The 121,917-nt window shown below is 36.5% G+C and overlaps 4 protein-coding genes, 1 long non-coding RNA gene and 1 other non-coding gene across 7 annotated transcripts; 2 read left to right on the top strand and 4 right to left on the bottom strand.

Annotated features, from left to right (window-relative positions):
• Positions 1–7,140: 7,140 nt before the first annotated feature.
• LOC149814520 (uncharacterized) lies at positions 7,141–14,427 on the top strand. The gene is made up of 7 exons (XM_089990128.1): positions 7,141–7,270; positions 8,131–8,606; positions 8,707–8,759; positions 8,859–8,896; positions 11,006–11,423; positions 11,524–11,789; positions 14,218–14,427. The coding sequence occupies exons 1-6, from the start codon at positions 7,254–7,256 to the stop codon at positions 11,734–11,736; spliced, it is 1,215 nt and encodes a 404-aa protein (XP_089846254.1). The 5' UTR covers positions 7,141–7,253; the 3' UTR covers positions 11,737–11,789; positions 14,218–14,427.
• LOC149814521 (small nucleolar RNA Z195/SNORD33/SNORD32 family) lies at positions 12,589–12,669 on the top strand. The gene has a single exon (XR_016428162.1). It is a non-coding gene; the product is annotated as a small nucleolar RNA Z195/SNORD33/SNORD32 family (small nucleolar RNA).
• Positions 14,428–15,396: 969 nt separating the features above from the next.
• On the bottom strand, positions 15,397–72,087 carry LOC149814519 (ubiquitin-like modifier-activating enzyme atg7). The gene is made up of 14 exons (XM_089990127.1): positions 71,866–72,087; positions 61,297–61,514; positions 60,922–61,113; positions 60,734–60,788; positions 60,546–60,640; positions 60,160–60,349; positions 59,929–60,034; positions 59,706–59,850; positions 59,471–59,629; positions 59,208–59,396; positions 57,896–58,087; positions 57,659–57,774; positions 57,096–57,252; positions 15,397–15,730 (listed from the first exon to the last, which is right to left on the bottom strand). Exons 1-14 carry the CDS (start codon positions 72,020–72,022, stop codon positions 15,569–15,571), a joined length of 2,133 nt encoding a protein of 710 aa, XP_089846253.1. The 5' UTR covers positions 72,023–72,087; the 3' UTR covers positions 15,397–15,568.
• A 2,311-nt stretch (positions 72,088–74,398) lies between these two features.
• MCM4 (Minichromosome maintenance (MCM2/3/5) family protein) lies at positions 74,399–80,832 on the bottom strand. Its single transcript, XM_089990375.1, has 20 exons — positions 80,790–80,832; positions 80,437–80,635; positions 80,098–80,347; positions 79,771–79,999; positions 79,502–79,630; positions 79,336–79,417; positions 78,324–78,456; positions 78,089–78,160; positions 77,870–78,007; positions 77,085–77,198; positions 76,771–76,983; positions 76,597–76,695; positions 76,267–76,427; positions 76,076–76,172; positions 75,769–75,930; positions 75,572–75,652; positions 75,418–75,496; positions 75,192–75,328; positions 75,056–75,106; positions 74,399–74,959 (listed from the first exon to the last, which is right to left on the bottom strand). Exons 1-20 carry the CDS (start codon positions 80,830–80,832, stop codon positions 74,885–74,887), a joined length of 2,544 nt encoding a protein of 847 aa, XP_089846501.1. The 3' UTR covers positions 74,399–74,884.
• A 6,403-nt stretch (positions 80,833–87,235) lies between these two features.
• LOC149814517 (uncharacterized) lies at positions 87,236–103,360 on the bottom strand. 2 transcript variants are annotated; one of them, XR_016427973.1, is made up of 6 exons: positions 103,243–103,360; positions 89,645–90,037; positions 88,693–89,556; positions 88,041–88,615; positions 87,696–87,932; positions 87,236–87,499 (listed from the first exon to the last, which is right to left on the bottom strand). It is a non-coding gene; the product is annotated as an uncharacterized LOC149814517 (long non-coding RNA). The 2 variants fall into 2 exon arrangements; XR_016427974.1 differs by having other exon boundaries at positions 87,696–87,927.
• A 17-nt stretch (positions 103,361–103,377) lies between these two features.
• On the bottom strand, positions 103,378–106,302 carry LOC149814516 (Ribosomal protein L34). Its single transcript, XM_089990374.1, has 2 exons — positions 106,116–106,302; positions 103,378–103,628 (listed from the first exon to the last, which is right to left on the bottom strand). The coding sequence occupies exons 1-2, from the start codon at positions 106,300–106,302 to the stop codon at positions 103,378–103,380; spliced, it is 438 nt and encodes a 145-aa protein (XP_089846500.1).
• Positions 106,303–121,917: the final 15,615 nt, after the last annotated feature.

Below are 121,917 nucleotides of genomic sequence, written 5' to 3'. Positions count from 1 at the left end.
TATTCATTACCAACCAACTGGAGGCTCGACATGGTTGGTAGGAGCTGTCAGTGCACATCTCCTTGTAGTGGGTTTCAGGTTCAAACCCCAGTGGTAGGTTGAATAATAACTGGTGGGGTTTGCCTAACCCCAGCTTGCCTTTCTTTTTCAATATATATGCCCCATTTCTCGTTCTCCCCCATAGGTATTAAGTGTTTTATGATAGATCTGAACCATTAGATGTTCTTAGCACACTCAATTCAGTGGGAATTGACTCTTAGATCATGTTTTTTCGACGAAAAAAATATATTTTTATGAGCCAAGAAAAATTGGTACCTTCATAGCCATTGATTTTGGATCACCGAAAAAACCTATATACAAGTCAGATTACGGTGATTCAAAAGCCGCTTTCCACTAAACAAAACCTATAGAACACATCTACGGTATTAGACATGAGAAAAAAAACTTAAAACTATAATTTTTGAAGGGGCCTAACGAGACCTAACGAAGGGGGGGGGGGGGGTCTAAGAAACACATTACTCTCTCTCTCTCTCTCTCTATCTATCTATATATATATTCATTACGAAAAATGATTGAACTATACGAATAATTTGACCTGATTCTCTAAAAACCCTACATTTTTTATATTATCCCGATGTCCAAAATCACAAATATCTAACATTGTTAGGACACTTTTACCCTTCACAGCTGCGAATTTAGGCCTTTTTGCAATAAAATTTTACTGCCTATTGAATATGTCCAACATCCACTTAAATTCAGAATTGTAGATTTTTTATGTGAATTTAGACCTCACAAACTTGTATAAATTTATTTACGAAATCTCGGTGAAACTGAAATCACCAAAATCACAAATATCCTACTTTTTTACATATATTTCATAGAATTGCAAAAAAATATGTGTGAAACTCCACTTATCATTTACCACTAAATTCACAAATATCATAATTTTTTTCATATACTTCTCGAAATTGCATAAATTTATGTGTGAAACTGCACTTACCACTTACCACCAAATTCGTAAATATATTACTTATTCACATATATGATGCAATATCACATAAATTTATAACATTGTTCTATTTTACGAAACCCACTAAATTGGCAAATATCTTACTTATTCGCATATACTACACATTCTCGCATAATATAATTTATGAATCGCTTAATATCACAAATATCGTACTTAACAATTTATGAAAGCATGACACATGCAATATTGCTTATTTATTGTAAAATATTTTCTCAAATCATATATAAACCCGTTGTGGTCCCCAACCTGATTATTTTTGCATAATTTAGTTTTTTTTTTCTTTTGTCTCTTTCGACAACTATTTTTGTCAAATATTTTTGACATCTATTCATTGAAGGCATTTCATTGTTGTTGAACCATCGATGGCGTGTTTTTCGGTAAGGACAATGTGCCCTTTTGTTTAACAGCTGAATTAAACATCGTTCCATTTTGTTTAACAGTTGAATCAAACATTGTTTCATTTTGTTTAACAACTGAATGAAACAGTATTCACTTTTGTTTTTTTTATTGCCTTTTCAAATGCAAATATGTTATTTGTTTTTTGCAATGCTTGTGCAATATTCTCTGTATTGTTATTGTAGGAAAATTTAAATATGTTTATTAGTATAATATGGCTAATAAGAAGAAGGGGATCACACCCACATCATATAAAATTTCTCTAGCACAACAACATAAGTCAATGAAGAACAATGAACTAGGTCATCCTAGTAATTTAAAATCATGACTCAGTGTGCATAAGTGGGTAGAGATGGAGCCACATTCATTCCCAAAAATATGGGTATCCGATGTTTTTCACAAAAAAATGCACCATCAATAATCACGTATAGTTGCGTTCAAGTAGTGAACAACTACAAGTTTCAAAGTGGCTGCATCTAAGGCAGAATGTGCAAAAAACGTTAAGCACTTTGTAGGCATAATCTTGACTCTTATCCTGAAAGCATGTAAGGAGAGGCAAGGTGACCCATTGGCTCGCTAGGAGGTTGTTGCTAACTTTAATACCTGGATAAATGAAGTTGAAGATGCAGCCACCTATATTGGCAGCGGTAAGAGGGTAGAGGAAGTATTTGACCAAAGGGCTAAGGTTAATGTGGAACCTCATCAGGTAGTTGATGTAAGTGAGGGTCATGCAGCTAGGTCGAATGCGAACAATGCTTAGGAGTTTGATATTGCTCTCCATGTGTAAGAGAAAGTGCATGCTCTAACGAAGAGGTCGCGACGAAAAAAAATGTCATGTGCTCGTGAATAGGTAAAAATTCATTACAATTAACTAATTTTGTTGATAATATATATATATATATATATATATATATATATATTGCTACTATACATAAATGCAATTGATTAGTTTATCATCTATGTGTGCAAAATGTAGAAATTCATTGCAATTGACTGATTTCATTAATTAAATTGTGATATATATATATTGCTACTATACATGAATGCAATTGATTAGTTTATCATGCATGAGTGCAACATATAAAAATTTATTGCAATTGACTAATTTTATTGATTAAATTGATATATATATATATATATATATATATATATATATACATGAATGCAATTGATTAATGTGTCATGTATGTGTGAAAAATATAAAAAATATTGCAATTGATTAATTTTATTGATTAAACTGATATATATATATATTGCTACTATCCATGAATGCAATTGATTAGTTTATCATGTATGTATGCAACATGTAAAAATTCATTATAATTGACTTATTTCATTGATTAAGTATATATATATATATATTGCTACTATATATAAATTCAATTGATTAGTTTGTCGTGTATGTGTGCAAAATATAAAAATTCATTGCGATTGAGTGATTTTATGGATTAAATTGATATATATATATATATATATATATATATATATTGCTACTATACATAAATATAATTGATTAGTTTGTCATGTATGTGTGCAACATATAAAAATTCATTTCAATTGACTGATTTTATTTATTAAATTAAGATATATATATATATATATATATATATATATATATATATATATATATATATATATTGCTACTATACATGAATGCAATTGATTAGTTTGTCATGTATGTGTGCAACATGTAGAAATTCATTACAATTGACTGATTTCATTGATTAAATTGACATATATATATATATATACATACTATATATGAATGTAATTGATTAGTTTGTCACGTATGTATGTAACATGTAGAAATTTATTGTAAATAATTGATTTTATTGACTAATTGATATATATATATATATATATATATATATATATATATATATATATATATATATATATACTATACATGAATGCAATTGATAAGTTTGTCATGTATATGCGTAATATGTAAAAAATCATTGCAATTGACTGATTTTATTGATTAAATTATGATATATATTGCTATTATACATTAATGTAATTGATTAGTTTGTCATAAATGTTTGCAATATGTAGAAATTCATTGCAATTAGCTAATTTTATTGATTATATATATATATATATATTGGTATTATACATAAATGTAATTGATTGGTTTCTCATGTATGTATACAAAATGTAGAAATTTCTTACAATTGACTGATTTCATTGATTAAATTGATATATATATATATATATACTTCTACTATACATAAATGCAATTGATCAGTTTGTCATGTATGTATGCAACATATAGAAATTTGTTGCAATTGACTGATTTCATTGATTAAATTGAGATATATACTTCTATTATACATTAATGCAATTGATTAGTGTCATGTATGTTTGCATCATATAAAAATTCATTGCAATTGATTGATTTCATTAATTAAATTGATATATATATATATATATATATATATATATATATATATATATATATATATATATATATGTATGTATGTATGTATATTGCTAGTATATATGAATTCATTGCAATGACTAATTTAAGTAAAACTAATTTGGATTGTAAAATTCTCAACCAATTGATTCGAAAGAGCCAATATCATGCATGCACTGATTCTACTGGAACCAAGCACACTAACGAAGGAGGCAAAGGAGTTGTTGGATCAAATGTATTTTTGCAAATTCTTTGAGATCACACCATGAAACATTAGTCACCTCCTCTTAGAGGCCATTGTGCAATTTTGAAATCCGACAATCAAAACATTCTAGTTCTGAGATCTTGAGATGACTATCATGTTAGATGATGTGGCACGAATAACCAAACTGAAGTGCTATGGAGAGCAAGTTAGTGAATAGCAGTGGAGAAATTTCAAGCAGTTGTATGTATTTATTTGCAAGCAGATGATGATGTGTTCAAAATCGCTAAAATCAAATTTTTATGGCTTAGGAGCAATTATAATCCTAGTAAGGTAAGAAGAATGAAGGCAAAACTACCATGTGTTGGGAGAAATGGCAACAGTAGTGTGGACAAGACGGTAAGAGCATTCTTACTATACTTCTTTGGCTCATGCTTATTCATCGACACTGGTGAGAAGTCAGTTTATGCATCATACATCGAATTGTTGGAAGACCTGAATCATTGTGATCAATACACATAGAGAGCAGCCGCAATTGCACGTCTATATGAAAGCTCAATTAGCACGAGGAGCAGAAGAAAAATTTTTATCGGGATGTTGGTGTTGTTGGAGGTATTTATTTATTTTTATTATACCTACACCTTTGATTTATAGTTATTCTTATACTTACATACAATGTTTTGATACATACTATATATTAATCATTGTTATACAAGTTTGAATATGGAAACACATATCCATTGAAAGGCCTAAGATGTGTGACGTTGCCCATGAATTTTCTCATGTTGCAATGTGGAGTCGATCATGCAACGAAGAAGACTGCGATAGAAGATTGGTGGGTCATCGCATGTCACTTACCAATTGCATTGCATTGCTTCACAGACTGACTAAGGCAAGTATAACTATTGTTGTTGATATTTCGTATATATTTTTAATAAATGCATGTTTGTTTGTCTAACCATAAAGAAAATATAGGTAAATCGATGCCCCTATGAAGGTGCGTTGGAGGAAAAAAAAGAATGCTGATGTGGTTATGGGGGTGAAAGATATCGCCAACAAGGATATTTGGATGCACAACATGAATGAAGTTGAGCATCAAATGGCCAACCGAGTCGTTCAGCAGTTTGGGTTTGTTCAGCAACCAGCCAGTTACCCTCACTTAGTTAGCAAATTTCTACCATATGCTATAAAGGATCAGACGATGGATTACCTCACAATGTTCGTCTTTGAACTTCAAGACTGACGCATGGACGATGAAGACATCGGCTTATCGTCCATGAAATGTGCCACCAATGACGATTTTATAGTTGCCTAACAGATTGCTTGTTCTCCAATAGCAAAAAGGACTTGTCAAGGAGAGAAAAAAGTTGGAGAGAAGCACAAAAAGATAGTAACGGGGTCGAAGGGAGAGTTAACTCTTGCACTTGAAGAAATTCACATGCTAAATAATATGGTATATACTCAAGATGATATTATACGTACTCAAGCTGGCTTTATGGAGAACACAAATAAGGTCATCGAGGAGCTATGATCACGACAATCACAACATCTTCAACCGTAGAAATTTATTTGATTATTTTTATATATTTGAAGATCAACATTATAACTCATTGATTACTCATTGATTTGTATATAATATCATTTGAATATTTTCATGAATGAATTTTTATATAAAGTTGTTTGTTTGTCGTTTATTTGTATATAATGTCATTGATTGAATGTTTAAATGACTTGAATATAAAATTGAAACTATTGTTGAATGTTTAAATGTAAATCTGAAATCATTGTTGAATGTTTAAAATGAAAATCAATGTTGAATGTTTAAACTGAAAGCACTGTTGAATGATTTGTATATAATGCCATTGTTTATATGTTTATCTGTTTTCAAATTATTTAAATATTTAAATGATTTGAATGTCTATTAACTTACATTTACTGTTATTTGGGTTGTTATATATGAAAATACACAACGAGTTTATATATGATTCAAGAAATTTGTAAAAAATAAGAAATATCATATATTTATTATAATTTTATAAATATTTAAGTATGATATTTGCGATATCTGGATATTCACAAATAACTTCATGCGAGTGCAATCAATATATAAAAAAATAAGATATTTGCTAAATTAGTGGTAAGTATTTCACAAATATATTTATGCAAAATATTGACATATATGTAAAAGAGTAGGATATTTATGATTTTGGTGATTTCAGTTTCACTTAGATTTTACAAATAAATCTATATGAGTTCATGAGGTCTAAATTCACATAAAAAAATCTGTGATTCTAGATTTAAGTGGGTGTTGGACATATTCGACTAGTGGTATAATATTATCGTAAAAAAACTTAAATTCACAATTGCAAAAGGTAAAAGTGTCCTAATGATGTCAGATATTTGCAATTTTGGACACCGAGAGTATCAAATTTTGTAGGGTTTTTAAGAAAATCGGGTTAAATTACCTGTATAGTAAGATTATTTTAAGTATTCATTACTAGTTAACAAACTTATACGCGCCTAGCCAAACACCTGCAATGGCTTGCCAAGACTATTTCACAAGTTTAACAAGCTCCTTACAAGTCCGTGTCAAACTTAAAATGCATGTTCTGTGGTTAGAGAGGGAGAGAGAGTGCGTCTGTGTCTGTGTGCGCCGGTGTGTCAAACGTAAAAGACCAGCATGTTCGGTGGTTAGACTTGTATTCTTTTACTGGTAAAAAGATTTGTCTTATATTCTCTTAGAAAAGAATATTATTGAGAGCGTTTTAATATTTTTATTTGGTTAAACTATGGCCAACCACTTCATTTTTTGCATCAAGCGTGTCCTTGGAACAAAGATGAAAAACAGAAGGGGTCCCCAGGGGAAAAGTTAGATGGGACATCCTAAAATATGGGAGACCTTTTGCAAATAAGTGATAAGTTCAGTATCTTCTCTGTAATTTATGGCTCACGGTTTCCCTCCTCCATCGGCTCATCCATAAAAAAACAAAAGGAAAATAGGAAAATATTCCCAAAAAACGAAAAAAAAACTTGGTTTGTGTTGCTCGTTTTGAACATAAACCACGTCTTGTCCTTCACTCTTTTTAAGCGGTGATTGAATCTCTCTCTCTCTCTCTCTCTCCCTCTCTTTCTCTCTCAGAGGAATGAGTTTGGATGGTGAGGTTGGTCAGTAAAGATTGGTGGCAGGAAGCCAGCAATTTTTCGGGATGCCGTGCTTTCACTTGTAAGTTGTCCGTATTTGTCTCTTCTTGGTTCTATTCTATCAACTGGGCTTCTCGTGTTACGTTTCGTACTCTCAATGTTGTAGTGCTACTTGTTTGATGAAATGGGCATGTGTTTTTTTTTTCTTTTCGTTGGTGAACTTTCGAAGGACTTGTTTCCTCCCTTGGTTAGGTAAATGTATGTGAAGTAATTGTTTTTGGGAATGTGGGTAGTGCTTGGAGCTCATTTCTTATTGTGGGTTCGGGGATGGACCTGAAAAGCTTGATTGGATTCACAGATGTTTTCTCTTATTCCGTTATAAAAAATGGTATCATGATTTAATGTGATATTGAGCTTGTGGTTGAAGTTGAAGAGCTGCTTGAGCTTCATAATGGGATCTCTTGTTTCTTGATGCCTGATAGTATTAGTACCATATGCTTTTCAAAGCTCTAGATGAATTATTTCTTTTTGGGGGGTTAGCGTTTGCTGCCCCCCTTTTTATACCTGATTGCTAATTTGATGGTGTTTCAACCAGTTATATGAGCCTCTACTAGAATTTTGGCTTTTCCCTAAATCCAGCTTCTTAATAGGAACACCAAGCAAAATTTGTGAAGGCAGTGCTGATTCTGATGCAACAAACTTTGAAGATTTGCCTGACAGAACCCAAACAGAAGGAGAATTGGAAACAACACACCTTACACGCAATATCATATAGCCCGTAAAGCATGAAATGTGTTATTCTTTGTGCAAGTGCAATTATCCAAACGGTCGTTAGTTGAAAATTTTTTATGGTTATTAATGAACTTTGTGGTACTCACTTCAAATGTTAGTTTTTCTCACATACGCGCCCTTCTTTTCTTTTATGTGTTTTTGGTTCAACAGGATACCTGTTGCATATCGGCCACTTGATCTTGCTATCGATGCACATTTTGGACCAAGCTGGAGTTATAATAATAAGATGAATATCGGTCCCTTACAACCAACTAGGACACGGATAAACTGTATAGCATTTTATCTAAGGAATTTATGTCATGCATTTGGTTCTTGTTCACTAACTAAAGTTCAAGCCTCTGGGACACTTCAGCTTAGCATTGGTAAGGATGAGCCACCAGATGGTGGTCATCATATACATGGAGGCAACACAGAACCAACAGGAAGCACTTCTATGACTTCTACAGTATTCAGGAATAATGTGGAAGATTTTGTTCACAATGTACAACTTGTAATCGACCAAGATAAACAAAGATCTTCAAAAAGAAAGAAACTTAAGGAGTTTAATGAAATGGAAAGGAGGAGGAAAATATCAGAATCCAACAAAGGGAAGGTACCATGGAACAAAGGAAAGCGTCACAACATTGGTAAACCGAATGATAGCTCCATTTTTCTTTGTATCCGAGCAGACTTCATCCATTTTCATGTTAAATTAACAAGAAGTATACGTTTTTGCTGTATCTCTAGAAACACGTGAACTCATCAAGAAGAGAACTTTGGAGGCCTTGAGAGATCCCAAGGTGATTTTCATGTAAGAAATGGAAGTTACATTCTTTTTTCATGTGTAGCTATATGTATAAAAGGCTTCATGTCAGTTAAAAGTTTCTTTTCCTTTTCAGGTGAGGAAAAAAATGGTGGAACGCCCTCGTGCTCATAGGTATGATTGGTTTATTACAACAAAAACCATCTTTTTATTCTTGTTCTGATTAATATGTTTGCATCTATCCTCTGAAATTGGATAGGATTTTCCCTCAAGATTCTGCTATTGATTCTTTTAATGATTTCAATTGTTCCTTATTCTGTTTTGCTATGTGATTCAAAATCATCAATGATTGCTTACTGTGATCAGACACACTGTTTTGGTTGGCTGAATGCAGTTTCAAAACAGCTTCTTATTGCCATTAACTTTTGTCATTATCATCATTGTAGACTCCACCACTATGTCACATGGATGCAGATGTGGGTGCAAAGAGTGAGACACAGCAATTTCAAAAAACTTGGGTGTGGGGGTGAGGATGTGTCTGTGTGTGTGTGATATAGAAGAAACTGGACTTGGGTGTAGGATTAACCAAGTCCAATTTTGGACACTCGGTGCGGTTGACCACACCTGACATTGCAGAAGCCGTGTCCAAGTGTCACACCTGCACGCGGGTGCGACACAGGTGTGTTTCCCTTTTAGAAGTGTCCATGTTACATAGCTCTACAATATCTCAATGTTGTAGCACTTTACTGCTTGAAACTTACATTCCTTATTCCCAAGTTCCAGAGAGAATTATAAAAATGATCTATATCTTCTTCATCAAGAGATAACCGATTCCTATGACATATCCTGGTAAAGGAGATAAATCAAAAGTAGAATATTTTTGTGTGCTTCATATGTACGGGCATTCATTGTGATATTCAACCACATTTTCATTTTATTATTGTCATTCATTTGGTTCCTCCATGAACTGATATCGTCTACATGGACTCTCAACTATCAGCGAGATTGTGGTTGAGTTCTGATACAACTTGAATCCATGTCTATTGAATAATATTTCAAAATCAAAACCTGATTAGCTGGTTGGACTGTTGTTAGCTTGCTTTGTGAACTTGACAAATTTAGATCAGGCTAATATGCATTAAATGTACTTCTCAACATTGTCTCAAGTGAATTCTTGTCATAACTGGACTTTGTTCTTCCCTGTTGTGTATCGATAAAGCAGATAACTTATCAGTGTTACCTTCTGTTTTTTGTCAAAGGTAGTTCATCCATGCACACATACCCACACGCACACGTACGTAAAACACACATGTGCACGCAGAGTAGATCTGGTTGACACAATAACAATCCGACCTGAATCTGAATCTGATTCGAAGAGGATTCTAGCCAGGTCATGCATCCAACCAACCAAACTTAACGCATTGATAGACCTACTCACGGCTATGCTTCGTAAGAGATACTCAAGGTTTATTCCTCCTAATAGTTGCTATCTTGAAACTCATAACAAAAACAATTCATTTTGTTGCAATAACCTTGAAAAGCTGGTGAAAGGACATGATTTTTGTGAAATTTTTCATAATCAAGTTACTTTTGTTAAGCCATTTGCTTTTTCTATTTCTTTCTTTTCTTCCGACACATGGTTATCAATGTCAAAGCTAGTGTGAGTGGCGGTTTTAGTTTTCTGGCTCTCACCTGCCATCCTCCATATTAAAATAGTCTTCCAATTAGTTGACACCTTATCTGACTCTCCTGCTTAAGGATCTGTTCAGGCAAGGTGGATAAAGTATAACGTTAGAGAGGTTTAAAATGGACAAGATGGTCATGTCACTACAGAAGACATGTGGCAACTGCTATGTAATGATTACTGATTATACATTATTTAATTAGATAAACTTATCATTTTAGCTCTTTCATGCACGTCAAAGGGGAAAATCATCCTTTAGGTTTAAAAGCTCTAGTTTTGTTCCCTGGGAGAAAGAATGGGCTGTTTCCCTAGATACTAAAGAGTCAAGCAGTATAAACATTTTGAGCAGCATGCTGGAAAATTATGCTGTTTTTGGTATGATTTGCTACCAACTGCCAACTATTATCTGTCATTCAATTGCTTGTAAGTTTTGCTATGTAGTCTTGTCCGTCACCTGTTATTAATGTATATTCATTCTCTGTGCAACCGAGATCATGTTGTTTGAAACTACCTTCAGGGCAAAACAACAAAGTTTTTCGGAGTTATTGATTGAAAAGGAGCTCTGTTTGCATTAACTGGTGACAATTGCACTTTTGCAGTGAGCAAAGTAAGGCACGAATACGTTTTGCACTGAAAAGAGCTTGGCAAAGACGGTTCAAGCAAATGTTTATGCAACAGCAATGTTGTTTGGCATGGCAAGAAGGCATAGCTGAAGCAGCCAGGAATGGTGGCATCGAGCAGCAAGAGTTAGATTGGGAAAGTTATGACAAACTAAAACTGGAGATTATCCAAAGTGAACTTCAAGAGAAAGTAGTGAAAGAGAAGGCAAAAGAAATTGCAAGACAACAAAAAGCAAAGGACAAGGCTGAGAAGATGGTATTGTTAGCCCAAGAACAAAAAATGAAAAAAGCAGAAAAAGCAAAAGCAAAAGCCGACCAGAAGAGGGCACAAAAGGAAACAGAGAGAAAGGGATCTCTTCTTTCCAGAGAGTTGGTAGTGATGGCAAAGTTACCAAAGGTAAAACGCTTTCATGCAAAATTGCTTAAGATCAGTAAGATTAAGACTGTTTATCCATATCTTCTGCCTGTTTTCATGGGTACTTTTTTCCTTGTCTCAGGTCAAGAAATCTTTAGTAGCTACCACGGACAATGGAAATGCTACTCAGGGAACACAGCCGGCTGCTGAGAAATGGGATCTAGAATTTGTAAAGAAGAACATGAGAAGAGGTGTTTCACTTGCTGATCAGATAAGAGCTGTGAAAATTCAAAAGGCGCAATCTGCTGCAAGTGAAATTCCCAAAGAATCTTCTGATGAGAAAGCTGTAATATGAACTAGGCTTGGAAATTCTGCTCCAACCACAATGCTTTCTTTTGAGAAGACCAGGTGCAACTCTTGGCTCTTCTTATTCATCTATCTCTCATGCATTTTTTAGATTGTTTCCTGATCCACAAACCAGTTTACTAGCTAGGGATATCATAGATGATGAACTGGATTATTCAGATTCATCAAAAGTTCAAAACCAGATGAAGAGGATTATGATATTTTGCAGGATACCTTCGTACATTCCGACCTCTGTTTTGGTTCGACTCTTTTGCCTTTTATTGTTTGGTATTTGGTTTCAGACAATTTGTTGAGTACCATATCAACAGCAAAAGTTGATTCATGATGTAGGGATGGCAGTGGACCGGGGGACAACGGGGCTCCGCCCCGCTTCGCCCCATTTGGACCGGGGATGAAGGGAATGAAACGGGGATGAAGGTTAAAATTCATCCCCGCGGGGATGGACTTACACTTTCCCCTGCCCCATCCCCGCCCCCATTAATAATATTACTAAGATACCCTAAGTTAAGTAATAAAATTACAAAACAACCATGTTTATATATGCTACTAACTTACTAACCCTAACCCTAAATCTTATTAGACAAAATATTGTATCATCCCTACTCACCGTCGCCGCCCAAAGGAGAGAGAAGGTAAATTTTCGTTTTCTTCTTTTATACCATCTTTGAGAAGCTGCAGCCAGAAGCCCTTTTTGTTATGTAGAAGTAGAAAATCTAGCCCTGAGTTCTGTACATTTGAAAGGATTACCGTATCACACTCTTTTTTTGTTTCGCCCTTTTCTATTTCTTTGTGCGAGTTTCTTCATTTTGCACGTTAAATCTTTTTTCAATTTGGGGTATTGGGGAGACGTGATGATGGTTAAACCCAATCAAATTTGTAACAGAGTGATGAATCTATAACATGCACTACCATATGATCTCTCTCTCTCTCTGCGTTAATTTGTTTTTGTTGCTTTTGTGGGATTTTGAAGGGTCTATCTGGGTGCGCTCATTTTCTTTAAAATTGCATTGGATCAAGATTTCTATTTGTTGGTACGAAAAATGTGTGCAACCAACTGTGACCTAAAGTTTTCTTGTCTGATTTTTTATGTTGGTGTAATCAATGATGATATCGAATTTTGTTATTGAGCGTGACAATGATTATTCATTAACCATTCACCATCTTTTGGCTGAGGTTGCACATAAAATTTTTTTATCTGATTTTTATCTGTTTTATGTTCAGATTATAGTGGAACTACTACTGTTTTGCTTTTCCCGTTAATTGCTTCAATCAAATCTGCATAGTTTGTTAGATCATCTTTTTCTTGACATAAATATACAAATTTTCAAGTAATGAAATTATGGTATTTTGTGGGTTTTTCACTGGAAATCCTAAAAAGCTTTCATAAAGTCATGATCACATTATTTAAAATTTGTTTTCTACTCTCAATTAGCAAATATTGTAGCGTTTGATTAAAAATAAACTCAATTTGTTTGAAAAAATTATCTGAGAAAGTTGTGCAGAGTACCGGTGGGCTACCATTAACACTTGAAGTATTAGGCTCACTGTTTTTTCATAAAAACAATATAGAGGAATGGGAAAGAATCTTGAAGACCTTAAAGAATCAACGTAAAGATATTCATCAGAGTTTAAAAATAAGTTAAAATGGACTTGATCAAACAGAAAAGCAAATATTTTTGGACATTGCATATTTTTTTAATAAAAATGGCAAGGAAAATGCAATCTTCACGGGGACGTGGCGTGGCGGGGGTGGGGGCGGGGCAGGGGTGGGGACGGTGATGGGGATTATTATTTTGAGACGGGGCGGGGGTGGAGGTCCAAAGTCTCCCCCGTCACGGGGATGGACCGGGCATGAAGGTTAAAATTTTGAAACGGGGCGGGGGTGGAGACCTTGTCCCCCGCCCCCGCCCACTGCCATCCCTATCATGATGTAATCACAGTACCAACAAGTGTGTCTGTGTTTTTTAAGCAATCCTTTTGAATAACTAGATGCTGCTAAGTACTAAATGATCCCATTGTGATACATCTCTCAGTGACTCCTTTGTGCTCAGCTGGTGATTACGTTGGCAGGAAATATCTTTTTCTTAAGTATATGCCACTTGAGCATGCATTTCTGTTTGAAAAACCCTTAATTTATGGTTCCATACATCATGTATATTAGGAGAGCTTTGTCAATTTCCTTTTCCAAAGAGGCAAGTCTAATTGGTTCAGAGATTCAGTGATATATGTAAGTTCCATAAATCTATTACGACTTGTTGAAAGCAAAATTTGATGTACCTTCCAGTGATTTAAAAACTTTGAAGATTGATGCTTTCATCCACAAGTTTCTGAGGCACTCTTTTGTGAAAAAAATTGTTGATTTTCCCTCTCTCTCCAGTTGCCACTGATATCTTTTCTTTTTTTTAAAGATAGGCAAGCTGGGGGATAACCCCCAGCCACTGATATCTGATTATGGTGATGAAAATTTCAGGCATATTCCAGGATACACCAAGACATACTAACTGCTGATACGGGCAGATGAAAGCTACTTCCATCTTAGCCGTGGATGTTGCAGATGGCCTTACCTTGCCAGTGTTCATGTGTTTCTGTTACATTATGGCCATGTATATTACTCATCCATGATTGTCTTTGCAGTCTACTTTCCAGGTCCTGATGCTAATGATCTTTGATTTTTCAGTTAGCTTTTGTGTATGTTATAGTGACAGTACAATATGGCAATCCTAAACATTATGTGCATGCTGCTTAGAGTTGAAGGCAAACAAAGCTTGCATATGCTGAACCTGAATTTGTTTCGATTTGGCAATGCTGAATCAAAAGCCATTGACCCACAACCCAACTGCTGTTAAATGGGCAATATGGGACCCATCTCAGGCATAACATTTCATCAGGCGACGAGCATAATGTGTATGGAGCAATGCTGTCAAAATCGGCCTGAATCAGATTCAAAAAGGGCCGATTCAAGGTCCATTCAATTCTTTTCTGTTTGAACTTTTAAGCTTCCATAGTTTTTCCGAGATAGAGAGGACCACTGCACCATTATGTGGGCAAATAAAATAACAGGAGAAAGTGTGAATATCATAAAGAGCCTCAAGTCGGAGGTATCTGTGGTTTACACCAGTGCTCTGAAGCTCTCTACTGTTTGAGAGCAGTGGCATTGCCAAAACACTGCATTGCAGATGGAGTAAGAAGTCCCAAACATCACATTTCAACACCATTCACAGGTTGGCGTTTTTGGAAACTCCATCCTCAACACGACATTTTGGCAACACATAGATATGGCGTTTCCATCTCAATGCAAACCTCCCAAGCGTAGCCCAATATAACACAGTAATACCCTCATGCATTCACAGGTACTGTTCCTTTGAATGGTATCTAAAATGGTGGATCTGAAATTGAGCTGGTAGTTAAATAGGCAATATGGGAATTTTATGTACGAAAATCTAGAGTAATTGGATGATATTGCAGATACTCTATCGCACAGTGCAAACCCCGACCATAGATCCCTCTTCCCCAAGCTGAATCAAATGCAAGGTGTACATTGTCACAGTGCTAACTCCATCCGATGGATGGACCAATTGCTTTCATGAAGCCTACAGTATGCATGCCACGGCACATACAACGTTGTGGCAGAATCATTTACCAAGATGAATTTTCTTATCCTTTTCCTTCATTCATTCACACAAGCAAAAGGACAAAGTACAGAAAGGATGTGATAGAGGAACAAAGATGTTAACATTTGCTGTGCCAATGCATTCAAATATTTGGTTGGCATGGCTGTTTATGTCCACCATGGAAAGAATGAAGCCAAGTGATAAAGCACATCAGTTCCCCGTGTCACTGTCATATTCACCCTCCCAATCTAGCTTAAAAGAACTTACTGACTTTATCAATTCTGTTAACCCTGTGATATCCTCCAGATACGTAGGATGGTTTATAGCTTGAAGAACAAAATCCATTCCCCTCGTCCTAAATTCTGATATCACCTGCACAAGCGTGAATGAGTTTAAATCAGACAAGCAGCATACAAAGACATAAGGTAATTTCACCTTTCTAGAAAAAAAATATGTGAAACATCCATGGTTTGCAAAGTGAATATTTTTAAAGTCCAGCCACATTATTGCAAGTAATTGAACGCAAAGGAAAGCTGGCATGTGAAACATTTCCAGTAAAACACAAGCACACAAACAAAGCAGTGGTTCTACGCTGCAGGTCAATCGTGTTTGTGTGTGTGCATGTGCACACAGGTGATCTGTGTGGCCAACTCATCTGTTGCATCCAGCATTACCAAGATCAATTTATGCTAACCAATAGAGCCAAACCTGTAAAAAGCGTATAGGGTGACTACTAACTACTTCAAGAGAAAATTTCATAAGTTATCTATGCAAAAGTAGAAATGATTCACCTACCAAGCAAAAACAAAAAGGATTAAACTGAACATAACCATGCCTCGGATAATAAGGGGCATTTGAATTACTCACATCTTTGATTTGACCTTTTCCAAACAAAGGATCTCAAATCCCCACTTTTCAGGGATTTGAGATCCCTTCTCACTGCCCAAACTGAGGATTACTGGCCTGGCTGGTGGGCATGTGGGTGTTACAGGCTAAACATCCATGTGTCTTGAGATCCTTGGAAAGGATTAGATAGATACCCTGATAGAACCTGATTCCCAGCTGGATAGTTTCTATCAGTATGGGCCTAGCGGAGAGCGGGTCCAAGCTTGTGAAGGAACAGGCCTCTGCTGCTAGGGCTGGGCAGATCCCGGGGCATCACGGGGTTGCTACAGCAGGCAGTAAGGACGCAGCAGCAGAGGCAAAGTCATGGCAGCAGCAGCGGTTGCGGTGCATGAGGCTGCGGCATGGTCAAATCAGAGTCAAACACACTGCAGCGGCAGGCGTGTTGCCGGATAGGACATGGCCAACGAGAAGAGGGTGAGCGTGAGGTGCTGGTCATGTCTCTGGATAGAGGACACAGCCAGGGCAAACATGGGGATGGATGGGCATGTCTCAGGGCAAGGACACGGGCAGAGGACAAAACATAGGAAGAGATGGGGACCTAACTTGGTGGGCACAAAAATCAAGGCGGGAGTGAGGACGAGGCTGAAAGGGAGAAAACACATTCCTGACTGACCGGCGAAGAACGGGGGTAGATGGACTGGTGAGAGAGCAGTCTTTCCCTCAAGTAGCACTCACACACAAGAACCAGAATGAAACTCAGGTTGAATTCAATAAATCTTATTAAAAAAAACTAAACCATATAGGCCTATTTATAGAATACATAAAGAGAAGAGGATAAGCTACACAGGAACACTCCCACCCTAGATGGGAGTCTAGGGGGGCGTCTGGACTCCCACCATAGGTAGGACTCCAGGCTGGGCTGGACTCTACTAACTTTCGCAGATACCAACTTGGGTAGGGCTGGACTCTGATAAATCCAGCATAGTCTAATAAATCTTGTAGAGTCTCACTTGGAGTTGGACTCAAGCTGGCAGCTCCTCTGGTAGAACAGATCCAACGGAGGCAGATTCCTTGGATTAGACCTGGAGCAAAAAAGGGTTCGTAGCATACCCACCCTAATGGTCCTGTATCAAGGACGGTACAACAACAACAACAACTACGCCTTCATCCCAAAACAATTGGGGTCGGCGATATGAACCAAAAAAAAAATCATTCTGGGTCTTCCACATGAACCCTTCTCCTCCAATCATTTCTATCCAATGCCATGTCCTCGGTGAAGTTCAAAGCATTCATATCCTTTCCTATCATCTCCATCCATGTCTTCATAGGCCTCCCCCGACCTCTTTTAACTAATATATTTTCCCATTTCTCCATCCTTCTAACTGGAGCATCATTAGGCCTTCGCCGAATATGTCCAAACCACCGTAAACGATTCTCTCTCATCTTATTTTCAATGGGTGCAACGCCTACCTTCTTACGTATCTCCTCGTTCCGAATCTTATCTTTTATTGTATTTCCACACATCCATCTCAGCATACGCATCTCAGCTACACTCATTTTTTGAATATGATGTCTCTTGGCAGCCCAACATTCCGTACCATATAATAAAGCGGGCCTAATAGTCGTCCTATAAAACTTTCCCTTCAACCGCAATGGCATTCTACGATCGCACAACACTCCAGTTGCACTTTTCCATTTCATCCACCCAACCTTTATCCTATGATTTACATCTCCATCAATTTCTCCATACTTTTGAATGATAGATCCCAAATATTTGAAACAATCATCCACCGTTATTTCTTGCTCACCAAGCTTCACTACACTCCCATCACTACTTCGTTGCTTACTAAACCGACATTCCATATATTTTGTCTTACTCTTACTCAACTTAAAACCTCTTGCTTCCAATGTCTGTCTCCATAATTCTAACTTAGTATTAACCCCAACTCTAGACTCATCAATCAAAACAATATCATCAGCAAACAACATACACCACGGCACATTTTCTTGAATTGATCTCGTAAGCTCATCCATCACTATAGCAAATAGGAAAGGGCTTAAAACAGATCCTTGATGTAACCCAACCATTATAGGAAAATTGGTTGTCACCCCTCCACAAGTGCGGACTTTGGTTACTACTTCGTACATATCTTTAATTATACTAATGTACTTGAGAGAAACACCTTTCTTCATCATTGTCCACCAGAGAACATCCCTAGGTACTCTATTGTATGCCTTCTCCAAATCAATAAAAACCATATGCAAATCTTTGTTCCTCTCTAAATCTCTCAATAAGTTGTCTAAGAAGATGTATAGCTTCCATAGTTGATCTTCCAGGCATAAAACCAAATTGATTCTCCGATATCATGACAACCTTCCTCAACCTATACTCAATCACCCTCTCTCAAAGTTTCATAGTATGACTCATGAATTTTATACCACGATAGTTTGTGCAATCTTGTATATCACCCTTATTCTTATATAAAGACACTAAAGTACTCTTCCTCCACCCATTAGGCATCTTATTTGTCCGTCAAATCTTGTTAAAAAGATTTGTCAACCATTCTAAACCTTTCTCTCCCAAGCATTTCCAAGCCTCGATAGGTATACCATCTGGGCCAACTGCCCTTCTTGATTTCATTTTCTTCAAAACCTCTGCAATTTCTTTCTTTTGAATCTTGCGCATGAAGTCACGATTCATCTCATGAAAATGAATGGAGAAGTCTCCAAGATCCTGAGCATGACTTTCATTAAATAGCTTATCAAAATAATCTTTTCATCTCTCCTTGATCTCCTCATCTTTAACTAAAACCCTTTGCGTTTCATCTTTGATACATCTAACCATACTCAGATCCCTCGATTTTCTATCTCTCCTCTTTGCAAGCCTATAAATATCCTTCTCGCCCTCTTTGGTATCCAACTTGTCATAAACCTCCTTATATACCTTATCTCTCGCGTTTCGAACTACTTTTTTAGCTTCCTTCTTTGCTATCATATACTTCTCCAAATTCTCATTATCACGACTCTTAGATTTCTATAATACTCTCTTTTAACCTTAATAGCTAATTTGACATCCTCGTTCCACCACGATGTATCCTTAGCTAACGGTGCACCACCTTTAGACTCACCCAATACCTCCTTAGCCACCTTTCTCATGCCACCCGCTATCTTATTCCACATTGATTCTGAATCCTCCTCGAGACACCAATCAACTTCCTTAACTACCTGCTCTACAAACATTTCTTGTTTAGCTCCTTTCAGTGCCCACCACTTAATTCTAGGATCTATCATATGTCTATCCATTTTGCGGCATTGTCTAATTCTAAGATCTAAAATTAAGACTCTATGTTGTGTAGCTACACTTTCTCCCGGTATAACCTTACAATCGATGCAACAACCCCTATCTCTCTTTCTAAGTAAGAAAAAATCTATCTGACTCGTATTAACCCCACTTTTAAATGTTACTAGGTGAGACTCCCTCTTCCTAAACCAAGTGTTTGCTAAGATCATATCATAGGACAAACCAAAATCTAAAATCCTTTATCCACTTTCATTTTTTTCTCCTATACCATAGAACCCATGGATACTCTCAAATCCATCTCTACTAATGCCTACATGCCCATTAAGGTTACCGCCGATGAAAAGCTTTTCTCCATAAGATATCCCTTGTACTACTCTATCTAAATCTTCCCAAAATTGACGCTTAATGGAATCATCCAAACCTACTTGAGGTGCATAAACACTAATAATATTAATAATATCCATACATAATACTAATTTAATAAGTAAATTCCTATCACACTTCCTACGGACCTCAACTACATTATCACAATCCCTACTCCATTCCTATTCCTATTTATTCCTGTAAACCAAATCTTATATCCCCAAGGTTCTATCACTTTTGCTTTCTCACCAAATCAAGGGCGGTGCATCTTAAAATTAAGGAAGCAATAATACTTGATACAAGACATCCACCTGGGCATTTGGCCTAACAAGTTTTAGGAGAGGGAAAAAGAATATCAATATAACGTTATTATCATTGTGTCCATTGATCTTGTTTGGTTTCTGGATTGAAACTATTGAAGCCTTGTACTTTTTTACCCTAGTGTACTTTCACATTCTTTATTTTTAAATCCCAAAATTTAAAATTGTAATATTAAAAAAACAGCATAATGTAGTTATTTTATTGGGTTCTCATGGAAATTCAAACCACCAATATTTGTATCTTGTTATAATATGACTTTCATAAAGGTTCCAGAGTTTCTCACCGTAAGGCAGTTCAAAACATCAATGACATTAGTGGCAACTTCTGCATGTTCCATGCTATAAACCATAGTTGGCAAACCCGGTGAGTCAACTCGGAAATCTCTTGAGTTGATCCAGACCGGACCCCAACTAGGTCATGATTAAGGACTGCTGATCCAACCTATTTAAATAAATTTTTGTATAATGTATTTTATTATTTTAATGCAATTCTTATATAAAGTTAGCTTGAAATTTAGTTATTTCCATGTCTTATTCATGCTTACACTATAAAATATAGTGTCCTGACTCGTCCGAGTCACCGAGTCAACCCGCAGACTCGGTGACCCAGTAGGGGTCCGATCCAAGCCCGAGTCACGAGTTTGCCAACTATGCTATAAACAGCACACTTTTGACTGGATCCAAATGCCTGCAAGAATCCTGCTTGGAGAGGCTTCATGTCCCCACAAGCAGAAAGCCAAAAGTGGCAAAATTAATATACAATTGCAAAATTTTCTCCTCTTTTGATGGCATACGCCACCCTCAATGCATGCTAGAAGGTTGTTTCTGTTAGAAATAGCTTTATTTGTAATGACATTTATGCCCTTTGTACATATAGTCTTGTTTTGTATTTTACCCTACTATATAGGGGTATTTTTGTAAAATGAAAAAAGATACAGTAAATATATTAGGGACACCTAAGGGAGAGGCATGATCCATCTTTCTCCATCCTTTTGCAACTTTTTCTTCTCTCCTCTTTGTGTGAACTGCAGGGCATGAATCCCAAGGCTGGTTTTAGCATGGTATTAAAGCAGGGCAGGAATAAGACCTCGTCAAATCAAAGCTTCTGCTTATTTTCTTCCTCCGGTTGGCTTCTCTTTATCTCTCCTCTTATCCTCTTTTCTATTCCTTTATTTTTCACAAACCCTAATCCCAATCATTGTTTATAAACCCTAAAGTTTCTTTTTCATCCTTTTTTCTTTAAATCTCTCTTTTCCTAAATCTGCATCCTTTTCTCCTCTCAATATCAACCTCAAGTCTTGTTTCTTTTCTCTTCTAACCTCTTTATCAAGTTAATAGGGAAAAACATTTTTTCCCTCCTTTTCTTTAATATTCCTCTTATTTTATGCTTTTCTATCTTTGGGTCGCTATTATTGATATAGATCTGCAAACCTAGTGTTATCTGATGATCATATCAGCAGCATATCATTCCTCCCAGCAAAAAAAAAAACGGAAGAAAAGGTCAATAAAAAAAGGGCCTCCAGATCAGATTTGTTCCTGAATATTGCAATCTGATAAAAAAATTCAAAAGGAAAAAGGGCGGACAACTTGCTGATGACATTGCCTGCTGATGTCACCTGCTGACGTCAACAAATTCTGGTGCCTTGCTCAAATCTGCCGATCTGTATTCTTTTTTGTCTGGATCCTTCTTTCGATCTATTTCGATATTTCATTTTTCTATTGCTTTCATATTTCCCTTTTATTGTTTATGTAATGGCCTCCTCAAATCCAATTAATTCTTCCTGAGTGAATTGATCACGGAAAAGTTGAGTGAAACCAACTTCATTACTTGTAAGAAGCAAATCATACCTTTCAGCAGCAGCAACGATCTGATGGGGCACCTTGACGGATCTGAAATCCTGCCTTAGAATTTGTGCTCGAGGTTCAGGGAGATGTCAAGGATGGACAAGCTACTAAGACTATCATGGTGAAAAATCCAGAATGATCAAGCCTTAGTAGCATATATTATGACAACTCTTTCCCATAAAGTTCTCCTCCACATTCCCACCAATGTAACTGCATAAGAATTATGGCAAATCCTTCACAAATGGTTCGAGTAGATATGTACACCTAAGATATATCACCTCAAATCAAAGTTTGAGTCACTGCAGAGAGGTGATACTAGTGTGCTAGAGTTCTTGAACAAGGTCAAGTATGTCTCAGATCAGCTAGCGGCCATTGGCAGCCCCATACTAATGAAGACGCTTGTACTCAAACTCTGAAGGGCCTGGGTCCAAAGTACAATATGTTCATATCCATATACTGTTCAATTGTGTGTGTGTGTGTATATATATATATATATGGTATTATATACGTACATATATATTATATATATACTTATGTATATACATAGATATTTAATAATAAATATATATGATAGGGAGAGCCAAATTGGGTGACTGCTCCCAATGGCTAGAGCCAAATTGAGTTTGACTACTCCCAACGGCTAGAAATGCCTCTCACTTCTCTACCCTCTTGTATAAATAGGGGTGTTTTCCCCTTTGATTTGTAAGCCTTTTGGCACACTTTCTTTGTTAAATAGATTATATTTTTTATTTTCTTTCATGGGTTTATAAGTGTGTTCTTTTAGAACACTTTGTGTTTCTCTTTGTGAGTGTTGTAAGTGAATTTCTTGAGGGAACACTTTGGCTCATGATTGAAGTCTTCTTGTTTCCTTACATGGTATCAGAGCAAGGTTGCTCTTGACTACCTTGCTCTTGACCCTTGAAGGTTGCTTGTTGTCTCGTTTTTCATGCCTAAGGAAGAAAGAAAGATTTTCTTGGTGAATCAAGTGTTCGCGAAATTGTGCAAGTGTGGCTTGTTGGCTCGTGTGATCATAGAGGAATACTCATGCTATTTCATCTCCTCTCTCCTTCCCTTTTTCTCTTCTATCGTTCTCTTTTTTTTTCTTTCCCTCTCTTAAGCCCTTGTAAAAATGGATGACAGCAATAATGTCACAATTAAACCCATAAAACTCAATGATTTGAATTATGAAACATGGGCTTCTATCATGAAGCACTTTATTTAGAGAAAGGGATTACGAGAACTAGTACATGAATCTGATTCAAAACCCAAGCTAGTTCTCACTAAGATAGCGTGTAAGAAAGAGGTTTCTCTAACCGAAAATAGAAAAACTAAGGCTATAACCTCTTATGAGAAGAAGTGGAAGGAGTAAAGGATGGGACATGCCAAGATCATGTCTTGGCTTATTAGTAGTGTGGATGCGAAAAAATGTTAAAGTCTTTGCCAAATTTGAAAATGCTAACAAAGCTTGGGATTATCTTAAGATAATGTATTCTCTTAAAGGTATTGCACATATATGTAATATGCAAGATAAAGTTCGGACTATGGTTCAAAAGGATAAAACTATTAGAGAATATCATAATGACCTATCCAAACTTTGGGAAGAATTAACTCTTCTAGAGCTAAAGTGGCATTATCCCGAAGACAGAGAAATTCGTCAAAGACAAATAGATGTGGAGCACTTTTATCAATTCATTAACGAGCTAAGGCTCGAGTTTGAATCTACCAAGTCTATTATTCTCTATAGAGGAAAAGTGTCGTCTATTAAAGACACTATAGAAGATTTGAGTATGCAAGAGAAAAGATTGAAAAAATATGTAAGCAAAAGTAAAGAATGACTCAGTCTTAGCCATTTCTAGACCAGAAAACTATGTTCATGCATATAAGCCACCTCACTACATAAGACTGAAAAATGACTATGAAAGAAAGAAAATCATTTGTTATTTTTGTCATGAATCGGGATACACTAAGCCCCAATGTCCTAAACTAAAAGGGACATTTGAAAAGAAAGTTGCTTCGATTGACTCTCCTCAAGAGTCAAAGGACAAGGACTTTCTCACATCTCAAGAATCATCTATTGGAAGTATGTCTATAGCTCAATTAGTTGAAGCTCTTCAACCTCTTCTAAAAGGGTCATCTTCTTCAGCCGGGGTCGCAGTATCATCTTATTCGGATCCAGGTAAGATTCATTAGCTTCTTGATTCTAGTGCATCTTTTTATATGACCTCAAACAATGATATTTTATCTTAATACTATATCAACTCAAGGATGTCAAAAGTTTTTACAGCCGATGGTACGCTCTTGAAATCAAAAAAATAGTAAGTTTTGAAAAGGATCTTTCAAACTCCAAAAAAATTCTCTTTTCAAAAATTAAATACATTCATAAATTAAATTTGAATTTCTTTTCTGTATCTCAAATATCTGATTATGGTTGTAATATCTCATTCTCTTCAAATGAATGTTTGGTGCATGATCGACAGTCAGGGAAGTTGATTGGGCAAGGTCATAGAGAAGAAGGCCCCTACTATATGGATTTTTTGGAGATACCGAAAAATGCTTTTTGTTATAATGTCCAGAAAATAGATTTAAAATTGTGGCATAAAAGATTAGGACTTCTTAGTGTATCTAAAATCCATTTTTTTTAAAAGTTTGAATAAGTTTTGTAATATTGATGATTTCACTTGTGAAGACTGTGTTCTTAGAAAAATGAAAAGATTGCCATTTAGAGATAAAACTTTTATTTCTTATAGACCATTTAAGTTGGCTCATTCAAATGTTTAGGGTCCAACACCGGTTATTACTTAAGCATAAATCTGAAGTTTTTTTTTCATTTTCAAAGTTTCCATAAGATGGTCAAAAATATATTTGAAAATCATATCTATATTTCAAACTGATTCAAGGAGAGAATTTGTCAAAAGAATTTAAAAACTATCTCTACTCACATGGCATCACGCATCAAAAAACTTGTCCACATGCACCACAACAAAATGACCTGGCTGAGAGAAAACATATGCATATTATTGAAACTTCAAAGACTTTACTTATTGATAGCTATGTGCCTAAGGTTTTTTGGGCAAAAGTTGTCCTGACTGTTGTTTATCTTATAAACAGAATGTCATCTTGTTCTCTACACAATATTGTTAAAATGTATCTTATATATATATATATATATTACATCAATACCCGATAGGGGTATTTTTGTAATTTCACTAGTTGTTTTTAGAAAACAACTATTTTCAGATTTTGTTAAAATGTATTTTTTTCTTTTTTATTTTTTTCATTTATTTTTTGTATTTTTTATATCACAAAAGGGGCTCCAACCATAGAGTCGTTGGAGCCCCCAACGGTCACAAATGTGACCGTTGGGGGCTCCCAACGACTCCATGGGAGCCCCCTTTTGGGCTCTCCTTTTGAGGCATTTTGCCTCCCCTTCTCTCCTCTCCCTTTTGTATAAATAGGGGTGATCCCCTTGTATGTAATTCATTCTTGAGAGCTCTCTCTCTTCTCAATAAGAGGCTTTTTATATTGTTGCCTTCTTTAAGGCTTGTGCTTGTATTGTCCCTTTGTGGACTTGTGATATTGTCTCTTTTTCATTGTTGTAAGTGCTTGTATGCACTCTTTATATTTCCGCAATATCTCATTACATGGTATCAGAGCCACTCGATTCTTGAAGGAAAAGTGTGGTTCGTGTATTTCATATTTAGTGGATATCTTCTCACTTCTTGGCATCATCATGGAGACAAAGATTGACCTATCTTTCAAGCTCAATGGAAAGAACTATATGATGTGGGCATCGGCAATGGAAAATAATCTCAAAGGAAAGAAGCTTTGGGGTTTTGTCATGGGTACCGTTCCGGAACCTAAGCTTATGCTAAAAAAGATGGAAGAAGGTCAAGAAAAGGCTCTTGAAAGAGATGCTCGCCTCAAGGCCATTGAAAGTCATCAAAAGGAAGTGGAAGATTGGGAAAGCAATCACGCAAAAATCCTTGCGTGGCTTATGAACAATGTGGAGCTTAAGGTATGTGCTAATATAGCTAAATTTCGTAGAGCCAATGAGGCTTGGTCCTTTATGAAGGGTATGTATACCCAAAAGGATCTTGCAAGGGCTTATTTCTTGCAAGAAAAGATTAGAACCACCAAGCAAGGTGATTCTAGCATTCAAGACTATTATAGTGCTTTAAACCCACTATGGGATGAATTGGCTCTCTTGGAGCCAAAATGGGTTTCTATGGAAGATATTGATTTAAGGCAAAAACAAATGGAACAAGAGCGATTGTTCCAATTTCTTTTTGGGCTACGTCCCGAATTTGAGCAAGTGAGATCTTCACTTCTCCATAGATCTATTTTTCCTCATATTGAGGATGTTATTGCCGAAATCACTCAAGAGGAGACAAGGCTTGGCATGAGTAAGCATGTCGATGAAGTCCTTGCCGTATCAAAACCGAGTAATAATGTTAGAACCTATAAACCTCCTCATTTTGGGAAACAAGGAAACTACAATGGAGGAAGAAAAATGATTGTTTGCCATTATTGCAATGAGCCGGGTCACATTAGACCCACTTGTCCAAAGCTTATTGGAACCTTCAAGCCTAAAGTGGCTTCTCTTGAGGAAACCACCACCAAAGAAGATAAAGGCAAGAACAATGACATCAAAGAAACTCTTGGACAAATATCTATGGCTCTCCAACAAATGCTAAAGGTTTCTTCCTCCACATCGGGTGCGGCTATTGCTTCATCATCTTCACCCGATACGTATTCTTGGATCCTTGACTCCAGAGCTTCCTTTCATATGACCCCTCATGAGGATGCACTTGTTGATGTTTGCACCAATTCAAAGGACTCTTGTGTTTCTACGGCCGATGGAACCTTTTTAAAAATTTCAAGTATTGGCTCTTTTAAAGATGCACAAAATTTTTGTGTTCCAAAAGTAAGAGTTGTTTCCAAACTAAATTTAAACCTACTTTCAGTTTCTCAAATTGCCGACCATGGATGTGAAATATCTTTCTCATCTAATGGTTGCTTTGTGCAGGATCTCCGGTCCGGGAAGCGGATTGGGCAAGGCCATAGAAAGGGAGACCTCTATTATATGGACCATCTTGATCTCCCTACAAACTTTTTTTATTCTTATGTCCAAGAGAAAAGCATGGAAACTTGGCATAAAAGACTTGGTCATCCAAGTTATTCTAAAATGTATCTCTTTCCTTTTGGAAACAAATTTTGTAAGAAAAAAGAAATTAATTGCAAAGATTGCATTTTTGGAAAAATGAAGTCTACTCCATTTCCAAATAGAACTTTTCTTTCATCAAGGCCTTTTGAATTGGTGCATTCGGATGTGTGGGGGCCCTCTCCGGTTATGTCTAAAGGGGGTTATTCATATTATGTTACGTTTATTGATGATTTTACTCGGTATGTTTGGATTTATTTCCTTAGTCATAAATCGGAAGTATTTGCTTTCTTTAAAGATTTTCATAAAAAAGTTCAAAATCAATTTCAAAGTAACATATCCATGTTAAGATCCGATTCCGGTGGCGAGTACTTATCTCATGAATTCCAAAACTATTTAACCCAAAATGGCATTTGCCATCAAAAGTCATGTCCTAGGACTCCCCAACAAAATGGCCTAGCGGAAAGGAAACATAGGCACATTATAGAAACCACTAGAACATTACTTATTTCTAGAAATATTCCAAAGAAGTTTTGGGCCGAAGCCGTTCTAACCTCAACCTATCTAATCAATAGAATGCCCTCTTCTAAGTTAAAAAATGTTTCTCCCTATGAAAAACTCTTTAAATTTTCACCCGATTTCAATCGTCTTCGTATTTTTGGTTGCAAATGTTTTGTCCTATTACATAAAAGAGATAAGTTATCTCCAAAAGCAATTGAATGTGTTTTTTTAGGATATAGTGAAAATCAAAAAGGGTATAGATGTTATGATTTTAAGAATGATAAACTATATATTTCAAAAGATGTAACATTTCTAGAAGAAGAAAACGGTTTTGATAAACTAGAAGAAACAAATGAAATTGACTACATATTCTTATATGATCTTATTGATGACATACAAGAAGATTTTCTTGAAAACATTGATCATTCTCATGAGGTATCCCCTCTTGACATAACTCCCTCAAATGATAGTGATTTGAATATAAATGTTCATGATAGTGATACCAATATAAATGTTTACTCAAGAAGAAATCAAGAAAATCCTATTAGTGCCCTCGAAAAATACTCTCAAATTTCGGAATCCACTGAGGAACCACAAGTTAGGCATTCTTCTAGAATATCAATACCCCCAAATAGGTTTGTATCCTATGATTCCTTAACTCCCAACTATCGGGCATGTTTGATAACCCTACATTCTTATTTTGAACCAATACACTATAATCAAGCTAAATCGATACCTCATTGGGTTGAAGCAATGCAAGTTGAACTTAATGCATTAAAAAAGGCCAATACTTGGGAAATAGTTACTCTACCCTCACACAAAAAACCTATTGGTTGTCGCTGGGTCTTCAAAGTTAAAACAAAAAGCGATGGCTCTTTAGAACGATATAAAGCTAGATTAGTGGCTAAGGGATACTCCCAAGAATATGCATTGATTACGAAGAAACATTCGCTCCCGTAGCTCGAATGACTAGTGTCAGGACCTTAATAGCTGTTGCATCAACCAAAAAATGGCCTATTTATCAACTTGACGTAAAAAATGTCTTTTTAAATGGAAGTTTAAGTGAAGAAGTTTATATGGACCCGCCACCCGGAATAAATATTAAACAAGGTCAAACTCTTCGGCTTTTGAAGGCATTGTATGGCCTTAAACAAGCGCCTAAGGCTTGGTATGATCGTTTCAGTGATATCATGATAAAGTTAGGATTTCACTCTTGTTATACTGACACTGCTCTTTTTGTTAAACATGCAGGTTCTAGTATCGTAATTTTGTTGCTTTATGTTGATATGATTATCACTGGGAATGATCAAAATAGTATTATTGATGTTAAAAATATGTTAAAAAATAATTTTGATATGTCTGACTTAGGATTTCTCAGATATTTTCTTGGAATTGAAGTTGCATATTCTCCTAGAGGATATATTTTGTCACAGATGAAGCTTGCTGCGGATATATGTTCTAAGTCTGGGATTTCTGATGATAAGAAAGTAGAGACTCCCGAGGTTATTAATGCCAAATTGCGGTTGGAGGATGGGATTCTTCTGGAAGATCCCACACCTTACAGACAACTCATTGGGTCTCTTACCTATTTAACCATCACCAGACCAGATATCACTCATGCGGTTCACTCTGTTAGCCAATTTCAGCATGCTCCTACAACTGTGCATATGAGTGCCGTTCTCCGAATCATCTGCTACATTCGGAATACCATCAATAAAGGGCTATTTCTATCCTCCTCTTCTTCCTTGAATCTTCTTGCTTATACTGATGCAGATTGGGGAGGTAATCCCAATGATCGAGTCTCAACTACTGGTTTTTGTGTTTTTTTAGGAGACTCTTTGATTGCCTGGCGATGCAAGAAGCAGCAGAAAGTTTCACTATCATCCACTGAAGCTGAGTACCGGGCTATGGCAACCACGACAATGGAACTTGTATGGCTTCGCAGTTTGCTTAAAGACATGGGAGTTGATATTACCGAAGCCTCAAAGCTATGTTGCGACAACAAGAGTGCCATCTATATTGCGAGCAATCATACTTTTCATGAGCGTACAAAACATATCGAAATGGATTGCCACTATGTTCGTGACGAATTCTTGCGAGGAACTATTGCTCTTCCCTATGTCACTTCAGAATATCAGTTGGCGGACTTCTTCACTAAAGCTCTTCCGGCTCCTCGCTTCATGTTTCTTCTTGGCAAACTTTCCGTCATTTCCCCGTAAAGTTTGAGGGGGGGTGTTAAAATGTATCTTATATATATATATATATATATATATATATTCTGTATATTACATCAATACCCGATAGGGGTATTTTTGTAATTTCACTAGTTGTTTTAGAAAACAACTATTTTCATATTTTGTTAAAATGTATTTTTTTCTTTTTTATTTTTTTCATTAAAATGTTGTTTTAGAATAAGGGTGATATACAAGATTGCACAAACTATCGTGGTATAAAACTCATGAGTCATACTATGAAACTTTGGGAGAGGGTGATTGAGTCTAGGTTGAGGAAGGTTGTCATGATATCAGAGAATCAATTTGGTTTTATGCCTGGAAGATCAACTATGGAAGCTATACATCTTCTTAGACAACTTATTGAAAGATATAGAGAGAGGAACAAAGATTTGCATATGGTTTTTATTGATTTAGAGAAGGCATACGATAGAGTACCTAGGGACGTTCTCTGGTGGACAATGATGAAGAAAGGTGTTTCTCTCAAGTACATTAGTATAATTAAAGATATGTATGAAGGAGTAGTAACCAATGTCCGCACTTGTGGAGGGGTGACAACCAATTTTCCGATAACGGTTGGGTTACATCAAGGATCTGCTTTAAGCCCTTTCCTATTTGCGATAGTGATGGATGAGCTTACGAGATCAATTCAAGAAAATGTACCGTGGTGTATGTTGTTTGCTGATGATATTGTTTTGATTGATGAGTCTAGAGCTGGGGTTAATGCTAAGTTAGAATTATGGAGACAGACATTGGAAGCTAGAGGTTTTAAGTTGAGTAAGAGTAAGACTGAATATATGGAATGTCGGTTTAGTAAGCAACGAAGTAGTGATGGGAGTGTAGTGAAGCTTGGTGAGCAAGATATACCGGTGAATGATTATTTTAAATATTTGGGATCCATCATTCAAAAGTATGGAGAAATTGATGGAGATGTAAATCATAGGATAAAGGTTGGGTGGATGAAATGGAAAAGTGCTACTGGAGTGCTGTGCGATCGTAGAATGCCATTGCGGTTGAAGGGAAAGTTTTATAGGACGACTATTAGACCCGCTTTACTATATGGTACGGAATGTTGGGCTGCCAAGAGACATCATATTCAAAAAATGAGTGTAGCTGAGATGCGGATGCTTAGATGGATGTGTGGAAATACAATAAAAGATAAGATTCGGAACGAAGAGATACGTAAGAAGGTAGGTGTTGCACCCATTGAAAATAAGATGCGAGAGAATCATTTACGGTGGTTTGGACATATTCGGCGAAGGCCTAATGATGCTCCAGTTAGAAGGTTGGAGATATGGGAAAATATATTAGTTAAAAGAGGTCGGGGTAGGCCTAGGAAGACTTGGATGGAGATGATAGGAAAGGATATGAATGCTTTGAACCTCACCGAGGACATGGCGTTGGATAGAAATGATTGGAGGAAAAGGATTCATGTGGAAGACCCAAAATGAATTTCTTTTTTGGTTCATATCGCTGACCCCAATTGTTTTGGGATGAAGGCGTAGTTGTTGTTGTTGTTGTATTTTTTGTATTTTTTATATCACAAAAGGGGCTCCAACCATAGAGTCGTTGGAGCCCCCAACGGTCACAAATGTGACCGTTGGGGGCTCCCAACGACTCCATGGGAGCCCCCTTTTGGGCTCTCCTTTTGAGGCATTTTGCCTCCCCTTCTCTCCTCTCCCTTTTGTATAAATAGGGGTGATCCCCTTGTATGTAATTCATTCTTGAGAGCTCTCTCTCTTCTCAATAAGAGGCTTTTTATATTGTTGCCTTCTTTAAGGCTTGTGCTTGTATTGTCCCTTTGTGGACTTGTGATATTGTCTCTTTTTCATTGTTGTAAGTGCTTGTATGCACTCTTTATATTTCCGCAATATCTCATTACAAATATCACACCGGTTGAAAAACTCTTTAAGCTTTCTCTTGATTATTCAAGATTATGATCTTTTGGTTGCAAATGCTTTATTTTACCAATAAGAATGACAAGTTTTCTCCTAGAGCTATTCCTTATGCCTTCTTTGGTTATGTCGACAACCAAAAAGGATATGGGCGTTATGACTCTAAAAATGAGAAACTATACATCTTTCAAAATGTTACCTTATTGAAAAAAAAAAATTCTTTGATAAGGATCAACCAAAAGAAGTAACCGAGTATTCTTTTTTGTTTGACATTGTTTCCAAACAAGATATTGATAATTGTGATTGCGAGCATGATTTGGAGAATGTTATTGAATCTAGCGACTTTGACTCACTTGATGAATTGTCCCACAATGATCAAACTTGTATACAATATTCTAAAAGGGAAAATCAAAACCCTCCATGTGCACTTGAAAAGTTTTTTAACCTTACTAAAGATGAACTGTAAATTAGGAAATCATCTATAATATCAAAACCCCCATCCAAATTTATATGATATGATTCTTTTCTTTTTAAATATCAAGCATGCATAGAACTAATTCACTCATATGTAGAACCCTCATCTTATGCTCAGGTTAAAGAACACCTTAAATGGGTTGAAGGTATGAGGATAGAACTTGAAGTTTTAGAAAATGCTCAAACTTGGTCTATTCAAAATCTTTCACCAGGAAAGAAACCCATAGGTTGTAGATGAGTATATAAAATAAAAACCAAGAGTGATGGAACTCTTGAGCAATATAAAGTTAGGCTTGTTGCAAAGGGATATTTGCAAGAATATGACATTGATTATGAACAAACCTTTGCTCAGTTGCCCGCATAACCACGGTTAGAACTCTTATTGCAGTAACGTCAATTAAAAATTAGTCTATATATCAAATGGATGTCAAAAACGCCTTTTTAAATGAAACACTTATAGAAGAGGAGGCAACTCCTAGTACGAGTCTTTCTCAAGAAAAGATTATTCGCCTTCAAAAGGCATTGTATGGGTTGAAACAGGTACCCAAAGCTTGGTATGATAAATTTAGCAAAGTTATGTTTGATATTGGTTATAGATTTTGTTTGACTGATACTGTTTTTTTTTTGTTAAGGATTCTAATATGGGTATTGTCATTTTATTGCTCTACGTAGACAATATGATAATCATTGGAGGCGACAAACTGGGAGTTTAATATATCAAAAATATTCTTAAAACTAGTTTTGAAATGATTGAGTTGGGTTTTCTACGTTACTTTCTAGGAATAGAAGTTGCCTATTCTCCCTAGAGGTTATTTATTATTTCAGTATAAATTTGCTTCTGATATTATTCTCAGATCTGGAATATCATATGATAAGAAGGTTGACATTCCTGAAGTAACAAATGTTAAGATAAAAATTGATGATAGGGAGCCTCTGGATGATCTAACTCCTTATATAAAACTTACAAGAGCTCTTTCTTACCTAACTATTACTAGACCTGATATCGCACATGTTGTACACATAGCTAGTCAGTTTCAGCACGCTCTCACATTGATTCACATGAAAGCTATTTTGCATATTATTATGTACATTAAAAATTCTATTTTTAGAGGCATGTTTATGTTTTCCTCTTCTGCATTAGATTTACTTGCATATACAAATGTAGAATGAGGAAGTAATTTAAACAATAGACACTCAACCATAGGTTTTTGTGTTAGGGGAATCACTGATCTCATGGAGGTGCAAAAAGCAATAGAAGGTCTATCTTTCCTCAACTGAAACTGAGTACCAAGCCATGGCTACTGCCATAATGGAAGTAGTGTGGCTAAGAAGACTACGAGCTGATATGGGAATCAGGATTCTAGGAGCTTTAAAGATGTGTTTTGACAACAAGAGCGCTATTTACATTGCCAGCAACAATACCTTTTACGAATGAACAAAGAACAACAAAATGGACTGCCATTATATTCAAGAGGAATATCTTCAAACCAGTTGGTGGACTTTTTACCAAATCTCTCTCTGCTCCTAGGTTTCACTTCCTTTTAGGCAAACTTTCTGTTATCCTACCATAAGTTTGAGAGGGAGTGTTAAATTGTACATACATTTATATATATATATATATATATATATTTGTATATATATCCAATATATAATACATATATATAATAATAAATATATATGATAGGGAGAGTCAAATTGGGTTTGAATGCTCCCAACAGGGGAGCTTGGCTCGCTCTCCTTTTTAGCTTCTCACTTCTCTATCCTTTTGTATAAATAGGGGTGTTCTCCCCTTTGATTTGTAAGCCTTTTGGCACACTTTCTTTGTTGAATAGATTATATTTTTTATTCTCTTTCATGGGTTTGTGAGTGTGTTCTTTTAGAACACTTTCTGATTCTCTTTACGAGTGTTGTAAGTGGATTCCTTGAGGGAACACTTTGGTTTGTGATTAAAGTCTTCTTGTTTCCTTACATGTACATGAGCCAAAATCCTAGGCCCAAGTTTGACAAGCTAAAGTCTATGTTGTTGAAGTTCGAGGCTATGTGCAACATGTCTCAAAGAAAGGACAGCCAACATGTAAATCATGAAAGTGTTTGTTAGAAAGTGTGCGGAAAGGTATAACAAGAATGCTTAATGCATTCATATAGTCCAATGAATGGACGAGCACAAACCCACAATGGGGAATATATAAATAGTCCACTAAGGGACAATACAAGAAGCCTTCAATGAGGCAACACATAAAAAATATATGAACTTTATTGAATGAGGGCTTGAAAAGCCTTGAAATACAAGAGAGGGGAACCCCCTATTTATACAAAAAAAGGAGAAGAAGTGGGAGCCATTGGGGGCTCCCACATATGGTCGTTGGAGCCCCCAACGGTCATATTTATGACCGTTGGGGGTCCAACGACTACATGTGGGACCCCCAATGCTTTGATAAAAAAGCAATTACAAAAAAAAATTAAAGAAAAATATCTTATTTAATGAAAATAGTTGTTTCTAAAACAACTATGTGAAATGACTAAAATACCCCTATCGGATATTTCACACATATATATATGTGAGTACATATATTTTAACACCCCCCCTCAAACTTTACAGGGAGATGACCGAAAGTTTGCGAAGTAGGAAAATAAGACTGAGAGTTTAGTGAAGAAGCCCCAGTCTTCAAAGAAAAACTTGTGCAACTCTAAGTCTTCAAAAAAGCCTTTATTGGTGATCATCCCCAAGTCTCTTCATTGGTTATCTCTATGATGAGGATATCACATCTCAAAGATCCTGCACAGAAAGAACAAACCAAAAAAAAACTCAAAGTATACAAGAAAAAAAATATTCTAACCCAAGAGTTGCAACAATAATATATTGAAAAACAAGAGTGGTTTAAACAAGATAGTAACAACTTTTCAAATCATTAGATAAAAGGCAACATTCCTCAAGGACGACGGTAAATCATAATTATCTTATTTAAAGGACATGATCCATTAAGATGAAATAAACACTTATGCATAAAAATTATTTTAAAAGAAATAATGGTCTTCTAAAAAACATACTAATTTCTCAAAAAAGTGTCTATTAAGAGACATTTCAAACAAATCCCATAAAAAGGATATCTAAATGAAAGATCATAATAGGATAATGAATCTTTATTTATCAAAAACTACTTGAGCATTTCAATCAAGCACTATGTGAAAAAGTCTTCAAAAAAATAATGTATAATGTTTACAAAGAGGCAATGCATACGAAGAGCAAAAAGCTCCATGCATTAGAAAGTTAAAGCATGTTCAAATCAATAATGAAGAGAATTAATTTTATCAATAAAAAATGAGTTAATAATGACTCACACATCTTAGAGTGAAATATTGGGAAAATATAAAAGCCCACTAGAAAGCCGAACAAAGGCAATGTGCACAAAGGCACTAAATCCTCAATATGTGATATGTGCACAAAGGCACAAAAAGAGAACTTGAAACAAGTGTGCACAAGGGCACATTGTATAAATAGAAACACAAATAAGAACATTTATTGAAGTGAATAGGAGCTTTGCTCGAAAGCTTAACACCGCAAGCACTTAGTGTGCAAAATTCACAAATCCATTATAGGGTAAATGCCAAAAGGTAACACTGATTTCCAAATATGCATATTATTAATGAACTTTTATCGATAAATATTTTTCTATGCAAGAAAGAAACTAGTAAAGATTTAAAAAAACATTACATAATTAGTAAGAAATCCCATATGATAAATCAAATTATACATGCGAATCAAGACCAAATTAAGAATTCTCATAAATATGGAATTTTGCAATAGTTCATCCACTACAAGCAATCACCTCATTAGAGCTCCAAAACCCACAAATCAAGTGTATAAGCGACTAGATCAAGAACATAGATATGATACCACTAAAGGGCCAAAGACACACACGAAGGTATACAAAAAACACCTCTTGTCTACATGTAATGATACTTGAAATGGGTGTACCAGCGACTAGAACAAGAGTACAAAAGCCAACCATGGGCTAAAAATCACATATGAAAGTGTGAATAAACATCTCTTGTCTATATATAATGACACTCGAAATCAAATATGTTCAGCGATTAGAACAAGAGTTCAAAGCCAACCATGGGCTAAAAACACACACGAAGGTGTGACTAAACATCTCTTGTCTACATATAATGACACTTAAAACAAGTGTATCAGCTACTAGAGCAAGAGCACAAAGCCAAAAATCGGCTAAAAACACACACGAAGGTGTGAACAACATTTCTTGTCTACATATAATGACACTTAGATAAGAAGCATAAAAGGAGAAGACACTTGAGGAAAGAAAGCTTGTAATGAAAATACAATTAAAAAATATCAATTTTTCAATATATCTAGAAGCATTATGGTCTCAAAAGTTAGACATTCATCACAGGTACACATGATTAAGAGCATCCATAATAAAATCAATGGCCAAGGAACAAACGAGTGATACTACACACTCACAATCAGAAATCACATGTCTTTTAGAGTCAAACTACAAGTTGACAATCTCAAAAGACATAACACGAGGTGCACATAACTCACCCCAGCAAACATCTTTATAATAATAACAAGGCCAAGAAGATTGATGCATCATATATAAGTCTATGATGGACAATATAAATGCCATAAAAAGGCAATAAATGCTTACGGAAATCATTTTCCAAATAGGTGATTTTATAAAGAGAGCCAATTTGAAAAGTCAAATCAAAGATCCAGTAATGGTAGATAATCAATCTTAGAAAAAGCACAACAATATGCCTTATGATAACAACTTTGCATAAACACGGATCATGCTTAACATAATCAATTCTTCAAAATGAAGTTATTTACATAAAAAAGTATATTATGAGACAAACACAACAAGAAATATTAAGCAAATAATGCTTATAAAGTTTTTAGAAGGACCTCTTATAACACAATTATTACTAATCATGAATACTTGAAAGATAATCCAACAATTTATATAGAGGCTATGAAATTATGCCAATCATAATGCAATATATTTTGTGTGATTATGACACATTTTTAGAGAAAATTGAGTTAACATTACAAAATGCATTCAAGACATCCAAAAATCAAACTATAGATGAACAAGAATCTAGGATCATTCTCAAGCATTATCAATCGAGAATGTTTTTTAAAGAATTAGTGTTGTATTATGAAAAAAAAACATCTTAAAGTTATCAATTGTAATGAAATATACAAAAATACACATTACAAAAGATAACACAAGAGAGTTTAACCAAAGCATATGTATAGATAAAAGAGACCAAATGCATACATTTTCATAGAGAGATCAAAAGCACTCACGCAATAATTAAAGCCACATGTCTCGTACAAAAGGCATGCTTCCAATCAAGTTTAAGTATGTAATGAGTCAAGGGGTTTAAACATGAACACACATGTCTATCAAGGATGAAATACAAATTGTAATTGACGATTATCATATATATATATATATATATATGTGTGTGTGTGTGTGTGTGTGTGTGTGTGTGTGTGTGTGAAATGCAAGTTCAAGCAAGAATATATTTTGTGAAATAATAATTCATGATTATATATATACATATATATTAGAGTTATTTTCGAAAGAGCTTCAAGATTCAAACATGACACATATATCTAGTTTTCTTAAAACAAGTTCAATGATGATTAAAATACTAAAAACTTTCAAAAAAATATATATTTTGTTTTTATTTTAATCATACAAAAATAAGTATATATATATCTATATATATATATATACAATGATAAAGAAAAACAAGTGTCTTTCCCATGTGTAATGCATGGGCTAAATACTTGAAAATGCCAAGTAACTTCAAGGAGAAGAGAGAGAATACAATACAACGATGTTGCTCAAGTCCTTTCCAACCAAATCCGCTTGTAGCCGATAGAGAAGTGATAAAACACTCTTTTGGCAAGTGATGAAACACTCCTAGCCAAGTAAAGAAACACTCCTTGCAAGAACAAGGTGATAACACACATTTGCAAATGAAGCACAAAAATCGAGGCGGAAGCTTTTCAAAGTCTAAAAAATTTTGTGGCTCTGATACCATGTTAGAAAGTGTGCGGAAAGGTATAATAAGAATGCTTAATGCATTCATATGGTCCAATGAATGGACAAGCACAAACCCACAATGGAGAATATAGAAATAGTTCACTAAGGGACAACACAAGAAGCCTTCAAAGATGCAACACATAAAAAATATATGAACTTTATTGAACGAGGGCTTGAAAAGCCTTGAAATACAAGAGAGGGGAACCCCCTATTTATACAAAAAAAGAAGTGGGAGCCATTGAGGGCTCCCATATATGGTCGTTGGAGCCCCCAACGGTCATATTTATGACCGTTGGGGGTCCAACGACTACATGTGGGACCCCCAATGCTTTGATAAAAAAGCAATTACAAAAAATAAAAAATTAAGTAAAGAAAAATACTTATTTAATGAAAATAGTTGTTTCTAAAACAACTATATGAAATGACTAAAATATCCCTATCAGGTATTTCACATATATATACTTATAAGTATATATATATATATATATATATATATATATATATATATATATATATATATATATTTTAACAGTGGTTCCAACAATCTAAGTCATGGCCAAGGTACCCTAGCCAAATTAGAGGCATTCTTCCTACACCCTCTAGTAGTGGCCAGCATTCAAAGATTACATGTCAAATGTGTGGGAAGAAAGGCCACACATGCTCATTATTATTGGTGTTACGTCCCTACATTCAAGACCCCTTCGGTTCCTTATTTGGTGTGTTTCAGACCTTATTTGCCTTCCACAAGGCTGAGACCCAATTCCAATCAACCTTCTCAAAGTGGTTATCCAACCCCTTTTTCGAGCACATATCCTCCTTCATATGCTAGTTTGTCCTTTTGCGCCTGTGTCAAGATTGTCACAAGATGTAGATGCATTGAGCATGGCATTCAGTCAAATTGGATTACATCATGGAGCCACTCCTAACTCAAGGCATCATACAACTTTTGGCCCAAATGCATGGAATGTCGGGCAAATTGTTCAGACATGGACAACATTGTCGAGATGCAGGGAACTCCTTAAAATACATGGCTAGTTGATTTTGGAGTGGCTCGTCATGTTACAAGTGACTCAGGTAAGCTCTCAAATATTATATCTTATTGTGGCAATGATAATATAGATACTGGTGACGGGAAACATTATCTCATCACACGTATAGGAACCGCCATTATTCCTACTAGTCATGGATGTCTATACCTTCCTGATACTTTCCTTGCTCCCAACATCTAGCGTAATCTGATTTTTGTGTCTCAATTAATAGATCAATTCAAGTATGTGAAAAGAAGTCATCATTCATGATTGGGTTTGGATCTCGAGATCCAGACTCAACTCGGTTTTATTTAAGCACATGTTCATTAATGGCGTATTGTAATTTTAACCTGTTGCGTAATGGGTATTTTCGTACCCTAATAATTGTACCAGCATATACTTAATGGGAAGTCAATACCGCAGACCTGAATTGGGTTTTCTGCAGCCACCAGCATCTCTCTCTCCTTTCTACTCCTCTTCTTGTGATTGAATGGTAGAATACCATTTTCTAACATGGTATCAGAGCGGAAGATCCAACCTTGAAGATCGTGTTCTTATGAGCATCCAGCCAAGTTTCTTTGTCTTCTTCTGAGGTATCTCTTTATCGGTTCATATCCATTCTTTCTGCCTTGTCTTTTTCTTTTATCATTCCTTTCTTTTATTCCACAATCCAAAATCTTGGATTTGCTCACGTTAACATTCTTTCTTTCCCTTGATTTCTTCTTCTCTTATGGTTCTTCCTTTCATATTGTTGCACGTGATTTCACCCAAACAACAGTTTACATAATCACGCAATATCGGATTTAATATATGCGTGATTTCAAAGGTTGAAATCACGTCAAACTTATTCTTTCTGCTTTTCCAAATTGACGTTAGATCTGGACGTGATCTCAGATCTGTCTTGATTGACTGATATCAATTTTGAACTTATTCCCCTCTCTGCTTTGGATTTCTTCTCATTTGGAAAAGAAAACACGTTATTCTCAAAGTAACGTGCTTCTTACTGATTGAATTCTTATTTTTTTCAGAACAGTTTTTTATTGCATAGTCTGGTTTTCTGCCTCGGGTCTGCACATCATTAAAAAAAAAGCAGCCGAGTTCTCTGAAATTCAAATATTTGTTCTGAATTTTTATTTTGTTTGCTCTAAAGTGAATCTTCTTTCTGGTCTCTTACTTTTTCTTGTTTTCACTTCCCATCGACTATGGATTCATTTTCCTCTTCTCAATCTGGTCTTTCTTCCAACTTTCTCAGTCAGCTTGTGTTTGAGAAACTGAACAATTTTAATTTCCTAACCTGGAAGAGACAAATAATTTCATTCATAAGAAGTCAGGATCTTTCTGGGCATCTGGATGGCTCTATTCCTGTTCCTCCAGAGTTCATATCACAAGAAGGAAAGAATGAGGAGGGTGACACTTCCATTACTTTTGTTAGAAATCCAGAGTATATATTCTGGATGAAGCGAGATCAGGCTTTGATTGCCTACATCACTTTCACTCTGTCACAGAAGGTGCTTGTGGCAATCTCAGATGACTGCTCAGCTATGCAGTTATGGTATCGTCTTGTTCAGACGTATTCGCAAGTTTCTCAGGCTAGAGTTCTATTTTTAAAGAAAGAGTTTCAAATGCTGAGAAAGAACTCGATGACTGTCATAGGGTACTTAAACAAAATGAAGACTATTACAAATCAGTTGGCCATCGTAGATTGCGCAGTCAGTAACAAAGATATGGTGCAGCAAACTTTGAGCGGGCTGAGATCCGATTATCATATGATGGTTACTTCCTTATTGTGTTTACCAGACTTACCTACATTTGAAGATCTTCGTGCTAAGCTCTTACAATATGAGATGACTTTGAAGGGATTCTCTAAAGGTATTCACACTCTCATTGGAGCCTAAGACGTTCTTGTCACAGGAGTTACCTATGGTCGAGGACGTGGCAGGTATGAATCTCGAGAAAGGGGAGGTCAAGAGAGGAATGGACAAGAAACTTGTAGAATATTACCTACACCCAGTATGCCTCCTAATTTGCAAAGGCAAAGGACAATACTCGCTTTCTATGCAACAAAAAGGGGCACATCAAAGCAAATTGTTGGTTTAACCCTCAAGATAGAGGAAAGCAATCAGAGACAAGAAAGGGAACAAATACATTGAATAATAGTGGAGAAGTTAAAGAGTTGTTATTATCTGCCTTTGCTGAATTAAATTTCAAACAGAATGATCAAGGCACTTAGTATGTTGATTCCGATGAAGCTACTCATGTCACTGGTGATGCTGGTAAGCTCCTAAATCTTGTTCCTTATGTTGGTAGAAATAGTATAATCACTGGAAATGAGTTTCACCACCATATTTCGCACATTGAAAACTTTGTAATTCCTATGTTCAACTCTTCTCTTGCTCTTCCATTTCATTCCATTAATAAAAGAGCTTCAAGACCATTTGAAATTATCTGTTCTGATGTTTGGGGTCCGGCTCCGGTTCCTTCCATGTCTGACACTAGATATTATCTCATTTTTGTTGATAGCTATTCTCGATATACATGGATCTTCTTTATGAAATGTAAATCTGAAACCTTCAAGTTATTTCAGAATTTTCGTTCTTTTGTTCAAAATCAATTCTCTGAGAATATTATTTGTTTCCAATGTGATGGAAGGGGTGAATTATCTTCAAATGACTTTATTAATTTCCTCTAGACAAATGGAATAAGTAGGCAGGTGTCTTGTCTTCATACACCTCAACAAAATGAGATTACTGAACGGAAGCATCGTCATATTGTCGACAGTGCAATGAGCATGATGCATGATAGTAACCTTCTAGTTACCCTCTGGGGAGAGGCTTTCCATTCAGCGATCTATGTCATAAATCGATTGCCCATGAACATCTTGGAAAACAAATCACCCTATTTTTCTTTGCATAGTGTGCATCCAAATTATCATGATTTGTGTGTATTTGGGTGTGTATGTTATGTTCGGGTTGACAGTTCAATGTGGCACAAGTTTCAGGATAAGACCTTAAAGTGTAGATTTGTGGGGTACGCTGATGATTATAAAGGGTACAGATGCTATGATTCCGTGAGCAAGCGTATCAAAATATCCAGGAATATTGTATTTGATGAATTAAATTTTGACCATAATGCTAACACTTCTCCTAAAATTGAAGTTTATCACCCGTGGTTGAACTCAGATCTCTTTTCTAGTGTTGATGATGTTTGTTCTTCATAATGTAATCAAAGAGATGAGGGAAACGTGTCTGATGCTGCACACAGGACTCAGGAAAGTGTGATTTCTGAACCACTATTGACCCCCGAAAGGTATAAAGGCATTGTTTACTCTCAACATGAGAAGGAGATACTCCCCAGCTCTAATCAGAAGATGAATTCTCCTTTTGTTTCTATTCCATCCCCTGTTCACAGAAGGTCTACCTGGCCTCAACATCCTATTGATAGGTGGGTTAGTTATGAGAATTTCATAATAGATTTTCAACTCTTCTTAACCTCTTTAGGTAAGGAAAATCAACCCACAACATTTTATCAAGCAGTAAATTCTAAGAGATGGATTGAAGCTATGAATGAAGAAATTAAGGCTCTTCATGAATGTAGCACTTGGAATATTATCCCCAGACCACACGATCGAAATGTGGTTGGGTCAAAGTGGGTGTATAAAATAAAGTATAAGTCGGATGGTACTATTGAGCAATACAAGGCTAGACTGGTTGCCAAGGGCTTCACACAGGAGCAAGGACAAGTCTACGATGAGGAAGGAGGAAGTATACATGAAGCAACCCACTGGGTACACAGAAGGGAACTCCAAAGAATACGTGTGAAGGTTAAAGAGAGCTATATATGGTTTGAAGCAGGCATCTTGATCTTGCTTTGACAGTTTTTCTCTTGAAGTAGAAAAATATGGCTTTAGTCGGTCTCTTCTTAATCATTCTCTTTTCATATTCGAATGCAAAGACACAGTTACCCTGTTATTGATATATGTAGATGACATTATCATTACAGGTAACTCTAATGATCATATCAAATAGGTTAAAGAACTCCTGCACCATAGATTCAAGATGCAGGATATTGGTAAACTGCGATATTTTCTTGGAGTAGAACTTGACAGGACTACTGAAGGCATGACACTTACCCAACATAAGTATACCATTGATATTCTTAGCAAGGCAGGTACGACAGATTGCAAGCCTCTAAGCACACCCAGTGTACTTCATCAGAAACTCAGTTCCCAAGATGAAGATTTGTACGAGGACCCTACAAGATATCGCAGGATAGTAGGAATGCTTCAGTATCTCACCTTCACTCGGCCTGATATTGTCTATTTTGTTAATCAGGTATCTCAGTTCATGCATGAACCACATATTGGGCATATGAAAACTGTTAAACGAATTCTTCGATATTTGAAAGAAACTATTAGAGATGGTCTTCTGTACAGAAAGAGTATGCATGGCCATCACATGCATGAACTTCTTATTTACATAGATGCAGATTGGGTAGGAGATCCAGATGAGCGTAGTTCAGTCTCAGGATACTGTGTTTTCATTGGCCTAAATCTTGTCTCCTGGAGCAGTAGGAAACAAAAGGCCATAGCCTGGTCGAGCGCAGAAGTTGAATATAGATCAATGGCAGTTGCTACAACCGAAGTAACATGGATCAAACACCTGTTGACAAAAGTAGGAGAATCAATATCTAAATGCATTCTCTTATGTGACAATCAAAGTGCTATCAACATGTCCTTTAATACTATTTACCACAGTTGTGCCAAGCATATTGAAATTGATCAACATTTTGTAAGACAGAAGGTCGAAGAGAAGGAAATTGAACCAGAATTCGTTCGGATTGCTAATCAAGTTGTTGACTTGTTTACAAAAAAGCTTATCAAGGACAAATTTTGGATGTTAAAAGGCAAGTTGTTCATGGTTCAAAACTATGTACAACTTGAGATAGGATGAAAAGAAGTCGTCATTCACGACTGGGTTTGGATCTCGGGATCCAGACCCAACTCGGTTTTATTTAAGCACATGCTCATTAATGGCATATTATAATTTTAACCTATTGTGTAATGAGTATTTTCGTACCCTAATAATTGTACCAGCATATACTTAATGGGCAGCCAATACCGCAGACCTAAATTGGGTTTTCTACCGCCACCAACATCTCTCTCTCCTTTCTACTCTTCTTGTGATTGAATGGTAGAATACCATTTTCTAACAATAGTCTTTTCTTCTCTTTTTGTTTTTATGAAGGACCCTCTCACGAAAGAGAACCTTGCTAAAGGAGAAAGAGATGGAGGTCTTTATGTGATAAACGAAGCTCAGAGAAGTCCAGTTTATTGTTTGGGTCGTAGTTCTTTATTGTTCATGGCTGAAGTTGATGAAGTTGACAAAGAAATTGAGCTTTGGCATTGAAGACTTGGTCATGGTAATTCAAATTTTGTTCAGACTCTATGTAATAAAGGTCTTGTCCCCTTGCGGGGTAAGATCCCGAAAGTGTCCTTGTGTTTCAATTGTCGTCTATGTAAGAGTCATACGCTTTTTTTTATTCCTCTAATAAAAGAGTGTTGTTTTTGTTTGAGTTAATTTATTATGATGTGTGGGATCCAGTCCCAATTTTTTTTATGTCTAAATCTCGTTATTATGTTATTTTTGTTGATTTTACCAAATACACTTGGATCTATTTCTTGAAACATAAGGATCAAATGTTCTAAGTTTTTCCAAAGGTTTAAAGCCCATGTTGAGACACAATTCGGGCATAAGATTCTTCGTTTCCGTAGTGATAGTGGTGATGAATATATGTTTGCAGCTTTTACTAATTTATTGTGTGAAAATGGTATACTACGCGAGTTGTCTTGCCCGAAAACGTCCCAACAACATGGAGTGACGGAGATGAAGCATCGCCACATAGTCGAGACTATCCTAACCATGTTGATTGAGTCTAAGATCATGAAGGATTTATGGAGGGTAGACTTTCATACAGCTGTTTATTGCATTAACCGTATGCCATTTGTCCAATTTGGAAGGTAAATCGCCATATATCTTATTGCGTAATAAGCACCCAGGCTATACTGCCATGTGTGCCTTTGGAAGCAAATGCTTTGTGCATATTCATAACTCACTATGTAACAAGCTGTCACCTAAGAAGTAGGAATGTTTGTTTGTGGGCTATGATGACGAATACTTGGGATACATGTTTTAATCCCATCACCCAAAAGATAGTCATCTCTAGACATGTTATTTTCCATGAGAATGATTTTCTGTCAAGTGACTATGCAGGATTGAATGCAAAGGAAGGCTTGAGTTCCTTTTGGCCCACTACTGTACAAATGACAGCAAATGGGATTCAAGATGACAATGATATTGTTGCACCAGCTGATTCACAAACTCCTATGGATAGCAGTGATGCACCAACTGAACCGATTCAATCACATAAACAACCATCAAACATATCAAAATGTTTTTTAAGAATTATTTTAATTTCATCAACTCCCTTTTTGTCATTTCCTATAATAATCATATCATCCACATATAATAGAAGAATAATGTTAGCACATGTATTTTTGACAAAAAGAGCGGTGTCACTATAGCAAGATGTAAAACCCAGATTTAGCATAACATTACTAAATATATCATACCAAGATTTGGGAGCTTGCATAAACCCATACAAAGCTTTTCTCAAACAAAGAATTTTTCCTCTCTCGATCTCAAGACCGAGAGGAGGGACCATATACACTTCGTCATTTAGGTCTTCATTTAAAAAAACATTTTTGATATCAAATTGGTAAGCAGCCCATTTCCTAATAGATGCTAACGCAACAAGGGTTCTCACACTACTCATATGAGCTAGTGGTGCAAAGGTCTCTTTATAGTCAATTTTATACTCTTGTGAATAACCTTTGGTCACTAACCTAGCCTTATATCTTTTTAAGGATCCATTTCTCTTAGTCTTAGCCTTATAAACCCACTTACATCCTACAAATTTTTTTTCCATGGGTAGAGGTTGAATTTCCCAAGGTTTTGCTTTTTCAAGGGCTCCTAATTTTAGATCCATGAAATCTACCCATTCCAAAATAGATTTGGCATCATTGTAGTTTGTAGTTTGATGGTTCATAAAAAGAGTGAATTGACATAAGACATGCACTATACCTAGGTGAGAATGTCTCATAGGACACAAACCTATTGGGAGGTCTAGATGATCGATTTGATTCTCTAACACTAGGTTCTTCAATAAGTTGATTTTGAGAGTACCTATCAAGTGCACATGGAGGATTTTCAATAGTTCTTCTAGAATATGATTGAATATCATGATTCGGAACATCCTCAAAAAATTTACTAGAATCATCAATATGCATAATTTCTTCATGCTCATTTTTTAACTCTTCATTAACAAAATCTTTCTTCGGTAACAAATCAAATAAGAAAGAATATTGACAAAAAAATCACATTTCTTGAAATATATAATTTGTCAATTTCCAAATTATAACATTTATATCCTTTTTTGTTTTGTGCATAACCAAGAAAAACACACTCAATAGCTTTAAGGGACAATTTATATCTTTTTTCAATAAGTATAAAACATTTGTATCCAAAAACTCTTAATATACTTAAATCAGGAGTGATTTGGCAAAGTTTTTCAATTGAAGATATATTTTGCAAAGAAGACGATTGATAAGATATATGGCGGTAAGTGCACCTTTGGCCCAAAATTTTTTGGAACATTTTTAAAAATAAGTAAGGTTTATGCTGTTTCAATGATATGACGATGTCAACAAATGAAAAGGAAAAAAGAAAAAAAAAGAGAAAAAAATAAAAAAATAAAATTACAAACATATTTACAAATGTAAATATGCGTAAAATAGAACAAAAGACAAAAATACCCCTAAGGGTTACATGAAGGAAAATATATATATATATATACATATATATATATATAACAATAGATACATATACATATATGTATGATACATATATGTATATGTATCTATTGTTACATACATATAAAAATATATGCACATAGGAGATACAATTTAACACCCTCCCTCAAACTTAGGGTGAAATGATTGAGAATTTGCCAAGAAGAAAATTGAATCTGGGAGAGCATAGAGCCTTGGTGAAGAAATCTGCCAACTGATATTCTGAAGTCACGTATGGAAGATCTATAATTCTTTGCAAGTATGTTTCTCTAACGTAGTGGCAGCCCCCATCTCAATATGCTTTGTGCGTTCATGAAATGTGTGATTTTTGACAATGTAGATTACACTCTTATTATCACAACATAACTTAGTGGGTCCTTGAACCTGAATCCCGATATCCGCAAGTATGTTTCTCTAACGTAGTGGCAGCCCCCATCTCAATATGCTTTGTGCGTTCATGAAATGTGTGATTTTTGACAATGTAGATTACACTCTTATTATCACAGCATAACTTAGTGGGTCCTTGAACCTGAATCCCCATATCCTGTAACAGTTGATGAATCTACACAATTTTCATAGTTGTAGAAGTCATGGATCGATATTCTGCTTCTATGGATGATAGAGACACATTTTATTGTTTCTTGCATCTCCATGAGATTAGGGATTCACCTAAAAAAATACAAAAGCCTGTAGTGGAGTGACGGTTATTTAGGTCACCTCCCCAATCAGAGTTAGTATATGCAATCAAATTTAATTCAGAGGATGAGGAAAGAAAAACTCCCTTGTTGATAGTTCCCCTTATGTATTTGACAACTCGGAGAACACCGCCCATATGAACGGATGTAAGAGCATGCTGGAACTGGCTTGCAGTGTGCACAGCATGTGAGATGTCTGGCCTTGTGATGCTAAGATACATTAGAGACCCCACAAGTTGCCGGTAGGGGTAGGATCCTTCAAAGAAATCCCATCATCGATTTTCATTTTTGATTCCACAATTTCAGAAGTTTTACAAATTTTATCATCAGTAATACCAGATCTGTCAAGAATCTCACATGCAAGTTTAGTTTGAGACAAAAAATAACCTCTATGAGAATAGGCTACCTCAATACCAAGAAAATAAGTTAGATACCCCAAATCTGACATTTCAAATCTTTCTTTCAAAATGTTTTTAATACCTTTGATGCCCTTTATGTCACTACCTGTTATCAACATATCATCAACATAGAGTAGTAAAATCACAATACCTGCATCAGACCTTTTAACAAAGAGAGCAGTGTCAGTGTAGTATGAAACAAAACCATTTTGAACCATTACTTCATTAAATCGATCATAAAGCCTTAGGAGCTTGTTTTAAACCATAAAGAACTTTTTGCAAACGAAGGACTTTTTCCTTTGGAACATCCAAGTCAGGAGGAACATCCATATATACTTCTTCATGCACAATTTCAAAATGCTTAGTTGAAAACATAGTTCCTTGTCCAAAATGTAAGCTTCTCATTTTACCAAGAATACAATCATTACAATTGAAGTTGTCTTTACATAAAGTTTTGGTAAAATGTAAATAAGAAAGCTTGACAATAGTCGAATGCCCAAGGCGTTTATGCCAAACATTTGTATCCTTATGTTGGGCAACATTACAAAAAAAATGTTTTGGAATTTGAAGAAATTCCATAAAGTATTGATGGAGATGTAAATCATAGGATAAAGGTTGGGTGGATAAAATGAAAAAGTGCAACTGGAGTGTTGTGCGATCGTAGAATGTCATTGCGGTTGAAGAGAAAGTTTTATAGGACGACTATTAGGCCCGCTTTACTATATGGTACGGAATGTTGGGCTGCCAAGAGACATCATATTCAAAAAATGAGTGTAGCTGAGATGCGTATGCTGAGATGGATGTGTGGAAATACAATAAAAGATAAGATTCGGAACGAGGAGATACGTAAGAAGGTAGGCGTTGCACCCAATGAAAATAAGATGAGAGAGAATCGTTTACGGTGGTTTGGACATATTCGGCGAAGGCCTAATGATGCTCCAGTTAGAAGGATGGAGAAATGGGAAAATATATTAGTTAAAAGAGGTCGGGGTAGGCCCAGGAAGACATGGATGGAGGTGATAGGAAAGGATATGAATGCTTTGAACCTCACCGAGGACATGGCATTAGATAGAAATGATTGGAGGAGAAGGATTCATGTGGAAGACCCAGAATGATTTTCTTTTTTGGTTCATATCGCCGACCCCAATTGTTTTGGGATGAAGACGTACTTGTTGTTGTATAGATCTCCCTTTCTAGAGCCTTCCCCAATCAACTTCCCGGACCGGCGATCCTGTATTCAACATTTATTTGATGAGAATTTGATATCACACCCATGATCTGATAGTTGAGAGACGAAAAACAAATTTAAATTTAATTTTGGGATAAATCTAACTTTAGAAACAAAAAAACCTTGACTTTCAAAATCTCCAATTCCCTTTATTTCGAGAGAAGCCTCAGCCGCCGTAGAAACAAAAGAGTGACAAATTTTTTGAGTGTTTAAAAAGTGCAAAAACATTTGGAGTCATATGAAAGGATGCACCCGAGTCTAAGAGCCAAAGAATCTTACCAGAAGGAGAGAAGGTGGACATGGTGGCTCCGAAAATGGATTCCTTGAGGAGAGGTTGAAGAGCTTCCATTATTTGATTTAGAGATAATGTAACATTATTGAAAGTTGACAGTCCTTCCTCCTTGTATTGTTGAAAAGTTGTAGACATAGCCACCATCTTTTCCCATTTAGGACATACTGGTTTAATGTGACCCGGTTCTTTGCAAAAGTGACATGATTTTGCTATAATCTCTTCTTCCATATTGTCCACAATTTTCTCTTCCTCGATTTTTGTTGAAGTGAGGGGGTTTATATGTTTTGACATTATTCCCTGGTCTAGAGACGGCATAAGCACCCTTATCTTCATCTTTAGAGAGAACGACCAACACACTTTGATTGGTTTTATTCATCCCCAATCAAGTTTCTTCTCCACTTAGCTTGGTAAGTACATCTTCCAACGGAGGAGAAGAGAAAGAAGACAAGAGAAAGGACCTAGTTTGCTCAAATTTAGGTCTAAACCCGTTTAAAAAGTTGAAGAAGCGATCCTCTTCAAGTTGTTTGGCCCTTAATTCAATAGCCTCTCCACTCCATTTAGGTTCTTGAAGAGCAAGTTCATCCCAAATGGTGGATAGCTTGGCAAAATATTCTCTAACGGACATTTCCCCTTGTTGAAGGGTTAATGCCTTCTTTTGGAGGTAATATTTATGGGACAAATCTCTCGAAGTATACATTTTTTCGAGATATTCTCATACTTGAAAGGCTTTCTTGAACTTCAAAATATTGGCATTTATTTTCGTTTCAACGGAAGAAAAGAACCATGAGAGAATTTTGTAGTTTTTCATCTTCCATTCTTCATGTCTTTTGTTATATTCTTCAAAAGTTTTTTCGCTCTCTTCGCCATCAAGAACCTTTATTTCACCCTTATCAATAATGGTGATCTTAGGTTCGGGTTCGAGAATGGTTCCTTTAACATATCCCCAAAGACCTTTCCCCTTAATGTGAGCCTCCATATTATCGGCCCAAACATGGTAGTTGGAGCCATTTAATTTGAAACCAAGTGAAAAGTGGGACTCTTTCTCACCCATTAGAGATAGAAGAATGGAGAATATATACGTACCACAAAGGATTCTTAAGTCTTTCTTGTCATAAGAATCTTCCAAAATATTGATGGAAAAGAAGTCCCTACTTCAATCACCAAGAAGCCAAAGGCACGCTTTACGAGGCACTTTGAAAAAGACAAACAATCACACGATCTTCAATCTCCAACCTTGCTCTGATACCATGTGAAAATATCTCAAAAGAGATATAGTGCTAAATACGCATAACCACCACAAAGAGAGAGGTGCACAAAGGCACAAAAACACTTAGAACAATGTACACAAAGGTACAAAAAGAGAACCCAAATGCAAAAATATAAAGAATTTTATTGAACAAGTTGGAGAACAATGCTCCAAGCATTGAATGATTTTACAATAGGGGTTCAACCCCTTTTATAGAGGAGAGGAAGCCTTGGAGGGGCTCCCCGTAGTCGTTGGAGGGGTCCAACGACTAGTGTTGGACCCCCGTCAACAAATGAAAAAGAAAAGAGAAAAAGAAAAAAATAAAATAAAATTACAAACATATTTACAAATGTAAATATGCGTAAAATAGAATAAAAGACAAAAATACCCCTACAGGTTACATGAAGGGAAAATATATATTTTTATATATATAACAATAGATACATATATGTATATGTATCTCTTGTTACATACATATAAAAATATATATACATAGGAGATACAATTTAACAATTTTCATTTGGCCAAACCATTTTGTTGAAGAGTATTTAGATAAGATCTTTGATGTGAAATATCATTTTTTTAAAATAATTTTTGAAGTCATTTGACAAATATTTTTCCCCTGAGTTAGATCGAAAAGTAACAATATTGGTTTGAAATTGATTTTGCATAAGTTTATAAAATTCTTTAAAACATGAAAAAACTTCAGATTTTTGCCTAAGAAAATAAATCCAAGTATATCTAGTGTAATCATCAATAAATATGACGTAGTAAGAAAGTCCTCCTTTCAATATGACCAGAGCCCGTCCCCATACATCCGAATGCACAAGTTCAAAGGGTTTTTTAGAGACAAAAGTTCTAGAGCCAAATGGAATGGATTTCATTTCCCCAAAAATACAATTACATATAATTCTTTTTCAAGACAATAGTTTTTGAAAAATGAAAAAATAGACAATTTAGATACATTTGGATGGCCTAATCTTTTATGTCATAGATCAATATCTTTTTCCTTAACAAAATTATAAAAAGCTTCTTTGGGAACATGAAAGAAATTCAAGTAGTAGAGATCTCTCTTCCTATGGCATTTCCCAATCAGCTTCCCTGAATGGCAATCCTGCACCCAACATTTCTTAGATGAGAAGGAGACCGCACACCCACAATCCAAAATTTGAGATACCGAAAATAAATTTAAAATGAGTTTTGGAACAACTCTAACTTTAGGAACTTGAAAATCTTTTGAAATATTTTTAAAAGTTCAATGCTTTTGATTTTCAAATTAGTTTCATCAACCGTTGAGACACGAGAATTATAAAAGAGTTTAGTGCATTCGGACAAGAAGGATTCTAGAGGAGTCATATAAAAAAAGCACCATAATCAAATATCCAAGAAAACATACCAGAATAAAAGGGTGTGGAGACAGCGACACCGAATGTATAAGTTGAGGATGACTTAAGGAATTGTTGAAGTGTTTTTGTTAATTGGTTGATAGTATCCTTAAGTTCTCCTTTCTTGATTGCATCTTCACGTTTTTTTTATTCTTCAACGATTGCCGCCTTTTTTTTTTGGCTTGGGATATTCTGGTTTGATATGTCCTGGTTCATTACAAAAATGGCATTACCTACCTCCACTATTGTTATACCTCCCAAAATGAGGAGGTTTATATGTTTTGATATAGTTGTCGATCTTGACACGGTAAGAACTTCCTCACTCCCTTTGTTCATGCCAAGACAAGTTTCATCTTGGTACACTTCGGCAAGAGCCTCACTAAGTGAGGTAATAGTAGTCCTATGCAAATTGAGGACCTAGCTAGCTTAAATTCGGGTCTTAACCCAAATAAGAAAGTAAAGAGTTGTTCCTTTTCCAATTACCTTTGCCGCATTTCGATGGCCGCCCCTTCCCATTTAGGCTCAAGCAAGGCCAATTCATCCCAAAGAGAGAGTTTCATAGTAATCTCTTAGAGTCTTATCTTTTGTGGTGTGAATCTTCTCTTAAAGGAAGTATTGTCGGGACAAGTCTTTTTGCATGAACCTGTTTTTAAGAATGACCTATGCATCACACGCTTTCTTGAATTTCACAATGTTTGCAACTACTTTCTTGAATTTCACAATGTTTGTATCTATCTTTGGTTCCATACTATTTAGGAACCAAAGATAGGATTCGAGTGTTCTCGGCTTCCCAATCCTCCACCTTAGTAAGATATTCTCTAAGTGTTTTTTCTCTTTTTTCATCATCAAGGGCTTTGATTTGATTTCCATCTTTTTTGGTGAGGATGAGTTGTGGACCTGTGGTTCACATGTGACACCACTCAGATACCTCCAAAGCTTCTTGCCCTTAAGATGGTTCTTCATAGTGGCGGCCCACATTAGATAGTTTGAGTCATTTAACTTGAATGTGATCACCGTCATGGGTTCTTTTTCACCCATTTTTGGTGAGAACTATTTGAGAGAGGTCTTTTTTGCCGCAACTACGAACTTTGGAGAAGAGTCACACGATCCCAAGAGCCTATGACTCTGATACCATGTAATGAAATAAGCGAAAACAATAATAAAGCCTCGAAGGGCATACAAGAACAAAGTATATGACCACAAGTCCACAAATGGACAATACAAAAGCCAATCAATGGCAAATACAAAAGCACACAAAGTGCATACAATAGCCACTAAGGGCAATCACAAGAGAATTAAAAAATATGAGATTTTATTAATAATAAATGCTTAAGAAAAAGCATTAAGAACAAGAGGGGTTTTTGCCTCCTTTATATAGGCCATACATGACTCAATAGAGTCGTTGGGATGCCCCCAACGGCTATAAATATAGCCATTGGGGAGATCCCAATGACTATATTTGACAATGTCCAATATGCCCTCATAAAAGAGGGAAAAGACTACAAATAAAATGTACAAAGACAAAACTGCCCCTAATGGCCAGTACCTATTACATAAGTGTAAAATGACTAAAATGCCCCAACATGGGCAAAAACCTATTACAATGAAATAGTTAATATATATATATATATATGTGTGTGTGTGTGTGTGTGTGTGTGTGTGTGTGTGTGTGTGTGTGAGTCAATACATCTTAACAGCTCTATCACTGAAACCATGGATTCTCATCCACCATTTTTAAGATATATGATAAAGTTTTGCACTTCAAAGTTCTTATTCAATACAAACAAGAGCATGATAAAATATGGTTTCCAAGCTTAAAAAACTGAAAAAACCAATTCTCCTATACTACTTCAGAACTAGAAAATAGCCAAGTTTCTTCAATCATTGTTCCTTTTTATTGTCACAACTCGAATATTTGTCTCTTTTATTAAAAAAAATGTATGTCTCTACAATTGGACATCCACGCCAGCTCAAAATTGTTCACAAAGTCGTTCAATAATCTCTTGGGGATAGTTCCCAGCTTGAGTGGTTAATAAAAAATTAAATTTTCTACAAACATGCATCAGAAAAGGAAAAGAATTGAGTATATCCAATTTTAAAATTGGTCTATATGGACAGCGGCCTCAACACATTTTGAAAAAATTTGTAGCAGCCCCTCCAAATATTGTTTAACAACCCTTGGTCAATATCAGTGTTATGAAAAACGTGCCTTGAGGCGCAAAAGGCGTGCCTCGCCTTGAGGCACGGCCCTTTGTGCCTCAAGGCGCAAAAAAAAATTACAACAAGATTTCTGAGACATGATCAACATGATTTTTGTAGGTTAATCTCATATATTTTCCAGTTATTTCAGTTATGTAATCAGTTTCTTAGTATATTTTAACTTTTGTTGGTTAATCTCATATATTTTCCAGTTATGTAATCAGTTTTTTAGTTACTTTTATATGTTAATCTCATATTTTTTAGAATAATCTCATATATTTTAACTTTTGTTGGTTAATCTCATATATTTTCCAGTTATGTAATCGGTTTCTTAGTATATTTTATCTTTTGTTGGTTAATCTCATATATTTTCCAGTTATGAAATCATTTTTTTAGTTACTTTTATATGTTAATCTCATATTTTTTAGAATAATCTCATATATTTTAACTTTTGTAGGTTAATCTCATATATTTTCCAGTTATTTCAGTTATGTAATCAGTTTCTTAGTATATTTTAACTTTTGTTGGTTAATCTCATATTTTTTTCAGTTACGTAATCAGTTTTTTAGTTACTTTTATTTGTTAATCTCATATTTTTTAGAATAATCTCATATATTTTAACTTTTGTTGGTTAATCTCATATATTTTCCAGCTATGTAATTGGTTTCTTAGTATATTTTATCTTTTGTTGGTTAATCTCATATATTTTCCAGTTATGTAATCATTTTTTAAGTTACTTTTATATGTTAATCTCATATTTTTTAGAATAATCTCATATATTTTAACTTTTGTAGGTTAATCTCATATATTTTCCAGTTATGTAATCAGCTTTTAGTTACTTTTATATGTTAATCTCATATTTTTTAGTACATATTTGAAATTTTCTATTTATTATTGGTTGTTATTTCATTAATAAAGCATTTCTTTATTTGTTTGTATTTTTAGATATTTTTTTATAATTTTTTTAAAGTTTTCAAAAAAATATTTGAGGCTTACGCTTTACGCCTCGCCTTGGTTTTTGGTGGAGCGCCTCACTATGCCTCAACCCTTTTCACAAAACTGGTCAATATTCTTCATTTTTTCCCATGATTTACAGTACTTCATTTTTAACGTTTTCTTGTGGTTAGCAAAGAGTAATTTATTTCTCTTGCAATCTAGACCATTTAGGTAAAGGTTACAACTACTCATACCAAAGGGCATAAATGCAAATTACAATTAGGGCATTGCTGCTTATTTCATAATATCTAATGGAATCTCTTGAATTGCACATAGTTCTATAACTTGTAAATACACAAATATATGAATGAATAGAAGGGAAATCAAATTATCTGGATGTCCCTTAGCTGCGAGCCTCTACTTCTCTATATTCTCCTTCCTCCAGAAGATTCTTCTCTTCTTTTTAAGTAAATATGTACAAAATAGAAAATCATCATTGAAAACACCTGAAAGTAGACAGAAAAGCATATATTCTTTTGAAATCTTTTAAGTACTAATGCAAAGAACAAAGATGTGTGAATTGTCTGGAGAGGACTTGAACATGTTCACTCTCATATGCATGCACAGCCAGGCACATGCTTGCACACGTGTTATTAAGTCAGATCTTATAATATTTTTCACAGTTCATTAAATGGAGTCATTAATTTTTTCATGAATTATCGATGGGCCATTGATTTTTTCATTCACAAAAAAGCTATTAAAACATCAAATTCTCCTAACCAGAATGGACTATGATGATCTCTCTCTCTCTCTCTCTCTCACACACACACACACACACACACACACAAGTATATATGGCAAAATATTGGCTATTACCCTCTAGAAGAAACAGCATGTTTCATCACATTTCTTGATTTTGTTTTGGATCAAGCCATATGGATATGATCAATATATTTCTGTAGTCAAAAATATGTTTTAGATCATTCAATCACATTGTATAAAAATATTTTTTGAAAGCTTCAAAATTCAACGGTTCACAATGTGTATAAATTTCATGATTGATAAAATCATATTTTTACATCAAAACTACTCAACCAAAAAGGGCATTTTCTAGTAAAAGGACCCCACTGAACACATCTGTGGGGTCAAGTTGAAATAAAACTGACATCTGCTGAATTTTAGCTAGAGTATGGTACTCCAGAGTGTATCCAATATTTTCCCTATATTCTATTTATATATATGTATATATATAAGAAAGAGAGAGGGAGAGAGTACAAGCAACATAAATCAACCAGCCACCTAAAGTAAAAGGCTTAGCAGTTGCATGGAGACAATCATTAAAGCAGCAAATTTTTCCCCCTCATTTTAGACATAAAAAAACTTAACAGGCTGCAAATTATTACTCACAGTGCCAGAGCAGGCGGTACAACTGTTAGAAGCATGTCCAATGAGGGTAAACTGAGAAAACTGAGAAAGAGAACCGCGAATTTGATGGGGCAAAACCCCAAGGAACTGCTCGTTGTTCCCCAATGTCAAGTTAGTGGCGTCAGCTAGAGCATTTATGCTGTTAAAGTACCAATATAAACATATCAACCTTAATTAAAAGAAAGAATGTGCACAAAGGCAAAGAACAGAGATATGCTTTAACAGTAGAAGTGGTGCTACATCACATTGCTGGGATCCAAATAACACTGCCCTAGATGCCAGCTCAGTGTTAAGCACAGCCAGTTATGCATCTTGTCATATTAGAGCCCACGATCTGCTACAGATGCTGGCAACATGCAGATGGCCAGTGGCCCCAGCAATCACGGCAGAGATCACACGGCTCACATTGAACAAATAGCCAGGTACATACACATTATTCCCCACTTATGCTGAATTTGATCCTCTCTCTAAGTGCAGATTAATGTGGAATATGAAGGGTACGTATGGTTCCAATTAATAGTATCAAGAGCACTATAAAACTATACCCATCTGGGTGCTGTAGAATTTCCACCAGTAGTTCCACAGCAAGAGCAGAAGCAATTGGAGCAAGTCCAGGACGTGTGACAGTGCACTGCTGGTCCAGTGTACGGTTTGTAGTTGACTGCAGACAGCACAGAGAAGGCTAATTAAATGTTTAATCATATTAATTCCTGAAATCCATCCGCAGCACAATGAGAACAACATACATGGAATCAACAATCATTAACGTTTCGAGTAATTACATCAATAGGAGCAACAACATCGTTGCAAAAGTAACAGCCGAGACGGAGTAGTTGATTAGAGCCTACACCAGAGTGCTCAACTCCCTCATCATTAACTTTGGCTCCAGATAGGACAGGAGTCGGAGAAGGTGGTGCAGCACCATGGCGCATGACAAGGAAACTGTCAAATCCCAAGGCAGCAGTTATTGCAATCTGCAAAGAAAGTGCATGGATCAACCAACAGAAATGACCTGAGTCTTTCTTATGCAAGAAATACATTAACCAGATTAATAGATTATTAACCAATTTTATGCATTTATAAAAACCAGAAAATAAGTTTGTAATGCTTGTGTTCTACACCACTGACAAGGCTTCAACACAAAGACAGACACTTCAAGCTAGCCTATAGAAAGATAAGTTCCTACTTGTATCATGTACATTCAACTTCAGCTTGAGATCCATCCAGTGTGTGTGCTATGTGCATAAGCAGATTTAGGCTTAAAACACAGCCACCAAAAGAGATTTTTGTCTAACTCTCTCAAAATACAGAAAATGAAGGGAAAGAAAGTTCATCTTCCACGTACAAAAGACTTGCTAGGCTTATCATCTGCAGTTCTTTATTGAAATACCTGCTTACATGTTGTAAATACATTATCCAAAACCTATTTTCTACTAAACAATCTATGTAGATCACATCTGTAAGGTTAGATCCATAGAAAAATAGAAAAAAAGTTGAAAAAAAAGTAGTGTTTTCTAATATATTGTATGTAAAAATGACTATCAAATATTTATCCCACGCACACGCACATGTGTGTGTGTGTATGAAACAAAAGATGGTGCAACTACCGATCTATTCAGTTTACAAACCAAATAAATAAGATTCGAACAAGCCAAAAACGTACAGGCTTCTATTGGTTATGAACAGAATGAACCTTAAAAAGCTGGGTATACTGATGTGAAGAATAACTATCATATGCATATATTACATATACAATGGATGGATATCTTGATGGACTCAGCACCACCAAATATGGATATAATGCTGATATATTTGAAACTATGTCACATGGATACGGCTGCGGATACGGGGATACGGCCATTTTTTATGAAATTTCCAGTATTGCTTGTATATAATAAAGGGATATGTAACAGCAGTCAAAATGGAGTATCCATGTGACATAGATTTGAAACTAATTTGTTAATATTTTAAATATTTTCAAGGTTGAATAAGGAGACCAATGGATGCTATTTGCATATAACAAAAATTGCTTCAACTTTAATAAGAAATCTGGCATAAGTAAATAAACATTTCCATCTACTATGATAAATTCACCTTATTAGAAGCCGCACAAAGAAGTGTCGGAAGCCAACGACTCTCTCTTGTATCGGTCAGCAAGAACACTATATCATGTGAATCAATCAAACTTTGAAGGTGCAAACAATCTTGAAGAACATTAGGTGCCTCTTTGGCTAGCACAGGATGCCCTGGCATTGGAATTGCCATTGCAACTCCTTCAGCTTCCTGAGCAAACATCATGGAGATTGATAGATGATACACATTAGATCAATCAATAACTTAGAGGTCAAGGTCATTACCACACCAGGAAATATGCGCTCTAAACTCTTCACAGCTGCAATGGCTTTTAACTCACCACCGTTCTTGCAGTCATCGAACGTATATAATGATTGACGCAATGGGTTGGACATAGCCACTCGACCACTATCTAGCAGTGTGATCTTCCGGACACCCCAAGCCTTCAAGCAGACAAAATCTTTGCATCATGTAGTGGACGGAAAGATGTTCACGTTTTTTACAACCATACACACTTACCATAAGCATACGAGCAACCTGGCAACCAAGGGTACCAGCTCCCAAGAGAAGACACTTAGTGTTGAAAAGGACATGCAAGTCAAGTGATGGCCAAGCACGCCACCTCATAAGTTTCAAATTCAGATCTGCTGCAGATACAGCCAACCTGAAAAAATCTTGTCACAATTTAGAAATGAAAACAAAAGAAACTTTTTAGAGGCTTGGCTGCAAAGTATATAAATACCTGATTGGATCTAGGGAGGAAGCAAGATCTATACATCTAGATGTAGACTTTCCTTTATACGATTCCCATCCCACTGCTTTAGGAACAAATTGAGAAGACTTCCATTCTGAAACAGACATGGGGAGTTAATTATTCACACTTTCACAGTAACTCCCTCTGTAAAAATTTCAACAATTACCCAAGAGAAAATAAAATAAGAAAGGTGACTTTACCCATTCTCTGTCTCGCTACCTTGTGGAATTGAAACCAGGGCTTCACCAACAACAGAATGATTCAAATCAGCTAAACCATGTTTTTCTCGATAGCACAGAAAGCGAACCTTCTCCAGTTTCCACCTTGAGCAAATAAATGCAAGAAAGTTCCGCAGGGGCCAACCAGGGTTGCTTGGAAGATGACAGGGGTCATAAAAGCCAAATAGCAACTGCAGGTAATCAAGCCAAAAAAACAAAAATAATTAGCATTTGTCACATCCATCTCACGAATTTCCGCATATCTATGCATCTAACGTTTTCCAAGACATCTAGTTATTGATCAATTTAAGTTGCAACAGAAAATAAGAAAATGATTAGGAGCAGATAATACATTGATGGAAAGAACTTACAGTTATATGAACTAACCTTTTGACAATCATGCTGGCAGATTGCCCAATCCCTTAAAGGCCTAAGTGTTACATGTGAATCTGAAGATATACTTATCAAAAAGAATGGTGTGGCTGCATTGAAATTTCATTTCATTTCATAATCAAACATTCAACAGAGGAAAGTTAGCTCAAACACCAAAGGAAGAGATGGGTGATTATTAAAACCTGCAGCCAAGCTTGAACTGCGCCATTCATTACAAGCTGCTGATAGAGATTCTCTCTGTGGGACAAAAAATTAGCATATGGCATCAATTTATATGTGAATCAGGCACAGATAAGGCGAACTGCCTGGTTTTGGAAACATAAACAACTTAAATATAGCTACACAGTGAATAAATGGTGCATTTCAATACCTCCTGACAACTAAACCAATCGTTAGCTGGTCGCCAGTCAGTGAGAGTTGCTGGAGGATTAAGTACTAGACCTGGAAATGCAAACCAGTAGCAGAAGGTCCACCTTTTCAGATCAGCATATGAGATCAAAAGGAAACGGGAGAGAACAGAACAATCCTCCTCCACTCGTCCAGAATTAATATCCTCCCATATCTGATGGAATTGAATCACTAAAACACTCTCAGAATCAGCTTGTTTAACAAGTACAAAATATTCTTCAGCAATTATTATGAAATGGATAAGCAACTTCAATTGAAGAAAAACAAACTGAAGGAAAATGCATGACAATAAAATTAAATTAAGATTTAAGATAGTGTGAAAGTTCCCATAGCACACCTTTTTCCCTTCAAGTTTCAGAAGGCTCTGTCTGTCAAGTGCACGAAAGCTTTCCATGGTATTTGTATTGTAGAGAACACCTGGGACAGGACATCGGTTCCTATTACCTAGTGAAGATTCGCTTGATGATGGCTGCCCATTCGTGTCAGATGGCAACGACTCAGCAAGAAGCTTCAGATGGTTTGAAACTTGATCATGAGAGCATGGTGCATAAAAACCTGTCAAGTTGTCATTATATATTTTTTGAAATCATTAAAAATAAGCAAGGGCAAGAATCGTGCATGTGCTTTACATAAAGATTAATTTCATAGTCCAATAGTTAGTTTAAGACTCATAATTGCATGCATAAAGAAAGAAAGAAAACTTTTACATACAACACTAACTATTAATCTTGAAATTCTGAATCCAGCATCCAGCGACAAGTAACAGCAAAGTAGTCAAGAGGAAAGATCCAATAATCTTTAGAGAAATCTTGGGTATGCAAAATTCTTCAAGATAAATAGAAGAAATCTCAAATGTGCAGAAGCAATAAAAATCATCAGAGTCAGTAGGAATCATCAGAATGCACTGTCCCATTTATCTAGGACTGACTTTGCAAATTCTGAATATCCAACATCCAGCGATAAGTAACAGCAAAGCAGTCAAAAGAAAAGATTTTGTAAACTTCAGAGAAATCTAGGATATGCAAAAAATTTCAAGGTAACTAGAGGAAAACTCCAATGTGCAAAAGCCATAAAAATTATCAGAGTCAATAAATCATCAGAATGCCTGTCCCATTTATCTAGGACTGGCTTTGCAAATCTTTATTTATCCAGTTTATATATAAACACAATAAGCCCCCAATACTTTCTTTTTTTATCTCATGTCCATTCTCACCATCTTCTTACAGGTATCCATCCTCTCTTAGGCTCTTACCTCCTTCAAGATCTACTTCATCAATCTTTAATACTAATGGGCTTTCAAGTTTTAACTAGTAAAATTCCCCACCTACTGTGGGGAGACAAATCAAAATAGGTAGGTGATTATGCTTTTAAAATGGTTTCATCTTCGAAATATCATAGAAATCAAGAAAGTGATTTGTGAGTTAATATAAATTATAAAATAAGGAAACATTAAAATTTACAATTTTTACCTAGTGATAGTGTCTAGGAAGTTCATGTAGGACAGAAATCAAAGTTGATCTTCTAAGATAATGTTTTTGCTTTACTAAAAGGACTTTTCAACCTATAATTAAAAAGGAGAACACATAAGAGAGAGTCCCATTGGTCTTAACTATTAGAAAAAATCTAACTTGGATGATCTTTTTGTCTCTCTCATGTATGTTACACCAATGCATGGTGAATACGTTCCTTAGGAGCACTAAAAATGTCCTAAGACAAAGGGAAGATAAATAAATTACACTAAAGAAAAAATATTCTACCCTTATGCATCCTCTATGTACCCATTCCAAGATCCATAGTTTGCCTATACATGCACATGCCAACCACATGCATATTTCTTCTAGTCATTACTTCGTTGCTCAACACACTACACCATACAATCTCACAAAGATCATTGTTGTCTCACACAACTGCCTCCTATTAAAACAATACCTTTCAAGATGCATCCCATTTCTCCTTCATACTAATATGGTTTCACGCAGAGTTACCAGTCGAGGAAGCGGGAAGCGATACGGGAAGTTGGAGCGGGAAGCGAGGCACTTTCAAAAATTTAGGAAGCGGGGAAACGTGGGACCACTTAGAAGAAAATTATGAACCGTCTCGGAAGCGACCTAGGAAGCGAAAAAAATGGGGAAGCGAGAGGGAAGCGTGCTTCCCATAAAAGGGAAGCACATTTCCCATAAAAGGGAAGCACGCTTCCCAAAAAAGGGGGACGCTTCCCCACGCATTTCGGAAGCGCGACGTTTCGCGCTTCCGAAGCGCCTATCGGGGAAGCGCGCTTCCCCATACGCCTAGGCACTTCCGGTAACTCTGGTTTCACGTCTCTTTATACAACATTCAAACTATCACAAAATACATTGCCTTATGTTTCTCTTTTATCAATGGTACCTCTAAGCAATCTCTAATATACCTTTTCCATGTGCTATCACTCCTTGTTATTCTCTGTGTCCACCTTTTTTCTTTTTTGAGCGGAAATTCTATATATCCACCTATACATATGCATCACAATTATATGGTGTTCAACACTCTGTACTATGCAATATTCTAATTCTTCTTTGTTATGCAATTCACTGCACCATGCAATGCTCCTAGCATCATGATGTCTCACAAATATACTCCTCCCAACTAGACCAATACTCACAAGTTTGTCTCTTTATTGATCCTTCATAAATCATACTAATGCCGACTAAAAGTTTGAAAATAAAGTGTGAAGGTGAACAAGTAAATTACTAACTAATGTACACAAGAACTACAAAAAAATATAGTCAAAAAAGGACAAGTGCCAACCTATGAGGAGAATTTTACATTTGTAAAAAGAATTCAAATAATGACAATGTAATGATTATGTTGAACTCATAACTTAAAATGGCCACTTGATCTCACAAGTCACCAAAAACTCCTTCAGAAGAAGGAAAATAAAAAGGGCCATGAAGACATCAGCGAAGATCAAACCTAAAGAAGCATAGGCAAGCAAAGATCACTACAAACTACAAAGTAATTGATACTTGCTACAATAGTGATAATTCATCTCAATATTTTAGTCCACTCATCAAACATAGAAGCTACACACATGGCACTCATTCTCAATAAAATTAAAACAGAACAAACAGGTAAAACATAAAAAGGATAGTTGGATGAGCATGTCTTCAAAGAAGGCATTTTAGCTAGTTGATCTAAGTAGCTGCAGAACTCAGCACTCTTTTCGCAGCTACTCCTTTCTAAATCACCTTGATATAAAGAAATCGGCTAAAAGTGATAATTACACAAATCAGTAGCCAAATAAGAATCAGTAAGTGAATGACAAGGACGATAGGCATAAACCATGTGACAAAGTGCGTCCAGCATACCAAGTTATATACTCTGTTTTAAAAGGTGAGGCCTGAGGCCTCAAAAGCATACACCTTTGTTTCTTGTTTGTTCATAAGGGCGCACTAGACTGGAGGTGTGTAAGCCTGAACATTTAGAGGCTTCTGCCTCTTACCTATTGAGAATGCCATTTAGGGAAAATTAATTTGTCAGATGTTTTCAAGACAAATTTAATTAAAATAATATAATCACAAAAGAAGTTTAAAATGCTGTGGCTCTCTCTCAATTAACAGTGCATATGAAGTCCAGGCAGAGCAGAAAGCTACCAAGTAAGCTTGATGGATGGGTCGGGTTTGGTTTAGTTTTTTGGCCTGATTTGATAGTGCAAGCTATGTGCAACCAATTATTACCAGGTCGAATTCAACTAGCTCAGATTCCATTAAAAATTTTAAATCTGAAAAACTATTTGAACATATACAGAGTTGAATTCCATCCAAGTTTTGGCTTAACTAGGCTCAGTTACGTTGGATAGGGGGTAAAAGTAGGAAGAAAAATAAAAATAGGCTTGAATTATTTGAGGTTAAACGAAAGGAATCCTCTAATAAAAGGCCAAAGTGTTGCTTCAATAGCCTCTATCATGGATAATAATTAATGTAAAAAATAAGTAAAGACTGATATTTTTTTACTAAAAAATATATGCAATTGCCCAGAACACTTTGAAGAAAACCCACAAATAATGTTAAATAGGGAAAAAAAGAAAGGAAGAAATAAATGCAACATAATAAAACTATGTTGCTTTGTTTTTTTGTTTTTAATATTTGTGGCCAATGTGTTGCAAAAAGTGGTCATGCTCACACCTCATTTTGCCCCAACTTTTACTCCTTGTTACTACTTTTTCAAAACATATAATCAGTCTCTTACATTCAAAAGTTTCGGTTATAAGCAAATTGGCATGAAGCATGCTGACACTGACTTGCTACATGAACTAAATGAACTATATAAAGTATGCCAATAGCGAGATGAAAAAGCTCCTACAAGCTGACAGCAGGTAGGATCAGGGTTACCGGAAGCGCCTAGCTAAAAGGGGAAGCGCGCTTCCCCAAAGCGCGCTTCGGAAGCGCGAAACGTCGCGCTTCCGAAGCGTGGGGGGAAGCGTCCCCCTTTTTTGGGAAGCGTGCTTCCCTTTAATGGGGGACGCGTTTCCCTTTAATGGGGGACGCGCTTCCCTTTAATGGGAAGCGCGCTTCCCATCTCGCTTCCCCACGCTTCCCCCTCGCTTCCCCTGTTTTTTCAATTTTTTGTATTTTTTATTTTTTATTTTTATTTTTTTCGCTTCCCCCTCGCTTCCGAGACGCTTCCTAGGTCGCTTCCGAGACGCTTCCTAGGTCGCTTCCCGAATCGGTCCTAAGTAGTCCCACGCTTCCCCGCTTCCTAAAATTTTGAAAGTGCCTCGCTTCCCACTCCCGCTTCCCGTATCGCTTCCTGCTCCCGCTTCCTCAACTGGCAACCATGGGTAGGATCATTAAGAGAAACCACATTTTAGGCTCTCACCTGAGCATTCAGCTTAAAATCACTCCATCACATATGCCAAATCTAACAACCAAGTATGAGGCTAACTTCATCTAGGAAAGCCCCTTTGGAGAAAACAACTTCAATCCTAAAAAAAAAATTGCACAAGGACCCATGTTATGTCATCTAAAACTGAGTACAAAGCTATATGTTTACCATCTAGTACAAATTGTTCTCTCTCAATGTCATCATGTTGTTAACATCATAGCCCATTCCAGATATTTACTTGGCAAGGTTATTCTCAGGAGTTTTCTCAAAAAGTGGTTTTCTTGGGAAAGCTCAAAAAATCTTGAAAGCTTTAAAATTTTCAAAAATGTAAAGAAAAAACAAAAGTGGAAAGAAAAATATGTTTCAGCAATAGTTTTTTATGAAAACATAAAAAAAGTAGAAACTTTTTTTTTTAAACAATAAATAAAAGTTCATGAAAAAATATATTTTTTAAGTATATAAAGTAAGATTTTTTTTAATAACTGCTGGCCTATAATTACCATAAAGATCACAAATTTTCAAAATATGGTGATATTTGTGACTACGGGTAACGTACACAAGCAAAAACTAGCCAAAAAGGATAACAAACATGAAGATATTTTTACAATATAAGGTAGTTGTCCTACCATGGCAATAACTAATCAGTAATAACAAGATTTAAGTTTCTATAAAAGGCCATTAAATGCCATTTTTTATTCAGGACAGAACCTGTAATAACTGTAATTTTTAAATATTAAATAAATTCATATGGATCTTTTAATGGATCTAGATATTACCTAAATGGATATTTTTAACGAATCTGGATATTTATCCGGGTCTATATTTCAGTGGCATATTTGTAAATATTTAAATTGTTTAAGGGTAAAATAATTTCATAACACAAGGATACATTCAGGTAAATAACAAAAATGTACAGGGGTATAATGGTAATTTATGGCCCCGAGGGTATATTCAAGTAAATAATTCAAATATTGAAGGACAAAAAGGTAATTTTATAACCCAAGTGGCAACTTGGTTACGTGGAATCAAACCAATGTTGTTTTGGTAAAAATAAATAGGAATTTTGGAATTAATAAAATAAAAAAATCAAAATTCTCACCTTTTCTTGTAAAACCATCTAAGGCTAATGGTTTTTGTAAATGGTTTTACAAAACCACGTTCCAAAAACCATGGGTGCATAACATGGTTTTTGAGGGGGTTTCTTCTAAAGCTAATACCCAACAGGAGGCACCGCCCTGGGCCTATAAATAGCCCCCTGGGGCTCTCTCTCTTCAAGAAAAAATCACCCCCCCACTCTCCTCAAAGCTTCTCTGTCCTCTCTCTATCTCTCTCTAGCCCCTCTGTCTCCTGTTCTAAGTATCCCAAGCCCTGCTATTTTTCCAGTTTGTTCTGTTAAAAACAGAGGTGACCTCTGCCTCTACCTATTGACGGTTTTCATTTGTTTCGGTAAGTCTTGCCCAAACAAATTTGGCTTTTGGAATTTGTCTAACAGAGATTCTACCAAATTCGGTGGCAGTTTTGAGATAGCATTGCGGAAGCACTGCCAAAATTTCAATAAAATCAGGTATGAATCCGTAGAACTCATTTAGTCATTCGTATAGATTTATGTGGTGATTATGTCAAAATTTTCAAAAATTCTAACTTGATATAAAGTAAGTTCTGCCAAAATTTTAAGAAATTATGACTCGATATAAAGTAAGTTCTAGCAAAATTTTCAGGAATTATGACTTGATATAAAGTAAGTTCTGGCAAAATTTTCAAAAATTATGACTTATTATAAAGTAGGTTCTGTTTAAAATTTTAATTTATGACTTGATACAGAGGAAATTCTATCAAAAATTCTAAAACAATTTATGGATTTTCAAATTAAAATAAATCAGATACTGTTCAAATTTTAGTAAATTCATAGGCATTATTGCTAAAAAAATAGAGTAGGTGTTGTTCAATTTTTTTAACTACAATATGATATTTTTTGATATTTCAGAAAATCCCAAGATATTGAAAAGAAACCTCGGATTGAATCATATGAATTTATTTAAATTATTATTTAAATTTTTTTAGAACTTAATTTGATATACTATGGAGGATGTGAAATAAAATCGTAAACCCTAAGGTTGAAATTATTTTCCTAAGATAGTTAAAAATATCTAACACTCTTATTTTCAAGGATTACGGGTTTAGAGCCTTAATTACATTAAATAATTTTATGAGACTTGTATGCGATATGCTAAAATCAGCATACGTATGTAAGATTGTGGTTAAGCCATGAGTGTTAACCTAGGATTCTAGAATTGTTCAGAGATTCATTCATGATTTAATGATTGAAAAAGCATGATATGATGCGTTGAATTATGTTGATACAAATGTTGCATCATTTTTTATAATAATTTATGTTTAAATGATTTGAAATGCATATTATAATGCATAAATGTGTGATAAAGTAAAAGTATACTTCAATTGTAAATTTATGTTATTCATAGTTGTTTTTTGAAAATGCATATTGCATAGCATAAAAAATTTTATGGGTATTGACCCAAAAAGTGCAACTTATTGTAACTTTTGAATAAGATGCATTTATTTTAAAAAACAACATGCATTGAGAAAAGGTTCTTAGAAAGATAAGAAAAGACGCACTAATGATTTGGAGTTTGTCAAATGTGGACGAACAAGTTAGTCAAATGTGAACCAGTGTAAACACCAATCCCGTAGAATATGTATTGACATGGAATTGTTTCATCGGTCATGTCTTAGGTCAAATGTTAACGTGCCCCCCCCCCATCCATGGCGGATTAGGGGACAACGAACTCCGATACTCGAGGTGGTGGTGGAGTTGCGATCGTATGCCTAGTGGTGCACTACATTGACTACAAGGAGAATGACAAAATGTTTTAGACCCTTAGTCCCAGGGAGAGGGATGTCTTGACGAAGAATCCTAGACTCTGGTGCAAGTATCTTAGTACTCCTTCAGAGATTTAAAATATAAAATAAAATATTTGAATGAACACCCTTGGGAGGCCTAAGAACCCAAAGTGGCCCGAGAAGTGGTATCTCGGGAATTGAATCAGGATGATCATTTAAATTGTGATGGTTGTAAGCACATCATGTAATTTCAGAAGTAATTTAAATAAAAATATATAAATTATTTCAGATCATATGTATAATTGTTATGCCCCAATTACATACTACGATGTAATGTTATATAAATGATGACTTGTTAATTGAAATGTTTTATTTGCTTTATGTACGTTGCATACTTGAGACTGAGTAAAGGTCTCTGGAATCATACAAGTCATTAAGTTGTCTCGCACCTTTTTAAAATTATTTTTCAGGCTCACAAGAGTAGGCAAACAGATAACGCAGTACACGGGGACTCAAGAATATTTTTGGAATGAACTGGACTGCATCTGAGAGTCTATTGTTATTTTGGTTGTGAAACTATGATATTTCATTCAACAAAATGAATGAAATTATTTTAGTTACTTTAAATGAATGAATGGTTTTTACTTTAAATTTGTAGTGTGCCCAAGGTTATCGTAGATTCAAATTTATAAAAAAAAGATGGGAGACTTTCGTTGTGTTTTCTAAAAGAGTTATTATAAGAAAATATCTCCAAACTTTTGGGGCGTCGCAGAACCAATAGGGAACAAACATTGCAAAAATTAGAAATGATAATTGCGGGGCTACGTCACATGGAGAAGAACAAGGGCATGGATGCAATACAGGTGGAGGATACAAAACAATTTTGTGAAAAGTAGGATGAAGCAAAAAGAGCATATTTTTAGTCAAGTAAATATTTAAATGTACATACTAAAATATTTATGATCATCGTCATCATCACCAAGCCTTATCCCAACTATATGGTGTTGGCTTTGCAAGTCCTATTTCTCTATTGTTGTCTATTTAGAGCTACAACTTTGATCACTTTACAATCATTCATGTCACCTTTAACTGCATCCTTCCAAGTCTTCAGAGGTCTTTCTCTTTTATTAGTTCCTTCTACTTGTACGATGACAACCTTCCTCACAAGAGTCGTGAGATGTCTTCGTGCAACATGTCCAAACCATCTTAAATGACATTCACTTACTTTGTCTTTTATTGGTTTGACTCCTAGGTGTGTTCTAACATATTCATTTCTAATTTTATCCTTTATAGTAACCCCAAACATTCATCTTAGCATCTGCATCTCTGCAACATGCACTCTATCTTCTTATTGCTTCTTAGTCGTCCAACATTCGGCTCTATATAATAGTATTGATCGCATAACACTCTTGTAAAAACGTCCTTTCAATTATAGAGATACTCTTTTATCACATAACACCCTAAATACTGAAACTTATGGCATTGTTAAACAAGCATATCTTGTATCCATATGACATTACTCGCACTAGCTTATGTAGTGAAGTTGCACTCCATATATTCAGTTTTTATTCTACTAATTCTTCAATCATTTTTTTCGAATATGCTCTTCCAAAATTCTTGTTTCTTCTCTACATCTTCTCTATCTTGACTAACCAGTACTATGTCATTTGCGAAAAGCATACACCAAGGGACTTCTATCTAGATAAAAGATGTGGTTTCATCCATAACTAAAGTAAAAAGTTATGGGCTTAAAGCAGACCTTGGATGTAACCCAACCATAATTGGGAACAATCTTGTCTCACCACTTGTAGCTCTGGTCGTAACCGTCCTAGCATATATATCTTGAATTATTTTAATATAACTATAAGGGATTTGTTTCTTTTTTAACACTGACCAAATTAAGTTCCTTGGGACACTATCATAAACTTTCTCCAAATCTATGAAAACCATATGCAAATTTCTACCATTCTCTCTAAATCTTTCTATAAGTTGTTTTGACAAGAACATAGCTTCTATCAAACCCTTTTGGCATAAAGCCAAATTGATTATCCAAAACACTTATTATCTTCTCAAATGTTGCTCTATTATCCTCTCCCACAATTTCATGGTGTGACTTATAAGTTTAATACCCCTATAGTTAGACCAATTTTGAATATCACATTTATTCTTAGCATTTATGATCATGTATACCCCAAAAAACTTATTGCACAATTACAACTCACCAAATCAATACTCACGTGCAGTTGAAACATGTGCATAAGAATTTGAAAATAACAAGCGATAAAAGAGAAAAAGAATGCACATGTAAAGAGAAACATAGAGGTGCTTGTGTGTCTAACCCAAAGGTCATGGGTCACGACTAAGGTAGAGAAACCAGTATCATGGTGGGCACAAATTCTTCAGGTGGAGGTTCATGCAGAAGCAAGTGCATATCTCATAAACCGAAGTCCACCTTTATGCTAGTAGACAATCGTGTTTCCCACAATAATATGGAAACAAAAGCTATCGTCAATAACACCTTGGAATGAGACATGCTAGCTAAAAATCTGAATAGACAATATCCATAGAAGTTATTACACAGCAACAGAATCTAACCAAACAGCAAAACTAATTCCTACTTGCTTTCCTCCGACTCCTTGATAGCTAGTAGACCAACCCTGTGGGTTACAGTATGAAGATTGGCTATATCAGAGAAGAAACACAGGAAAACATTCAAACAAGCATTAGTCCCGACGGTGTTCCTGGTAGGCTTTCGACCATACCCAAGTTTGAACTGGCGCTCCTGAAGCGCAATGGCGATCTTTTAGCAACTTAACGAAATCACTTACAGACGATACAAAAGAAGAAGAAAAAGGAAAATGCAACAAGGAAAAGAGGCCGTCCTAATCTCTGTGAATTGAAGAAAGAAAAGAAACACATGATAGCATGAAAAAAATCAAGAAATTCTTCCAGAGATATAGGAAGATTTCTCCTCCCAACATTTAGATGGAGAGATAAATGAACTAAAAGTTGCATCTAAAGAGGAAATCATGCAGAATTTCACAAACCAAAACGATGAACTTCAATACAGGAATCGCAATCGAGGATAGCAATCTATCGATCGCCGAATCTAAGAATTTGAAAAGGAAAGAAAAGAATTGGGGTTTCTCGCTTGTTTCTTGGGGAGAAAGAGGGGGAGGGGAGTTGCCTGTGATGTTGATGGGGGTCTGGTCGAGGCCCAAGGTGTCGAGCTTGAGGGAGGAGAGGCGTCGCCAGAACCCTTCGTCCACCGAGCTCTGGAACGGCGCGAACTGCAGGATAGGATTCGATCTGCTCTCCAGAGAAGAGGATGAGGGATCCGCCATGCTGAACGATCGATCGGATGACTCTCTCTCTCTCTCTCTCTCTCTCTCTCTCTCTCTCTCTCTCTCTCTCTCGTAGACCTGTGATGTCGAAGGATATTAATCGGCGACGCAGCATACCGACTCGGCGACGAGAAACCGATTCGATGAGTAAGCGTCTTACAATGTGAGTAAAAAAAAAAAAGGCAAATGGTTTATCTATTTCATATCAAGTATTTCATGTGGCGAAGGATAGAATTTATCAGCTTTTCGGCCATGATTACATAAACCCGTTTAGCTTTATGGCCTTGTGTAATTAAATATAAAAATAAAAAAGAGCTACAAAACGATGTTGAAAAGGATGCGCATAAACCTATATGAAAAAAGTGCATAAATAACAAATAAAAAAAAGGTTCTTCCAAGCTCCTCCATTGTTAATCATTATTATCACGTCATTAATTTTATATTGACATAACAATACACTAATAATGGGTTAATGTTTTATGTGGAAATTCTTCAAAATTGAATAGTGATGCATGCTATCATTTCATTATTACGTTGACGGGATAAATGCAAATGATCTAGTTTTCTACTAAGAATTGATTTCTCTAACCTACAAAAGATTTCCTTTTTTTTCCATGAAACTAACCTTATAGATGATGTGATCTACATGCCCGGACCATAAAATCATGTTTTTTTGTTGAAAAAACATGATCCAACAGCCAGTTCCCGCTGTTTTAAACATGCTGAATTCATCCATGAGGTCAGATTAGATCAAAACAACTTGTGCCATAGAGATCTAGAGGCTTATGTATTGTTTCTCTATCGCATCCACTATTATTTATTTATTTTTTATAAGTTAAAAAAATGCAATGTTTTTAGAAAGTTTTAAGTACTGGTAAAAATTTTGCCTTAAAAGATATCGAGGCTTGTGGCTCGGACCATTTGTATAAACTTGGATTTTAGTCGGGACCATTTGTATGCACATCTCTGTCTAGATTTATTCTCTTTTTTTAAAAGGCAAGCTGGGCTAGGCCTACCAGTTATACAACTATACCGTTTGGGTTTTGAACCTGAAAAGCCCCAATACAAGGTGACGTGCACTAGCTGCTCCTACCAGACAAGGGGATTCCCTGTTGGTCTGTCTCAAAAAAAAAAAAAATCGACAAAGAAAGAGCTGGGGTTAAGCAGATCCCTACCAGTTATACAATCATACCATTTGGGGTTCCAACTTGCAACATCCCAAAAGAAGGTGACGTGCACTAACTTCTCTTGCCAGAAAAGCTGAGCCCCCGTTGATCTGTCTAGATTTATTTTTATTCAATCTTAGTTTCGCATGCACAGAAACATGGACAGGGGACTTATGTTATCGTTCAATCAAATTACATTTGAGAGCAACCTGTTTTATTATGCACATCTTGGATAGTTAGAGTGGAAAACTCCGACCTCGCAGCTCTTGTGGAGAAGGGACTCATGCTCCCCTAATGCCAAAGAAGCCCTCTTGAAGTTTATGCCATGGAAGATCAACCCTAGGTACGGCAGACTAAGACCAGCACGGCCAGATCTCTGGTCCTAGGTGCAGTTTCTCCATCTAATAAATGTGAGGGGGCTGGGGAATCTGCAGGTTATCGCCTTAATTTTCATAACTTAAGGTAAAACTTAATTTAAATGTATATTTGCATATATTTTTTAACGGTCCTCAAAAAGCACACAAAAATTATGTTATTTATGTGGTCTTCTCTTTTAATCATAAAATCACAAATATCTTAATAAAATTATGCAAAAAACAGTGTGAACTTTCTTTCGCCTTATTCACCCTTATTTTTTTGTGTTCTTAAAACATTAACTTTGTAAATACCTTTTAAACCTGCAAATCCTACCATGCCACTCTAAAACATGCACTTGCTTTTCCAAGAGCATGTTTTGGATTTGATCTTTGGCTTATTAATGCCACTCAGATTGGATTATTGTTTTATCAACAGACCATCTCTTATCTCAAACAAATGATTGAGAACCTCCTCTAAGGATTGTCCACAACAAAACCTTCTCATTGCTAAAACCATCAACATCATTCACCATATCTATAAATCTGCTCGAATTTATTATATGTGAACCGTTGTCTTATGTACTACTCTATGGACAGAGTATTAACGTATATATTTCAGATAAAGATCCAAGTTGCTTCATCCCATCCTGTCTGAATCCTGATTCACATTTTGATCTCTATTGCATCTAATTCAGATTCAGATTCTAATCATATGAAGTGGCCATAACCAAGAATCGCTTGAAGCCAGGTTGGATAAAAGCCACATCATGGTATATCCAAATCCACTCCAAATTTTAAATAGCAAGTCCAGATCCCAAGTCAATTCAAATTAGATCGGATGCAAATCCAATTACTCATGATAGTTAAGAAAATTAAAAATAAGGGTTTTACATGTAAAATTTGCAAAGCTAAGCACAAATCTAACAAAACATATTGTCCCAAATTTGAGAAAAACAGATTATGCAAGTCAGAACCATTCCAGATTGACATTTGGATCTTATTTTAAGATCCATATTGAAAAAATAATCTGACCAAATCCAATTCATTGGTATCCCTACCAGGTACTGCCATAGACCGAATATTGGATTTCCATCTTTTTCTTCTTCCTACTATGGAAATGGTTTTCTCAATCAATTACTTTTTCCAATATGCTCTTGATTTTTTCCAGCAACCAACTTCTCTTAATTACTAATGTTCACAGCATTACTTACAAGTGCAGAAGCTACTGATAAAACTCAAATACCTAACTTTTGAAAGGAAAAATGAGTTAAAATGGAATACTTAGAGCATCCTCCGTAACCAGTAGACAGTCTGTTTACTCAAAAGGTGATAATATGCACTCATAGTCTCTTTATGTTGTCTCCATAAACAGTGACAAAACCTTCTGTCATGAGAGTTGAGAGGGCGCCTCGGAGCTGAGATCAAGCAAACAATCAAAAGCTAGTTAGTTGGAACATCAAATTATTGATATTGAGATTGAAATATATTCTTAGTCAATATATGGTGCTTACATCATTTAGGTGGATCTCAGCTGAGCTCTGCTTCCTCATCTCCTCCAACAACTAAAGATTTCACAGGGTTCAGTTTTAGCACAATAACCAACTGACATTCAAACTTGCAATAAAGTGCACCAAGAATTGGCTGTACCTGTGTAGTCCGCATGGAGGGGCCCCCGAGTTGCACTTTCTCTGTTATTAGATTCCGTACTGCCTCCAGTAGGTTTTGCTTCCGCATTCTTTCACTTGCAGACACTCCAGTTGTTATGAGATCCATGTCAATTGTTCCTGCAACGTCATTTGTAACCATCATATTATTTTTTTTAAAAATGTGGAAATTCCCAATGCATGAACAGAGTTTGAAAAAGTTTTGGTACCAGTAGCAGGATCCATGGCTGACTGTTGCAAAGCAACTTTTAGTAGTCTGAATGCTTCCTCCACATCTTTTAGCTCAACCTGAAGATATACATATTTAAAGGTTTAGGCTGAGTGTGTGTGTGAGACCACAACAAAACCAAGATGACCACCTACCAACTCAGAGAAACGCATTCGAGCTAGAGCTTCACTAAGACGTATCACACTCTCGATTTGCCTAGGGGTTGCTGTAATCACCTGTTAAAGGAAAATATATGATTTAGCCAGCTCAAACATCAACAATAATAAGATCATTAATGGTGAATTGATGTAAAGAAGCAAACAATAACTAAGAAACAAACAAACTACAACACCTTTTTACTGCTACCGGGGAAGTTTCCCCTCTTCCTCATTTCAACATAGCCTGTTACCAATGCTTGGGCAGCTTCATCTGAAATCTCGGGGTGTATGTGCTTTTTAGCATAGGTAATATATGCCGTCAAAGTTGGCACGTTTAGAACATCCTGTGACTCACTCTGAGTCATAGTACATAAAACATGGGTATTAATACAAACAACCAAATAAAACATGGGAAAATGCACACAAATGAGAACACAAAACAACCCCAGCTTTACTATCAAAAAAGACAAAGAACAAAACAAAATATAAGCTTGATTCAACCTCCGGTTTTGTGTGAAACAAAGAAATGATATGTCTAGCCAATCGCCTATCAGTGTTCTCATCAGCCTTATCAAGAATCAAGTAAATGAGATCAAACCTGAGTACAAGAAACATGGAGGTTGGTTGTACATTAAAAAAGATAAACCAATATGTTTCAGAAAACAAGTGACAAATCTACCATGAAATTTTACCTAGAAAGCAAAGTAGGAGGCAAATGGATATTATCAATCACTGATAAACGCGGATTGTAGCGTGATTCACTAGGATTAGCACAAGCAAGAACAGATGTCCTGGCATTAAGTGAAGCAATAATACCAGCCTTCGCAATTGAAACGGTTTGCTGTTCCATTACCTGCAGGATAGGAGAAATACAACATGCAACAGCACATGAGAGAAGAGGACACCATGATTACAGAAGATATTAGTGCGGAAGAGAACATCCATGGTTTTCAAAGATCTCACAAGGTAACTGGGCAAAAGTAAGAAAACAGAAGACGGAGAGAGAAAATGGTAGGAACAACCTCATGTAGCATGCTTCGTGCATTGTCAGACATTTTGTCAAATTCATCAATGCAGCAAATGCCTTTATCACTTAAAACAAGAGCTCCGCTTTCTAGCACCTGTATATGTTAACTAGCATTATGCATTCGTCAAAGTAAAACTGATAAAAATGAGGTACAAGTAGCAAAGCTTACAGTTTCGCCAGTCTCAGGATCCTTGGAAACATAAGCTGTTAATCCCACAGCAGAGCTGCCTCGCCCACTGGTGTAAATCCCACGGGGTGATAATTTGTGTATGTATTGTAGCAGTTGAGATTTGCTGGTTCCAGGGTCACCAACAAGCAGGATATTGATGTCACCACGGAAACTAGCCCCAGAATTTAGCTTTACAGCATTTCCACCAAACAGCTGAATTCAAATGCAGAACATTATGAGAGACATGTTGCACTCTCGCAAAGTGAAGAGACCAAAAGGAAAAAACAAGAGGAAAAGAATAAAGGTTCTCTGACCTGACAAAGAAGCCCCTTCTTAACATCATCTAACTCCCATATGTTTGGTGCTAATGAATGAGTTAGCCGATCATAAATATCTGGCTGTTTTGCCAGCTCTTTCAGTTCTTTTACCTAAAAGAAAGTTTGCAATTCAATGCTTCAAAAAATACTTGCAGTTGAGCTTAAAGTGAAATTTTTCAACACCGCAAAACACATAAAAAAACACATGGACGTAGCAATTTTCCTTCCATACACATGCCATAAGATTCTTAACAGACACCTACCAAAGGGTTTTCTTCATGTCTTTCACACATACAAAAGCAAGCAGGGTTCACTAGCATGAAGCATATTATTCGTTGTGAGTAGAAGAACCTAACACCAAATCCACAGGTTTTAATGGATATAATGGAAAATTGATTGAACTAAATTAGTTGCATGTTTGAACTTTGGAGTGCAATCTTTGTGTTCACGTGTGTGCTTGTGCGTGCATTGTATGCACACCAGGAAGTAGCTAGCCAAGTTTACAATACAACCTTTTAATGACAAAAGCATTGGTTTGGCAGATGAATCCCCAATATTAGCTACTTGCTGCTACATAGAAATGTGGATAGATATATAATCGGAAGCCTCATGGTATTGCTAAGACCAGAGACTAAACACTGGGCAGAAATATTAATTGGCAAACAGTGCTTAGGGATTCTTTGTTCCTTGTGTCAAAATCAAAGGGATGTTTTGAAGGAAAGAAGGGAACCAATAGTACAATTACAAGCAATGCAACAATGGGACATATAAAGCAGCAGAACCTTCTCTTCATAGTCAAGTGGTGCCTCATCAGCCTCTTTTGATGAGAGAGAAACATCATTGCCATCTAAACTGATGTCATCCACAGTTTGCATCCGTGATTTGTCTGTTTTTTTCAAGTGGAGGCAGTCGATGTATGTCTGTCCAAATCAAACAAATACACATATTAGAGACCATTTATGGTCAATTACAATAAACAAACTTATCAGAATATCGCCAACCTTGTACAAAGATTTCACAGTTCTTTGTGTTGATCCAACTCGAACGCTCATAGCTCTGTATACACCAGTTACCTACAAAGAGAAAAATCAAGTTTATAGAAAACAATTGGCATCAAAACTGGCCATCCAATTTTTTAGTTTTTTGGAGTTTTCAAAATTGAAACGGATATATTCAGTCAATAAACAATTCATAAGTTTGAAATTTTAGAAGGCATAAATCATATTTGCTTCTCACTTCAACTCTATCACCAGGTTTTGCTGCATCTACGAGTTTGTCATGCATCAACAAGCTGACAGTCTGGGGTGTTTCTCCTTGTGGAATAGCATCTGGTGTTTCCTGTAGTCTCACAATCTGCTTGTCTGCAAACCTATGAGCCAAACAATAGCAAAAGCAACATCTTTATAATGTTATATAAACCATTAATCAGCAGCATTATGCTGTCCACCACCAATGCATTCTGATCATGGTAAACTCATGATAAGCCCAATGAGCAAGAGAGGGAGCCTCTGGCTCTAAACTTCTACAGGCATTGACTCGCATTAAATAACTAGTTTAATGAGAATCCAGTGCCTAATTAATCTAAAGAAAAAACAGATTTTTTAGTTTATTTGTCCCAAAAGAAGAACCAAGATAAATAAATAATTAAATCAAATGGAAAAACAAAAACAAAACAGAGAAAGTGCTGAAAATAGTTCTATCTTATAGAGAAATGATGCTTGTTGACAAACGGTGAAACTCGACAAAAAAATATCTGATGAAAAGTACCATTAAACCAGGAAACATTTTTTCAAGAAGAATTTCCAGAACGTTTTTTTTTCAAGAAGAATTTCCAGAACTTTTTTTTTTTCAAGAAGAATTTCCAGACCACCTGTTGTTGGTGGTGTTCTGTCAGTTTATTATGATAACCAGCCATACGAATTGTCAGCTAGAGAAATCAAATGCACACAAACTAGAAAAAATACAAATTAGACAGCATGGAATACTACTAGCGAATTTGATTTGTAAAATTGAAAGCTCATTCCATGAAACCAGAAATATGTTCTACAGATTACAAAAAATAAACAAATAAATAAATAAAGCAATATTCCATAAAAATGATAAGGGCATTCCAGTTGTTATTCTGGAACAGTCATTCATTTTCAGTGGAACATAACAGACTCCATGTGTCAAAAGTCGGAAAGCAAAATTGTATTCCATTCAGCTTCAATTCCGCAAACCAAACAGGCTACATAACAATGTAGATTACCTGCATCGGTTATGAACGAGTGTCATTGCATTCATTGCAAGGCATTCTTGTCGAGCACATCGACTGGGCTCATTGATCCGACCTATCATCCACAACAAATAGTCATAAGTAACCACAACTTGCTCATCGTTCCATTTTTAGGATCAGCAATCAACTTTTAAATCACCTCTAGCCACAAGGATAGGTTCAGAAAAGTGGCCGCAAACAAGGCATCTAAAATGGGCCTCCTTGATCTCAGGTATTATGGAGCTACAACGTATGATCATGCCTCTCACCATCACCAATTTTTCAATATCTATTCACAAGATTGTTAGAATAGATTAAAACTCAAGAAAAGAAACAGATAACGTCTTAGGATCATGACCATGTTAAAAGTTGCATTAACCATTTAAAAAATATATTTATGAACAAAAACGTGAATTGAAAGATTCATACCAGATGGATTGAGGTCTCTCATGTTCGTAGCGGATCGCAGGTTATATATTCTTGCTTGGATGTGCTTCTCAAACATGGGATCGAGTTTAATCACAATATCCATCACCACAATGTCGAAAATAGCCAAAACTTCGAGTGGGTACTTCACCATTTTGTTGTACAGATCTGGATCATAGGTGTAGATGTCTTGAGCATCGACATTCAAGGAATGACCTTCTAGTTCCATCACCTACTCATCAAATCACAAGACTAGTTCAGACATGAGAAAAAATGCAACCAAATGATCGAATGCGAAGGAAAAATTTACAATGGAGTGGGATCGAGGACCTGTTCGATGTATTTCTCATACTTCCCACCATCATGGGACCTCAGAAATCTGCGAATAGCGGCGTTAACCTCTTCGACGCTGATGTTGGTACCCCAGACGAGCGTTGGCTGATTTCCCTCCGCCGCTTCTCCACCCTCTGATGAAAAGGGGACGTCGTCTTCCGCCGAGAAAGTGGTGGGAGTGCTGCTTCTCGCTCTCCTGCTTCTACTGGGTGGCGTTCGAAACCCGCCATCACGAAAATTCGAACCTCTGAAACAAATCGCAACGAATCCGATTAATTTACAATGCATAAATAAATGGGGAAACAGCAAGAGGTAGGGAAAGAGGCGGAGAGGTACGTCGGCGGCACGGAGGAAGGAGTCAATGGCGTCGCGGGGATGGAAGAAGGGGTGTTGTAGCCGGCGGAGGAGTTGCTGGTGGACGAGTTTCTCCGGCCGCGTCGGTTCCGCTGACGAGGGGTGGAGGAAGGCGGGGCAGCGGTGGTGGGTGAAGTGGCAGAGGGGGTCCTTCTTGATGAATCCGGTGGAGAGGATGACCCTGCAAAAGATCAGAAAAGGGGGTTAGGGGAAGAAAAGGGGGTTAGGGCAAGAAAAGGGGTTTTTTCACCCTCTACACTTCTGAAAAAGATGGGGTTTTCTTCATCCTCTTCATTCTAAACACATACAAAAAACAAACAAAAGAGATTGCTTACCATTTCGGTTTCGATTGGGGAGAGGGGATGAGTTGGAGGACATTGTCGAGATTATGCGCAGAGAGAGAGATGGCGGGAAATGTCTGTGTTTTCCCGCCAAAATGTGAGTGAGGAGAGAGAGGGAGAAGAGAAGGTTGGAAGCTCTATTTGTAGGGACAAGAAAGAGCCTCTAGTGAAATGGCGGGGCGTCTGTTCTTTTCTATCACGTTCCGATCTTGTCCATCCGTCGCAAGATGGACAGTTCTCTACATATTAGGGATGGCCATCGGGCCGGGTACCCCGTTGGGCAACCAGTACCGGGCCCGATATGAGTTGGGCCCAAGCAGCACTTTGCGCTCGACAGTAGTTGGACCCGGCCCGGTCTGGCCAGACTACTAATCGGGCCATCAACTGGGTTCAGTCCTTTCAAAAAATAAACCGGTTCGGCCCTGCACGAGCATGGTAGCCCGATTCCAGCCTGAGCCCAAGAGCAGCCGATTCGATCTCATGTGACATTTGGGTTCGAGTAGGGCTTTTCAGACCCTATTGGGGCTGGCCCGATGGCCAACCCATTACACTTAGCCCATGGATTTCATCCCAATGAATATGGAGGAAGAAGACGATAAACCTCGTCCCATGGATTTCATCCCAATGAGCTCCAAAGGATCAAATGAAAGTGGACCTAATATCGGGTCAAAATTAGAACTTTTGATGCAAACCTTTGTTACACTCGGTGGAAAGATGACCCTGAACATGAAAAGATGATATTGAAGAATGGGAATCCCAATGTTCAGTATGTTGGGTGCTAAGTCAAAGGGACAAGGAATGGAAATAATTCATAAACCAAGCCCTCAATGAACCTCAAAAGAGATGGATCAAATCCTGTAAACCTCATATGGACAGTCACCATGATTCCTTATTGAGGATCCTTACTCTTGGGGTAGGCAATTTCCCAAAAAGGATAAAGATCCAAAACAAGAAGAAAATGGTGAAGATGAATCTCCAAAGCTCTTCTTTAAACCTAATCCAGTGTTTCATTAAGCCAGTATACGAGGGCAACAATCTATAGGTTATACGGACTAACCAGTTACCTGAATACAATCATTAAGATCCAAGACGATGAATGGGTCAAGAAACAAAGGATACAGTTCACCTCACATCACAGAAAGAAGCCCAAAAGCATATCCAAAAAGAATTAGAGCGAATAAAGGAGAACAAGCAGATCCCTCTTCCTTCCCCATAATAAAAAAGATCATGGATTGAAGAGCAACCTCCTGAACCCATGGATCCCTATCTCGCTTATCTGGAGACTTGGGGATAGTGTTGGTAACAGATAATCATAATGGGTATGAACCCAGAGCAAGAAATACATAAGCTAGTAGAAGTCATTCACTAAAAAAAGAGGTGATGTCTCAAATATCAGAAAAGGTCAACCTGCAGATATAAGCCATTTGAAGAGACTTTTATTCGGTAGATTTGTTCATCCAAAATCATACAAAAGGCATTGGAGAGAATTATCATTACCATTTGACTCATAATGGGCAGATTTTAGGTTACAGAACCTCTTCCAAATGGACGGAGATCTAATTCATGTTCCACCCAAAAGGTTCCAGAGGATTCTCTAGAATATAGAATTTGCTCACATTCCCTCTGAAGCACCTGGTGATATAAATCTTAACTCCCCACTGCCTCCCATAAAACCCCTGAAAAAACATATGATAATTGGGTCTTGAACTCAGATCTTGGAGCCTTAGGAATAGATTCTTTGTTGTTTGTATTATATTTTGATGTAGGTTCTACTTCCATATCTAAAGATTCCACTAAGGCGGACGATCATGAGTCTAATCAAGAACTGGGTGGTGATACCAAATATGCAAACATGTAATTTTGATCCTAATCTTGTACCATATCCTTAAAAAAATTCAAAAAATTGGAAATTTGAAAAACCCAAAAGTATGCTTGTCTTTGTATCGAGATGACAATACTTCCCCCCTTGTTCTAGAATTTCCCTATGTCTGCAAATGAGATCCAAAAAGTTTTTGTCAATCCTCGCATTTTTTGTCAATGTTTCCATTCCTTATTCAAAATCTAAAAAAAATATGAATATTTCAAAAGCCCAAATAAAATTTTAAAATCTGACAATTAAGTTCCTTTCAAGCACATTGAGCATGAGAACGCTATAGACCAAGAATAATGCATGGAAGAGGAAGAGTCTACCAAAGACATCATCGAGCATCCTGAGTTTAAAATAATTTTTGAAAGGCAAGAGAACTCTTCTCAAGTGGTTAGGGAAGAAAACCTAGAAGTTGACTTAGGCACCTCAAAAAACCCTCAACTCATTAGGATAAGAGTCTCACTGAGCCCAGAAAAAAAAAAGTCCTAGTCGAGTTCCTAGCCTAATACAAGGACATGTTCACATGGTCATACCAAGTCATGTTGGGTGTAGATCTGAAACTTTCCAAACATTGCCTTATTCAACATCCAAATTTCAAGTCTGTCAAGCAAAAACTTAAAAAAAATGACCAAAGGGTAGAGCTTCAAGTCAAAACCAGTATAAAAGACATGCTAAAAGCGGGGTTTATCTAAACCAAAGATTACCATGAATGGTTAGCCAACATTATTGTTGTTCTGAAATCCATTGGCAAAGTCAAAGTTTACATAGACTTTAGGGGGCTTAATAAGACTACACCCAAAGATGACTTTCTTCTACCCAACATTGGCCTCATCGTAGATAGTAACGTCGGGCATGGATTATTCTAATTCAAGGGTGGTTTCTCATGGTATAACCAGATCAAGCTAGTTATAGCTGACCAACCCACTACCTTATTCACCACACCTTGGGACACCTTTTGTTATATTGTCATAACATTCAGTCTAAAAAAATGTAGGGGTACCAGAGAGCCATAGTCATTATATTTCATGACCAAATTCATGATTGTATAGAGGTCTATGCAAATGATATTCTGGTTAAGTCTATCTTTAGAAGTGACCACCTTGATTCACTAAGAAGAGTCTTCGAGCGCCTGAGAAAATATAAACTCAAGATGAGTCCTCAAAAGTGTCTTTAGTATCGAGCAAGATAAATTCTTCAGTTTCATTGTGAGCAAATGTGTTATCAAGATAGATCCTGCCAAGATCAAAGCCATCGTAGACATGCCTCAACCCGCCAACCTCATGTAATTGAGGGGCTTCCAAGTAATTAGAATATTCATATCCAATCTAGCCACTAGGTGTGAACCCTTCAACAGGCTCTTAAGAAAAGGTGTTGAGTTTGTTTTTGATAAAGAATGTCAAAAATCTTATGATAGGCTTAAGCAATATCTTCTCAATTTGTCTATTTTGAAGCCTCCAATCATGGAAAAGCCTATACTCCTATACTTATCTATCAATGTTGAGGCCCAAAGATGCCTATCTGCCTAATATGAGAATGGTGGAAAATAAAATATGTCATTTATTATATCAAGAAGGGTTTTATGGATTGTGAAAAAAACTAGCAAATTAGAGAAAGCATGTTTAGGTCATGTTTGGGCGACTAAAAAAGTATGACATTATATACTAGCATGTGAGGTTAGGATTGATCCAATCAAATATGTCTTTGAGAAACCGGCCTTGGTTGGAAGGATTGCAAGATGATAAGTTTTGTTGATGAAATTTAATTTGAAATATGTTACACATAAATCAATCAAAGGGTAGGCAATAGCTAATAATCTAGCACACCTACCCATAGATGAGAAAACAGGGGTAAACGTCAATCTCGCCAATGAAAATATCATGAATATAGATGAGAAAGAACAACTATAACAATTATATTTTGATGAATCTTGAAATATCAATGGATATGAGACTGGTTTCGTTGTCATTACTCCTAGTAACAAAAAGATCCCATGGGTCTTCAAATTGGATTTTGCATGCACCAACAATATGACAACATATAAAGCTTTGATTTAAGAGTTAAAATGTTTGATCGAATCAAGAGCCAAGAAGGGCTATATTTGAAGTGATTCAATGCTCATAATTTGACAAGTCACAGGAGTATGGAAAACCACCCATGAGAAGTTGACTCTCTATGTTGATATTGTCTCAGAGTTGGTAAAAGGATTTAAATCATATGAATTCTTTCATGTTGAAAGAGACAACAACCAATTTACTAACAATTTGCCTTCATTGTCAAATGGAGCAGGGGCAAGACCAAACATCATTTTCTATTAAAAGGCTTGAAAAGTCAACTTATGTCTCAATAGAAAAAACAAGTTTGGAAGAGGTCAATTACCAAGTTCCACAAGATGAAAACCCCTAGGTATGTGATATCAAAAATTTATTGGAGAACCAAACTTTTCCCGAAAATACCCATCTTAGATATAAGAAAGTCATTCAAAGGCTAACTAGAGATATTATCTTTTTGGTGGCATCCTATACAAAAGGGTTGCAATAGTGAGCTTTTTTGGTGTCTGGATGAAAAGGAGTTCAAGAAAGTTCTAAAAGAATTTTATGGCAGACTTTGTGGTGGACACATTGGTGTCCAGATGATGGTAAAGAACAACTTGAGAGCAGGATACTATTGGTCGACCATAGATCGTCATTGCTACTCTCATATTAGAAAATATATAAAATGTCAATGGCATGTTGATGTCATTTATTATTTATACACCTTCATCTGAATTGCATTTGATTTTATCTCATTGGTTATTTTCTATGTGGGCATTCAATGTCATAGTTATCATCCACCTGTGTACATCAATAGTCATTGCTACATTTTAGCTACTACTGAATACTTCACCAAGTGGGTCAAATCCATATCCTTATCCTGAGTTGAAGGCCAACATGTAGCATTATTCATTTACAATAATATAGTTTACCATTTTGGTGTACCTAAGGACCTGGTAAGTGACAATGGTTTCCATTTAAAAAATGAGAAAGTTAGGAAGATGTATAAGAAGTTTGACATTACCCAAAATTTCTCGACTCCCTATTACCAACAAGGTAATGGTCAAGCCAAAGCTACCAACAAAATCATCTTCTGCATCACTGAAAGAACCATAGAAAATTGTTGAGATTGGCATGAGAAATTTTATGATGTATCGCTTGCATACCAAACCACCATCCACGCACCCACTAATGTCACTCAATTTGAGTTGGTGTACAAGACTGAGGTTGTGTTGCCTCTGCAATTATTCTCACTCAGGATAACTTCTACTTTAGAGATGTCTTTAGAAACTTAATAGGAGCTTAGACTGTCATAACTGGATCTATTAGGTGAAGAGAGACTTTTGATCGCTAAGCACAATAAGGATTGTTGGAGAAAAATTGAAAGATACCATGCTAAATATATGATTGAGCGATCTTTCCAAGTTAATGATATAGTTTTGAGATTCATTCACCATGTGGGCCCACATCCCTTAAAGAAGTGGCATCCAAATTGAGGACCCTATGTTTTCAAACAAGTCTTACCTAAAAACTCACACCGGTTAACCAATTCCGACAGAGTTGAATTACCCGATCCGATTCATGAGATGTATTTGAAAAAGTTATTATGTTAGATTGAATATCTCTTTTCTGAAAATTTTTGTGAGAATACTTCTTTGCCTAGTAAAAATATGTCTTTTAGAAGATGATATGAGAAAGAAAACTGCAGAAACCTGAAATCCATATGGAAAGGTTATCTTAAGGAAAATAAATTGGCTATGAAGCGGAGTTACCCGAATTATTGTATATTGACTGACAATCTCTATAAGCGAATCATGGGAATTTGCAATTTGATATCCCAAAAGTATTGGCCCATATAAGACTTCCTTAGATGACCCACTCTATGGGCTTGAGAACAAAATGAAGTCACCCTTTGCTTGACCTTGTTTCTCAACCTCCTTTAGTCGATCCTAGGGAATCCCTATTCACTAACTTAAGGTGGTCTCCATCTAATAACCAAAATAACTAAGGGTTGAATAATGCTTTTGTCATACCCCTAGGCTTGGTGATTCTATGTAAATTTATTGCTCGGTTGTAGGTTTAGGTAGCAATAGTCTAAAGAAAAAAAAAGGTGAAATGGTCACACATGAAAAAGTCATAAAGGTCCAAAGAGGCCACATGTTAATAAGCCAAATAATCATGTCATATCCTATAGGATGGGAAGAACAATAGTCCGAGATAACCCTAAAGGTAAACTGACTTGAGGTGAACTTGGAGTTATCTCCAAGTTCTCATTCTCAGGGGCACAAGAAAGATCCCCGAGGTACTTTTTCTTGTGGGGCAACAAATAGAGTCAATCTCTAAAAAGACCAAATATGACAATTGCTACCACAAATATCCAGTTATAGACCCCTATGACTAGTTATCTCTTGACATTGGTTAATTATATCCAATAAGGAGGGTAGTGGTAAATTCCAAGTCATTTTCTTTCAAATCAAGATAACTTTGGAAATGCAAGAAGGTTGAAATAGTTGATTTTGGAATTTTATCAGACAAAAGACATTTTGAATTAAGGCAATCAAAGGCACATCCTGCACTGTCTCGAGTCAAAGACGGGATCTCTGGTCGCTTCGCTCAACTCAGCGATGGCATTTGTGGCCTCTCTCAAGAAGTGCTCGCTCTGAGTATGGCAACCTAGATTCCATGCGCCTCTAGCATCTCATGGTAGAATGCCCTCAACACCTTCATTTGGGCGTGCAACTCCTCTGTCAATGTCAGCTCCCATAGGAGAGTTCACACTTTTTTGCAGTACTCCACGTTTCTTTTTTCTACAAAAGGTTTCCATAAAATCATTATCAGGATCTTAAAAAATATTGTGTTTTTGTCAAAGATTTGTCTACATATAAATCAAAGTGGATCAATGAGCACAAACATGGTATGATAACCATATCACTATCCTAAGTGCTAAAGGCTTACATTTTCATTCACAAAACAACAAAAAAAAGTTAGAAGGAGAAGAGGCACCTCATATGCTAGGTGTGCATGAAGTCGTATCAAGTCTGCTTGGGAAGCCGTCTGACCCTTTTCCAAGGCTGTGTTTCGGCCCTCTGTCTCCCCTAGAGCAACCCTCGACTCTGACACAGTCGACCTCAAAGCGCCCTAGGCCTCCTCGAGCTCAGTCTGCATCCACTCTCAAGAACCAGTCTGCTCAGACAAGGCATTCTCCAAACTGTGGATTTGTGCCTCAAAAATCTCTCTATCCTTATGCCAAAAAAAGGTTAGCAAAAGTAAAAAAAGAAAGTAAACTTGGAGTCAAGTTGCAAACATCAAAGCAAAAGCGACATAAACAAAGGATAATGAGAACAATACCTCAAACCCTCAAGAAGGTTGTCTAGATTGTCCCTCCTTTGATGTCTGCTCTGGATGAGATACAGGTGGCTCTACTACTAACTCCTTATAAGAAAAGAAGTCAATGCAACCCTTTGCTCCCTCATCTCCCTCTATTTGGAACACACCAAAAGCATATGTCGCCACCGGCTCTGGGACCATCACTCCTGGTCCTACCTTAGCTCCCTTTGAAACTAATTTGCTGTAGAGTGGGCTCAACTGCACTAAAGAGTACCATCTCAAATACTCTGAGTCATCCTCACTTCCTCAGGCCGCTTCCACAGTACCCCAGAAAGTATCTGATTGCTTTGAACCTTCTAAGCAATCCCTATTGACCATGACTTCTTACCCCTGTCTCGAACCAAGGAGCAATGAATAACCTCTGTAACCCTAGTGCAGGAGGAACAACCTGATGTTGAACGAACTACCTCATCACCCTATCGAGATAATAAGGCTCTCTGATATTGTCAAACAAAAGCACAAAAGTGGCATGATCCAGAGCAATAGCAACCCCCCAATAACTGCTCCTCCTCCCAAGTATGGGGCCTCCATATCACCTGAAAGCAAAAGGTTAAGGGGCAGAAGAAAATAGAAGCAGTGTCAGGAAGAACGAAAGGAAAGAAAATTTTCATACTTGATAATGGTCCAAGGAATCAAGTGCTTGCCTAAGGGTCCCCTGACTATGCTCGTCCCTCTCATGTGAAATCTTCCTCTAACTCAAAATAGGACGACCAGAAGGAGAAGGAAGAACTACCTTGGTGATAGGGATATGTGAATACCCCAAAGCTGAAAGTGCCCAAAAGAAGAATAAAAGATCAAGCACGGTCAAAGGAGGAAAATGAACAGTTGAACCCATAGAAATAAAAATCTATATAGCTCTAAAAGCAGGGCACAACTCATCACAGCATTTGTCATCTTCTTTAGTAGAAACTCAGTGAAGCAGTGGTAGTAGTACACCAACACTCTGCAACACCAATCAAAATGGGTCAGCTCCTCCACAAAAGTCTTATATGAAATAGGCACATGGGTCCCATCATGTGGGAAATAGGACTGCACCCATCAAGTACAATAAGTAGGTCGCTCGTCAAACTGAAAGATCATGGTGAACGCTCCTCTCATCAGCCAAAAGCTCCTCTCTCAGCCACTGCATCTGGACTTTCCCCTCATATGTGGGCAACCACCTGAAGATCCTGTGAAAAATCCTAGTCGGATCCTCACCAAAAGTGACCATAAGCTCAAGACCCATCGGGAGGCCCAACAACTAATGAACCTCTGTTGGAGTAATGGTTATCTCACCTCAAAGGAAATAGAAGGTGTTTGTCTCTCTTCTTCACCTCTCGATTAGGGCCATCACCAGTTTCTTGTGGGTTTTCAAAATGTTTTATCGGGTAAAAGGACAAAAACCGATCCCATCCAAAGGTGCCATCAACTCCAGGTCCTTATGAAGCTACAAAGTCCACAACAACTCAAAGTGTTCCTGAACTCTTTTCTCTGGAATCTTTTTAAATTCATAACAAAAGATAACTCAGCAAAATTCAAAAAGGATGGTTGAATAGTAAAGGCACAAACATAGCTCAAGTAGGTACCTTTATTGCAAGTGCCAGACCAAAAATATGGCAATTCTGATCAAGAAGAAATTTTTGCACCATCAACGGAAGGAAGGAGATGTATGAAGTAAACTTTTTTCGCATTTGTCGCCCTCCAAGTATAGAAATGGGATATTCGTCGCAGGCATAGCAACACCTCCTCCTTCTAAAGACTACTATACGATCCAACCTCTGCCTACTCTCTGGATTGTCCTACGAAGAAGTATCTTTGGTTCCTCCAGCTCCCCATGTCCTTCAGGCAACTCATATCTCTCGGGCACCCCTGCATGTCTGTCTCCCTCTCGCAACTCCTCGTTCGACCGAATAGCAAAAACCACCTCCTGAAGATCTATTGTATCCATCCTATAGAGCAAATGTGTGACGCTCTAAAATCTGCAAAAAAATTGACCAATATTTTTTAAATGATATTGAAACGTGAACATAGCGAAAGAAAACTTGGTTCGTGAAAACCAAATCAAGAGAAGGCATTCACAACTTTGATATGAACTCAAGATTCAAAACCAACTATCTTTTTTTTATCATTCAAAAAACAATTATCCATCTAATGAACTATAAATATGCATATGCAAATTATCAAAATTCAAAACACGTGAAAGTCCCAAAAGACACAACGGTCTCAAAACTAGAAGGGTTCATGATCCAGTTTCAGAGATACTTGACCTTCACATCCATCGTCACCAAGCACACCTACCCATGAGTACCTAAAATAGGGAAAGTAAGCAATGGTGAGATCAACCACTATCTTATTAAGTAACTCGACCTTTCATCTCACGATAGTGAACATGATAAGGTCTACAAGTATACAAGACCTACCAAAGGTCAAAGATACATTTATAAGTGATACAAACATCCTTCGGTAGGAAAACTCAACACATAAACACATTCACTAACTCTAGACAAAAACACCAATAATAGGTCATACAGACCAAAACATGTAAAATCCTAAATGCATGTATATATTTTAATTATTTTCTTCATTTAAGTTTTCCTTTCGCTTTCTACACAATGCAAATGCAATTACTTGTTCCGATATTAATTAATTTTATTCAAAGGCCACTACTGCCTGAGACACTATAGTCTCACCGATCTACATAGGGGTGTATTTTTAAACACAGGTAATTTCAGCATTTTATTAACCCCAAAAGCACATGATTACACCGATACCAAAAGTCCAGAATCCATTGTCAAAAATTTATTTCTTTAAAAAAGTTATAGTACACTACCCCTAACGTACGTAGCTCATCTCTTCCATAAGGAGTCATCATCCCCTAAGCCATTGTGGTTGGGGACTAGTCCACTCTCACTGATAAAAAAAATAGGACTTCACCTACAACATGTCAACCGTCAATCCATGAAGTTGGTGCTAACTCGCTCAACAAGTAAGTCCAATTATAGGTCACCCTATCTTTCAGTGTGTAACTTGTTTAAAATTTTGTGAAGTCCTATAACGGGAGGATTGACTTCTTTCTATTTGGAAGTTTAGGAGCTCCATTTTTTCTTGTTGGTATGTCAATCTATGCGTTTGTGGAGTCTGAGTTGTTTGAGCATGTCTCTGTGAATTTGGGTTGTTGATATGTCCGTTGAATACTGAGAACAAAGAAAATATTTGACAGATGAATTGTATAGAAGGATAAACATTGTCTTTTTCTCCACGTGATCATGGAGTTATTCTTTTTATCCTCATAGACAACTCTACTAGAACCATGGAAGATACAAGAAGGCTCATAACTTGTTTGTTTTCTGGCCATATATATATATATATATATATATATATATATATATATATATATATATATATATATATAATACAAGAAGGCTCATAACTTGTTTTTTTTTCTGACCATATATATATATATACAAACTGTATGTTTTTAGATATATATCTACTATTTTCTTCAGATATGTAAATATATATTCTCAGTTTTTTTAAATATGTATATAATGTGTGTGTGTGCGCGTGCATGTATCGATTACAAATAGATATTATTATACTGTATTTTCTTAATCCTTTTTTAGGGTTCCAACTAGGCCGATTAATTTTGCCTAGGCCCTGACTATGCATTTTAGACATCTTCCACCTAGGCGCCAACTAGCTCTTTTGATTACAATGTCAGGCATGCTTATGCTGGTGTGGTGGAGTGACAAGTGGTCTCAATATAAAAATACATACTACCAATAACAATTGAAACCAGAGTTACCAATCGAGGAAGCAGAAAGCAAGGCACTTTTAAAATTTTAGGAAGTGAAAAGCGCGAGACAACTTAAAAGCAAACTAGAAAGCATCTCAGAAGCGACTTAGGAAGTGAACCGGAAGCGACCTAAGAAGTGAACCGGAAGCGAAGAAAGAGGCGACCTAGGATTCGAGTGGGAAGCGAATAAGAATCAGAAGGGAAGCGAAAATATAATTATATATATTTATTTTATAAAAAAAAAAGATTTATGTCATTATTGACAAAATAAAATATGTATCTAAGTCAATAAATAATATAAGTTGCAATTATCTAACAAATGCATCATATTGCAACTTTCAAGTATTTAAAAAATAAACCATCAAGAGAAGATCATAATTCACATTCCTGTTGCAACCATTTAACAAATGCATGCAAACATTAAATACTGCATTAAGAAAACTAATAAATTTGATTAAAAAACATGCATTTTTCAATGAAAGAATCAAATGACTTTATTGTTGTAAATCTTGTGATTTCTGCAACATAGAAAATGAGAAATCAATAAACTCAAAGATTACATAGAGATATGGTTAAATTTTTAAGCTATAAAGTTCTACATTGTAAACTATAAGCTATAAAGTTTAAAACTGTAAAGTGTAAACTTAAAATTAACATAATCCACTACTTCACTTCATCATGCAAGCTTCAAAATAAAAAGTACATATCAAACCAACAAAATATTATAAGACCATGATAAAAAAAGTAACATAAAAGTTTCTAAGTTAGACTACTCCAACTACATCATCAAAAGAATAATTAACAATTTAAGAGTTCATTTCATTGTCAATAATCAATACTCTGTCATCTTTCTCTTTCCCTTCAGGTCAATAATAGATCAAGAACTTTCTGTATCATTACATCCTTTTTGTTCTCCACGACCATGCCTTCTGTTTTTTCCTTCATTTTCTATAATGAATATGGTAAAAAATTAAAATATTCAAAAACCTTAATTTAATATAAAAAATATAAGATCAATATACTTTGCCTAGGTCTCTTGCTAAAGAAACGATCAATTCGACCTTGAGGAACTGATGGTCGCTCTTGTATATCTGCACTAGTTTTACTAGCTCTGTTGGATTGATTTGTATCATCTTCAACCTCATTTGTACGTATGATTATTGAAGACAATGAAGCCCTTGGTTGTGCATCTTTGAGTTTGGTTTTGGAAATTATGCTTGATTGTTGTGCACTATCATCCAAATATCTCCAACGCATATCTTCTAATCTCAACGTATTTTCTTCTAAAATAGGAAGTTCCGGATTGATATCCCATTTTCGATTAGGTCCTTCTTTGTAGTGATTGTTGCACCTTTTTATAATAAGAATATAAAATATGAATGCTAATAAATAATCAATGATAGAAAAAGAAAAAAAGAAAATACCAAAACAAAAGTACAACACTTTAATTATACCTGTCAATCAATCAAAGATTGAAATGAATATACACTAAGGTATCAACATGATCTTCATTGAGCCTATTTCTTTTAACATTGTGAATATAACTATAGGTGCTCCACACTCTTTCTGCAGAAGATGTGCTAATAGGTTGAGGTAAACCTTAATGGATAATGTTCTCAACTCATGTATCACCACCATAAAAATGCCACCAATTAAGGACCGTCATTATAGGATTCAATGCATCTATTCTTGCTACATTTCAGCTAAATTTTCCACTTCTTGATGCAAAAGCCACAAGTTGTGACCTATAAAGTATAGAAATCTCTTTATTTTCAGCAGATATGACTTCAAGCGCGAGCATTGCACCATCTAAGATATCATTATCCTTTTCTGCAGAAAAAAAATGTTTAACAACTATAACAAGAAAATATAAATGAAACAATAAAATAATTAAATCATTAAACTTTAAACTTTATTAAATAGATAGAATAAAAATTTTACCACGAGAAACTCGTTTGACCCCTCCTGCTGCTGGGATCTTGAGATACTCTGACTCGTAATATTTTGGAGTAAGCATGTGGGCTAGACTATAAAGATGCACATTCATTCTATCTCATCTATTTGAGATAATCTTATGAATCTTTTCATACAAATCTGGTTGTCCTTTTAGATTGTCTTTGATTTCCCCTAACATGTTGTTCATACCTTCATACACTTCACCAATTATAGGGCTTTCCTTATCACAAAATGTAATCATCTTATATATAGGTTTTGTAATCAATAATGCTAAACGAATAGAATCCCAATATTCTTTATCAAGAACAGTTGTTTTTGTTGTAACAACTCTTTTTTTCATAGTCTCATCAGTGCATGATTGATTCTACTTACTCCATCTATCGGAAATGACTGTGAGCCTCAAGCTCTCCCTCACATCAAGCAAGCGCTTCAAAGTAGTATAATGTAAAACAAACCTTGTTTTTGCAATATTTATTAGCTCTAATTTTTCATTTCTTCTAAAAATTGCTAGTGTTTTTGAATGATTTGTGATATACTTCATAATTTTTTTACTCTGCAAATATGTTTCTCCCAACCAATGAAACTCATATGTCAAATCCTTGAATATCAAATTAAGTGTTTGCACAACACAAGGTGACCAAAAAATATACTTATACGTTGGTTTCAATTCTTCACCAGCTAACTTGCAATTTGCTGCATTGTCTGTAATCACTTGCACTATATGAGAAGGCCCCAAAAGTTTAAATCATGTCTTTAAAAACTCGACAATATTTGTAGTTGACTGTTGCACATTAGAAAAGTCGCTCACATATAAGAATATCGAGCCAAAGCAATTTGATGCAAGTATATTTATCAGGTGTTTGTTCTTTATATTTGTCCAACCGTCTGAGATAATGAAAACTTCAAACTCCTCAAATTTTTCTCGAAATTCACTTAACTCCCTGTAAACACACTCATTTTCACTGTCAAGAAATGTTGTTCGAGCTTTTTCATATGATGGAGGTTTATATCCAGGCACTTTACTAACTGCAGATATCATCTCTTCCCAATACAGTGATCGAAGCACATTGAAAGGTATGTCATTTACACAAAAAACCCTGATAATTTTATGATTTACATCGTCTCTTTTTACTTTTTTAAAGGTATCACGAATATCAATTGTGTTTCTGCTTCTACTAGAAGATGTAGTTATACTAATAGGCTTCGGTTTATCAATTCTTGATCTCTTCAACTCAAATGCATTTGATGAAACCTTTACTCCTCAAACATGCCTCTTAATTTTTCTTGTCAATTTTATAATTTTTGGAACTACAGGATAAAAGACAATCCCAACACTTTGTTCTTTTGGAGCTCCCATGAGATGTGCAAAAACTCAAGTATATGACCCATGCTAAATATTTTTGCAGTGCCTACACATAAAAACTTGAGTTCCACCTTGTTTTCCTTGCTCACTCTTCTTTTGTTTCAATACATGGCGCCACAACACTGTTGTTTTATGCATGCTAGGTGATTCGTCATCTATGTCATCTTCATCATAGTAGTCATCTAAGTCATATTCTTCTTCATCTTCCTCGTCAAAACACTTTTTTTTGTCCTCAAACTGATATGGACGATCAGAAGACCTCTTACCCTTTCTTGCATTATCATTCCCAATACCACTAGACGATTCATGCTCTAAATTGAAAAAAGAATCATCATCGTCATCATAATTGTCGTGATCGTAATTTGTGATGGTCATTAGTGAAGCAAAGAACATGCAAATATACCTGCATCAAAAAGTATATGAATCATTTTAGAACACTTTAAAAAAACTATTATTAACAACAAAGGATGAAAAGTGAAGAACACAAATAATTGCTTATATACACAAATGTATGCATATTAATATATAGTATATAGTATATACTAGCATAAAATATGTGCACAAATTCACAAAAAATAAATAAAAAATGAGAGAGGATTGGACATGTAAAAGGCTGATGAAAGTTGAAACTATGATATTAGTCAAAGGTAAAATCTATAAAGCTAAGCTAAATTATCAAACAAGAAACAAATCCATTAGAATGTTATAGATTACAAAAATCACACGTTAATTCCTAAACAAAAAACATATTAATAGACACAACATTAACCGTAAAAGTATAACATGCATTAGTATGTTTTGCATTCTAAGGACAAGAGTCAAGGCATATATTTCTCAACAAAATAAAAAATAAAGACAAATAAAGCAATTAGATTTATGGCCTATATTTTATAAAGTATGCTATGTAATATGTATTACCAAGGAAATATCATATAATCTTTAACAAAAGCAAAAAAAAATGAAAAATATCATATGCATTACAAATGTTATATATACCAAAGAAAATTAAATGTCATTTTTAAGAAAAACAAAAAAGAAAGAGCCGAACAAAACAAAGAGAAAAAATAAGGCTTGATATCATGATCCTTAACTCAATGAATAATTATGCAAGATATCAAAAAGGAAAAGCATAAAGAATGTTGACGCCTCATCTGCATTAGCAGAGGCCATAAGTCCATTTGTAGATAATGATTTTTTGTTGAAAAACAAAGAGGCTATGTACATAACTACATATACACACGCACCTTCATATATAAGATGGAAGCATATAGATATGTATGCCACTTTTCAGGTTCATAAACCAGATCCAAGATCAACGCCAGGATCTAATTAACATCCAGCATGTAATAAACCCAAATATTAAAACAGAAAATATTTTGCTGGATCTGATTCTTAGTGTCCAATCCATTGTGGATAATGATAAACCCCAGTTATTCAAACTTCAAAATACCAATGGGTTTTGAACCAGTAACTTCCCACCACAAAGAGACGTGTACTGACAGCTCATACCAACCACACTGAGCCACTGTTGGTACTTTTTTTGAGAGGCAAGATGGGGTTAGGCAGATCCCTACCAGTCATACAACTATACCATTAGGTTTTGAACCTGCAACGTCCCAACACAAGGTGACCTGCACTAGCTGCTCCTACCAGACTATCAGAGCCCCATTAAAGGGGTACCAAAGGGAGAACAAAGATGGAGAGAGGAGATGGAAAGAGGAAAGGTATTCCATGGGAGATACGTGAGATGGAGAGAGGAGGAGAGTACGTACCTGAATGGATTCATCGCCGGTCGGTGAAGGTTGCCAGCCATTAGTGAAGGTCACCGGATTCTGGATTCCGCCGATCGGTTGTCAGAGAGAGGAGAGAAGAAGGGAGGAGGAGACTCGGGTTGAGCTGCAGCATGAAAAAATACTCTAAAGCCCTTTCGGGTTTTGTTTTCACGGGTTTTTCAAAATCTCTATTTTGCCCTTATTAGAAAAACTCGTTCTTTTAATTTTTTTTGGAAAAAAAGTTAAAAAAAATGACAAACTTGTAAATCGCCCCCTTCGTACCCATTGAAGGGGTATGTGCACTCCATTAAAGGGGTACACGATTCCTGATATAAGCGTGCACTTTCTCGTGTGTTTCAGAAGCACCACGTTTCGCGCTTTCGAAGCGTGTATCGGAAAAGCACGCTTCCCCTACTATTGGCGCTTTTGATAGCTCTGGTAGAAACTAATTTGTTATATCTTTTTATAATCTAAAATGTAACACTTGAAGGCCTAGGAGGTGATGGGAAAAGTGTGCCTGCTTGGTACCTAGAATAAATTTGCTGACCCCTCCCTCGATTAGTATTAATTATTTACCTTTATTACATCCAAAAATCCATGCTTGAAGAACTTTCTGGTATTAACCCTCCATGATGAGGCTAATTATCTTATTTTTTAATTTGGAGTAAGAAGATATTTAAAACATGGTTTTACGTTCAAGCAACATTAATCTAAGTTCGTCAAGCATGGGATGAAGGACATGACCAATGTACATGGTCACAAAGGTATTTATTTAGTTTTCATAACTAACGGGATTTCCAATGGATGCAAGTTGGATTGTTGCTGTTTTAACTCAAGAAAGCCTACTATCTTAGAAGTTTCACAGTTAAGTTTATTAAGTGCATGGTATTTACTCAAAGCCACAATGTGAAATAGCCCATAAATTTTAGCACTTTATGTAAAAGAGTTGCAGCAATACACACAACTAATTGATCCTTTTTCTGCCATGCAATAAAACTAGGAATTTTAACAGTAGATCATCTCCTTTTTGTTCTTCTCTGGGAATGAATTTCTTGGTAGAGACAAAGATGTGTTGAGGTGACCCCGTCAAATCGCGATTGCAAATGAAAGGTAAAATTCTTTTTTAAATGATAAAACTAGTCTAATCTAGTTCTCAATTACTATTTGATTAGGAAATGAGGAATTCATAAAAGAGGAAGAGGACGTCATTGTTCTAAGAACCATGAAAAATGAGGAACAATGTAAAAACAACTAATAATCAGACTTGAGAAGGTTTAATCAGGAGAGGATTAATAAAAAAAAGTTATCTCTCTCTCTCTATATATATATATTATATTTGCTACAGCCAATTGTAAATACGACCTACATAGCAAAGTGGCAGAACACTTTTTTTCCCTCACATCTAACACCATAGATGTGATCTACATGTTTTATTTAGTGAGAACCAACTTTTGGATAGTCTAAATCCGACTTGTATATGTTATAATGTATTGATTCATATATGAGTGTATATGTATATATTATATATTTTTTAACTGTTTTATTATTGTAATAGGTTTTTGCCCATGTAGGGGCATTTTGGTTATTTTACACATGTAATTGTTAAAATATATATACTTCCAACAACTCTACGGAGACTACCTCTTGTGTATAAATAGGGGTAAAAACCCCCATTTGTTTCTAATGATCTTCTAAGCATTTTAACTCATTTGTAAGTTTATTATGAATACAATGTTATTATTTTTATTGTTGCTCTTGCTCTTGTGTCTTAGTGCATTGTATTGCCCATAGTAACCTTATTGCCTATGTTGGCTCTTTATATTGTCCCTTAGTGGACTTGTGCATGTGCACTTTGAGATTATATTAATGTTGTAAGCCCTTGAGGCTATTGTTTTATATTTCTGCCTACTTCTGTTTTTCAGTGATCCAAAAATCAATGGCTATGAATGCATTAATTTTTCTCAAATCATAAAAACATGCTTTTTCATCAAAAAAACATGATCCAAGAGTCGATTCCTACTAAATCGAGCATGCTGAAGACATCTATGAGGTTAGATTGTGTCATAACAACTCTCATCATGAGAGAGAGAGGGAACATGATTCCTCCTATGGTGTGGACAATGTTGATTTTTTATTTTTCAAGCCACATTTAACAAATCTGACCCCACAGGCGTGTTTAACATGATCCATTTGCTAGGAATCGACTGTTGGATCATGTTTTTTTTGATGAAAAAAATTATATGATTTTACGAGTTATTAAGTTTATAAAGATTTTGAGTTGTGGATTTTTGAAGCCTTATAAGAACCTTCTCACATGTCATAATCCAATGATCCAAAAGCCTATTCCTATTAAACAGTCCATGTAGATCACATTTGTACAATCAAATTCCAAAAAAAAGAAGAAAAATTAAGCTTGTTCGCACCCTCCTACCATTAGGAGGACCAATTCACTATATACATATGTATATATGTATAAACATAAAGAAATAAATAAACTATACATATGTATATGTATATATGTATAAACATAAATAAATAAATAAACTATATATATGTATGTATGGGTTAGGATTTGGTCATGGCGACCTGACTGTCTGAATGAGCTGAAACTCACTAGAACTCATGGATATTCAGCATGGTCCAAATGCTAGAGATAGTCTGTTGGCTATGTCACAGGGATTCGGCTAGCAAGGTGTCGCACCCGCGTCGACGCGACTCGATTGGGTGCGGGTGTGGGTGCGGCACCGAGTGCGGTTAACCCGATCCTGGGTGCGTTGACCGCACCCAGGATAATTTAGGTTCATTTTTTTTGGATTTTTTTTTTTAAAATTGCCCTATGAAATGGGCTGCGATTTTTTTTTTTTTTAATTCTGCTGACAACTGCTGCTCCTCCTTTTCAATCCTGATCCTTCTTTTTCGTAAAGGATTTTCTCTCTCCATAATAAATGATAATGATGGTGGTAGCCTTATTGATCCTTCTTTTTCGTAAATGATTTTCTCTCTCCATAATAAATGATAAGAATGATGGTGGTAGCCTTGCTGATCCTTCTTTTTCGTAAATGATTTTCTCTCTCCATAATAAATGATAATGATGGTGGTAGCCTTGCTGGCTATTAGTATTCACTGTTCTCCTGACGAGATGGGTACGCTATCGTGCAGTTGTATATAAAATGAAATTTGAAAAAACCCGCGTCGAGGGAAACCCCCGGACCCCCTTATATATATATTTTACATTTTTGCCCCTGCTGCACCCCCGCACCCGGGTTTTTTGGAAGTGCCGAATCCCCACACCCGCACCCGCACCCATGTGACATAGTCTGTTGGATTGTGTTCTTTTGATGAAAAAACACAATTTTATGAGTTGAGAAAATTACATTGTAAGCTTTTGATTTTTCAAGGCTCATAAAGGGCTTACACATCATAATCGGACAATCTAAGAGCCGATTCCCACTAACCTAAACATGCAGATCATGTAAGATTAGTTTCATGAAAAAACAACCCAAAAAGAAATGAAGAAGAAAATTCATTTGTATGCATGGCAACCTGACAAAAAAATGATCTATTTATATTTATCATGTGTTTAAGTTGTCTCAGAAAAGATTTTGGGCCAATTTCAAGCCATCATCATTTTAATGAATTGTGAGCTGTCATTCTTCTTACTACCTTGAAAATTGACTCCATTGGTATATTATTATAGACAATTAAGACTACTGACATGGTAAATAAGTAATGCTTAAGAGATCTGTTTGGTCAGGTTTAACATTGAGTTGGTAGATCCAAGCGAACATGTGTGTGTACCATGGTACAACCATACAATATCGTGGTTCAGAACCACTAATATATTTCCTCATATATATATGTATATTTTTTATTATGCGTATATATGAATATAAGGCCAAAGCTATGATGTTAGTAGAGATAAACTGAAAATTATGTGGTTAGAATCAGACATCAAATTCTAGGCTTATGCCAACAAATTTTCCCGGTATTTTTTAGTTTATGCGAGTGTCAAGCAGGAAAAAGGTATGTGTACATATGTATGCACACATACATAGATACATTTGTTACATATATGCATGCATATATATATACATATTTATGTACATAGGATACTACCATTAGTACCACATATTTATGCTATATACATGTTAGGTAAGTGTGATGTTTGCATTAAACCATTGGCTTAAATCCTCGCAGTGTCCAAAATCTAGTAGAAGCTGCTTGTCCGTGCTCCTAACTGCATACAATCATGCTACAAACATACATATACACAGGCACACACAAGTATCCACACCAGTGTTGTTAAAAATGCGCCTTGAGGCACAAAAGGTGCACCTCGAGGTGAGGCGCTTCCTTTGGTGCCTCAAGGCGCACTACTCGTGCACAAGGCATTCTTCTTCTGTTCTCCTCCTCCTCCTTCTCTTTCTCCTTCCTCTTGCCGATCTCCTTCTTTTCCTTCTCCCTTTGTTCTTCTCCTCCTCCTCCTCCTCCTTTTGTTCTTCTCCTCCTCCTCCCTCTCTTTCTTCTTCTCCTCCTCCTTCCTTTGCCTATCTTTTTCTCCTTGCACTGTAATCGTTGCTTGGAATTCATTTTATAATTTAGTTTATATTCTCCACTTAATATCCAATTATTCATTAATAGTACATAAATGATGCATGTTTATTTATCTTTTATTTGGTCATAATTTTAATATTTTTTGTGAAGCTTACGCCTTATGCCTCGAGGCTTACACTTCTCTTCATGAGTGGGTCTTACACCTCGCTATGCATCAACACTATTCACAACATTGATCCACACCCACGCATAATCTTTGTAATAATTTTGAACGGTAAGAATGCTGCATGCTAGTAGTGCTAGCATTCATGTAAGCCATGCATGCTTATGTGCAAGGTACAAACTAGAAGGGTTTTTGCTCATAGACATAGAAAAAGTACAAAAACATCATGTATAAGCACCAAAAGTGTCTTAGTGGTGGAGGGTGGGAATAAAGATTATTCTTCAACAACTTTCTGGAAATAATTTTATTATTCTAGGGAATTGTATTAAAAATGTCATTATGCTTATTATTGAAATTCAATTTCACTTTATATGATCAACCAAATATGCTCATTGGATTTAATGTAGATATTTATATATAGGGAAATTTTCAAAAGCACACCTAACTTTTTGGCAATAATAAAAAGTTTCACCTAAGTTTTTACAATTTTTAAAATGCACCTACATTTTCTCTTGGATAATAAAAAATCAGGCGTTATCTTAGGTTAAAATTGCCATTAAATCTGTACTAGAAATACTGTTTTACCCCCCTCGATCTCTCACTCATCCAAATTTTCTCCCTTTCCTCATCTATGACATTCTGCTAGATAGTATGGTAGTATCATTAGTACCACATATAAATATAAAAAATAAATTAAGTAAATAAATAATATACACACATACATACATACCTATACACATTGAGATATTTACACACGTTCAAGGGTTTTAGCGCATCATCCTTTTAAGAAACAGCAGCAATCTGCTAGGTTTTGTTTATAGCAAGAGATGAAAAAAAGGTGCTGCCTTAAGAATTCAAAAGTACTTGGGTAATTTCATTAACTAAATATCGAATCCATAAGGCATCTCACAACTTCAAGGTCTTCTGTCTTATAGAGTTCAACCACATTAATTTCTGAAATTATAATGAGTTTCAATCCCCCACATTATTGAACTTGAAACTTCTTTTACCAGTTAATAAACGTGTGCGAATAACAATACCAGAAACCACAAATTCAATGCACAAATTAGGCATGACCTAAGATGTGCAACAGGACATATGACCTCTAAAGTTTATGCCACCACCAAAATTTCAGTGCAACATAAAGGAAATGCATTCATTCAGATCTTACAAGGCACCATTTGAAAAGCAGGAGCAAGCATACAAGCTGGTCGAGTTACAAATGGAACTACAGAGTAAGGTGTTCATTCTGGAGTAAGAAGACTGAAAAGAGATACTGCTGTAGCTTTTATCAAAAGCACCTATGCATGATGGAGTTAATTTCAGTTTATGGTGTTTCCCACATAGAAGCTACCAAAAGGTTATTGCTAGGATGCAATGACATAAGGAAATCAATGCATGGCGGTTGTATCTTTTCTATTTAGTAGTTCAAATGACTTGGTCTTGAACCAATTGGAACATCTGTTAAACATAGCAACACTTCAAATATGAATTGAAGAAATGCCTATGTTGACTTGAGCAACCCAGTGCAGTAAATAGAAAAGAAAGTATGCAGAAAAAAATGACAAATAAATAAGTACCTTATATGAACTAATGTTAGCAAAACCAGGCACATAAACCCCACTAGCATTGCCTGCAGATGAACATGAAATAAAAGAAAACAAAAAAATTTGCAAAGATTATAGAGATGATGCTTCAGACTGTGCAATGCTTGATCAAGACCTCTTTCCGCTATTAGGAAAGGACTTTGTGCAAAGGACTTTCCTGCCCTTAGCACGTCTTCGTTTCAATACAGCCCTTCCACTAGTTGTTCGCATTCGAAGACGGAAGCCATGAGTGCGAGCTAGTGATTTCCGTGATCTGGACCTCTTGGTTTGACACAATGCAGCTTTTCCAGCTCGAACATGAAGAGTTCGACTCCTCTCCACTATTTTGTTGAAATTCAAATTAATTGTCAAAGACAGGCCTGCATAAAGAAATGTGAAATTTAAGATAACGTGCTTTATTAATCAGCAAACTCACAATCCTTCTACTTGAATGGGATTCAGTACATATGCTTGGCACATTAATACACAAGCTGAATCTATTCCTGAGAAAGAACGAATGTACTGAACATTGATAACAGTTGCAACATATAAGCTTATTAAAAATGATAAAACGGTACTTCACGAAAATATGATATTTCAAGAAGGTAATTCTATCAATACTACAAAAACAGCTTTGTTCACATCAAAAAATTAATTACAGCCCCAAATTATAAGTCCACAATAGCATTTGAAAAGGCCTTATGCTTGACATAAGGAGATATCCAACACAAATGGCAGATAAGTGGCAACTCAAATGAAACAGTTTCATGTCATATATTAGAATATGTTGGAATAGTGGGTAATGAATTAGCACTAAATGCATCTTCTGAAGCAGTCAAAGGTCATCATTCCAAAAAATGCAAAGTCAGCACACTGGCAAAGAATCACATTAACAAAGTTTACAATAGAGGAGAGGTGATATCACCTGGATTCTTAATTGTCATAGGCGCTAGGCAGAGCCTAGGCAGTGATCCCCTAAAAAGGCCTAGGTGGGGTCTAGGCAGTACCCCAAATAAAAAAAATAAAAGAAAACATAATAAGAAACATGTATACAACATAAAATCAATCAACAATACGCAATAGACAAATAATATGTCGTTGAACACTGTAAAGCAATTATATTACACAACCTTAACCTGCTCAAACAAATTAAAAATAAATTAACAATTGAAAAAACAAACCATACAACTAACAATGTGAATGAACAATACACAAAAAATAAAATCATGTATACAAAAAAATAACAACAATAGACATGATACAAGCAATAGACAAACAATGTCTTCTTCTTCTTCTCAACAATAGACATAATAAATAATATGTCTTCTTCTTCTTCTCGATAATAGACATAATACAAGCAATAGACAAATAACATGTCTTCTCCTTCTCCTTCTTCTCCTCATCGAAGAAGAAAATAAATAATACGTCTTCAAAAAAAAAAAGCTTAGGCTGTAAAAAAAGCCCAGGTAGGTCCCAGCCTAGACGGCGCCTAGGTGACCTAGGCGGCAATATAAGGCCCCACCGCCCAAACCTGGTCGCCCAGGTGTTGGGGCTGCACCTAGGCACCACCTTTGACAACTAAGCCTGGATTAACAAGAAACTCTTAAATGTCAGTTAGAGACCCTGCTGAACTAATAGGAAACTCACAAGTAATGTCCACCAAAGAGTTGAAACAGCTGGGAATATTTTCTCAAAATCCATGGCTCAATAACTAGTTTAAGATGAATTCAATCCTTCCTATTGGTTATCCTGCACTTGATCCCTCCATACTGTAAGAAATGCAAAGAGCAAGAGCACACTCCTCTGCCATCTAATGGTGTCTCACGAACTAAGGCAAAAAAATGTTACACATTAAATGTTCTAGTTTAAGTCTAACATGTCATTCAAGGCCCTTTTTTCAGCAGCTGAAGGAGAGGTACAGGTGAGCTGATTAGCAGACAATTAAATGATGAAAGCAGGCAAATTAAGCTTTAACAAGCCAATCAAAACCTGATGATTATCTAGTTAGATTCAGAGAGTCACGTTCAGACAGAAAAACCACAGAGATGTCGATCAATCATCCAGAATTGTCTATTCATCTTGATGAAATAGTTAGAAAAAGAAATACACAAGGACATGACCAGCTCAAATCGATTCATTAAGAAACAAGTGAGGGTCGGAACATTTCGAAGCAGCCTGGTTGGGTCCTGCGGGTTCTGCAAAATGATGAACCCCAAATGCGTGGTATTCTTGTAAGTCAATCAAGAAGTATTCCTTTCAGGTACATTGAACCAAATTAGCTACTGCGCCAACTCGATAGATGCAACTTCTCTGGCATTCTAGCGGTATCGGTCGAATCTTAAGATGGTTAACACATATGAACCGGAACCAGCTGGGATGCCAGGACCAGGATTAAAATTTGCATTGAGGAAATTAATGCTTCAAACAGTTCGCTCAAAGACTTATAAGATAACCAGTCCATTCCTGGCGTTGGTCAAGTAAACAAAAAAACTTTGTATTATAACTATCCACTACTTGAAAACGATATCCTATGACCAAAAACATCACAAAAAAACCAACTGGATACCCACAAAGGTACAAGTTACAAGCCCATGGAAAGAAAAGGGAATACCAAACCGACTAAAACCATCATTTCCAGAAATTTCAAAAGAGAACCAAATTCAAAAAAACGAGAAGAAAGTGAGTACAATATGATACACCTTGTTGGCATTGTTGGGAAGAATCACCAAAAGATTCACAACCGAAAAAACAAGAATTAAGGCACAAGAAAGCTCAACGCATCAAAAACTCAAGTGGGTTTTGTTAATAAGAGTAAAAAAAGGAAAAAGAGAAAATAAGAAATGAAAGAGATAGGTGTTGGTTGGTACCTGAGAATGAGGATGACGATGACCGGAAGGAGAGAGAGGTGGAAGGAACGAAGGAAGAACTGAGACCGCAGGAAGCGCCGCTTGAATGGGGGTGAGCCACGGTCCTCGGAAGAGAGGTGGTCGTGCTCATGAGGAGAGACAGAGAGGCCATTGGTGGTGGGCGTGGGAGCGCCAAGGAGACCGCCATTGTTCTTCTCTTGCTGTTCACTTGAGAGGTGGGCTACCCATTGCCTCTTGTAGTCTTGTTTCAGTCTCAAGGTCCTTTTTCGTTTGAAACCTTATCATCTCTCTCTCTCTCTTTGAAACCTTATCATCTCTCTCTCTCTCTCACATATATATATATATATATATATATATATATATATATATATATATATATCCCGTTCAACCTTAACTGTTTGACTCACAGTGTCGTGGCTGATGTGTATTCTATCTTAAGCATATATCTCAAAGACCTGCCTCTAATCTCTCGCTCTCCTTAAAGTGGTTCGGGTAGAACCGACCCATTGGGATGATGAGCACCCAATGAATGAAAGTAGCCTAAGATGGAGTAAGGACCCGGTTTATGAAAAACCAAATATCCAACCTGGTTGTATGGAATCAGCCAGTTTGTTTAACGATGCATAAAGAGAAAACAGGGGAAACTAGGACAAGGTCTCAACCCCTCCTCTATCTCAAAATCAGAACCTCCATCCCCGTTTTATGTCATCTATCCCCAGTCCAAACGGGGCAAGGCCCCTTGGTGCATTGCCATCCTTAGAAGAATTGGAGAGTGGGCGGGGCAAGGTGGAGATCCAGACCGGGATGGGAACGGGGCGGGGCAGGGGAAAGCGTAAGGCCATCCCCGCATGGGTTTTGATTTTAACTTTCATCCTGGCCTCCATCCCGTTTCATATCCTCCATTCTCCATCTAAGCGGGGCGAGGCGGGGAGGGGCCCGTTTCCCCAATCCATTGCCATCCTTAGCGGAAACTGACCCTCTTCAAAGGAAAATGCTTCCCCAAGAGGGGAGGTGTGACACTCAACTCTTTATTTGGGTGAAAAATATGAGTCCACTTGCTCTTTCCGCTTGGTGTATGTTTCAACCAACCCAGGCGGGAAAGAACACCACTTTCATGTGAAAGATGCCTTTCACGTGAAAGTGGGGTTGTTTCATTCTCATGTGAAAGATGCTTTACATGCAAATGGGCATGGGTTTCTATAAAATCTGGCCAGTTCAGCTCGTGTAAAAGAGTGAATCAAAACATAAAAAGTAATAGATAGATGGTGAGAAAAACTGAGTTTCACTTGTGCCGATACTTTTTTAACCAAAGATGATTTGATGTTTGTTTTATTCATGTAAAAATAAATTATGTCAAGTCGAGACAAAAAGAGGTAAGAATTTGATTATATGTAACAAGAAACGAGTTAGGTATGCAAACGAATCAGATCCAATATGTCATTTTTTTATGATTTTTGAATGTTTCCACCAAATCCGGGTATGACTTTTTTATATATTTATCAGATCTGAATCCAATCCGTTTTCATCCCTAATAAGGACACAGAGCCAGTCAGGGGGACCCTATACAAGTTGAAGACAGGAGCATCTTTTTTTTTTTTTTTTTTTGAAAACTAGGGTACGGGGATGCAAAAATTGTTAATTTTAATTGATAAAATTATATATTTTTATCTTTTAATATATAAGAATATTTGTTATTGAAATTAAAATAATATTAAGATATCATTGGATGCACCATGAAGTGTCACATAGTGTGTTCAAGCGTCATGACATGTCCCTTAAAAAAAATACCTTAAATGGCGAGTCCCTGTCGACACAAGTTTGGTTGGATTTCCGTAGAATTTGGTTGCTAATGGGAATTCGATTTAATTAGCAGTCTTAGGAAATAAAAATCATTGAAATCTAGGAAATAATGGCCTCCCTAATTTTTGAGAATTCAAACTACCACCTACTGAGGTTGCAAAGGGAGCTTAAAATCTCTCTCTCTCTAAAAAAAAATTCTTACCTTTTTTCTGGGAACGATGACCTTTTTACTATTTTCTTTTTTACATTGGTAGAAATTATACAAGGAAAATCTCTGCTTTCCGAAGAAACGCACAAAAAGTGAAGCATTTTTGCAGGACGCACCGTGACAATCCAAACGTGGTACCAGTTTTCCCCGTGGAAAGCAAGTGCCATTTTCCCGGGGAGAGGAGGGGTGGTGCGTGATTGGTACGGTCAATCATATAAGAAAGCTCTGTGCGGATTTCCTTTTGTATTATGCAAAGACACCATAAAATAAAAAGCCATGGGAAAGTGAAAAGTTAGAAAAATAAAATAAAATAAAATAAAATCATACAAAATTAAAAAAAGAATACGTGACAGTTGAAATTAAGCAAAGATGAAACACAAAGAAGGAAAAGGAATCAAACATAGGGTTTTCAATGTTTGAAGATAAATATTAGCGTTAGTAGGCATGCACATGAGACGAGTTCAAGCCGAGCCTGGGCTGTTCGAACTCAGCTTGCTTCAAAATGCCTGTGTTCAAGCTCGGTTAGAGTTTAAAGTTTTCGAGCTCGTGCCAAGCCGAGCTTGACCATTGCTCTAAAATGACTTAACCAATAAATGGTCCTGCAAAAGTGAGATTCAATCTCAAATCTCTTCAGACGGTGCCCAAATGCCTCACCATTACGCCAAACTGTGTGTTATGCTCATTGTGACATGACAAATTTACATATACTAAAACCCACTAGATTTCTGTACAGAAAAAAACTTATAGGCCTGAAATTCAAACTCGGAACCTCTTAAGGAAAGGATGAGACTAACGCTCTACTACCCATTAAAGAAAGAATGATTTTCTTGTTTTATCTTGAGATATATTATGTATATAATTTTATGCTAGCCTTATTTAGCTTTTGGAGCTTAATTGAGCTCAGCAACCTGATCAAGCTCTCGTTTATCCACAGCGAGCCTGGATTGTGTTCAAGCTCCATTCATTTAGTTTTTAAAACAAGCTCGAACCGAGCTTAAATCGGATTGAGCCCGAGCCGAGCTAACCAAAACCTGAGGTAGGTTCTTCTGTTAACCATTGCTTTTGGGGTTTAAACAATGGGGTTTTAAAAAAGAAAACAAAGAGTGATACATGACCCCGTATGAGAGAGAGAGAGAGAGAGAGAGAGGCATGGGAAGAGGAGCTCTTGCTGATTTGAGCAGCAACTTAGATGAAAGAGGGTAAACAAAGGAGAGTCATACGGGTACAATAGTACAATTCACCCATCAACTCAACTTGGGTTTATTGATAACCCATGTTAAATAAATGAAAAATTGTTTTTGATTAATATTAAAAAAGTTTAGGTGCCTTTTGAACATTATAAAAAACTTAGCTATATATATTTTTTATTATTGCCTATGGTGTGATTTTGAAAATATCCCAATAGTTAAACATCATATGACCTTGCAAGGTTAGGTTCATCTACAATTTCTCGTATTTGAATAACAAACCACATAAGTGGTTTCTGAACTCTGTAACTTTGCAATTTTCTTTTGTATCGGTAGGGGGTCCGCATTAGGGGTGGCAAAATCTGACCCGACCTGCCAACCCGTTTCTTAGCCGGGTTAGGGTTTGGCTTAAACAGGTTCATGTCGTAAACGGGTCAACTTTCCTAACCCGTTTAATAAACGGGTCGTGTTCGTGTTAGGGGTATGCCAACCCGCCAACTCGTTTGACCTGACCCGTTTAATAAACGGGTTAGGCAGGCGGGTCAACCCATTTACATGAACCTGTCAACCCGCAACCCGTTTACACGAACCCGTCAACCCGCAACCCGTTTGACAGGCGGGCGGGTCAACCAATTTTTATTTTTTTTTGTATTTTTAATTGTGTTATTCAGGTTAGACAGGTTATTCGGGTTACTCGGGTCAGTTATCGGGTCGACCCGTTTAATAAACGGGTCACCGTGTCGTGTAATCGTGTCATGTCGACCAGACCTGTTTATTAAACGGGTTAACCGTGTCGTGTCGAGTTACCCGTTTAATAAATGGGTCGTATTCGTGTTTGCCACATCCGACCCATTTAATAAACATGTCATGTTCGTGTTGAGGTATTCTAACCCACCAACCCGACCCGATTGCCACCCCTAGTCGGCATAACCCCAGCTTGATTATCCAGAGCAAAAAAAAAACTCAAAAACTCCAGTCACATGTAACCCCCGTGGGCTGTTCCCACTTCCATTCATAGTTGGAAGGACAAACCCCTTGATTGGATGCCAGATATACAATGACTTGCAAATAAGAGTGGGCATTGCGCTGGGTTAGGCCCAAGCTCAGCCCAAACCAGGGCTGACATGGAACCTGCGGGCTGGCCCGACCTGCATGCGGCCCATATTTCAGTTTTCATATAATATATATATATATATATATATATATATATATATATATATATATATATATATATATATATATATATGAAAACTGAAATACATAAACTAGCAAAATATGTAAACGGGTATGAATCGAGCTTTTAATAGGTTTTTTTTTATAAATCTAACCCTGCATTCAAGTTAGTCCATTTGCTTAAATTGATGGTCATCACAATCATATCAAAAACTATGTTTTTTATGCTTTCATATTTATAAAAATTTTGAGCCTCTTGATTTTCAAGACTTAAAAGATTTTCTTATACATCATAATCGGATGATCCAAGAGTCTGTTTTCATAAAACCATGCATTAAAAATAAAATAAAAAAATCTATGAAAATCTCGGTTCATACAAGTTTACATATTTGATTGCTTTACATATTTTAGTTACCCATATATAATATATTTTTATAGAATATAATATATATTATATAATAAGCCCAGCTCAGCCCGGCCGGGCTCGATTAGGCCTAATGGGCTGGCTGTGAGCTGGGGTTTTCCCAACAGACTGGCCTGGTCAGCTCGATCCATTAGCGGCCCAGCCCGTTGCCCACCCCTACCTACAGTGTACCTGTCCTCGGATCGCCCAGGACTCGTGATTCTCAGTTGAGATGATTTCATCATGCAGATTATTGTGTGAAATTGCCGGATCGTGAGCATCACGATTAAAATGAACGAAGAATCACAACTTACACTTTTTTTTTTTACAAAGAAAGTTGGGGTTAGGCGGACCCCTTCCCGTTTATTATAGAAAGAAAACCAGATTGTATATTTTTGCATGGGGGGATCCAATCTGGATTCATATTGGTCCATTGTTTATCCTCCAATGTAGTAGCCAATATGGTCAGGGAGCGAGCAAGGCAATTTTGTTCTTTAGGTACATATGTGTAGGGGTGGAAAACCTGACACGACCTGCCAACCCGCCTCTTAGGCGGGTTCGGGTTGGGCTTAAGCCAACCCGTTTAATAAACGGGTCGACCCGCCTAACCCATTTATTAAACGGGTCGGGTTGGGGGTATGGCGGGCGGGTCAACCCGCCAACCCGACCTGCCAACCCGCCAACCCGACCCGCCCACCAACTCGTTTTCCCGACCCAACCCATTTATTAAACGGGTTAGCGGGTCATGTCGGGTTACCCGTTTATTAAATGGGTCGGGTTAGTGTTTGCCACAGCCGACCCGTTTAATAAATGGGTCGGGTTCGGGTTGAGGTATGCTGACCCGCCAACCCGACCCGATTGCCACCCCTACATATGTGGCAGATTTCACCTATGTGAAGTAGTATTTTGCAATCTACAAGCCTCTGCAAAAAGCCGGATATCGGACCCCTGCCTTTCATACTTCTGTTAATCTCGCTGGTTAGGTCTTTCCAACAAGGTTCAATTAGAAGATTTGTGGATCTCGAAACATTATTCAGGATCTTAACCCAACTGTTGTAGCCCCGTTCCCTTATATCTGATTGGCAAAATACTCCACCCTACTGCATTTCCCATAATGATCACGAAGAGTGAAACCTATCTACCATCGGTTTATGTACTTACTCGATATGTTCAGCTTGATCCAGTTCACAGGAGGAGGGATCCAACGACCATCAAGTCTCCATCTTCTAATTACTGTTGGATGATCACAGTCCTTGCAAATCCGCAACACATGTTCCCAGACCGCCGTTCTGCATTCTTTCTGAATCTCATTCACTGCGGGCCTGCAATTATCAGAAGTAATTTTGTTCATAAAAGACCAGATTTTCTAGATGATAACCTGGAGAGTTACCAACCTGATGAGTTGTGGAGCTTGATTCAGGGTTTTTGCCCTTGCAGGAAGGGGGGTCCGGGGGTTCCTCCTAGCATGGGTGTCGTTGCGCGTTCAGTGTGCGGGGGTCTAGGGAGGGCCGCCCCTGGCGGGGGAGGGGGGTTTAGGGAGGGCCGCCAAGGGGTGGGGGGGTCTTAGGAGGGCAATGTCTCCCATAAGAAAAATTTTCTTGGGCTTATGTTTGAGACCCGGTTTCTTATGGATCAGACCTGACTTGTTTAGGTTTAGGGTTGTCGCCTTTGCCTTGTATAAATCTTTTCTTTTATTTTTCTCTTGTAACTGTCGAAAAGAGCAATAAAGTTATTTCTTTGGGCAGCCGTGGTTTTTTACTCTTTCTTGGATTTGAGAAGAGATTTTTCTACATAAATATGTGTATTCTTGCTGTGTTTTATTTTCTTCCGTTGTTCCTTACTTGCGGTTTTCCTAACAACAACCAAGCATGGTATAATTGTTTAAGGCAGCATATACTGGCCATCGAGAATCCCATTCTTTGGGATCGATCTGAGTGAGAAGCCAACTTTCTCTTGCTAGGAGGAGAGTAATGGCAGCCCATGGATAATGGCCTTTTCACTAGATAAAGCACATATGAGGGATGGTTGGCTGATGGGCTGACCTACCTGCCATGCATTCTTGGTAGAAAAGCTGGAATAGTTTCCCAGAGTAATAGAATCCTGGGTGTTTGATTAATGGTTTCTAACATAAAGTTGGTCAGGGATTAATGCACATAGGTCGGCATTATTGGCGTATTTTTAAAACAGAACCTGAATACTAATTTAAAGCATACCGGATGCGATGTATGGGTGCTTGGCGTTCTCCTCAGCCTATCAGCGCCTACGATGAGCCCAAGCTTGAAGTCAATGGTGAGCAGAACCCGGAACCCAAATAAAAATTATGAGAAACACAGGCAATAGGCTTAAACTGTAGGCTATTCTCATCATGTAGCCAAGTCTTGTATTTATAGTGGAGGATAAGCGGGGTGGTTACTGAATGTAAACCCCTTCATGTTTTTGTAACTCCTACTCCACTAGCAGTTCACTAACCTCTCATTAGTGTCAAACTGGGTCACACTATGGATTGGATTCAAACCCAAATATCCAAGAAGCATGTTCACATCCCAACTAAGGCCTACCATGTTCGAAGAGGCTGAAGAAAGCAAACCAGAGTTCCCCAGATGCCATTTGATTGCATCTCGAATGTATTGGAGGCCATGAGATAAGACTTCTCCATCCATGCGAGCTATTGGGAACCAGTTTTGGGTACCAAATTGATGTTCTTTGAATATACTTGCATTGAATTAACCGTACTCATGGATTATGTCCTTCTCACGCTGTCCAACTCTGCTTTGCTTTGCTAAACAAGCAGCAGAGTTATGATCCAGCAGATATTTAATGCCCAATTCTCCTCTTCTTTTGGCCTACAAACTTTGTCCAATGTAAGAAAATGAAAATGGTGGTTGGTAGGAGAGTCGTACCACAACTGATTCATGATTCTCTCCGTTTGATATACCACTGAAATCAAAAGCAGAAAACACGACATCCAATAAATTGAAAACGATGTGAGGACAGATTTAATGAGAACTAACCTACCCTTCATGGATGGCTCCAATTTTCAAGTCTGCCTCTAAATTTTGCCACCAAAGGGCTTTTTCAATTGGCCTTTGAAGATTGGCAAACCCAAATATTGATGGGTAGAGAAGCACTATGCCACCCACTAAGCTGTTCAATTTGATACATACGATTATGAGACAAATTAAAAGGGACGTACATGGATTTACTTGAACTAACATATAACCCTAATTTATTTTCAAATTCCTGAATAACGTATGACAGAAGAAATAGAATGCCTCTTGCCTCTCAAAAAAAAAAATAAATAAGACATCATCAACGAACAGAGAATGACTCCATCTAAAACCTCTCACAAAAATTGAGCAATAATGGGTCACTTTGTCAAATGCCTCTGCTACTAAGAAATTCAGGCCCGGGCTCACCATTGATCACCACTGCGAATTTTAGAGAGGAGATACATCACATGATATGATATATCCAGGCTTCTGCGAAACCAAATCTCTGAAGGGTATCATCTAAGAAACACCAATCAACATGAATCAGTTTTGAACATGATTAAAGGGGTCTTTGCTATGCACCATCGAGTCTACAAGTTAATGAACTAAGAGGATACTCTCTTAAATATTTTGACCTTTAAAAAATTGTTTTTTTTTTAAATTATCCGTTGAAGAATGGGATTCAAGACACAACTATCTTAATAATTATTTTATAAAGGAAATTATACAAGCTAATGGGCAAGAATTTAGAAAAGGTGTGAGACCCTTCTTCCTTCATAATAAGGACGACGTGAGTGGCATTAATGCTTGAAAGAATTTTGTTCTTGGCTTAAAAATCTGATTTTTTTTTTTGATGGCCACACACATCTCTAGAAATAATAGACCAAAACAAAATGAAAAAATTACTTGGAAAACCATCCAAGCCAAAAGCCTTTTCACCATCCTGTTCGGGATCCTGGAGCTGCGCATAACAAAATCAGAGTGGAGGGGTACGGGATGAGCTTCGCTTCTCAATCGGATTGCAGCCCTCCAATGAAGGCAGGCTTCTTCAGCAATCAGTGAGTAGGATCTCTTTATGAAAAATACTTCAAAAAAGATAATTTTTACCTTAACCCTTTTTTTATGTTTTTCTCTTGATTTTTGCTTATGCAGGGTCATTCATGGATACCTTTTTATAACTGTAGCAGAGATCCCGTATCGTGGCTTATCCCAACACATCCATCTTAAAAAATGCCTTGGATACTTCCTCTTCAATGCTGACCAGAGGTGCCATGGATCCTTCAAAATCATCTTGGCATATGTTGGATCTATAACCATCCAAGGAGAATCTGCATGATGTTTTGATTCAAAGTATGTCATAGAGACCGATGGTCCAAGTGACAGTTATGACCATACACTCCTGATATCAAGCGATTTCCTTTTGGAACGTTCAACGATTTAGAATCGCAATTTTGATATGCGGAGACATCTCCATGCTGTTCAGTCTTATCATGAAAAGACCCTGGTTAATGGACACAAATTTGATCAGAGAAGTGAACTTTAATAGTGATCGGAGTTCCTGAAACACATATTGGTATTCAATATGCTCGAGAGGGCTGCCTCCTGAGAAGCCAGCCAAGAGAGTCCATTTGAAAGGCGTCAACATTTCGTCATGTCGGTCTGATGAAATCTCAAATCTCATTCGGTCGCCATACTGCAGCATCATGGCTTTAGCTGAAGTTCCCACGACAAATTAACTTTCCACTACTTTGGCCCAGGAAGGCTGGGTTGCTGGATTGGGGGTTGGACCGGGGCTGTACCAAGCATCGTGCTTCTCATCACCCTAAGGGAACGTTTGGAAGCAAGAAAGATGTCGAAAAAGTGGTGCAAAATGGAAAAATCTGTATCAAATTTTTGACCCTTTCAAACCAGAGAAACTTTTTCGCTGAGAGTTTTTTTAAAAATTACACTTTTTGATAGGAAACATTCTTACATAAAGAGGTGGGGGTGGGGTGGGGTGGGGTGGGGTGGGGTGGGGAGGGGGGAGGAATGTTCCATACCAAGAGAAAATTTATTTTTACACTCCCCACCACCACCCTCCTCTTCCTTTCTCATTTTCTCACTTTTTCCGACTCTTGTTTCATGCTAAACAAACAGGTGAAAAACTTCTCATATCAAAAACTCTCTTATAAAAACTTTTTTTTCTCTGAGAGTTTTTCTTTCTTCCAAACGTGCCCTCAAACTTGAACAAAAATGTTAGGCATCGAGAGAGAGAGAGAGAGAGTTAGCCGTACTTTAAAAAACTGCAGGCATTATACGCAAAGAGTGAACATGACATAAAAAAAGGAAAAAGGTTAATATAAAATTAAATTATGCATCAAGAAAAATATAAATAAATATGGATTCTTTAATATATATAATGAGATTTGATAACATATTAAAAAATAAATTGAAATAATATTTTTTAAAACAATCAAAATATATAATTTTTTAATCAATTTTGCCTTTTTGTTCATGTGAATTTTGCATAATGGGCTAACTGATGGTAGATATTAACTTTGTTCTCAGTAAAATTTTGAATTACAAAATTTTGATGTAGAATATAATTATTTGATTAATTACAATTTAATATATAGTATTTTAATCATAATTAATATGAAAATTAATCTTTTAAGGGTTGCTCGATTACTTATCATAATTCACGATTTTTATTTTTCCAATTAATTATGATTCGTCAAAAAATTCAATCGGTGAGGTTCACTGATATTTTTGCGGATTAATCACGATTATCCAATGCGGGCACTTCTCAAAGAATTGCTGAGGACGAGTTTTAACCTTAAAAAAGTCTACCTAAGATCTAACTGCTATCCGGGTTCGGGTTTTTTCGCGTAGTAAATAAAAAAAAATCCCAATAATATGGTTGTATAACTGATGGGGCTCTAACTAACCCTAGCTAACCTATAAAAAAAAGGTCTTTGTTACTAATGACCTAGTTAGTAGAGGTCTGTCTAACCCCGGTTTGCTTATGTAAACAAAAAAAAAGTAGTCACATCTATGCCCACAAGGCCCCTACTCATTTGGTATTTGGTAGAGGCAACTTGTATCCCCCAAGTTGATGGGTCCGCATGAGTCCGATCCTGGGTGTAGTGTAGGGGTGTCAACAGGCCTGGTTTACCCAGACCCGACCCGAACTAAATCCTACAGGGTCCGGGTATGGTGATAGATAAGAAGACCCGATTAAGACTCGGGTCCATACCTGAATGTTCGATTAATACATGGATGTGGGTATAGTTTGTAAAATTTTATACCAGACCTGGCCCTGACCCAAGTTCCAATTAAGACCCGTAATTTTTCAATGTAAAAATGATTTAAAAATATAGTTTTATCAGGTATGGTTCAGGTTTGGTTAATGTAGTTCTTATTGGGTCTGGGTAAGATTTTTCTTATAGTAGACCCGATTATACCCGGGTCTGGACCTGATACCATACCTGAAAATATGTTACAAGTCTGGTTCCACCTGGGTCCCAACCAAACCCGACCCATTAACACCCCTCACGTTGGTGAAACATTATTTTAAACCGTAATATATAATTTAATCATAATCAGTAAGGTAAAAAAGAGAATTTGAGTTCTCGAGTCAACATGGTCAGAACAGGACATTTTTGGTGATATGGTGTGTCAGCCCTCAAGGCTTCCGAATACCTATAAGTTTTTTTTTCAATTTAACAGGATGAACATGCCATTCTTACCATTTACTTCATATTTTATTATTGTGCTTTGCAGCATTTTTATTAAAATTTAATATATCGTAGGGTTTATTGTTTTTTTGTTTATAACACGAGGAAGATGGTCAGGTGCAATGTGATTGCACATTTTTGGTGTACTGCTACACCTGATCACCCACCATCTTTGGGATACAGCCGGACCAACAACAGATGGTGGGTGATCAAGGTGCAGGAGCATACTAAAAATCAATAGAAAACAATTAAGCATCTTTATGCTCTAATGTGTATTTTAAATAGATAAAATACTTGCATTTTTACATCAAATCAACTTAAAAAAAAGTTTGTTGCTTAATAAATAAATAATTGTAAACACACCCCAAATTGGGTTTGCCGTAGTGGGATGAGACTTAAGCTGCTAGGTAGGCGGACTAGGTTCAAATCTCATGGGTGCCATCCCTTGCGCAAGCTGAAGCATGGTGACTCCTTGAGAGGAAGGGGTCAGAGTAAGCCAATGGAACAGAGTTTTACGCTGCCGGAACAGTAATTATAAGTACAACAGGCAGAGCCCGCATGACTAAGTCTATGATCTTAGAGGTGGTTTCTTCGTGTAAATATAAAAAAAAATTATTGATAAACACTTCTAATATCACGGTTCGAGCATAAAACACCTAAATGAAAAAGTGGACAGGAAAATCCAATCATTCTTATAAAAACAAATAAAAAAATAAAAAAGGGGGACTGTCAAACCAAAAGAAGGTCCAAAATCTACAACTTGATAAACAACTACGTCCCTTCTCTAACAATTGAGTTTTTCATTAACCGAACTTTAAAGTACTAAAAATCTAGTGAGCAACATGTCTTGAATTATAAATTTCCTATGTTTAGAAGCATTTTTTAAAGTACTAAAAATCAACGGCCCACAATACTTTGTATTGCAAAGTTTCAAGTGCACTGTGAACCTGAGATTTTTAATGTTTCTAAAATATGTCTATGTCTTAAAGTTTTCATGTAAAGCACATTTCTAACTAAATAAATTATAAAGAACATACATACGAGCCATCTAATCGTTGTTGGTTGTAGATTTTGGACCTTCATTTGGTTGGACGTCTTCCTTCCCTATTTCTATATATATATATATGGTAATACATTCTTGCTAAATGAGTTTTTAGGTCTCTTTTCATTTTATTTTTAAATTCTGACTGTACATATGTGATGTATATTGTTGATTTTATAGGCATCAACTCTTGAAGCGTTTGGCCGTGAAACATGGGTGAGTTTTTATAAGGTTCAAAAAATCAATGGTCCAAAATCTTTATAAAATTCTAAGGCTCTAAATATCATTTTTTCATCGAAAACACATAAACCAAGTGTTGATTCCTACTAAATTGACAATGCCAGCACATTTATGTGGTCAAAACGACTAAAAAAATGACAGAAATGCTGAAAACCCCATTTAGCACTAATGTATTACCCTATATATATATATATATATATATATATATATATATATATATATATATATATATATATATATATATATATATATATATATAGAGAGAGAGAGAGAGAGAGAGAGAGAGAGAGAGAGAGAGAGAGAGAGTAATGGGTATGTGCATGATGCTTTTTGCGCATACTGCATGCCTACCTATCTTTGAAAATATTGTTTCTATTTTTTTTAAAATCTATGTAATTTACATGCTTGATTTGATGAGAATAGACTTTTGGATCGACTGATTCCAACACCAAGTTAGGTTTTTATAAGATTAAAAAATCAACTGTCTATAATTTTAAAAAATATTTAATGATTAAAAATCCTTTTTTTTCTAAAAAATACATGATCCCAGTGTGATTTCCTAGAAAATTGATCATGGAGGACACATCTGCAAGGTCAGATTTTAGAAAAACAATATGAAAACTCGTATCCACTGGTGGTAGGCACAAAAAGTGTCCAGCACCTCTCTCTCTCTCTCTCTCTCTCTCTCTCTCTCTATATATATATATATATATATATATATATATATATATATATATATATTCTTGGCATTCTCCAATCTCAAAGATGCTGGAGTCCCTTAAACGTGAAGCAATTGTGGATGGTTTTCTTTTTTTCCTTCAACTTTCATTTCCTTTTTGTTTTAGTATTTTTTCTTCAACTTTTTCTTAGAGTAGTTACAGTGGATGCCCTAAAGATGTAAAGACAAGGTCCACCATTTCAGAAAAAAGCTCGAAACATGAAAAAGAAAAGAATGAGTAAGAGCTTGGCATTTAGCGTGCATGCCTGTTTTGACCTTCAATTATTGTGATCTCTCACGGTGTGCTTGGATGTTCCCATTTAACTAGTTAAATGAGATAAACTGACTTACTTTGGGTCATATATAATGCAGTACCCAGCTTATTACATTTATTTATGCAAGTGCGTGCCTCATAAAAAATTGTGGCTCCTTTGGATGGCAAAGAAAGCTGGAAAAGTTTTGAATGTTTAGGGCATGCATGTTTGGTAATGTCTCATGAGATTCAAACGGAGAGTCAAGGTTAGGCCTTGGGGGTGAGGGTCCTAGCCTTGGAGTTTTATGCTTCTGGGCCAACGAAATCTGTATGGTAGGCTGGGCCAGCGCGACTAGGTGTTCGAGCCCAGATGCAGTTTCTTCAGTGATAAACCAACAAAAAAAAAGTAGTATGCGATTCAGATTCTCATGCAAATGAGAGAATTCATCTCATTGACACAGTTAACCAAACCTCAGAAAACGACCCGTGAGAAACTCTCTCTCTCTCTCTCTCTCTCTCTCTCTCTCGCTGCAGGCTCGAACAGAGGTTGCCCTATCTTGTGCTGCGTTGGTTGGTCGTGCCGATCACCACCGGAGCCCCCGACCCTCGCAGGTGTGCCTCTATCTTGTTTATTTCCTTTTTCAGAGTTTCGTAGGCTCCTTCATCGGTGCCTTTCGTCTTTCGGTTATGCGCCCCTCGTCTAGCCGTTTTTGGGGACTTGCTCCTGATCTCCCATTGAGGGTCAACCAGCGAGCCCTACATTTCATCAAGGAAGCAGTGAACGACTGGGGTGCAGCTTTTGTGCTTCGCCGATGGGGATTGGATGTCGTCTTGCCTTTCAGACTCAATCGTTGGTTCTTCTCTAAGATTTCGGAGTCCCTCCGATCATGCCTAGATGTGGGCTCTCTTCGTATTTCAGATATTAGGTTTTTCCTGCGAGCTATTAGACGGGAGCCTCTCGAAGCGTGCTCTATTAAGGCTTTGCTTGTTTCTCCTTTCTTCATTCATGAACTTCCAGAATGGGTTGTTGATCGAGGATGGAAGCAGGTCCCATCTACTTGGCAAAGCTCCTTCCATGCTATTCGTTATAGATCCCAGTTGAGTCGTGCCAGGTCGGGGGATTGGTGGTGTGCTAATTGTTTTTCTTTGAATTTCCATAAACGTTGTGATTGTCATAAGTGCGGCTTATCGTTTCTCTCTCGTCGGCACCCAGTCTGGAAGCGAAGACGATCTAACCCCTCTCATTCTCTTTCATCGGGGATGAATCTAGTCTCTAAAGATTTTTCTGGGGTGGTGCGTCATCCGGCAAGTCGAAATCCTGAACGGCCTTCCCAAAAATTATGCTTCTCGCCATGGGTGCAGATTGGCAATCTCCACAACCCGGCGATTTCATTCAATGCTGTCAAGATTGGGTCTATCTGGGTCCCGGTCGAGCCGCAACACTTTGGGCTATCTTTTCTGTCTATTGCTCCAACTATGTTAGACTCTTCGCCAGCTTTTGATGGCATCTCCCAACCTTTGCAAGTTCTGCCAGGGGTGGGCCCCAAAAAAATTGGGTCTGCCATCAATGCTTTCTCTCTTGGAGATTTGCCGCTCACTATTTATAATGCTCAGAGCTCGACGTCTGATTCTTTTAGCGCTAATTCTCGTGGTGGACTGATGGCGCGGTTGGGTAGGCATGCTCATGGGAAGCAGAGAAATTTTATGCCATCCTCGTCATCTCGAGCTTTGTCTAGGGTGAGCCCACAAATATTTGACCATGATAGCAATGCTTTCTCTAATGGAGTTCAGTCGTCAGCTTTTTCTCAAGCTCGGGGCCTGGTATCTGCTTCTCTTTATACCAATTGTCATTTCAGCTTGGAGGCGCGGTTGGGCAGGCTTGCGCGTGATGGACAAAGGACGAATCTGTTATCGTCCCTTATTATTTTTCCCTCAAGACGCTATGACTATTTGGTTATCAATCTTATTGCGTTTAATGTTAGAACCAACATGGCAATCAGATACATGGTGCTTGGCTCCTCGGTTCCTCGGTTCCTCGTCCTTTCCCTGTATCGCATTATATCTCTGAGGTT

This window comes from Nuphar pumila, chromosome 15, assembly GCF_984573655.1.
Source record: "Nuphar pumila chromosome 15, dmNupPumi1.hap1.1, whole genome shotgun sequence".
Classification (NCBI taxonomy): Eukaryota; Viridiplantae; Streptophyta; class Magnoliopsida; order Nymphaeales; family Nymphaeaceae; genus Nuphar; species Nuphar pumila.
The sequence above is the reverse complement of the archived record's forward strand: the minus strand, read 5'-3'. Positions and strand labels throughout refer to the sequence as shown.

What these genes read in the sequence shown, in the direction of transcription:
- LOC149814520 (XM_089990128.1), top strand. An exon ending in AGGAAAGCGTCACAACATTG is followed by an intron (nt 8,607 to 8,706) that starts GTAAACCGAATG and finishes CTGTATCTCTAG; the next exon opens with AAACACGTGAACTCATCAAG. An exon ending in TGATGGCAAAGTTACCAAAG is followed by an intron (nt 11,424 to 11,523) that starts GTAAAACGCTTT and finishes TCCTTGTCTCAG; the next exon opens with GTCAAGAAATCTTTAGTAGC.
- LOC149814516 (XM_089990374.1), bottom strand. Translation starts at nt 106,302, where the DNA reads ATGGCGGTCTCCTTGGCGCTCCCACGCCCACCACCAATGGCCTCTCTG. An exon ending in ATCGTCATCCTCATTCTCAG is followed by an intron (nt 103,629 to 106,115) that starts GTACCAACCAAC and finishes TTCTTTATGCAG; the next exon opens with GCCTGTCTTTGACAATTAAT.
- MCM4 (XM_089990375.1), bottom strand. Translation starts at nt 80,832, where the DNA reads ATGTCCTCCAACTCATCCCCTCTCCCCAATCGAAACCGAAATG. An exon ending in CTCGTTCATAACCGATGCAG is followed by an intron (nt 78,457 to 79,335) that starts GTAATCTACATT and finishes TTTGGCTCATAG; the next exon opens with GTTTGCAGACAAGCAGATTG. An exon ending in CACTTGACTATGAAGAGAAG is followed by an intron (nt 77,199 to 77,869) that starts GTTCTGCTGCTT and finishes ACTTTCTTTTAG; the next exon opens with GTAAAAGAACTGAAAGAGCT.
- LOC149814519 (XM_089990127.1), bottom strand. Translation starts at nt 72,022, where the DNA reads ATGGCGGATCCCTCATCCTCTTCTCTGGAGAGCAGATCGAATCCTATC. An exon ending in ATTGGTTTAGTTGTCAGGAG is followed by an intron (nt 60,789 to 60,921) that starts GTATTGAAATGC and finishes TTTGTCCCACAG; the next exon opens with AGAGAATCTCTATCAGCAGC. An exon ending in TCCTCCCTAGATCCAATCAG is followed by an intron (nt 59,851 to 59,928) that starts GTATTTATATAC and finishes AGATTTTTTCAG; the next exon opens with GTTGGCTGTATCTGCAGCAG.